The sequence below is a fragment of the Coffea arabica genome, chromosome 3e (genome assembly GCF_036785885.1).
Source record: "Coffea arabica cultivar ET-39 chromosome 3e, Coffea Arabica ET-39 HiFi, whole genome shotgun sequence".
Lineage (NCBI taxonomy): Eukaryota > Viridiplantae > Streptophyta > Magnoliopsida > Gentianales > Rubiaceae > Coffea > Coffea arabica.
Window position 1 is genome coordinate 38402932 of NC_092315.1, and position 124063 is coordinate 38526994.

General features: G+C 34.3%; 3 protein-coding genes and 2 long non-coding RNA genes across 7 annotated transcripts; 2 read left to right on the forward strand and 3 right to left on the reverse strand.

Annotated features, from left to right (window-relative positions):
• The first annotated feature begins 75920 nt into the window (after positions 1-75920).
• On the forward strand, positions 75921-78144 carry LOC113736514 (uncharacterized). 3 transcript variants are annotated; one of them, XR_011842110.1, is made up of 5 exons: positions 75921-76193; positions 76388-76454; positions 76676-76723; positions 76861-76911; positions 77768-78144. It is a non-coding gene; the product is annotated as an uncharacterized lncRNA (long non-coding RNA). The 3 variants fall into 3 exon arrangements; XR_003459733.2 differs by having other exon boundaries at positions 77771-78144; XR_003459732.2 differs by lacking the exon at positions 76861-76911 and having other exon boundaries at positions 77771-78144.
• A 4457-nt stretch (positions 78145-82601) lies between these two features.
• Positions 82602-94797, reverse strand: LOC113736789 (putative disease resistance protein RGA3). Its single transcript, XM_072083416.1, has 5 exons — positions 94693-94797; positions 89642-93540; positions 87280-87374; positions 84233-86704; positions 82602-83158 (listed from the first exon to the last, which is right to left on the reverse strand). The coding sequence occupies exon 2, from the start codon at positions 93522-93524 to the stop codon at positions 89799-89801; it is 3726 nt and encodes a 1241-aa protein (XP_071939517.1). The 5' UTR covers positions 93525-93540; positions 94693-94797; the 3' UTR covers positions 82602-83158; positions 84233-86704; positions 87280-87374; positions 89642-89798.
• Positions 94798-102492: 7695 nt separating this feature from the next.
• LOC140038490 (uncharacterized) lies at positions 102493-103912 on the reverse strand. The gene is made up of 4 exons (XM_072083864.1): positions 103797-103912; positions 103142-103362; positions 102888-103009; positions 102493-102768 (listed from the first exon to the last, which is right to left on the reverse strand). The coding sequence occupies exons 1-4, from the start codon at positions 103910-103912 to the stop codon at positions 102493-102495; spliced, it is 735 nt and encodes a 244-aa protein (XP_071939965.1).
• Positions 103913-106494: 2582 nt separating this feature from the next.
• LOC140038491 (uncharacterized) lies at positions 106495-107760 on the reverse strand. The gene has a single exon (XM_072083865.1). It carries the CDS (start codon positions 107758-107760, stop codon positions 106495-106497), a length of 1266 nt encoding a protein of 421 aa, XP_071939966.1.
• A 6190-nt stretch (positions 107761-113950) lies between these two features.
• Positions 113951-116955, forward strand: LOC113736569 (uncharacterized). The gene is made up of 3 exons (XR_003459765.2): positions 113951-114125; positions 116125-116182; positions 116736-116955. It is a non-coding gene; the product is annotated as an uncharacterized lncRNA (long non-coding RNA).
• Positions 116956-124063: the final 7108 nt, after the last annotated feature.

Here is a 124063-nt window from a genome sequence, read left to right on the forward strand (position 1 = left end):
AACAATCTTTAGAAGATAGCTCACAGAGATTTAGTTCATAAGTTAGTCTAAATTGAGCCACAAATTACTACAATATTCTAGCTTTTACTTGTGCAAGGCAGATTTTTCAGTCCAATTTGCTGATTTTCTGGTGCACATATGAAATGAACCACAGTTCCAATATTAGACCATTTTAAAGATCCCTGAGTCTAGTTTTAAACACAACTGACGGCACTCAATTTTGATTTTTCTACACTAAATTACGATCATTTTACTAAACCTGCCTAGGGGTGACTGTCACCTGAAATTTCAACCTTTCACTTGAGTTATTCCAACTTTATTGCTGCCCATAACTCACATCTAGGCCAGCAATTTGCGACCAAATTCAAGGACAACATGCTATATATCATATTAAACAAGAAATATAGCATTTAGAGCATGACTTCCTAGTCGAAACTCCTCAAAGAGACGAGATAGCAGGCTGTGACAAGGATGAAGTAAAGTTCCTCCAATTTTCCTCAAGCTCTCTTCATTTTTTCCTCACCAAAAGAACGTATTTTTTACTTAGTTTCATCCATAAATCACACAAAAACATATTTATAACATAAGGTAAGGTATTAATCAAGTATTTCCTAGTAAACTTGTAGCAACATAAACCAAAAGGTAGAAGAAATGGCAGCCTTCACTTGTTCGGTTCAAACTGGAAACTTTCCAGCCACAAACAAGATACTTCCACTAATTTCTACCTCTATCTAATTTCAAATCAAACATGTATTCACATCCCTATAAAGTATAAGGAAAGATTGAAGTTTTTCAGCCATATTACCTTATTTTTCTGCCACAAATCATGTTGGAAGTTGGCTCACCTTCCTGATTCTTCCATGGTTCAAGCAAGCTAGAAAAAAAATTGTAGGCAGTCCCCCTTCTTCTCTTTTAGTCCCTCAAGGTTGAAATACACTAGGTTGAAATATATCCGCATCCTCGAAAACCCCAATTCTTTTTTGAATGAGAAATGACACCTCCCCATTAGAACAGTACCAGCCAATAGCAACCACAGCCTGGGCACTTCTTATTAATTTTCCCTTGAAATCACGCTCAAATGGTTTAAAACCCATGTCATTCTTAAATATACCCTGATAAGATGCACATGATACTTATATCTTAATTGCTGCCATTGAAATAATAATCAAATTGATACTTTTTTTTTACTTACCCTTGTATAACAGTAAAAGGAATCGGAAACTGATATTACAATTATAATTGGCTGGCGAAGAATGAAGGAAGCTAAATCATTTGGTTCCATGTCCGTCAAGTGATAGGCTTGGACAATGCCAGCCCTCCTCCCATCTTATAATTATATCAATATCAATTTTATATGAAGAATCCTATAATTATATCAATATCAATTATATATGAAGATAAGATGCAAAAAAACCATGTATCTAAAACCAGATATCAGGATAAGAGATGATGTCAAGTACACGAAGCAACATGGTAAAGTAATTTTTGCCAGGAAGTATACTATACACCGAGTTTCAATCGAATTTTTGTTCTATAAGATATTCAATGATCATGGGTTGTGATTTTTGTATGATTAGAATAAAAATGACCTTTCTCCAATTGAAACAAAAATAAATGACTGAAATGAATTTTTGTGTCGTGGCTGTTGAATAACTATAGCTCTTTAGATTGAAGTTTTGTTCATTTTATCCTATTTTGTGAAAATTATTCTCCAAATAATAATAATAATAATATAATAAACATACCAGTTTTCCCATCCTATAATCATCCCGCAACACCAACCCTCCATCAATCATAGCCCATGGCATTGCCTCGAAATGATTCATAAATAATCGAGTTTTACTCCCATCTTTAGTGTACTTTTTAGGGTTAATTTCACATACTTCCCTTGAGGTTTTTAACAATTGCAGAAAATTTTTCTCAATTTCTAAAAATTGCACCTACCTCCCTTATTTTCATTATTTAAGTAACATTCTAGACCCAAAAGGTTATACTTTTTTTCAAAATTTCTATAATGCCCTTTAGTTTTAATTCACAATAAAAATATAAGGGGAAAAAATAGTTTATAGTTTCTATTCATTTATATTTATTTCTTACCACTATTACCTACTTATCAACATCTAAATCACCACTAAATAAACACTTATTTTTGTTCTAATGTTCCACTTTTACTTAAAAATTTTTGATGCAGACCATTGTATCAACTATTAATACTACATCATATACCAAAAAACTTACCTACAATTTCATAATAATATCAGATTTTACTTAATATACTACAATATTCATCAATATTCTTAAATTTCAATTCTATGGCTGCCACCTTTTTAATACAAAATAATCTAAACCATCACTACTAATATTAGTATCCAATATATTCCATTGGCACAGAGTTCAAAATCTATCAAATTCTCTCTATAGGAATAATATCAATAATTGTAAATAAAAAAATAGAAACACAATGTAGTTATAAATATATATCAAAAACACTTTTTTTCATGATAACCATAACAGTATAACCTATATTTAGTTCCTATTCCACTTCTTATCCTTAATTTTTATTTTTTATCACTATCATTATCTTCATCTCCATCTCCATCTAATTTGATAATGAAATTAACACTCAATTTGTCATTTGACAACTTTCAGTCCAAATAACAAATCCAATAAACCAGAAGTCAAGAATCTGACAAGAATATGCCAAAGACAAAGTTCCAGAAGTTCTCTTCTTCGTAGCAATGAAAAAAAGTGTAAAAGAAACATTTGCTAGGTGCGGTAAATCCAGCTAGGCCTAACTGACACTTTGGGAACATCATTAAATGATTTTGCATACACCTTATAGCCTTCCTTCCTGTCAAATTAAATAAATCAAATTAGATAATGAATACACCAAAAAAAATTCAAAAAAGACTTGCAAATTTAACAAGTCACCTACACGATCGGAAGCAATGACCGGTCCCAACTCCTAACCTACACACGATTGATGAATATATCTGCATCCTCGAAAACCCCAATTCTTTCCATATGAATTTTGAATGAGAAATGACACCTCCCCATTAGAACAGTACCAGCCAATAGCAACCACAACCTGTTCTTATTAATTTTTCCTTGAAATCACGCTCAAATGGTTTAAAGCCCATGTCATTCTTAAATATTCCCTGATAAGATGCACGTGATACTTATATCTTAATTGCTGTCATTGAAATAATAATCAAATTTAACGTGATACTTATTTCTTAATTGGTGTCATTGAAATAATAATCAAATTTATACTTTTTTTTCTTACCCTTGTATAACAGTCAAAGGAATCAGAAACTGATATTACAATTATAATTGGCTAGCGAAGAATGAAGGAAGCTAAATCATTTGGTTCCATGTCCGTCAGGTGATAGGCTTGGACAATGCCAGCCCTTCTCCCATCCTATAATTATATCAATATCAATTTTATATGAAGAGTCCAACAATTATATCAATATCAATTATGTATGAAGATAAGATGCAAAAAAACCATACATCTAAAACCAGATATCAGGATAAGAGATGATGTCAAGTACACGAAGCAACATGGTAAAGTAATTTTTGCCAGGAAGTATACTATACACCAAGTTTCAATCAAAAAGATGACTGCCTGGACAATCCAGGAAAATTTTCCAGTTCTGCCAAACTTTGGAAATCAACACATTTGACCAACCAAATCATGTTATTTTTCAATGAAACTTTCTACACCATCTATATTGTAGATAAAAATTTGTTGCTTTTGCCTCTATCTATATCCTTTAATCGTCTTGATTAGCCTTAAATGGTTTTTTTCTTGGGCAAAATACACTTTACTCCCCTATGGTTTAGCAATTTTTTTCATAAACCCCTAGAGTTTCAAAAGCTATATATAACTCCCTTCAAAATTTGAATTAAAGTTCAAAGTGCTGAAAATAATCAGTTGTTACGGAACCCATAAAAATGTCCAAATTACCCTTGTTTAAAAATTAAAATAACTTAAGTGATCAAAATATATAAATATAATATACGTGAAACTCTAATCCCATATGATTTCAAAATTGGATGCTTGCAATAAAAATGACACATAAACTTTCCCAAGAAATATTGCAACTATCCAACTTTACAAAACATTCATACTTAAGTATACAGCAAAACGGATCAAAATACAAGTAATTCAATCACTTCACCAAGAATAAATAGGATGGCGATTATTTAAAATGAGGACTATAACTTTTGAGCTCACCATTCTTTGGATGCCGAATCAATAACACGATAATTCTTCAATATACCATGTAGATGCCACAAATCATCCGAATACACAAGCCAAAGTACAAGTCAAAAGGTAAGAACTTGAACAACTAGTACTATAATACAGTATCGACCAAATACAAGTTTAAAATTCCTAATACAACTAGTACTACTCTTGTCTCTCTCATCCTCGCACCCTGTTAAGGAAAACAAAACTAAAGAAATTAACTAAAATCCAGTGAGATTCCAAGAAAACATGCAGTTAAATTGGCAAAATATTTTTCACATATCTCAAAAACTTAGAATGAAGATAGTAAATAGTTACAGCTAATGTCAAGGATCGTTCACACATTCAGATAGGCACTTTAACACCAGCAAGAAAAGGATACAGTACTGATACGGTGGCTTCCACCAGGTTCTAGGCAAAGCACCCAAGATTCAAATGTTGATACAGCTGATATGGTGGCTCCTGCCAGAATTTCGACAGTGCACCCAAGATTAAAACGTTGATATAGCTAATGTGGTGCTCCTGTTAGATTTCAAGCGTAGCACTTAGTTCCGTACAGTGTTTCACTTGCAGTTAGTTTTGCAGTAACATCTTCCAAGTCCGTTGACACTCCGTCAACGTTTGAAATATAGTAACAAGTCCAGTAGAATATTGCTCATCTCCAATCTCCATCCACCGATCAACCCCCTACCGGGCTCGAACACCATGATAACAGAGATGATAACAGAGGTGCTAATACTCGAGTATACCGAAGTAAGAACAAGTATAGTCGATGAGATAACTCTCTAATCGATTTAATCAAGATAGAGGTACTGAGACGGGAATGAGAGGCACCTCCCACTCGAATTGAATGTGGTACATACTGCTGCTCAACCCTAAGGGCGATGAGATAACTCTTGAATCAACTTAATCAAGATAAAAGTACTAAGACGGGAATGAGATGCACCTCCCATTCGAATTGAGTGTGATACATACTATCGCTCGACACTTACAAGTCAATCACAAGTACAAACACAAGTACAGGTCAATCAAGTTCAAGTAAGTACAAGATCATTCAAGAAGGGGATGACAAGTGTGATAAAGTACACCCTTACCTAAGCAGTAATAAGCCAGTTCAAGTAACAAGTCATTTTTGAACCACAAGTAGCATGGAACATGCAGTTGAAACACTCATATAATCAAATGGACAGTCACATCTCGGTTTTAGGATTTTCTTAGCTCATCATTGACTCTTGAGACATATCCACGTTTTAATTACACGTCATCTTGATCGAAACAAGTGAATGACACAAAAACTCCAATTTTAAAGATATTATACATGTAGGTTAAAGATATAGGGTTTTGCAACCAAAAGTATGAATATAAGGTCAGAACCCTTGCCTGTACTCTTGGTTTCTTTTGATAGAAATTTGTCGTCAAGATGACTTCCAATTTTCTCCAAACACCAGTGAATTTGTTCATACATATTATGTTTAAAACATGAAATGTTTAATGAGTCAAAAGGTACGAGTTTATAGCTAACATCTTAATATTAAAGTTGGAGTTAAAGCTCAAAGAAAATGGTAGCTACATGTTCTCGAATTAAGTGAAATTTTTTTTTGTAAAATAGCATCTATTTGTTACAAGTAAGGTCGAAATTTAACCATGGTTCATGACTGGGAGTTTTTCCCCCAAAACAGGTTACATGTTCGTGGATGGCTAATAAAAAACTCAACTTTTTTCATGGTTCAAATATAAATTAGGCAATGCCTCATAATGTAATTATAAGGCATGAGTCTCTTTGAAAAACTATAACAAAATGGAAGTTATAAGCTGAAAAATCTAGTATGTAGTTCACGATTTAAGCAAGCAAATTCCAACGAGTTTCACCTCACTTTTGTCACCAAAACAGCCATCTCATACTTATTTCAACCATAAATCACATAAAATAGGCTTGTACCAAGAGAGGTGGTACTACTCATGGATTCCAGTAAAACTCAACAAGAAAATTTACATTTAAATACAAGAAGTTCAAGTTTTCTCTATTGCTCAAAGCTGGAAAATTTTCTAGTAAGAAAACAGTTTGCTAAGAGAGTTTTTCTTCAATAAAACTCTTTGTTTATCATGTAAACTCAACATGCATATAAAAATAATATGTTATGAGGGTTATTGAACAACAACCTAAAAGTTTTGCAGCCCCAAAAGTCGTGTATAAATCAGAAATGTTTCCTCCTTTCTCACTTGTCCATTCAAGTGGATTTCCAACAGTTTTTCAAGTTGCTCTCTTGTCAAGTTATCATGTTGTCACTAGATTCAACGGTGAACATACCATAAGTATCATTCAAACAAAAATAAGACATGTCTTAACCAAAATTTGCAAATAAGTGCTGCACTTACACAGCTTACTCTCTCGACAAAGCTAGAGAAATTCCAACAAGAATCATAACCTGAAAACTCAAGTTTCTCCATAGAGCCCACATACATGTCACTATTATTGTATTATAAAGGGACATTAACATCATGCATGCAGTTTTGGAGCCAAAAGTTATAGAAAAGTTGAAAAAAACTCATCATCTCTCTCTCTTGGTCCAAGCTGGAAAAATTCCGGCAACAAGCGCTTGTTTGAAAAAATCATAACTTGAGTTTTAAATGTTAGAAAATCATAAAATTTAGTCTGTTAAAAATTAGACTCAAAGCACTAACAATCTTTAGAAGATAGCTCACAGAGATTTAGTTCATAAGTTAGTCTAAATTGAGCCACAAATTACTACAATATTCTAGCTTTTACTTGTGCAAGGCAGATTTTTCAGTCCAATTTGCTGATTTTCTGGTGCACATATGAAATGAACCACAGTTCCAATATTAGACCATTTTAAAGATCCCTGAGTCTAGTTTTAAACACAACTGACGGCACTCAATTTTGATTTTTCTACACTAAATTACGATCATTTTACTAAACCTGCCTAGGGGTGACTGTCACCTGAAATTTCAACCTTTCACTTGAGTTATTCCAACTTTATTGCTGCCCATAACTCACATCTAGGCCAGCAATTTGCGACCAAATTCAAGGACAACATGCTATATATCATATTAAACAAGAAATATAGCATTTAGAGCATGACTTCCTAGTCGAAACTCCTCAAAGAGACGAGATAGCAGGCTGTGACAAGGATGAAGTAAAGTTCCTCCAATTTTCCTCAAGCTCTCTTCATTTTTTCCTCACCAAAAGAACGTATTTTTTACTTAGTTTCATCCATAAATCACACAAAAACATATTTATAACATAAGGTAAGGTATTAATCAAGTATTTCCTAGTAAACTTGTAGCAACATAAACCAAAAGGTAGAAGAAATGGCAGCCTTCACTTGTTCGGTTCAAACTGGAAACTTTCCAGCCACAAACAAGATACTTCCACTAATTTCTACCTCTATCTAATTTCAAATCAAACATGTATTCACATCCCTATAAAGTATAAGGAAAGATTGAAGTTTTTCAGCCATATTACCTTATTTTTCTGCCACAAATCATGTTGGAAGTTGGCTCACCTTCCTGATTCTTCCATGGTTCAAGCAAGCTAGAAAAAAAATTGTAGGCAGTCCCCCTTCTTCTCTTTTAGTCCCTCAAGGTTGAAATACACTAGGTTGAAATATATCCGCATCCTCGAAAACCCCAATTCTTTTTTGAATGAGAAATGACACCTCCCCATTAGAACAGTACCAGCCAATAGCAACCACAGCCTGGGCACTTCTTATTAATTTTCCCTTGAAATCACGCTCAAATGGTTTAAAACCCATGTCATTCTTAAATATACCCTGATAAGATGCACATGATACTTATATCTTAATTGCTGCCATTGAAATAATAATCAAATTGATACTTTTTTTTTACTTACCCTTGTATAACAGTAAAAGGAATCGGAAACTGATATTACAATTATAATTGGCTGGCGAAGAATGAAGGAAGCTAAATCATTTGGTTCCATGTCCGTCAAGTGATAGGCTTGGACAATGCCAGCCCTCCTCCCATCTTATAATTATATCAATATCAATTTTATATGAAGAATCCTATAATTATATCAATATCAATTATATATGAAGATAAGATGCAAAAAAACCATGTATCTAAAACCAGATATCAGGATAAGAGATGATGTCAAGTACACGAAGCAACATGGTAAAGTAATTTTTGCCAGGAAGTATACTATACACCGAGTTTCAATCGAATTTTTGTTCTATAAGATATTCAATGATCATGGGTTGTGATTTTTGTATGATTAGAATAAAAATGACCTTTCTCCAATTGAAACAAAAATAAATGACTGAAATGAATTTTTGTGTCGTGGCTGTTGAATAACTATAGCTCTTTAGATTGAAGTTTTGTTCATTTTATCCTATTTTGTGAAAATTATTCTCCAAATAATAATAATAATAATATAATAAACATACCAGTTTTCCCATCCTATAATCATCCCGCAACACCAACCCTCCATCAATCATAGCCCATGGCATTGCCTCGAAATGATTCATAAATAATCGAGTTTTACTCCCATCTTTAGTGTACTTTTTAGGGTTAATTTCACATACTTCCCTTGAGGTTTTTAACAATTGCAGAAAATTTTTCTCAATTTCTAAAAATTGCACCTACCTCCCTTATTTTCATTATTTAAGTAACATTCTAGACCCAAAAGGTTATACTTTTTTTCAAAATTTCTATAATGCCCTTTAGTTTTAATTCACAATAAAAATATAAGGGGAAAAAATAGTTTATAGTTTCTATTCATTTATATTTATTTCTTACCACTATTACCTACTTATCAACATCTAAATCACCACTAAATAAACACTTATTTTTGTTCTAATGTTCCACTTTTACTTAAAAATTTTTGATGCAGACCATTGTATCAACTATTAATACTACATCATATACCAAAAAACTTACCTACAATTTCATAATAATATCAGATTTTACTTAATATACTACAATATTCATCAATATTCTTAAATTTCAATTCTATGGCTGCCACCTTTTTAATACAAAATAATCTAAACCATCACTACTAATATTAGTATCCAATATATTCCATTGGCACAGAGTTCAAAATCTATCAAATTCTCTCTATAGGAATAATATCAATAATTGTAAATAAAAAAATAGAAACACAATGTAGTTATAAATATATATCAAAAACACTTTTTTTCATGATAACCATAACAGTATAACCTATATTTAGTTCCTATTCCACTTCTTATCCTTAATTTTTATTTTTTATCACTATCATTATCTTCATCTCCATCTCCATCTAATTTGATAATGAAATTAACACTCAATTTGTCATTTGACAACTTTCAGTCCAAATAACAAATCCAATAAACCAGAAGTCAAGAATCTGACAAGAATATGCCAAAGACAAAGTTCCAGAAGTTCTCTTCTTCGTAGCAATGAAAAAAAGTGTAAAAGAAACATTTGCTAGGTGCGGTAAATCCAGCTAGGCCTAACTGACACTTTGGGAACATCATTAAATGATTTTGCATACACCTTATAGCCTTCCTTCCTGTCAAATTAAATAAATCAAATTAGATAATGAATACACCAAAAAAAATTCAAAAAAGACTTGCAAATTTAACAAGTCACCTACACGATCGGAAGCAATGACCGGTCCCAACTCCTAACCTACACACGATTGATGAATATATCTGCATCCTCGAAAACCCCAATTCTTTCCATATGAATTTTGAATGAGAAATGACACCTCCCCATTAGAACAGTACCAGCCAATAGCAACCACAACCTGTTCTTATTAATTTTTCCTTGAAATCACGCTCAAATGGTTTAAAGCCCATGTCATTCTTAAATATTCCCTGATAAGATGCACGTGATACTTATATCTTAATTGCTGTCATTGAAATAATAATCAAATTTAACGTGATACTTATTTCTTAATTGGTGTCATTGAAATAATAATCAAATTTATACTTTTTTTTCTTACCCTTGTATAACAGTCAAAGGAATCAGAAACTGATATTACAATTATAATTGGCTAGCGAAGAATGAAGGAAGCTAAATCATTTGGTTCCATGTCCGTCAGGTGATAGGCTTGGACAATGCCAGCCCTTCTCCCATCCTATAATTATATCAATATCAATTTTATATGAAGAGTCCAACAATTATATCAATATCAATTATGTATGAAGATAAGATGCAAAAAAACCATACATCTAAAACCAGATATCAGGATAAGAGATGATGTCAAGTACACGAAGCAACATGGTAAAGTAATTTTTGCCAGGAAGTATACTATACACCAAGTTTCAATCAAAAAGATGACTGCCTGGACAATCCAGGAAAATTTTCCAGTTCTGCCAAACTTTGGAAATCAACACATTTGACCAACCAAATCATGTTATTTTTCAATGAAACTTTCTACACCATCTATATTGTAGATAAAAATTTGTTGCTTTTGCCTCTATCTATATCCTTTAATCGTCTTGATTAGCCTTAAATGGTTTTTTTCTTGGGCAAAATACACTTTACTCCCCTATGGTTTAGCAATTTTTTTCATAAACCCCTAGAGTTTCAAAAGCTATATATAACTCCCTTCAAAATTTGAATTAAAGTTCAAAGTGCTGAAAATAATCAGTTGTTACGGAACCCATAAAAATGTCCAAATTACCCTTGTTTAAAAATTAAAATAACTTAAGTGATCAAAATATATAAATATAATATACGTGAAACTCTAATCCCATATGATTTCAAAATTGGATGCTTGCAATAAAAATGACACATAAACTTTCCCAAGAAATATTGCAACTATCCAACTTTACAAAACATTCATACTTAAGTATACAGCAAAACGGATCAAAATACAAGTAATTCAATCACTTCACCAAGAATAAATAGGATGGCGATTATTTAAAATGAGGACTATAACTTTTGAGCTCACCATTCTTTGGATGCCGAATCAATAACACGATAATTCTTCAATATACCATGTAGATGCCACAAATCATCCGAATACACAAGCCAAAGTACAAGTCAAAAGGTAAGAACTTGAACAACTAGTACTATAATACAGTATCGACCAAATACAAGTTTAAAATTCCTAATACAACTAGTACTACTCTTGTCTCTCTCATCCTCGCACCCTGTTAAGGAAAACAAAACTAAAGAAATTAACTAAAATCCAGTGAGATTCCAAGAAAACATGCAGTTAAATTGGCAAAATATTTTTCACATATCTCAAAAACTTAGAATGAAGATAGTAAATAGTTACAGCTAATGTCAAGGATCGTTCACACATTCAGATAGGCACTTTAACACCAGCAAGAAAAGGATACAGTACTGATACGGTGGCTTCCACCAGGTTCTAGGCAAAGCACCCAAGATTCAAATGTTGATACAGCTGATATGGTGGCTCCTGCCAGAATTTCGACAGTGCACCCAAGATTAAAACGTTGATATAGCTAATGTGGTGCTCCTGTTAGATTTCAAGCGTAGCACTTAGTTCCGTACAGTGTTTCACTTGCAGTTAGTTTTGCAGTAACATCTTCCAAGTCCGTTGACACTCCGTCAACGTTTGAAATATAGTAACAAGTCCAGTAGAATATTGCTCATCTCCAATCTCCATCCACCGATCAACCCCCTACCGGGCTCGAACACCATGATAACAGAGATGATAACAGAGGTGCTAATACTCGAGTATACCGAAGTAAGAACAAGTATAGTCGATGAGATAACTCTCTAATCGATTTAATCAAGATAGAGGTACTGAGACGGGAATGAGAGGCACCTCCCACTCGAATTGAATGTGGTACATACTGCTGCTCAACCCTAAGGGCGATGAGATAACTCTTGAATCAACTTAATCAAGATAAAAGTACTAAGACGGGAATGAGATGCACCTCCCATTCGAATTGAGTGTGATACATACTATCGCTCGACACTTACAAGTCAATCACAAGTACAAACACAAGTACAGGTCAATCAAGTTCAAGTAAGTACAAGATCATTCAAGAAGGGGATGACAAGTGTGATAAAGTACACCCTTACCTAAGCAGTAATAAGCCAGTTCAAGTAACAAGTCATTTTTGAACCACAAGTAGCATGGAACATGCAGTTGAAACACTCATATAATCAAATGGACAGTCACATCTCGGTTTTAGGATTTTCTTAGCTCATCATTGACTCTTGAGACATATCCACGTTTTAATTACACGTCATCTTGATCGAAACAAGTGAATGACACAAAAACTCCAATTTTAAAGATATTATACATGTAGGTTAAAGATATAGGGTTTTGCAACCAAAAGTATGAATATAAGGTCAGAACCCTTGCCTGTACTCTTGGTTTCTTTTGATAGAAATTTGTCGTCAAGATGACTTCCAATTTTCTCCAAACACCAGTGAATTTGTTCATACATATTATGTTTAAAACATGAAATGTTTAATGAGTCAAAAGGTACGAGTTTATAGCTAACATCTTAATATTAAAGTTGGAGTTAAAGCTCAAAGAAAATGGTAGCTACATGTTCTCGAATTAAGTGAAATTTTTTTTTGTAAAATAGCATCTATTTGTTACAAGTAAGGTCGAAATTTAACCATGGTTCATGACTGGGAGTTTTTCCCCCAAAACAGGTTACATGTTCGTGGATGGCTAATAAAAAACTCAACTTTTTTCATGGTTCAAATATAAATTAGGCAATGCCTCATAATGTAATTATAAGGCATGAGTCTCTTTGAAAAACTATAACAAAATGGAAGTTATAAGCTGAAAAATCTAGTATGTAGTTCACGATTTAAGCAAGCAAATTCCAACGAGTTTCACCTCACTTTTGTCACCAAAACAGCCATCTCATACTTATTTCAACCATAAATCACATAAAATAGGCTTGTACCAAGAGAGGTGGTACTACTCATGGATTCCAGTAAAACTCAACAAGAAAATTTACATTTAAATACAAGAAGTTCAAGTTTTCTCTATTGCTCAAAGCTGGAAAATTTTCTAGTAAGAAAACAGTTTGCTAAGAGAGTTTTTCTTCAATAAAACTCTTTGTTTATCATGTAAACTCAACATGCATATAAAAATAATATGTTATGAGGGTTATTGAACAACAACCTAAAAGTTTTGCAGCCCCAAAAGTCGTGTATAAATCAGAAATGTTTCCTCCTTTCTCACTTGTCCATTCAAGTGGATTTCCAACAGTTTTTCAAGTTGCTCTCTTGTCAAGTTATCATGTTGTCACTAGATTCAACGGTGAACATACCATAAGTATCATTCAAACAAAAATAAGACATGTCTTAACCAAAATTTGCAAATAAGTGCTGCACTTACACAGCTTACTCTCTCGACAAAGCTAGAGAAATTCCAACAAGAATCATAACCTGAAAACTCAAGTTTCTCCATAGAGCCCACATACATGTCACTATTATTGTATTATAAAGGGACATTAACATCATGCATGCAGTTTTGGAGCCAAAAGTTATAGAAAAGTTGAAAAAAACTCATCATCTCTCTCTCTTGGTCCAAGCTGGAAAAATTCCGGCAACAAGCGCTTGTTTGAAAAAATCATAACTTGAGTTTTAAATGTTAGAAAATCATAAAATTTAGTCTGTTAAAAATTAGACTCAAAGCACTAACAATCTTTAGAAGATAGCTCACAGAGATTTAGTTCATAAGTTAGTCTAAATTGAGCCACAAATTACTACAATATTCTAGCTTTTACTTGTGCAAGGCAGATTTTTCAGTCCAATTTGCTGATTTTCTGGTGCACATATGAAATGAACCACAGTTCCAATATTAGACCATTTTAAAGATCCCTGAGTCTAGTTTTAAACACAACTGACGGCACTCAATTTTGATTTTTCTACACTAAATTACGATCATTTTACTAAACCTGCCTAGGGGTGACTGTCACCTGAAATTTCAACCTTTCACTTGAGTTATTCCAACTTTATTGCTGCCCATAACTCACATCTAGGCCAGCAATTTGCGACCAAATTCAAGGACAACATGCTATATATCATATTAAACAAGAAATATAGCATTTAGAGCATGACTTCCTAGTCGAAACTCCTCAAAGAGACGAGATAGCAGGCTGTGACAAGGATGAAGTAAAGTTCCTCCAATTTTCCTCAAGCTCTCTTCATTTTTTCCTCACCAAAAGAACGTATTTTTTACTTTGTTTCATCCATAAATCACACAAAAACATATTTATAACATAAGGTAAGGTATTAATCAAGTATTTCCTAGTAAACTTGTAGCAACATAAACCAAAAGGTAGAAGAAATGGCAGCCTTCACTTGTTCGGTTCAAACTGGAAACTTTCCAGCCACAAACAAGATACTTCCACTAATTTCTACCTCTATCTAATTTCAAATCAAACATGTATTCACATCCCTATAAAGTATAAGGAAAGATTGAAGTTTTTCAGCCATATTACCTTATTTTTCTGCCACAAATCATGTTGGAAGTTGGCTCACCTTCCTGATTCTTCCATGGTTCAAGCAAGCTAGAAAAAAAATTGTAGGCAGTCCCCCTTCTTCTCTTTTAGTCCCTCAAGGTTGAAATACACTAGGTTGAAATATATCCGCATCCTCGAAAACCCCAATTCTTTTTTGAATGAGAAATGACACCTCCCCATTAGAACAGTACCAGCCAATAGCAACCACAGCCTGGGCACTTCTTATTAATTTTCCCTTGAAATCACGCTCAAATGGTTTAAAACCCATGTCATTCTTAAATATACCCTGATAAGATGCACATGATACTTATATCTTAATTGCTGCCATTGAAATAATAATCAAATTGATACTTTTTTTTTACTTACCCTTGTATAACAGTAAAAGGAATCGGAAACTGATATTACAATTATAATTGGCTGGCGAAGAATGAAGGAAGCTAAATCATTTGGTTCCATGTCCGTCAAGTGATAGGCTTGGACAATGCCAGCCCTCCTCCCATCTTATAATTATATCAATATCAATTTTATATGAAGAATCCTATAATTATATCAATATCAATTATATATGAAGATAAGATGCAAAAAAACCATGTATCTAAAACCAGATATCAGGATAAGAGATGATGTCAAGTACACGAAGCAACATGGTAAAGTAATTTTTGCCAGGAAGTATACTATACACCGAGTTTCAATCGAATTTTTGTTCTATAAGATATTCAATGATCATGGGTTGTGATTTTTGTATGATTAGAATAAAAATGACCTTTCTCCAATTGAAACAAAAATAAATGACTGAAATGAATTTTTGTGTCGTGGCTGTTGAATAACTATAGCTCTTTAGATTGAAGTTTTGTTCATTTTATCCTATTTTGTGAAAATTATTCTCCAAATAATAATAATAATAATATAATAAACATACCAGTTTTCCCATCCTATAATCATCCCGCAACACCAACCCTCCATCAATCATAGCCCATGGCATTGCCTCGAAATGATTCATAAATAATCGAGTTTTACTCCCATCTTTAGTGTACTTTTTAGGGTTAATTTCACATACTTCCCTTGAGGTTTTTAACAATTGCAGAAAATTTTTCTCAATTTCTAAAAATTGCACCTACCTCCCTTATTTTCATTATTTAAGTAACATTCTAGACCCAAAAGGTTATACTTTTTTTCAAAATTTCTATAATGCCCTTTAGTTTTAATTCACAATAAAAATATAAGGGGAAAAAATAGTTTATAGTTTCTATTCATTTATATTTATTTCTTACCACTATTACCTACTTATCAACATCTAAATCACCACTAAATAAACACTTATTTTTGTTCTAATGTTCCACTTTTACTTAAAAATTTTTGATGCAGACCATTGTATCAACTATTAATACTACATCATATACCAAAAAACTTACCTACAATTTCATAATAATATCAGATTTTACTTAATATACTACAATATTCATCAATATTCTTAAATTTCAATTCTATGGCTGCCACCTTTTTAATACAAAATAATCTAAACCATCACTACTAATATTAGTATCCAATATATTCCATTGGCACAGAGTTCAAAATCTATCAAATTCTCTCTATAGGAATAATATCAATAATTGTAAATAAAAAAATAGAAACACAATGTAGTTATAAATATATATCAAAAACACTTTTTTTCATGATAACCATAACAGTATAACCTATATTTAGTTCCTATTCCACTTCTTATCCTTAATTTTTATTTTTTATCACTATCATTATCTTCATCTCCATCTCCATCTAATTTGATAATGAAATTAACACTCAATTTGTCATTTGACAACTTTCAGTCCAAATAACAAATCCAATAAACCAGAAGTCAAGAATCTGACAAGAATATGCCAAAGACAAAGTTCCAGAAGTTCTCTTCTTCGTAGCAATGAAAAAAAGTGTAAAAGAAACATTTGCTAGGTGCGGTAAATCCAGCTAGGCCTAACTGACACTTTGGGAACATCATTAAATGATTTTGCATACACCTTATAGCCTTCCTTCCTGTCAAATTAAATAAATCAAATTAGATAATGAATACACCAAAAAAAATTCAAAAAAGACTTGCAAATTTAACAAGTCACCTACACGATCGGAAGCAATGACCGGTCCCAACTCCTAACCTACACACGATTGATGAATATATCTGCATCCTCGAAAACCCCAATTCTTTCCATATGAATTTTGAATGAGAAATGACACCTCCCCATTAGAACAGTACCAGCCAATAGCAACCACAACCTGTTCTTATTAATTTTTCCTTGAAATCACGCTCAAATGGTTTAAAGCCCATGTCATTCTTAAATATTCCCTGATAAGATGCACGTGATACTTATATCTTAATTGCTGTCATTGAAATAATAATCAAATTTAACGTGATACTTATTTCTTAATTGGTGTCATTGAAATAATAATCAAATTTATACTTTTTTTTCTTACCCTTGTATAACAGTCAAAGGAATCAGAAACTGATATTACAATTATAATTGGCTAGCGAAGAATGAAGGAAGCTAAATCATTTGGTTCCATGTCCGTCAGGTGATAGGCTTGGACAATGCCAGCCCTTCTCCCATCCTATAATTATATCAATATCAATTTTATATGAAGAGTCCAACAATTATATCAATATCAATTATGTATGAAGATAAGATGCAAAAAAACCATACATCTAAAACCAGATATCAGGATAAGAGATGATGTCAAGTACACGAAGCAACATGGTAAAGTAATTTTTGCCAGGAAGTATACTATACACCAAGTTTCAATCAAAAAGATGACTGCCTGGACAATCCAGGAAAATTTTCCAGTTCTGCCAAACTTTGGAAATCAACACATTTGACCAACCAAATCATGTTATTTTTCAATGAAACTTTCTACACCATCTATATTGTAGATAAAAATTTGTTGCTTTTGCCTCTATCTATATCCTTTAATCGTCTTGATTAGCCTTAAATGGTTTTTTTCTTGGGCAAAATACACTTTACTCCCCTATGGTTTAGCAATTTTTTTCATAAACCCCTAGAGTTTCAAAAGCTATATATAACTCCCTTCAAAATTTGAATTAAAGTTCAAAGTGCTGAAAATAATCAGTTGTTACGGAACCCATAAAAATGTCCAAATTACCCTTGTTTAAAAATTAAAATAACTTAAGTGATCAAAATATATAAATATAATATACGTGAAACTCTAATCCCATATGATTTCAAAATTGGATGCTTGCAATAAAAATGACACATAAACTTTCCCAAGAAATATTGCAACTATCCAACTTTACAAAACATTCATACTTAAGTATACAGCAAAACGGATCAAAATACAAGTAATTCAATCACTTCACCAAGAATAAATAGGATGGCGATTATTTAAAATGAGGACTATAACTTTTGAGCTCACCATTCTTTGGATGCCGAATCAATAACACGATAATTCTTCAATATACCATGTAGATGCCACAAATCATCCGAATACACAAGCCAAAGTACAAGTCAAAAGGTAAGAACTTGAACAACTAGTACTATAATACAGTATCGACCAAATACAAGTTTAAAATTCCTAATACAACTAGTACTACTCTTGTCTCTCTCATCCTCGCACCCTGTTAAGGAAAACAAAACTAAAGAAATTAACTAAAATCCAGTGAGATTCCAAGAAAACATGCAGTTAAATTGGCAAAATATTTTTCACATATCTCAAAAACTTAGAATGAAGATAGTAAATAGTTACAGCTAATGTCAAGGATCGTTCACACATTCAGATAGGCACTTTAACACCAGCAAGAAAAGGATACAGTACTGATACGGTGGCTTCCACCAGGTTCTAGGCAAAGCACCCAAGATTCAAATGTTGATACAGCTGATATGGTGGCTCCTGCCAGAATTTCGACAGTGCACCCAAGATTAAAACGTTGATATAGCTAATGTGGTGCTCCTGTTAGATTTCAAGCGTAGCACTTAGTTCCGTACAGTGTTTCACTTGCAGTTAGTTTTGCAGTAACATCTTCCAAGTCCGTTGACACTCCGTCAACGTTTGAAATATAGTAACAAGTCCAGTAGAATATTGCTCATCTCCAATCTCCATCCACCGATCAACCCCCTACCGGGCTCGAACACCATGATAACAGAGATGATAACAGAGGTGCTAATACTCGAGTATACCGAAGTAAGAACAAGTATAGTCGATGAGATAACTCTCTAATCGATTTAATCAAGATAGAGGTACTGAGACGGGAATGAGAGGCACCTCCCACTCGAATTGAATGTGGTACATACTGCTGCTCAACCCTAAGGGCGATGAGATAACTCTTGAATCAACTTAATCAAGATAAAAGTACTAAGACGGGAATGAGATGCACCTCCCATTCGAATTGAGTGTGATACATACTATCGCTCGACACTTACAAGTCAATCACAAGTACAAACACAAGTACAGGTCAATCAAGTTCAAGTAAGTACAAGATCATTCAAGAAGGGGATGACAAGTGTGATAAAGTACACCCTTACCTAAGCAGTAATAAGCCAGTTCAAGTAACAAGTCATTTTTGAACCACAAGTAGCATGGAACATGCAGTTGAAACACTCATATAATCAAATGGACAGTCACATCTCGGTTTTAGGATTTTCTTAGCTCATCATTGACTCTTGAGACATATCCACGTTTTAATTACACGTCATCTTGATCGAAACAAGTGAATGACACAAAAACTCCAATTTTAAAGATATTATACATGTAGGTTAAAGATATAGGGTTTTGCAACCAAAAGTATGAATATAAGGTCAGAACCCTTGCCTGTACTCTTGGTTTCTTTTGATAGAAATTTGTCGTCAAGATGACTTCCAATTTTCTCCAAACACCAGTGAATTTGTTCATACATATTATGTTTAAAACATGAAATGTTTAATGAGTCAAAAGGTACGAGTTTATAGCTAACATCTTAATATTAAAGTTGGAGTTAAAGCTCAAAGAAAATGGTAGCTACATGTTCTCGAATTAAGTGAAATTTTTTTTTGTAAAATAGCATCTATTTGTTACAAGTAAGGTCGAAATTTAACCATGGTTCATGACTGGGAGTTTTTCCCCCAAAACAGGTTACATGTTCGTGGATGGCTAATAAAAAACTCAACTTTTTTCATGGTTCAAATATAAATTAGGCAATGCCTCATAATGTAATTATAAGGCATGAGTCTCTTTGAAAAACTATAACAAAATGGAAGTTATAAGCTGAAAAATCTAGTATGTAGTTCACGATTTAAGCAAGCAAATTCCAACGAGTTTCACCTCACTTTTGTCACCAAAACAGCCATCTCATACTTATTTCAACCATAAATCACATAAAATAGGCTTGTACCAAGAGAGGTGGTACTACTCATGGATTCCAGTAAAACTCAACAAGAAAATTTACATTTAAATACAAGAAGTTCAAGTTTTCTCTATTGCTCAAAGCTGGAAAATTTTCTAGTAAGAAAACAGTTTGCTAAGAGAGTTTTTCTTCAATAAAACTCTTTGTTTATCATGTAAACTCAACATGCATATAAAAATAATATGTTATGAGGGTTATTGAACAACAACCTAAAAGTTTTGCAGCCCCAAAAGTCGTGTATAAATCAGAAATGTTTCCTCCTTTCTCACTTGTCCATTCAAGTGGATTTCCAACAGTTTTTCAAGTTGCTCTCTTGTCAAGTTATCATGTTGTCACTAGATTCAACGGTGAACATACCATAAGTATCATTCAAACAAAAATAAGACATGTCTTAACCAAAATTTGCAAATAAGTGCTGCACTTACACAGCTTACTCTCTCGACAAAGCTAGAGAAATTCCAACAAGAATCATAACCTGAAAACTCAAGTTTCTCCATAGAGCCCACATACATGTCACTATTATTGTATTATAAAGGGACATTAACATCATGCATGCAGTTTTGGAGCCAAAAGTTATAGAAAAGTTGAAAAAAACTCATCATCTCTCTCTCTTGGTCCAAGCTGGAAAAATTCCGGCAACAAGCGCTTGTTTGAAAAAATCATAACTTGAGTTTTAAATGTTAGAAAATCATAAAATTTAGTCTGTTAAAAATTAGACTCAAAGCACTAACAATCTTTAGAAGATAGCTCACAGAGATTTAGTTCATAAGTTAGTCTAAATTGAGCCACAAATTACTACAATATTCTAGCTTTTACTTGTGCAAGGCAGATTTTTCAGTCCAATTTGCTGATTTTCTGGTGCACATATGAAATGAACCACAGTTCCAATATTAGACCATTTTAAAGATCCCTGAGTCTAGTTTTAAACACAACTGACGGCACTCAATTTTGATTTTTCTACACTAAATTACGATCATTTTACTAAACCTGCCTAGGGGTGACTGTCACCTGAAATTTCAACCTTTCACTTGAGTTATTCCAACTTTATTGCTGCCCATAACTCACATCTAGGCCAGCAATTTGCGACCAAATTCAAGGACAACATGCTATATATCATATTAAACAAGAAATATAGCATTTAGAGCATGACTTCCTAGTCGAAACTCCTCAAAGAGACGAGATAGCAGGCTGTGACAAGGATGAAGTAAAGTTCCTCCAATTTTCCTCAAGCTCTCTTCATTTTTTCCTCACCAAAAGAACGTATTTTTTACTTAGTTTCATCCATAAATCACACAAAAACATATTTATAACATAAGGTAAGGTATTAATCAAGTATTTCCTAGTAAACTTGTAGCAACATAAACCAAAAGGTAGAAGAAATGGCAGCCTTCACTTGTTCGGTTCAAACTGGAAACTTTCCAGCCACAAACAAGATACTTCCACTAATTTCTACCTCTATCTAATTTCAAATCAAACATGTATTCACATCCCTATAAAGTATAAGGAAAGATTGAAGTTTTTCAGCCATATTACCTTATTTTTCTGCCACAAATCATGTTGGAAGTTGGCTCACCTTCCTGATTCTTCCATGGTTCAAGCAAGCTAGAAAAAAAATTGTAGGCAGTCCCCCTTCTTCTCTTTTAGTCCCTCAAGGTTGAAATACACTAGGTTGAAATATATCCGCATCCTCGAAAACCCCAATTCTTTTTTGAATGAGAAATGACACCTCCCCATTAGAACAGTACCAGCCAATAGCAACCACAGCCTGGGCACTTCTTATTAATTTTCCCTTGAAATCACGCTCAAATGGTTTAAAACCCATGTCATTCTTAAATATACCCTGATAAGATGCACATGATACTTATATCTTAATTGCTGCCATTGAAATAATAATCAAATTGATACTTTTTTTTTACTTACCCTTGTATAACAGTAAAAGGAATCGGAAACTGATATTACAATTATAATTGGCTGGCGAAGAATGAAGGAAGCTAAATCATTTGGTTCCATGTCCGTCAAGTGATAGGCTTGGACAATGCCAGCCCTCCTCCCATCTTATAATTATATCAATATCAATTTTATATGAAGAATCCTATAATTATATCAATATCAATTATATATGAAGATAAGATGCAAAAAAACCATGTATCTAAAACCAGATATCAGGATAAGAGATGATGTCAAGTACACGAAGCAACATGGTAAAGTAATTTTTGCCAGGAAGTATACTATACACCGAGTTTCAATCGAATTTTTGTTCTATAAGATATTCAATGATCATGGGTTGTGATTTTTGTATGATTAGAATAAAAATGACCTTTCTCCAATTGAAACAAAAATAAATGACTGAAATGAATTTTTGTGTCGTGGCTGTTGAATAACTATAGCTCTTTAGATTGAAGTTTTGTTCATTTTATCCTATTTTGTGAAAATTATTCTCCAAATAATAATAATAATAATATAATAAACATACCAGTTTTCCCATCCTATAATCATCCCGCAACACCAACCCTCCATCAATCATAGCCCATGGCATTGCCTCGAAATGATTCATAAATAATCGAGTTTTACTCCCATCTTTAGTGTACTTTTTAGGGTTAATTTCACATACTTCCCTTGAGGTTTTTAACAATTGCAGAAAATTTTTCTCAATTTCTAAAAATTGCACCTACCTCCCTTATTTTCATTATTTAAGTAACATTCTAGACCCAAAAGGTTATACTTTTTTTCAAAATTTCTATAATGCCCTTTAGTTTTAATTCACAATAAAAATATAAGGGGAAAAAATAGTTTATAGTTTCTATTCATTTATATTTATTTCTTACCACTATTACCTACTTATCAACATCTAAATCACCACTAAATAAACACTTATTTTTGTTCTAATGTTCCACTTTTACTTAAAAATTTTTGATGCAGACCATTGTATCAACTATTAATACTACATCATATACCAAAAAACTTACCTACAATTTCATAATAATATCAGATTTTACTTAATATACTACAATATTCATCAATATTCTTAAATTTCAATTCTATGGCTGCCACCTTTTTAATACAAAATAATCTAAACCATCACTACTAATATTAGTATCCAATATATTCCATTGGCACAGAGTTCAAAATCTATCAAATTCTCTCTATAGGAATAATATCAATAATTGTAAATAAAAAAATAGAAACACAATGTAGTTATAAATATATATCAAAAACACTTTTTTTCATGATAACCATAACAGTATAACCTATATTTAGTTCCTATTCCACTTCTTATCCTTAATTTTTATTTTTTATCACTATCATTATCTTCATCTCCATCTCCATCTAATTTGATAATGAAATTAACACTCAATTTGTCATTTGACAACTTTCAGTCCAAATAACAAATCCAATAAACCAGAAGTCAAGAATCTGACAAGAATATGCCAAAGACAAAGTTCCAGAAGTTCTCTTCTTCGTAGCAATGAAAAAAAGTGTAAAAGAAACATTTGCTAGGTGCGGTAAATCCAGCTAGGCCTAACTGACACTTTGGGAACATCATTAAATGATTTTGCATACACCTTATAGCCTTCCTTCCTGTCAAATTAAATAAATCAAATTAGATAATGAATACACCAAAAAAAATTCAAAAAAGACTTGCAAATTTAACAAGTCACCTACACGATCGGAAGCAATGACCGGTCCCAACTCCTAACCTACACACGATTGATGAATATATCTGCATCCTCGAAAACCCCAATTCTTTCCATATGAATTTTGAATGAGAAATGACACCTCCCCATTAGAACAGTACCAGCCAATAGCAACCACAACCTGTTCTTATTAATTTTTCCTTGAAATCACGCTCAAATGGTTTAAAGCCCATGTCATTCTTAAATATTCCCTGATAAGATGCACGTGATACTTATATCTTAATTGCTGTCATTGAAATAATAATCAAATTTAACGTGATACTTATTTCTTAATTGGTGTCATTGAAATAATAATCAAATTTATACTTTTTTTTCTTACCCTTGTATAACAGTCAAAGGAATCAGAAACTGATATTACAATTATAATTGGCTAGCGAAGAATGAAGGAAGCTAAATCATTTGGTTCCATGTCCGTCAGGTGATAGGCTTGGACAATGCCAGCCCTTCTCCCATCCTATAATTATATCAATATCAATTTTATATGAAGAGTCCAACAATTATATCAATATCAATTATGTATGAAGATAAGATGCAAAAAAACCATACATCTAAAACCAGATATCAGGATAAGAGATGATGTCAAGTACACGAAGCAACATGGTAAAGTAATTTTTGCCAGGAAGTATACTATACACCAAGTTTCAATCAAAAAGATGACTGCCTGGACAATCCAGGAAAATTTTCCAGTTCTGCCAAACTTTGGAAATCAACACATTTGACCAACCAAATCATGTTATTTTTCAATGAAACTTTCTACACCATCTATATTGTAGATAAAAATTTGTTGCTTTTGCCTCTATCTATATCCTTTAATCGTCTTGATTAGCCTTAAATGGTTTTTTTCTTGGGCAAAATACACTTTACTCCCCTATGGTTTAGCAATTTTTTTCATAAACCCCTAGAGTTTCAAAAGCTATATATAACTCCCTTCAAAATTTGAATTAAAGTTCAAAGTGCTGAAAATAATCAGTTGTTACGGAACCCATAAAAATGTCCAAATTACCCTTGTTTAAAAATTAAAATAACTTAAGTGATCAAAATATATAAATATAATATACGTGAAACTCTAATCCCATATGATTTCAAAATTGGATGCTTGCAATAAAAATGACACATAAACTTTCCCAAGAAATATTGCAACTATCCAACTTTACAAAACATTCATACTTAAGTATACAGCAAAACGGATCAAAATACAAGTAATTCAATCACTTCACCAAGAATAAATAGGATGGCGATTATTTAAAATGAGGACTATAACTTTTGAGCTCACCATTCTTTGGATGCCGAATCAATAACACGATAATTCTTCAATATACCATGTAGATGCCACAAATCATCCGAATACACAAGCCAAAGTACAAGTCAAAAGGTAAGAACTTGAACAACTAGTACTATAATACAGTATCGACCAAATACAAGTTTAAAATTCCTAATACAACTAGTACTACTCTTGTCTCTCTCATCCTCGCACCCTGTTAAGGAAAACAAAACTAAAGAAATTAACTAAAATCCAGTGAGATTCCAAGAAAACATGCAGTTAAATTGGCAAAATATTTTTCACATATCTCAAAAACTTAGAATGAAGATAGTAAATAGTTACAGCTAATGTCAAGGATCGTTCACACATTCAGATAGGCACTTTAACACCAGCAAGAAAAGGATACAGTACTGATACGGTGGCTTCCACCAGGTTCTAGGCAAAGCACCCAAGATTCAAATGTTGATACAGCTGATATGGTGGCTCCTGCCAGAATTTCGACAGTGCACCCAAGATTAAAACGTTGATATAGCTAATGTGGTGCTCCTGTTAGATTTCAAGCGTAGCACTTAGTTCCGTACAGTGTTTCACTTGCAGTTAGTTTTGCAGTAACATCTTCCAAGTCCGTTGACACTCCGTCAACGTTTGAAATATAGTAACAAGTCCAGTAGAATATTGCTCATCTCCAATCTCCATCCACCGATCAACCCCCTACCGGGCTCGAACACCATGATAACAGAGATGATAACAGAGGTGCTAATACTCGAGTATACCGAAGTAAGAACAAGTATAGTCGATGAGATAACTCTCTAATCGATTTAATCAAGATAGAGGTACTGAGACGGGAATGAGAGGCACCTCCCACTCGAATTGAATGTGGTACATACTGCTGCTCAACCCTAAGGGCGATGAGATAACTCTTGAATCAACTTAATCAAGATAAAAGTACTAAGACGGGAATGAGATGCACCTCCCATTCGAATTGAGTGTGATACATACTATCGCTCGACACTTACAAGTCAATCACAAGTACAAACACAAGTACAGGTCAATCAAGTTCAAGTAAGTACAAGATCATTCAAGAAGGGGATGACAAGTGTGATAAAGTACACCCTTACCTAAGCAGTAATAAGCCAGTTCAAGTAACAAGTCATTTTTGAACCACAAGTAGCATGGAACATGCAGTTGAAACACTCATATAATCAAATGGACAGTCACATCTCGGTTTTAGGATTTTCTTAGCTCATCATTGACTCTTGAGACATATCCACGTTTTAATTACACGTCATCTTGATCGAAACAAGTGAATGACACAAAAACTCCAATTTTAAAGATATTATACATGTAGGTTAAAGATATAGGGTTTTGCAACCAAAAGTATGAATATAAGGTCAGAACCCTTGCCTGTACTCTTGGTTTCTTTTGATAGAAATTTGTCGTCAAGATGACTTCCAATTTTCTCCAAACACCAGTGAATTTGTTCATACATATTATGTTTAAAACATGAAATGTTTAATGAGTCAAAAGGTACGAGTTTATAGCTAACATCTTAATATTAAAGTTGGAGTTAAAGCTCAAAGAAAATGGTAGCTACATGTTCTCGAATTAAGTGAAATTTTTTTTTGTAAAATAGCATCTATTTGTTACAAGTAAGGTCGAAATTTAACCATGGTTCATGACTGGGAGTTTTTCCCCCAAAACAGGTTACATGTTCGTGGATGGCTAATAAAAAACTCAACTTTTTTCATGGTTCAAATATAAATTAGGCAATGCCTCATAATGTAATTATAAGGCATGAGTCTCTTTGAAAAACTATAACAAAATGGAAGTTATAAGCTGAAAAATCTAGTATGTAGTTCACGATTTAAGCAAGCAAATTCCAACGAGTTTCACCTCACTTTTGTCACCAAAACAGCCATCTCATACTTATTTCAACCATAAATCACATAAAATAGGCTTGTACCAAGAGAGGTGGTACTACTCATGGATTCCAGTAAAACTCAACAAGAAAATTTACATTTAAATACAAGAAGTTCAAGTTTTCTCTATTGCTCAAAGCTGGAAAATTTTCTAGTAAGAAAACAGTTTGCTAAGAGAGTTTTTCTTCAATAAAACTCTTTGTTTATCATGTAAACTCAACATGCATATAAAAATAATATGTTATGAGGGTTATTGAACAACAACCTAAAAGTTTTGCAGCCCCAAAAGTCGTGTATAAATCAGAAATGTTTCCTCCTTTCTCACTTGTCCATTCAAGTGGATTTCCAACAGTTTTTCAAGTTGCTCTCTTGTCAAGTTATCATGTTGTCACTAGATTCAACGGTGAACATACCATAAGTATCATTCAAACAAAAATAAGACATGTCTTAACCAAAATTTGCAAATAAGTGCTGCACTTACACAGCTTACTCTCTCGACAAAGCTAGAGAAATTCCAACAAGAATCATAACCTGAAAACTCAAGTTTCTCCATAGAGCCCACATACATGTCACTATTATTGTATTATAAAGGGACATTAACATCATGCATGCAGTTTTGGAGCCAAAAGTTATAGAAAAGTTGAAAAAAACTCATCATCTCTCTCTCTTGGTCCAAGCTGGAAAAATTCCGGCAACAAGCGCTTGTTTGAAAAAATCATAACTTGAGTTTTAAATGTTAGAAAATCATAAAATTTAGTCTGTTAAAAATTAGACTCAAAGCACTAACAATCTTTAGAAGATAGCTCACAGAGATTTAGTTCATAAGTTAGTCTAAATTGAGCCACAAATTACTACAATATTCTAGCTTTTACTTGTGCAAGGCAGATTTTTCAGTCCAATTTGCTGATTTTCTGGTGCACATATGAAATGAACCACAGTTCCAATATTAGACCATTTTAAAGATCCCTGAGTCTAGTTTTAAACACAACTGACGGCACTCAATTTTGATTTTTCTACACTAAATTACGATCATTTTACTAAACCTGCCTAGGGGTGACTGTCACCTGAAATTTCAACCTTTCACTTGAGTTATTCCAACTTTATTGCTGCCCATAACTCACATCTAGGCCAGCAATTTGCGACCAAATTCAAGGACAACATGCTATATATCATATTAAACAAGAAATATAGCATTTAGAGCATGACTTCCTAGTCGAAACTCCTCAAAGAGACGAGATAGCAGGCTGTGACAAGGATGAAGTAAAGTTCCTCCAATTTTCCTCAAGCTCTCTTCATTTTTTCCTCACCAAAAGAACGTATTTTTTACTTTGTTTCATCCATAAATCACACAAAAACATATTTATAACATAAGGTAAGGTATTAATCAAGTATTTCCTAGTAAACTTGTAGCAACATAAACCAAAAGGTAGAAGAAATGGCAGCCTTCACTTGTTCGGTTCAAACTGGAAACTTTCCAGCCACAAACAAGATACTTCCACTAATTTCTACCTCTATCTAATTTCAAATCAAACATGTATTCACATCCCTATAAAGTATAAGGAAAGATTGAAGTTTTTCAGCCATATTACCTTATTTTTCTGCCACAAATCATGTTGGAAGTTGGCTCACCTTCCTGATTCTTCCATGGTTCAAGCAAGCTAGAAAAAAAATTGTAGGCAGTCCCCCTTCTTCTCTTTTAGTCCCTCAAGGTTGAAATACACTAGGTTGAAATATATCCGCATCCTCGAAAACCCCAATTCTTTTTTGAATGAGAAATGACACCTCCCCATTAGAACAGTACCAGCCAATAGCAACCACAGCCTGGGCACTTCTTATTAATTTTCCCTTGAAATCACGCTCAAATGGTTTAAAACCCATGTCATTCTTAAATATACCCTGATAAGATGCACATGATACTTATATCTTAATTGCTGCCATTGAAATAATAATCAAATTGATACTTTTTTTTTACTTACCCTTGTATAACAGTAAAAGGAATCGGAAACTGATATTACAATTATAATTGGCTGGCGAAGAATGAAGGAAGCTAAATCATTTGGTTCCATGTCCGTCAAGTGATAGGCTTGGACAATGCCAGCCCTCCTCCCATCTTATAATTATATCAATATCAATTTTATATGAAGAATCCTATAATTATATCAATATCAATTATATATGAAGATAAGATGCAAAAAAACCATGTATCTAAAACCAGATATCAGGATAAGAGATGATGTCAAGTACACGAAGCAACATGGTAAAGTAATTTTTGCCAGGAAGTATACTATACACCGAGTTTCAATCGAATTTTTGTTCTATAAGATATTCAATGATCATGGGTTGTGATTTTTGTATGATTAGAATAAAAATGACCTTTCTCCAATTGAAACAAAAATAAATGACTGAAATGAATTTTTGTGTCGTGGCTGTTGAATAACTATAGCTCTTTAGATTGAAGTTTTGTTCATTTTATCCTATTTTGTGAAAATTATTCTCCAAATAATAATAATAATAATATAATAAACATACCAGTTTTCCCATCCTATAATCATCCCGCAACACCAACCCTCCATCAATCATAGCCCATGGCATTGCCTCGAAATGATTCATAAATAATCGAGTTTTACTCCCATCTTTAGTGTACTTTTTAGGGTTAATTTCACATACTTCCCTTGAGGTTTTTAACAATTGCAGAAAATTTTTCTCAATTTCTAAAAATTGCACCTACCTCCCTTATTTTCATTATTTAAGTAACATTCTAGACCCAAAAGGTTATACTTTTTTTCAAAATTTCTATAATGCCCTTTAGTTTTAATTCACAATAAAAATATAAGGGGAAAAAATAGTTTATAGTTTCTATTCATTTATATTTATTTCTTACCACTATTACCTACTTATCAACATCTAAATCACCACTAAATAAACACTTATTTTTGTTCTAATGTTCCACTTTTACTTAAAAATTTTTGATGCAGACCATTGTATCAACTATTAATACTACATCATATACCAAAAAACTTACCTACAATTTCATAATAATATCAGATTTTACTTAATATACTACAATATTCATCAATATTCTTAAATTTCAATTCTATGGCTGCCACCTTTTTAATACAAAATAATCTAAACCATCACTACTAATATTAGTATCCAATATATTCCATTGGCACAGAGTTCAAAATCTATCAAATTCTCTCTATAGGAATAATATCAATAATTGTAAATAAAAAAATAGAAACACAATGTAGTTATAAATATATATCAAAAACACTTTTTTTCATGATAACCATAACAGTATAACCTATATTTAGTTCCTATTCCACTTCTTATCCTTAATTTTTATTTTTTATCACTATCATTATCTTCATCTCCATCTCCATCTAATTTGATAATGAAATTAACACTCAATTTGTCATTTGACAACTTTCAGTCCAAATAACAAATCCAATAAACCAGAAGTCAAGAATCTGACAAGAATATGCCAAAGACAAAGTTCCAGAAGTTCTCTTCTTCGTAGCAATGAAAAAAAGTGTAAAAGAAACATTTGCTAGGTGCGGTAAATCCAGCTAGGCCTAACTGACACTTTGGGAACATCATTAAATGATTTTGCATACACCTTATAGCCTTCCTTCCTGTCAAATTAAATAAATCAAATTAGATAATGAATACACCAAAAAAAATTCAAAAAAGACTTGCAAATTTAACAAGTCACCTACACGATCGGAAGCAATGACCGGTCCCAACTCCTAACCTACACACGATTGATGAATATATCTGCATCCTCGAAAACCCCAATTCTTTCCATATGAATTTTGAATGAGAAATGACACCTCCCCATTAGAACAGTACCAGCCAATAGCAACCACAACCTGTTCTTATTAATTTTTCCTTGAAATCACGCTCAAATGGTTTAAAGCCCATGTCATTCTTAAATATTCCCTGATAAGATGCACGTGATACTTATATCTTAATTGCTGTCATTGAAATAATAATCAAATTTAACGTGATACTTATTTCTTAATTGGTGTCATTGAAATAATAATCAAATTTATACTTTTTTTTCTTACCCTTGTATAACAGTCAAAGGAATCAGAAACTGATATTACAATTATAATTGGCTAGCGAAGAATGAAGGAAGCTAAATCATTTGGTTCCATGTCCGTCAGGTGATAGGCTTGGACAATGCCAGCCCTTCTCCCATCCTATAATTATATCAATATCAATTTTATATGAAGAGTCCAACAATTATATCAATATCAATTATGTATGAAGATAAGATGCAAAAAAACCATACATCTAAAACCAGATATCAGGATAAGAGATGATGTCAAGTACACGAAGCAACATGGTAAAGTAATTTTTGCCAGGAAGTATACTATACACCAAGTTTCAATCAAAAAGATGACTGCCTGGACAATCCAGGAAAATTTTCCAGTTCTGCCAAACTTTGGAAATCAACACATTTGACCAACCAAATCATGTTATTTTTCAATGAAACTTTCTACACCATCTATATTGTAGATAAAAATTTGTTGCTTTTGCCTCTATCTATATCCTTTAATCGTCTTGATTAGCCTTAAATGGTTTTTTTCTTGGGCAAAATACACTTTACTCCCCTATGGTTTAGCAATTTTTTTCATAAACCCCTAGAGTTTCAAAAGCTATATATAACTCCCTTCAAAATTTGAATTAAAGTTCAAAGTGCTGAAAATAATCAGTTGTTACGGAACCCATAAAAATGTCCAAATTACCCTTGTTTAAAAATTAAAATAACTTAAGTGATCAAAATATATAAATATAATATACGTGAAACTCTAATCCCATATGATTTCAAAATTGGATGCTTGCAATAAAAATGACACATAAACTTTCCCAAGAAATATTGCAACTATCCAACTTTACAAAACATTCATACTTAAGTATACAGCAAAACGGATCAAAATACAAGTAATTCAATCACTTCACCAAGAATAAATAGGATGGCGATTATTTAAAATGAGGACTATAACTTTTGAGCTCACCATTCTTTGGATGCCGAATCAATAACACGATAATTCTTCAATATACCATGTAGATGCCACAAATCATCCGAATACACAAGCCAAAGTACAAGTCAAAAGGTAAGAACTTGAACAACTAGTACTATAATACAGTATCGACCAAATACAAGTTTAAAATTCCTAATACAACTAGTACTACTCTTGTCTCTCTCATCCTCGCACCCTGTTAAGGAAAACAAAACTAAAGAAATTAACTAAAATCCAGTGAGATTCCAAGAAAACATGCAGTTAAATTGGCAAAATATTTTTCACATATCTCAAAAACTTAGAATGAAGATAGTAAATAGTTACAGCTAATGTCAAGGATCGTTCACACATTCAGATAGGCACTTTAACACCAGCAAGAAAAGGATACAGTACTGATACGGTGGCTTCCACCAGGTTCTAGGCAAAGCACCCAAGATTCAAATGTTGATACAGCTGATATGGTGGCTCCTGCCAGAATTTCGACAGTGCACCCAAGATTAAAACGTTGATATAGCTAATGTGGTGCTCCTGTTAGATTTCAAGCGTAGCACTTAGTTCCGTACAGTGTTTCACTTGCAGTTAGTTTTGCAGTAACATCTTCCAAGTCCGTTGACACTCCGTCAACGTTTGAAATATAGTAACAAGTCCAGTAGAATATTGCTCATCTCCAATCTCCATCCACCGATCAACCCCCTACCGGGCTCGAACACCATGATAACAGAGATGATAACAGAGGTGCTAATACTCGAGTATACCGAAGTAAGAACAAGTATAGTCGATGAGATAACTCTCTAATCGATTTAATCAAGATAGAGGTACTGAGACGGGAATGAGAGGCACCTCCCACTCGAATTGAATGTGGTACATACTGCTGCTCAACCCTAAGGGCGATGAGATAACTCTTGAATCAACTTAATCAAGATAAAAGTACTAAGACGGGAATGAGATGCACCTCCCATTCGAATTGAGTGTGATACATACTATCGCTCGACACTTACAAGTCAATCACAAGTACAAACACAAGTACAGGTCAATCAAGTTCAAGTAAGTACAAGATCATTCAAGAAGGGGATGACAAGTGTGATAAAGTACACCCTTACCTAAGCAGTAATAAGCCAGTTCAAGTAACAAGTCATTTTTGAACCACAAGTAGCATGGAACATGCAGTTGAAACACTCATATAATCAAATGGACAGTCACATCTCGGTTTTAGGATTTTCTTAGCTCATCATTGACTCTTGAGACATATCCACGTTTTAATTACACGTCATCTTGATCGAAACAAGTGAATGACACAAAAACTCCAATTTTAAAGATATTATACATGTAGGTTAAAGATATAGGGTTTTGCAACCAAAAGTATGAATATAAGGTCAGAACCCTTGCCTGTACTCTTGGTTTCTTTTGATAGAAATTTGTCGTCAAGATGACTTCCAATTTTCTCCAAACACCAGTGAATTTGTTCATACATATTATGTTTAAAACATGAAATGTTTAATGAGTCAAAAGGTACGAGTTTATAGCTAACATCTTAATATTAAAGTTGGAGTTAAAGCTCAAAGAAAATGGTAGCTACATGTTCTCGAATTAAGTGAAATTTTTTTTTGTAAAATAGCATCTATTTGTTACAAGTAAGGTCGAAATTTAACCATGGTTCATGACTGGGAGTTTTTCCCCCAAAACAGGTTACATGTTCGTGGATGGCTAATAAAAAACTCAACTTTTTTCATGGTTCAAATATAAATTAGGCAATGCCTCATAATGTAATTATAAGGCATGAGTCTCTTTGAAAAACTATAACAAAATGGAAGTTATAAGCTGAAAAATCTAGTATGTAGTTCACGATTTAAGCAAGCAAATTCCAACGAGTTTCACCTCACTTTTGTCACCAAAACAGCCATCTCATACTTATTTCAACCATAAATCACATAAAATAGGCTTGTACCAAGAGAGGTGGTACTACTCATGGATTCCAGTAAAACTCAACAAGAAAATTTACATTTAAATACAAGAAGTTCAAGTTTTCTCTATTGCTCAAAGCTGGAAAATTTTCTAGTAAGAAAACAGTTTGCTAAGAGAGTTTTTCTTCAATAAAACTCTTTGTTTATCATGTAAACTCAACATGCATATAAAAATAATATGTTATGAGGGTTATTGAACAACAACCTAAAAGTTTTGCAGCCCCAAAAGTCGTGTATAAATCAGAAATGTTTCCTCCTTTCTCACTTGTCCATTCAAGTGGATTTCCAACAGTTTTTCAAGTTGCTCTCTTGTCAAGTTATCATGTTGTCACTAGATTCAACGGTGAACATACCATAAGTATCATTCAAACAAAAATAAGACATGTCTTAACCAAAATTTGCAAATAAGTGCTGCACTTACACAGCTTACTCTCTCGACAAAGCTAGAGAAATTCCAACAAGAATCATAACCTGAAAACTCAAGTTTCTCCATAGAGCCCACATACATGTCACTATTATTGTATTATAAAGGGACATTAACATCATGCATGCAGTTTTGGAGCCAAAAGTTATAGAAAAGTTGAAAAAAACTCATCATCTCTCTCTCTTGGTCCAAGCTGGAAAAATTCCGGCAACAAGCGCTTGTTTGAAAAAATCATAACTTGAGTTTTAAATGTTAGAAAATCATAAAATTTAGTCTGTTAAAAATTAGACTCAAAGCACTAACAATCTTTAGAAGATAGCTCACAGAGATTTAGTTCATAAGTTAGTCTAAATTGAGCCACAAATTACTACAATATTCTAGCTTTTACTTGTGCAAGGCAGATTTTTCAGTCCAATTTGCTGATTTTCTGGTGCACATATGAAATGAACCACAGTTCCAATATTAGACCATTTTAAAGATCCCTGAGTCTAGTTTTAAACACAACTGACGGCACTCAATTTTGATTTTTCTACACTAAATTACGATCATTTTACTAAACCTGCCTAGGGGTGACTGTCACCTGAAATTTCAACCTTTCACTTGAGTTATTCCAACTTTATTGCTGCCCATAACTCACATCTAGGCCAGCAATTTGCGACCAAATTCAAGGACAACATGCTATATATCATATTAAACAAGAAATATAGCATTTAGAGCATGACTTCCTAGTCGAAACTCCTCAAAGAGACGAGATAGCAGGCTGTGACAAGGATGAAGTAAAGTTCCTCCAATTTTCCTCAAGCTCTCTTCATTTTTTCCTCACCAAAAGAACGTATTTTTTACTTTGTTTCATCCATAAATCACACAAAAACATATTTATAACATAAGGTAAGGTATTAATCAAGTATTTCCTAGTAAACTTGTAGCAACATAAACCAAAAGGTAGAAGAAATGGCAGCCTTCACTTGTTCGGTTCAAACTGGAAACTTTCCAGCCACAAACAAGATACTTCCACTAATTTCTACCTCTATCTAATTTCAAATCAAACATGTATTCACATCCCTATAAAGTATAAGGAAAGATTGAAGTTTTTCAGCCATATTACCTTATTTTTCTGCCACAAATCATGTTGGAAGTTGGCTCACCTTCCTGATTCTTCCATGGTTCAAGCAAGCTAGAAAAAAAATTGTAGGCAGTCCCCCTTCTTCTCTTTTAGTCCCTCAAGGTTGAAATACACTAGGTTGAAATATATCCGCATCCTCGAAAACCCCAATTCTTTTTTGAATGAGAAATGACACCTCCCCATTAGAACAGTACCAGCCAATAGCAACCACAGCCTGGGCACTTCTTATTAATTTTCCCTTGAAATCACGCTCAAATGGTTTAAAACCCATGTCATTCTTAAATATACCCTGATAAGATGCACATGATACTTATATCTTAATTGCTGCCATTGAAATAATAATCAAATTGATACTTTTTTTTTACTTACCCTTGTATAACAGTAAAAGGAATCGGAAACTGATATTACAATTATAATTGGCTGGCGAAGAATGAAGGAAGCTAAATCATTTGGTTCCATGTCCGTCAAGTGATAGGCTTGGACAATGCCAGCCCTCCTCCCATCTTATAATTATATCAATATCAATTTTATATGAAGAATCCTATAATTATATCAATATCAATTATATATGAAGATAAGATGCAAAAAAACCATGTATCTAAAACCAGATATCAGGATAAGAGATGATGTCAAGTACACGAAGCAACATGGTAAAGTAATTTTTGCCAGGAAGTATACTATACACCGAGTTTCAATCGAATTTTTGTTCTATAAGATATTCAATGATCATGGGTTGTGATTTTTGTATGATTAGAATAAAAATGACCTTTCTCCAATTGAAACAAAAATAAATGACTGAAATGAATTTTTGTGTCGTGGCTGTTGAATAACTATAGCTCTTTAGATTGAAGTTTTGTTCATTTTATCCTATTTTGTGAAAATTATTCTCCAAATAATAATAATAATAATATAATAAACATACCAGTTTTCCCATCCTATAATCATCCCGCAACACCAACCCTCCATCAATCATAGCCCATGGCATTGCCTCGAAATGATTCATAAATAATCGAGTTTTACTCCCATCTTTAGTGTACTTTTTAGGGTTAATTTCACATACTTCCCTTGAGGTTTTTAACAATTGCAGAAAATTTTTCTCAATTTCTAAAAATTGCACCTACCTCCCTTATTTTCATTATTTAAGTAACATTCTAGACCCAAAAGGTTATACTTTTTTTCAAAATTTCTATAATGCCCTTTAGTTTTAATTCACAATAAAAATATAAGGGGAAAAAATAGTTTATAGTTTCTATTCATTTATATTTATTTCTTACCACTATTACCTACTTATCAACATCTAAATCACCACTAAATAAACACTTATTTTTGTTCTAATGTTCCACTTTTACTTAAAAATTTTTGATGCAGACCATTGTATCAACTATTAATACTACATCATATACCAAAAAACTTACCTACAATTTCATAATAATATCAGATTTTACTTAATATACTACAATATTCATCAATATTCTTAAATTTCAATTCTATGGCTGCCACCTTTTTAATACAAAATAATCTAAACCATCACTACTAATATTAGTATCCAATATATTCCATTGGCACAGAGTTCAAAATCTATCAAATTCTCTCTATAGGAATAATATCAATAATTGTAAATAAAAAAATAGAAACACAATGTAGTTATAAATATATATCAAAAACACTTTTTTTCATGATAACCATAACAGTATAACCTATATTTAGTTCCTATTCCACTTCTTATCCTTAATTTTTATTTTTTATCACTATCATTATCTTCATCTCCATCTCCATCTAATTTGATAATGAAATTAACACTCAATTTGTCATTTGACAACTTTCAGTCCAAATAACAAATCCAATAAACCAGAAGTCAAGAATCTGACAAGAATATGCCAAAGACAAAGTTCCAGAAGTTCTCTTCTTCGTAGCAATGAAAAAAAGTGTAAAAGAAACATTTGCTAGGTGCGGTAAATCCAGCTAGGCCTAACTGACACTTTGGGAACATCATTAAATGATTTTGCATACACCTTATAGCCTTCCTTCCTGTCAAATTAAATAAATCAAATTAGATAATGAATACACCAAAAAAAATTCAAAAAAGACTTGCAAATTTAACAAGTCACCTACACGATCGGAAGCAATGACCGGTCCCAACTCCTAACCTACACACGATTGATGAATATATCTGCATCCTCGAAAACCCCAATTCTTTCCATATGAATTTTGAATGAGAAATGACACCTCCCCATTAGAACAGTACCAGCCAATAGCAACCACAACCTGTTCTTATTAATTTTTCCTTGAAATCACGCTCAAATGGTTTAAAGCCCATGTCATTCTTAAATATTCCCTGATAAGATGCACGTGATACTTATATCTTAATTGCTGTCATTGAAATAATAATCAAATTTAACGTGATACTTATTTCTTAATTGGTGTCATTGAAATAATAATCAAATTTATACTTTTTTTTCTTACCCTTGTATAACAGTCAAAGGAATCAGAAACTGATATTACAATTATAATTGGCTAGCGAAGAATGAAGGAAGCTAAATCATTTGGTTCCATGTCCGTCAGGTGATAGGCTTGGACAATGCCAGCCCTTCTCCCATCCTATAATTATATCAATATCAATTTTATATGAAGAGTCCAACAATTATATCAATATCAATTATGTATGAAGATAAGATGCAAAAAAACCATACATCTAAAACCAGATATCAGGATAAGAGATGATGTCAAGTACACGAAGCAACATGGTAAAGTAATTTTTGCCAGGAAGTATACTATACACCAAGTTTCAATCAAAAAGATGACTGCCTGGACAATCCAGGAAAATTTTCCAGTTCTGCCAAACTTTGGAAATCAACACATTTGACCAACCAAATCATGTTATTTTTCAATGAAACTTTCTACACCATCTATATTGTAGATAAAAATTTGTTGCTTTTGCCTCTATCTATATCCTTTAATCGTCTTGATTAGCCTTAAATGGTTTTTTTCTTGGGCAAAATACACTTTACTCCCCTATGGTTTAGCAATTTTTTTCATAAACCCCTAGAGTTTCAAAAGCTATATATAACTCCCTTCAAAATTTGAATTAAAGTTCAAAGTGCTGAAAATAATCAGTTGTTACGGAACCCATAAAAATGTCCAAATTACCCTTGTTTAAAAATTAAAATAACTTAAGTGATCAAAATATATAAATATAATATACGTGAAACTCTAATCCCATATGATTTCAAAATTGGATGCTTGCAATAAAAATGACACATAAACTTTCCCAAGAAATATTGCAACTATCCAACTTTACAAAACATTCATACTTAAGTATACAGCAAAACGGATCAAAATACAAGTAATTCAATCACTTCACCAAGAATAAATAGGATGGCGATTATTTAAAATGAGGACTATAACTTTTGAGCTCACCATTCTTTGGATGCCGAATCAATAACACGATAATTCTTCAATATACCATGTAGATGCCACAAATCATCCGAATACACAAGCCAAAGTACAAGTCAAAAGGTAAGAACTTGAACAACTAGTACTATAATACAGTATCGACCAAATACAAGTTTAAAATTCCTAATACAACTAGTACTACTCTTGTCTCTCTCATCCTCGCACCCTGTTAAGGAAAACAAAACTAAAGAAATTAACTAAAATCCAGTGAGATTCCAAGAAAACATGCAGTTAAATTGGCAAAATATTTTTCACATATCTCAAAAACTTAGAATGAAGATAGTAAATAGTTACAGCTAATGTCAAGGATCGTTCACACATTCAGATAGGCACTTTAACACCAGCAAGAAAAGGATACAGTACTGATACGGTGGCTTCCACCAGGTTCTAGGCAAAGCACCCAAGATTCAAATGTTGATACAGCTGATATGGTGGCTCCTGCCAGAATTTCGACAGTGCACCCAAGATTAAAACGTTGATATAGCTAATGTGGTGCTCCTGTTAGATTTCAAGCGTAGCACTTAGTTCCGTACAGTGTTTCACTTGCAGTTAGTTTTGCAGTAACATCTTCCAAGTCCGTTGACACTCCGTCAACGTTTGAAATATAGTAACAAGTCCAGTAGAATATTGCTCATCTCCAATCTCCATCCACCGATCAACCCCCTACCGGGCTCGAACACCATGATAACAGAGATGATAACAGAGGTGCTAATACTCGAGTATACCGAAGTAAGAACAAGTATAGTCGATGAGATAACTCTCTAATCGATTTAATCAAGATAGAGGTACTGAGACGGGAATGAGAGGCACCTCCCACTCGAATTGAATGTGGTACATACTGCTGCTCAACCCTAAGGGCGATGAGATAACTCTTGAATCAACTTAATCAAGATAAAAGTACTAAGACGGGAATGAGATGCACCTCCCATTCGAATTGAGTGTGATACATACTATCGCTCGACACTTACAAGTCAATCACAAGTACAAACACAAGTACAGGTCAATCAAGTTCAAGTAAGTACAAGATCATTCAAGAAGGGGATGACAAGTGTGATAAAGTACACCCTTACCTAAGCAGTAATAAGCCAGTTCAAGTAACAAGTCATTTTTGAACCACAAGTAGCATGGAACATGCAGTTGAAACACTCATATAATCAAATGGACAGTCACATCTCGGTTTTAGGATTTTCTTAGCTCATCATTGACTCTTGAGACATATCCACGTTTTAATTACACGTCATCTTGATCGAAACAAGTGAATGACACAAAAACTCCAATTTTAAAGATATTATACATGTAGGTTAAAGATATAGGGTTTTGCAACCAAAAGTATGAATATAAGGTCAGAACCCTTGCCTGTACTCTTGGTTTCTTTTGATAGAAATTTGTCGTCAAGATGACTTCCAATTTTCTCCAAACACCAGTGAATTTGTTCATACATATTATGTTTAAAACATGAAATGTTTAATGAGTCAAAAGGTACGAGTTTATAGCTAACATCTTAATATTAAAGTTGGAGTTAAAGCTCAAAGAAAATGGTAGCTACATGTTCTCGAATTAAGTGAAATTTTTTTTTGTAAAATAGCATCTATTTGTTACAAGTAAGGTCGAAATTTAACCATGGTTCATGACTGGGAGTTTTTCCCCCAAAACAGGTTACATGTTCGTGGATGGCTAATAAAAAACTCAACTTTTTTCATGGTTCAAATATAAATTAGGCAATGCCTCATAATGTAATTATAAGGCATGAGTCTCTTTGAAAAACTATAACAAAATGGAAGTTATAAGCTGAAAAATCTAGTATGTAGTTCACGATTTAAGCAAGCAAATTCCAACGAGTTTCACCTCACTTTTGTCACCAAAACAGCCATCTCATACTTATTTCAACCATAAATCACATAAAATAGGCTTGTACCAAGAGAGGTGGTACTACTCATGGATTCCAGTAAAACTCAACAAGAAAATTTACATTTAAATACAAGAAGTTCAAGTTTTCTCTATTGCTCAAAGCTGGAAAATTTTCTAGTAAGAAAACAGTTTGCTAAGAGAGTTTTTCTTCAATAAAACTCTTTGTTTATCATGTAAACTCAACATGCATATAAAAATAATATGTTATGAGGGTTATTGAACAACAACCTAAAAGTTTTGCAGCCCCAAAAGTCGTGTATAAATCAGAAATGTTTCCTCCTTTCTCACTTGTCCATTCAAGTGGATTTCCAACAGTTTTTCAAGTTGCTCTCTTGTCAAGTTATCATGTTGTCACTAGATTCAACGGTGAACATACCATAAGTATCATTCAAACAAAAATAAGACATGTCTTAACCAAAATTTGCAAATAAGTGCTGCACTTACACAGCTTACTCTCTCGACAAAGCTAGAGAAATTCCAACAAGAATCATAACCTGAAAACTCAAGTTTCTCCATAGAGCCCACATACATGTCACTATTATTGTATTATAAAGGGACATTAACATCATGCATGCAGTTTTGGAGCCAAAAGTTATAGAAAAGTTGAAAAAAACTCATCATCTCTCTCTCTTGGTCCAAGCTGGAAAAATTCCGGCAACAAGCGCTTGTTTGAAAAAATCATAACTTGAGTTTTAAATGTTAGAAAATCATAAAATTTAGTCTGTTAAAAATTAGACTCAAAGCACTAACAATCTTTAGAAGATAGCTCACAGAGATTTAGTTCATAAGTTAGTCTAAATTGAGCCACAAATTACTACAATATTCTAGCTTTTACTTGTGCAAGGCAGATTTTTCAGTCCAATTTGCTGATTTTCTGGTGCACATATGAAATGAACCACAGTTCCAATATTAGACCATTTTAAAGATCCCTGAGTCTAGTTTTAAACACAACTGACGGCACTCAATTTTGATTTTTCTACACTAAATTACGATCATTTTACTAAACCTGCCTAGGGGTGACTGTCACCTGAAATTTCAACCTTTCACTTGAGTTATTCCAACTTTATTGCTGCCCATAACTCACATCTAGGCCAGCAATTTGCGACCAAATTCAAGGACAACATGCTATATATCATATTAAACAAGAAATATAGCATTTAGAGCATGACTTCCTAGTCGAAACTCCTCAAAGAGACGAGATAGCAGGCTGTGACAAGGATGAAGTAAAGTTCCTCCAATTTTCCTCAAGCTCTCTTCATTTTTTCCTCACCAAAAGAACGTATTTTTTACTTTGTTTCATCCATAAATCACACAAAAACATATTTATAACATAAGGTAAGGTATTAATCAAGTATTTCCTAGTAAACTTGTAGCAACATAAACCAAAAGGTAGAAGAAATGGCAGCCTTCACTTGTTCGGTTCAAACTGGAAACTTTCCAGCCACAAACAAGATACTTCCACTAATTTCTACCTCTATCTAATTTCAAATCAAACATGTATTCACATCCCTATAAAGTATAAGGAAAGATTGAAGTTTTTCAGCCATATTACCTTATTTTTCTGCCACAAATCATGTTGGAAGTTGGCTCACTTTCCTGATTCTTCCATGGTTCAAGCAAGCTAGAAAAAAAATTGTAGGCAGTCCCCCTTCTTCTCCTTTGGTCCCTCAAGGTTGAAATACGCTAGGTTTTCTCTGTTTTCTCCCCCTTCCAATGCAGCTTTCTTGCCTCTCTCACACTCACAGTTTAAACTTGAAGAAATAGCGAACATTTGTGAAATTTTTATGGCTGAATCAGCCTTGATTCTTGGATGCAAATGGAGCAAGAAAGTTTGATTTTTTCATTCTTTCTCTCTGGTTTTCCCTCGGTTGGAAAAGGGAGCAAGACAATGAAAATTTTTTCAACTTTCCCTCTAGTCTATCGGCTCCAACAAGAAGAAAAGAAAGTGTCAGTCTTGCAACAAAAGGAAAGACTAGTAAGGGTGAAGACTTTGTCAAGAGGTGCTTAGTCAAATCGATGGCTGGTCTAAAGGTCATGCTCCCTCTCTCTTGACTGAAATGGAGAAAAAACAACAGGAAGACTTGGTTAATTTTTTTTTCTCTCTCTCGGCTGAAATGGGGCATAACAAGAGGAAAACTTTGACTAATCTTCCTCTCTCTCGGTTAAACTAAATGGAAGAAACAGGAAGGAAATGAATTTGTTTTGACTTGATCAACTTTTGCATGCCGTTTGGATAAGTTTCTCTCCTCCTCTTTCAGTTGCAAATGGTCAAACAAGAAAGGGTTGATTTGGGAATTTTGGTCTTGGTTAAAGTCTTGATCAAGGTTGGAGGGATAATTGACAAATAACCTAACTACAAATTAAGCCTATTCCTTTGTCCACTAATTCATCTTAATATCTCCATTAACTCTTAACACCTTGTAGCACAATAACTCTTTTGTACAAAACTCCCTCTAGTTCACGAAATTTATCATACATACCTCGCTAGTTGGACTAATTGGTATATCACCCCTAGAAAACTAACATGCAATAAATTGAATGAAACAATAGGAATAAAATTATGATTCAACCATTAGATTAACCAAAAATTCAAGGCAAATATATTAGAATATAAAACAGATAGAAAAATAATTTTTGAGAATATAAAATGTAAAAATAATTTTCGAATTCTCACACTATCGAGCATAGACCTTTTACTAGACTTCCTCCCACTCAATTTTGTGCTTATGACTGTGGAGCTTGTGCGTATGCCACTGAGGATTGCTATTCTATTAAACATCAAATCCAAGACATGATTAAGAATAGAGAATTTGATTTGAATATATTTGTTAATCAAGAGTCTGATTTTACCAGTTGTGTGATATCTAGTGATAAGGACATGACTAATTTCAAATAATTCATTGTACCAGAAAAAGTTGTCACCGGAGTATTTGAATTATTTCATGAAAAGATAAAAAACAAAATTGAGAAATCTTTTAAATCCAAGTCTGAGCACAAATATGTCACGATGAAAAAAATATTTGACTCTCAAAGCAAAAGTTAAAGAATTGTTAGATCAAATTAAATTGCTCACACCATTGGTGACTAGTCAATTGGATAAAATGTCTAAAAAAATTGGAACAGCTTCCCAAGTGAATGTACTTATTTACCCAACGATACAGCTAATGCCTTGTCATGGAAGTACAATAAGTCTCATGCCTCTTGTATAGCATAAGCATACTCAACCTCACATTTTCATGCTTTACCTTTGTTAGTCCCAACTATTTCTCCTACATGGATCCACGTCCATACAAAGACATCCCTCTGCCTAAACTTATCCAAGACATATACCTTCACTTGTTGTAGTTGGGGAAGATAAAACTCATTAATACTAAACTTATTGTCAATCAATGCTTTAATGTAGGATTGAGATGTAAATACCATTCCAACATATTAGATCATTCATTTTAGAGGTGTTGGAATTTAAAATACAAAATTCAAGGTATAGTAGACAATGGAAGAATTAGTTTTCAAATAGAGCGAAGAATTAATGAATGGGTAAACTGCAAATTTGACTTAAGAGTCATGAGATATTTTAGGATTTTGGGTTTGGAGGAAGTCAGAATCCATTTCTCCTACTATTCTTGCAAGAATGAAGTACTCTATGAGAATTTCAAAAAATTGAAAAATTTATGTTTATCTTTTATTTTCAAAATCCATTTCAATGGTAAGCTATTTTGTTTTACATATTTGGATGTCGTAATTTTATTGCATGGAGACTCAACTTGACGCTTAAATTTCTTTTTAATAAATTTTCAAGAGAGACATTAACATGGAGCTTGATAGGCAAAATTCAATAAAAGTCCAGATTAAATATCATGTGCACGCTCTTCACATTCTATTTTCAACTTCATAAATATGTTGCATGCACATAAAACTTTGGCCAGCTAATTTAGCAAGTGTACCTACAATCTCATTTTTCAAATGGGGTGATTTTTTCTTGTAGGTTCGTCTTGAAAGGTTGAAATGATAATGGCCTTCGTTGCCACTATCTAAATACGTGCTTACCCCTTGCTAACCATTTTAGTCTCTAGAATGGATAGACTTAGTTCAACTAATTACCTTGATGATCACACCTCAAACTAGGGCAAATTTTTAGATAGTTATTATTTCTCTAGCAAATTTCATCTGCATCTAGTTTAAGAAGAAAGTGGTCTCTATCTTTGCTACCATAGAAAGTTAGCATGATGCTATGAGTATTCGTTTCTCCATCCAAATACTATTTATCCTTTGCTATCTCCCTTTGAGCCACTTGCACTAGCATTTTATTTCATCGATTGTACCTCCACATTATGAGAAGATTTGAAAAGAGAAAAGAGAGAGAAAGAAGAAAAGAAAATAGAAGAGAAAAGTCATGTAAAGTTAATGTCAGTGCTAATAATATAATTCATTTTGAAAAACACTAGTCTATCTAAATGTCAAAAAAAAAAAGAAAAGAAAAGAGAAGAGCTTGTTACCAAATCCTATCAATTAGATACTAGGGTAAAATTTAGAAAAAGATCAATCAAAGATATAAAGTCCCTTGAAAGTAATGCTTTTAGCTATCTCTTCCAACCACATCACAAGCATACAAAGTTTACATGTTGGCTATCTTCCAAAACAAATGAGGATAAGAAGTACAATTTTATCATAATATTATAGTGGATTAGTTGGATCTATCACGTACAAAGTGATCACAAGGTGATGCTACCCTTGATACAAAAATGATCTAGCTTTCATTTTTTCAGCCACATTACTGTCCAAAAAACTAAGTCCATCTAATTGGTTTTGAAGGAAAATTAACAAGAAATGAACCATGTGCTCCTCAAACGCTAACCCTAGTAAGGGAGATATTTTTCTTAGTTTGCTTTTCCTAACAATCCTATATTGATATCTCTTCTAGAAAATTGAGAATTTCTTCAAGTGTCAAATGAAGTTTTCATTGTTAAAAGCTGCATAACCTCTCTATATTCAACTCTTGTTTTGCTTATAAGAATAAGGTTTTCATGCATGTTAAAAAAAAAAAAGAAAAAAGTGGATCTCATGGAATAGGCCTTCTTGAAAGGATAAGAACTTCTGTGACTAGGAATTTTCAAGAATCGGTGAGACCCTGTATATGAAATTATTAGAGAAATAACTGGGTTTCCTCATCAATGAGGACAACAAAGATAATATCTGAAATTCAAGAGGCAAAAAATTGGAGTTAATTTTCAATCATCAAAGATTCACTTTGCAGTGCTCAAAACAAAAATTGGGGTAAAATGTGATTGCATTCAAGTTTTAGTGTAATCTTGAGATCTAGAGCCAAATCAGACACTATGGCAATCCTACTTGGATTATTTGTTTGAATCAATTAATACTAGCAGCATGTGGTGGTTTGAAGTCAATCAAATTTAGTAGCATATGGTGCACAATCACAAGTCAAAAATTGGGGCAAAATTTTGATGACCTTGGGGAACTTGTTTAAAATCAATTGATTCTACTTTGTATATGCATATATCTCCCTATATTTTGTGATCTCACATGATAACTCAACTTTTAAACGCAAGTCTTAAACTTGAAGCAAGTGACATATTACAGGGCAAGTGGGAATCTCGAAGTGATTCTTCATAAAAGGATAATTGAACTTTGAAACTTGAAGTTTAAAGTTCAAATCAACCAACATATCATCAAACAAATAGGTTCCTCAAGTCATTGTTGAACATATCATCAAACAAATAGGTTCCTCAAGTCATTGTTGACTAGAGGTAATTCCATGTAAATTTGAATTGCATTTCATATAATCCATTTAACCTCTTCTTGAAGAAAAAAAAAGAGACCCTAAGTTTTTTTGAAAAAAGAGTGTTAGAATGTTCTCATCACATATAATTCAATTACGTTGTTTTTTTGATATTATTTCCATGACATTCACGTTTTAGATTTCAAACACTAATTTTTCAATTTTTAAATTTCAAATCCCTATTATTTCAAAGGTTAGTCACTTTCATAGCAAGTGCTGCATCCTTAGCAAGCCCATCAATTTCAAAGTCAGTTTAAAATTTCAAATCTTTGTCAATTCAAATTCAATCTCTGATGGTTTCAAAAAGTTAATCATTTGCATAGCAAGCACCATTTCCTTAGCAAGCACATCAATTTCAAAGTTAGTTTCAAAATCTCTGTCAATTTCAAGTCAAATCTCTAATTGTTTCAAAAGTTAAATCACTTTCATAGTGAGTGCCCCTTCCTTAGCAAGTGCATCAATTTCAAAGTCAATTTCAAATTTCAAATCTGTCAATTTCAAATTCAATCTTTGATTATTTCAAAAGTTAGTCACTTCCGGAGGAAGTGTCACTTTCTTAATAAGCGTATTTGGTTAAGATCAACCCCTGGTGATCATGTGTGCCTTCTCAGTTATTTTTGTAAAGAATGTCTCTTCCGCATCAAGTGTATTTGGCTAAAATCAACACCGGGTGATCATATATGCCATGTTAGCCACTCTCATAGAGAGTGCCACTTCTATAATAAGCATAAAATAATTTTGCCAGTAAAAGTATTTTATAACATTTCTAATTCATGAAATTTCATTTACTAGCACTTCCATCGAAAAAATACTACTTGTCTCATCTATTTTAGCATCACTCCATTCTTGCATTCTTTTTTCACAATAAAAAATCCAAAAAATCAAACGAAAAATAAAATATAAGTAAAAAAATATATAAAAAAACTCAGGGTCTACTTTAATATTCAATTATATCTGTTCAAGTGAACCACCTCTTGACTTGAGTCCTTTACACAATACATAGGCAGCTATTTAAGAAGTTTGGTTGCATCTGATTCCTATTTAAGGAGTTTGGTCACATCTTTCAATTTTACCGTCTATTCGTAGCATGACTTTCTATCAGTAGCACTAACATTTTTATTTGCATTTTTGCATGGTGTAAGGCCAAAATTCGATATTGTCTATTTTTTTTGTTTGGAACCTCGTGCAGATACAAAATTTTGACCCTACCTAAAAATTTGATTTGCCAAGATCTTTACTTCACATTTTTTAAGTCATATGTATAGCACTTATTTTTAGAATTTAAATATAAATTTTTTAATTTAATTCACTTTTTTTTATTTAATTTTTTTGGCATTTTAAAGGTAATACAAGTATGCTTGTTTCACTCTTATGCAGTTCTTGAGCCTCAAATAAACTTGTTTCAACTTGAGAGAGTTTGTTAGGCTCAATCCCAACTCCTAAAATCTCAAACCCAAGTTTTAAGAAAATTAAAATCCAAAACACACAATCTCAAAACCCAAAGAAAGTGACAAAAAAAAAGAAAAGCAAAGAGTCAAAATTCCCAAACTCACTTAATGCAAGATATCTTATTCTTCTTATACTTAGCACTACTTGTACTATTTCACTATGCTTTTCTTTCTTCCAAGTATTTCTCACATAATTCACACACTAACCTCATTTTCACTCTCTACTCTGTTCACTTTCTCTCCACTAAAAGAACACACTTCATTCTCTTCACCTTTCTTTTTCTCGGGCCCTCTCTCTCTCTCTGCATATACCACATACCAGCCATCAAGAACACATACTTCACTCAGACACAATTCACTCAATCCCTTTTTCCCTTAGCATTCTTTGTGCTTCCTCACACACTAATACACATATAATTAAAATCCTTTCTCCCTCAGACTCTCTCTCAAATTTTACACACACACACACACACACTTCATAATTGCACATGCTTCATAGAAACACACATATAGCCCATACACACACATATTTTTGAACAGGAAGAATAGGCTAAGTAGGCAATAGAAGAAGCAGAGGAGCTTCGTGTGATTGTCAAGATTTTGCTCCAAAATTTTCTAGCCAAAGACCTATCTAAAGCCACTGTAAAATCCCACATCCTTTCCTTTATACTTTTCTTTTTTACATGTTTAAAGCTTTATGACCTTTTTCATTTAGCAATGGAAGTTTGATGTTTTATTGAATTTTTTTGCCTTCTACATTTAATAATATATTAATCTAGGTGCTTGTAGGCTTACGGTAATTTTTCTAGTTTGAGATTTGTAAGTTTCATGCATAAAAAAATAAAAATTAAATTCTTAAGTAGGGTTCTGTTCTTGCTTTAATTCGTTATATTTGCTATTATTTCTTGCTAAATTAGAATCATGGTTGCAGTGCAAATTCTGTGAAAGTTATCTTGATAGAGGTTTTACGACATTTAGAATTAGTTTGAAAGGGTTACAAAAAAAACTATTGTAAATTGATCATTTGACAAGCTTTCGATCAGATTTTGTGAAAATTGACATTGAAAATGAAATCTATGTGAAAAATGAAATAAAAAGTGTGGTTTTGATAACATTTAGTCATCAATCACTAGAACTGTTAAACGAGCCGAGTCGAGCTCGAGCACACGACAATCGAGTTCGACTCAAACATCTAATCGAGCTAGCTCGAGCTCGCTCGATTAGTAATTCGAGTTTCGCAAGCTGTTCGAGATTGACTCGATGTACTTGGTAGAAAACTCGAGTTCGAACTTGAGTTCACAAAGCGAGCCGAGCTTATCGAGCTCGAACTCGATTTTGAACTCAAGCCGAGCTTATCGAGCTCGAAACTCGAGCTCGAGCTCTTTTACGGAAGATAGCATATCAGCTTCTTGTACACTCATATTCAGTTTGACAAAAAAAGAACAACACATTCCCTGATATATCATCCACTCAATTCGACAATGCAAAATAGAAATATCATAAGCACGAGTAGCAAAAAAGAAGTTAAAACTGCAGCTCAAACTATCAAATGGAGGAACAAAATGTCCAAACTCGGCATCAAACTAGATCAGATTACAAAATAAAAAATTACATAAAAGAGTCCAAACAATTAAACATCAGCCATCAATACGTTTTAAGCAGTTTTTAAAATGTTCAAACTCTAGACCAAGAGTTAAAAACAACTTTCTTAGGTGAAAACAACTTGTAAACGATGTAGCTTTTGAACGAAATTAGCATGTGAATGAATCAGCTTGCACCAAGAAGCATCAACAGCCACCAAATCAAGTTGTGAGTGATTCAGGAAGTTCAACTTCCTCAAATGTGATTGATTCGGCCGCATCAAGTGATTCCTACAAAATAAAAGTATGAAAGTTATAAAATTTTTCCAAATCAGATATAAAGAAACTGTAACAACAACAAAAACATCCAATCAATTACTTTCGCGAGACTTATTCTTTAGGCCATGAAGACTGCGGATCCAATCGTTGCCGCAAAGCAACATTTGCACCATCTCAACTAACATAGAAGCTCGTCGATCATCAATTACTGTACCTCTGGTGCTGAAGGTAGATTCTGAAGCCACAGTTGTAACAGCAATGGAGAGTATATCGGCAGCCATCCTCGACAAGATAGGAAATCTCAATCTTTCCCTTTTTCACCAACCCAAAACATCTAGATTTGCATTTGCATCACAAGTATACCTACTTTCCTCTAAATAAATATCTAAATCTGATTTCTCTGGTGGATCCCTGTCAATTTCACTCACATGCATGTGAAACTTTTCTTTACCAGTTAAAACAGCGGGTCCAGTCATTTTCTGTTTCTTACTAGAAGAACTAGAACCTTCATTTTGTCTCCTTTTTACAACCTGCCTCTGTTGTTGTTCAGAATGGGAAACAATGTGACAATCAACATATTCATTGTAAAGCTCATAAAGAATGTCTCTAGTCTCAGCCGCGAATCTAGGAGATGCATCCTTACCATAAATCACCGAAAAAGCATGATTAATAAGCAACATTTTGTATCTCGGATCCAAAATTGCACCCAAAGATAGTAGCACATTACTTTCGCCCCCAATACTTATCAAATTTAGCAGACATACTTCCAGCCATAACCCAAATATGCTTAAAAGGGTCAAGAGCTTTTTCATTTAAAAGCTCTTTAATCCTATAGAGCTCCATAAGAAAAATGTTAGCTGTTGGATACTCGGACTCGGAAATCATATCAGTGATTTCATGAAATATTTCTAGAAATTTGCACACTTCTTCCACTTTCATCCACTCAAAATCAGTAGGAATATAGTGAAATCCGGGGTTAATGTCTGCATATCTTGGAAAGATATCCTTGAACTCTAAACCTGAAACTAACATCAAATAGGTGCTATTCCACCTTGTTGGACAGTTCAAAATTAGCTTTCTAGAGGATAACTGAAGCTGTTTTTTAATTTTGGCAAATTCAAGAAGTTTAGATTCAGAATTGTTCAAGTACTTTATCCTTCTCTAACAACATCAATCACACCACCAAATTGACCAAGACCATCTTGCACTAAGAGATTAAGTATATGTGTACAACATCTAACATGAAAATTTTTTTCTCCAATACTTAATCTCTTTCTTAGATAAAAATTCTCTCTAAGTCTTCTAATGCACACATCATTGTATGAAGCATTATCAACAGTTATGCTAGAAACCTTATTCTCAATCCCCCAATCAATAAAGCACTTACTTAGAGCATCAGCTATAATAACTCCAGTATAAGGAGGATGAGCATTGCAAAAATTCAACACACTTTTTTGTAGCACCCAATCAGAATCAACAAAATGATCAATCACAATCATATATTGAATTTTTTTACCAGATTTTCACAAATCTGTGATAATACTAATCCTACCAGCACCTTTCAACAATGATTTTAGCTTCCATTTTTCAATTGTATAAGTACTAATGCAATCTTCCTTAACAATCTGTCGATTAATCTTTTTATGAAATGGAGAAATCGCTTTCATGAATTTGTTGAAAACTACATAATCCATCATAGAAAAGGGGTACTTATGTGCAAGAATCATGTGTGATGCAAGCTCTCTTACATTGGCATGATCATACGAGAAATTTGTGATGGAGGTGATACCATCACTTGGGGTTTCGGTGAATGACAGCACTTGTTGCTTTTATTTGCTTTGCTTCCCAATTGTAGGCAAGAATTCAAGTGTCTCTTTTGCTGAGATGTGGCTCCGGTTGCACTCTTGACAAAAAGTTCTTTGTAATGATTGCACTTCACTTTGACCGTATCATTATCTAGCACTATTGTTGTCATTTCATCCCATATGCTGGATTTCTTCTTCCTTTGCTTTTTCTCAAAAGGACCAGCTCCTTCATCTCCATCTACTTGCTGTTCTCCTTCATTGCCCTCATCTTCTATCATTTCTATCTCATCTTCACTCATTTCATCAGCTCTTTCTTCATTGTAGTTCAATTGTTCCATGTCTTCCTTATTTTTGCTCCATCATAGGACTTGATAATGAACCTTGAAATGAGTTGAATGGAGAGCTATACATTCCTTAATTAAAACACATTTAATAACCAATACAGATTCTAATTAGTCAAAACAGAAATTTAGAATAACATTTCTAAGAAATAAGATACAACAGTAATAAAACAGATTCCAAGAAATAATGCCCATTTCAAGTCAGTTTTAACATTTCTTTAACTTGTTCCTATCTCAGTTCTCAAGCTTACATTCAGATTAATGAAATAACAGAGAAAAGCTCTTAAAAACTCTTAAAATGGCAATCCAAACAAAAAGTTAGTTTTGCTGAAATGAAGAAACTAAAATGAAGAAAGTTTTGCCTTGCAGAATCTTCTAGGTTGAAAAATGCTTTCACTGTCAAGTTTAAACAAAAGTACAAAACAAGAAGAAATATCACATGCTAAAGAAAAGAAGATGACTAGCTGTGTTAAAGTTTTGTCCACTGTTTGTTATATGGCTAGCGCTGTTAAAGTTCTGTCACTTATGGTTGACTATTACATCTTTTCCAGATACTACAAAGAGAGGCAAGATTGGGTTGATACTTACTTTTCAGTGTTCATTAATCAATAAGAAGTTGCAGATCGTGAAAGCTGTCATTTCATTACTAGAAACAGACATTTTCATAGTCCAAGAAATTTGCAGCTTGTCAAAGCTGTCAATTGATTTCTGAAAATTGACATTTTATGGTCCATGATGCATACCTACTTGCCCTTCCTAGCAGTATAACTGTACTTATCAGAAGTATCATAATAGACAGTTTAGAGTGCCATTTTAAGACAATTGGTGGAAACTTTTGCAATTCGCAAGCGCTTTCGAGGAAATTTATGGACATCAATACATGAAGCTACATTTAACCGAAAGAGTTAAATGTATGGGAATTGAATACTTTGGCTTTCTTTTAACAAAATGTTTGGTATCATCAATAGTCAGTTCTATAACATGGATTAGAAAATGTAGAAATCAAAGAGCACAGAGACAAAAAATGATGTTTCCTTCTTTATTTTCTTAGAGACACAAGTTTAATCGTAACAACTATTCCATGGTCTAAACGAAATGAAACATCGAACTCCAGCTTCAGGTGTCAAAGGAAGGTAACGCAGTAGTGATGCACGTAATCTCATAAAAGAATATGTGAGCATTTCAGGCGAAATTTGACACTTATGCAACAATCCAGAACAATGGGTAAAAAAATGGTTATTTAACGGGTAAAAGACATGCTATTTGAAACCAAAATCCACTAAGTGATGCATAAGCAATCCGTGCAAGTGAAATTTGGGATAAAACACAGAGATAAAACACAGGAAGCCAACGGGATACGAGGAAGCCATACGGGATACAAGACTATCCACCATTAACCAAAACCGACACAGCTTCTTAAAACCAATATAAATTGCAAAAATTGAGAAGAAATGGTTACCAGATTATGCAGCGAATTGGGATATGGTAGAGGCCCCTGACTCTATCGAGGTGGCTCCATAAGGCGCGGCTCACGGATTCACGACAAGGGGATTGGATGATGGCGGTGAGATGGTGGACGGATTGCTGATAGAGGTGAGATGAATGGATTGGTGAGTCGGTGACGGTGGTGAGAATGAAGGGTGCGGCTACGGCTGTGGAACAGGAAAAGGAAAGACCGAAAGAGAAAAGAAAAAATTAGTGCTGGCACCTGGTGGTGAGATAGTTGACGGATAAGTGATGGTCCTGATGGAGGTGAGATGATGAATGAATTGGTGAATGGTGAGTCGGTGACGGTAGTGAGAATGGAGGGTGCGGGCGTGCAGCTGCAGCTGCGGAAGGGGAAAAGGTAAGACCAAAAGAGGAAAGAAAAATTAGGACTACAAACGAGAGAATGACTTAGGTTAGAGTGCCACATACATAATGAAATGACACTAATACCCCTACTCTTCGAGCCTACCGAGCTTAAACGAGCCGAGTATAACTTGGCTCATGTATTAAACAAGTACTGAGTAGAGCTCGAGCTCGAATCGTTTCTCTCTGAAAACGAGCCGAGCTGAGCCCTTATCGAGCCGGGTCGAGCTCGGCTCGCGAGCTAGCCGATTCGATTAACAGGTCTATCAACCACCAGAGGTGGCTTGGTAACAGTTTCAGAATCTCCATAGCTACCAATCATTTTGACTTGGGAGGAAAGAAAAATAAGAAGAGAGAAAGAAGAAAGAAAAAGAAGGAAAAAGAAAAGATAAGGAAATAAAGACTTAGTAATACTACATCATTTTGGATAATTTGCTATAAAAAACTATACCATTCCACTAAAAGAGTAATAAATAAGTTTTAAAATCAGAAACAGAATTTGTAAATTGACCTTTGAATTTCTGAATAATTTTACTACGACTATGAGACTTTGACTCTTTTACATTTAGTGATGGAGTTCAAGTTGTTCAAGTCGATCGTCATGCTCAAGTTGATCCCGTTGTGGTACTGGTGGGTCCAATGATGTGAGATCGAGTCAAACACTTTAATGAGTCATTGCAATCCATGGTTCATGTTGTCTAAGAATCAATTGGAGTGCCAAACATGGTTTAAACCAAACATTCAAGTATAGTTAATTTACTTCAAACCGAGATTGAAGAGGGGGCTTGATGGTCGAATGATCCAGCACTTATGGAGTTGTTAGTTTAGCATTAGTTAATCATTATTTTGGATTAGCTTAAACTAATAAATGGACTAGCTTTTAGAGTTTGGATCCAACTTTAGTTAGGATTTTGGGCCTGATTAAAAGGTCCAACTGGTTGTGTTTTCGTTTGGCCTAGTTTCATTAGGTTGTATCAAGAAACATTAAATGATGACATTTGTCTCTTTCATGAAAGATGTACGACATTTCATAGAAAATTTCTTAAGAGTTGCTCTCTTGGCTCTCGAGCTTTTTTTGAACACTTATAATCGTTTTCGTGTTCATTCGGCTTATTAATCAAGTTCATCATCCTTGATTGCGACGCCTACTATCGTTTGTGTTTTCATTTAGCCTAGTTTCATACTTTCGCTAGGTTGTATCAAGAAACATTAAATGACGACGCTTATCTCTTTCATTTAAAATGTACGACATTTTATAGAAAATTTCTTGAGAGTTGCTCTCTGGGCTCTACAAGCTTTTTTTGAACACTTAGAATCATTTTTGTGTCTATTCGGCTTATTAATCAAGTTCATCATCTTTGATCAGGGCGCCTACTATCATTCCTAGGATTTGCTAGTTCATAGGATTGTGGGTCAAGATTGTATCGAGGTTTGCAATCATGGGGATTAGAGGGATCTGCATAGGAATTCTGCCAAAATCCAAACTTGTGTTAATCACCATCGATTTTGGGTTTGGTTGTTTGCGAATTTCGTCATCAAAGAGGTTCGCATCAGTTTGCCTCAGAGTTAGTTGGTGATTTTTCAAGTTATGTCCTTTGTTTTTATTCAATTCATTAGTTTTTTTGGTTGTTTGTTGTTTTTGTAGAAACTGAGTCGCTAGGTTTCTTTTCTTGTTCATCGCGTTTTGTGGTTGTTTCTCTCTTCAATTTACTCGTTTCTTGTTGCAATCTGTCTATTACTTTTTGTAATCGTTTCTTCATGTTTTTAGTCCAGAATTTTGTGTTAATTCTTGTTGTTTCTTTATGATATTGTTCCAGTAAATCAACACAAAAAAAAGATGCAGCTGCTAGGATTTTTTTTCGCAAACCAATTAGGGTTTCATCCTTTTAGTTGCTGTTCGAACTTGTTTCTTGCTATTGCCTTCATTTCTTGTGTCCAAAATTTTGTGTTATTGTTATGTCTTAATTGTAGCTCAAGTTTTGAGTAAAAAAAAAAAATCTAGAGCCGCTAGGGTTTAACCTCGTGAAACCGGTTAGGGTTTATGTTTCTTGTTTCTGTTCAAATTAGTTTTTTTTGCCTTCGTTTCTTGTTTCTAGCATCTTGAGTATGTTGTTTTGTGATTTAGTTGAAGTTTTCAGTAAAAATAAATAAATAAACCATTCATTTGATTCTTAAAAAACCCGAGTTCTTGTTTTAGGGTTCTTGTTAGTTTTCATATGGGAATTGGAATTTGGAAGAAACGTGGACTAACCGTGCATAAATTCTTGGAACCTAAGTCGAAACTTTAGATTTCTTGAAGTTCTTAATTATTCACGTAACAATCTTGAAGTTCTTGAAACTTTAGGCGAGATTCTTGAATCTTTATTTCAACTTTAAAATCTAACTCATTCAAAACCAAGAAACCGTGGGTTCTTTGGGGCTTAATCTTCAAATTTTCTTTGTTTCTTGAATTCTAAGAACACCTTCATGAATTCTTGATAGATTCTTAAAATTTTTTTAGGGTTTTGGTAACCGAATCTTGTTCAAAACAAAGTTGCAAAAAAATTCCAGCGGCTAAGTCTCTTTGTGACGGCTCCACCTTTCCCTAAGGCGAACCAAAGGATTCGACGGACCACCTGCCCAGCTCTCGCTAAAATTACGGAGACAAAACACATAAAAACCCTATGTAACGCACAATAGAACCAAAACTACAGATATCAAATCTCACAAGAGGGGTAGAAGATACCTCTACAGTTGTAGGTAGACTAACTCAAAGTCATGTAAACATTTATCAAGTCCTCACGGTTCTAGCATAAAGGAAACAGGTCCTAGGTGCGAATTCTCTTACAACCTAGCCACCCTCTAGAGAAACCCTAACCAGACTAGTACAAAAGTAGTCCACGATAACACTTCCATATCCAATCCCCTCGATCGGTCTAATTACTAGGTCCAATATGGAAATCTTTTGTGCTTTGGCCTTTGCCATCAATACTTACCTCAAGTTCAATCAAGATACAGATCTTTATTCTAGCGCTCCACCTTTTAGTACTCAAGTACAAGAATCCACAATAAGATAATTCACAAATTGAGTTGGCCGGTTCCAAGAGTAAATCATCTGTATTAAAGATTCCTACCCGAAATACATATCTATCATTCCCCAAGTGTCATGATAAAGGTCTAAAATCTAGAACGTTTCATGATTCATAACCTATGCTCAAAAGAGCTGCTTCGCGTGGTCTCTGCGTGGAGTGACCTTGAGCCAAGTGGTGTTTTGCTCCTGATTTTGTGAATGAGTGTAAGGGGTTAAGTGCTTGGCTCAAGGTCACTCCGCGCAGAGACCACGTGAAGCAGCTCTTTTGAGCATAGGTTATGAATCATGAAATGTTCTAGGTTTTAGACCTTTATCATGACACTTGGCGAAGGATAGATATGTATGTCGGGTAGGAATCTTTAATATAGATGATTTACTCTTGGGACCGGCCGGCTCGAGTTGTGAATTATCTTATTGTGAATTCTTTTACTTGAGTACCAAAGGGTGGAGAACGCTAGAATAAAGATCTGTATCTTGATTGAACTTGAGGTAAGTCTTGATGGCAAAGGCCAAGGCACGAAAGATTTTCACATTGGACCTAGTAATTAGACCGATCGAGAAGATTGGATATGGAAGTGTTATCGTGAACTACTCTTGTACTAGTCTGGTTAGGGTTTCTTTAGAGAGTGGCTAGGTTGTAAGGGAATTCGCACCTAAGACTTGTTTCCTTTATGCTAGGACCATGAGGACTTGATAAATGTTTACCTGACTTTGAGTTAGTCTACCTACAACTATAGAGGTATCTTCTACCCCTTTTGTGAGATTTGATACATGTAGTTTTGGTTCTATCGTATGTTATATAGGGTTTTTATGCGTTTTGTCTCCGTAGTCCTGGCGAGAGTTGGGCAGGTGGTCCGCCGAACCCTTTGGTTCGCCTTAGGGAAAGGTGGGGCTGTTACAGACCTCCCTAGCCGATAATACCTCTGACCAATATTGTCCCATAGTTAACTGTCCCATTGGACCGTGGGTTTTGTTCCTAGAGGTGGGGTTATAGTCCACAACAAGTGAAGAGCCCAAACCCGCAGGTCAAGAAGCCCAGCACCCCATCCCAATTTTTTTTCAACTTGCCCTGCTAATCCAGCCGGGTATCCGGCCAAGTCTTGGCAGGATTGTGACGTGGCGCGTTTTCGTTTCGTTTTTATTTTTATTAATGTTGGTAATCGATGTCCCATTTCACCGTATGGTTTGGTAAATCATAGTTTGGCTTGGTGGTCTCCAATTGTTATTTTCTTTTGGTTCTATCGTGTGTTACATAGGGTTTTTATGCATTTTGTCTCCGTAGTCCTGGCGAGAGTTGGGTAGGTGGTCCGTCGAACCCTTTGGTTCGCCTTAGGGAAAGGTGGGGCTGTCACACTCTTGTTCATTGAGTTCTTGGCTAGTTCGACATTGACTAGAATTTGATCCATGAAATTGTTATCATAGCCACAATTTTGATCCCTTAAATGACCAAAATCGCACCTTATTTGTGTTTTTGAAAGCTTCCAAGTCAGCTAAGTAGAAAAGCAACAAAACAACAGCATTTACCATTCCAATACCCATTTGGATTTCACCAAGTGTATCCAACAGCTTTGTGATTAGTTGTAGTTGGAAATTTCATGAGTCCAGCCTTGATTTTGATTCATAAGTATCCAGAAATTGAGCCTTATTTGTATTTTAAAGGTCTTGAATCGGCCAAACAAATAACAAAAGGAAACAACCGCATCTTTATAATCCAAATCCCATTTGGATTCCTCCAAGTTTCCTAAATTCGACAGTCTTGACCATTTCTTGCTGAAAAATCCATGAAACTAGCTTTGAAATCCTTGTGCCATTGGGAAAAAGGGTAATTCCGGATTTATTCCAAGAGAATCAGTCCAAGTAAATTTTTAGATTGCACAGCTCTTGAACTAGTTTCGAGTAATCTTGTTTCCAATTGTTCTAGAGTTGAAGTCCAGTAGTCCTTTGTGTCATTACTTTTATTCTTTTTCCAGTAGCTTTTACTCCTAAATTTCAGTAGTTTCCAGCTTTAAAGACATCCTCACAATTTCAGTTAGTCTAGTGTTAAAATTTTCAGATTTTGTGTCATCATGAACTAGCTTATCAAGTCAACTCATTAGTCATTTCATTATCGAGTTTTTAGCATCAATTCTAGTAGTTCCAGCCACAAAATTCATCCTTAAGTCCAGAAGTTATGTCCAAATTTCTAGTAGTTAGGTCCTAAGTTCGACAAAAACATTTTCAGATTTTTTTCAAGTGTCGAAAATTCTAGGTTTGTTGGTGTTTTCTTACTAGTGTTGGTGCCGCATCTTTAATAGGCCTTTGAGTCGATTCTCTTAAGTTCATTCCAATAGATTTCCAGCGTTATTCTTGTTCCAAAGGTTTGAGTTTCTTCATCCAAATTTCCATATTTGTGTCTTTTCTTTGTACCACTAATTCCACTTGAAACATGTGAAAGTAAAGTTGATAATAAAGTTGGCTACATTCAAGGCATGTGATAGTAAAGTTGATTGAAACACTTGAAGGTGAATTCTTACCTATTCAAGGAAGGCAGTCGAGAGTCCATATGAGAGCTTTGGTGAGATCAATAGAGTGGAAGTTAAGTGAAAACACGAATATGAGTAGATACACGTGAGGGAGCGATAAAGGACATATTTTATTTTATACTAACATTTTTCTTGTTGGGTACCTAAGTGATGGAGGAACATGAACCAAAAGTAGAGCTCACTCTTAAATTAGAAGCCTTGTTTGGTGATTTCACTAGGAGAATCACTAATAACATGGAGGCTCTGCATAAAAGGATGGATCGATTGGAGTTGTCTCAAACGCCATTTAAGGGATGACGAGACAAAAGTAAGATGGGAGAATCCAAAAGCTCCAATGACGATGAAACCGAGCAGAGGTTGAGACCAAGACGTCGTGACACAAACCAAGGAAGTGATCTTATAAATCAAAATAAAGATTCCAACGTTTCAAGAGAGGTCAGATCCTGAAACATATCTCAAGTGGGAGCAGAAGGTGGAGGTGATCTTCGAGTGTCACAACTACACCAAGGAGCAGAAGACCAAACTCACGGTAATCGAATTTACTAATCACACAATTTTTTGGTGGGATTAGTTGTGTACAAGTAGAAGACGAAGTGGAGAACCCTTCATCACTACTTGGATTGAGCTACGAGGTATTATGAGAAAGAGATTTGTTCTGAGCTACTACTACCGTGACCTGTACCAGAAATTACAAACATTATCACAAGGAAGTTGCTGTGTCGAGAACTACTACATGGAGATGAAGGTTACAATGCTGAGGGCAGATGTCCAAGAGGACCGTGAAGCCACCATGGCGAGGTTTCTCAACGAACTAAGACCTAATATAGCTAAGAGACTCAAACTACAATCATATGTAGAGATTGGCGAGATGGTTGACAAGGCCGTAAAAATTGAGTAAAGGCTCAAGAAGAGTGGTTAACCACGATCGAGTTATACATACTCAACCCTAAATCCAAAGTGGAGCCAACCAAAGAGAGACTTTGGTGATTCCAAGCCAAAAACTAATGCTTTTACTCCACAGCCGAAGGGGGAATCACCCAAGGGGGATACTAAAATAGCCTCTAAAGTGTCTTCAGAGATGCAAAAGGGAAGGAGTCGGGACACTAGATGCTTTAAATATCAAGGACGGGGATATATAGCTAGTCAATGCCCCAATCAACGGACAATGATTATGCTCCCCAATAGCGAGATAGTGTTCAATGATGAGGTAGAGTACGAGCGTATGCCACCTCTTATAGATGAGGAAGAAGATTCAGGTGAAGAGTGAGCCGTAGATGAAGAAGTTGGGCTCAAACTCGGGCACGAAAAGCATTAACGGCCCAATTCAAGGAGGAAAATGCACAGTGCGAGAATATCTTCTACACATGATATCAAATCAAGGACAAAGTGTGCAGTTGGATAATTCACGGAGGTAACTATACCAACGTGGTGAGCGCATTGATGGTCGAAAAGTTAGAGCTCGAAATTACGGATCAGCCACAACCTTACAAGTTTCAATGTGTCAACAACAGGGGTGAAATTTGTGTCTCTCAATAGGTATTTGTTTCGTTTAAAATTGGCAGATATGAGGATGAAATTTTGTGTGATGTAGTTCCTATGCATGCTAGTTATGTTATACTTGGTAGACCTAGACAATATAATAAAAAATTATTTTTAATGGGGTTTGTAACAAAAACACTTTTACGCATAGACATAAGAAAGTTATATTAGCTCCTTTTACACCTAAACAAATGCATGAAGACCAACTTAGTTTGCAAAGAGAGTTTGAGAAGGAAAGTGAGAGAAGAAAATCACTGATTAAGGCCAAAATTAATGACCCAAAGAATCATAAGATAGAATCGGCCAAGTTAGGAAAATTAGGGAAGAAGTTGAACTTTCTTATAAAACTTAAGGTAGTAAGATATGCTGTAAGTGCGAAGCAATGTTTACTCTTACGTTATAGTAAAGAGGCTTTATTGTCTACTAACAAGTTACACCCAACTTTGCCGAAAGAGGTACTGTCTCTTTTGCAGGAGTTTGAGGATATTTTTCTAAAGAGATATCAAGTGAACTACCACCTGTCAGAGGGATCGAGCATTATATTGATTTCATCCTTGGAGTAGCTATCCCTAATTGACTAGCCTGTAAGAGCAACCTTGAAGAAACCAAGAAGTTTCAATGCCAAGTCAATGAGTTGCTGACCAAGGGTTGGGCGATGGAGAGTTTGAACCCATGTGCAGTGCCAGTCATCCTAGCTGTGACGCCCCGAAAGAATAAGAGTGAGAACCCGGAAATTTTCTAATTTTCTAGGGTTTATTTTATTTAATCGCCCGCCTTTTCTACATTTTCTTTATTAGAAAAATTTCCCAGATAAAGTTTATGAGCAAAGATAGTTTTAAAATGATTTTTCTAGTATCGGTTAGTTTTTGAGAAATTAAAAGCGTATTTTGGACGTGGGACCCGCAAGTGCGGTAAATGCATTATATTTTTGACAACTTGTTGGAATTTTGTATTAAGTGATATTATTTTACAATGTGTTAAGATATTTGTGTAAGAGAGACAAAAAGATAAGTTTTAAACCTAAAGGTGACAAGTGTCACCATTGTATTGGAAATAGCTTATGGTTTACTATTCACATTTTTGACTTTTGACCAAAATTAGTTAATATCTCCAAAAATTCACAAAATTCACCATTTTCTTACCTTGTGTTGGCCGGCCCTCTCTCTTGCAAGAAGGAAGAAAGTTCATCAAATGTCAAGCTTCCATCTCACTCAATCTTCCACAAACAAGAGCTTAGACTAGATTTCACTCCATAAAAACCTTTCTTCTAGTGCTAATAAGTGTATTAGTGAAGTTGATTTGAAGAGCTAAGGTGTCCACAAGCCCTGGTTCTTAGCTTCGAAACGGTGGGTCTTGGACCTCCATCCGATACTCGTAATACCTTTGGTGCCATTACCGCAAAAGGACGTCAAAACTGTTTTCTGGTATTGAGCAATTGTGGTTAATTGCTATGTGATTGGGTTTGATTGTAGGTTGGAAAATAAAGGAATTAATGGGAAATGCTGTCCGAGTTTTAATAGCGTTGGTTACCTTAAGTTTCAAGTGAAAGGCTTGGACTTGAATGATGGAATTGGCTATATTGGACAAGGATTGTGAGCCGTGGAGGTGAGTGACCTTAAACTACTTGCAACGTTACTTTAAAATGTTTCTTGCATCGTTTCTTTGATTGCATATCCTGTGTGCCGGCATATAAGTTCTTGACATGTTTTGGCTCAAATGAGTACTTGGAATTCGTGTGCTAGACTCCGACGTTTCCTCCACCGTTTAATGTTCCTGTAGAGCACCAATGGGCTCAATGTTCAATGTTCAATGTTAATGTTTAATGTTAAATGATTGTTTGGAGCGTTGGACGTCTAAGTACCATGATTTCACTGGCTCATGAGAGAAGTGAAAGTGCATTGATTGTTGAAGCATGACATTATTGAAATGAACGATTGTGAAACTGATTTGATAACTGAATTTGTTGGTTACTCGCTGAGCTTCTAGCTCACCCCAAAATGTTTTATTCCCCTCCACAGGGCTCAAGGCGAAGGAGTGGCTTGTAGTGTTTTTCATGGATTATCTCATGTATGGATTGAACTTGGATTTCCTTTTGTGTAATCGTTCATATTGGGATTGTATTGAACGTTTAGAATTGATTGGACGTGTAATAGTCTAGTTTTGGACTTCCTCCTGTATCATAATTGTGATCAAGGATCAGAGTGGCGCTGCGGAAGCGTGGACGCTTCGCTTTTGATATGTAAATGTTGGCATATTTGATTTATATTGGAGATTTTATCTTGTATTTATTTGAGGATTGTAGTGATCGACTGAGTCCCGGCGAGAGCCGGGCAGGCGGCCCGCCGAACCCTCTGGTTCGCCTTAGGGGGAGGTGGGGCCGTTACACTAGCGCCTAAGAAAGACGAGTCATGGAGAATGTCACCTACTGTTGAGCAGTTAACACAATCACAGTAAAGTATCGTCCCCTTATCCCAAGGAGTTATGATGTATTAGATGAACTATATGGTGTAATTGTATTCACTAAATTTGACTCAAAAAGCAGGCATCATTAAATTAGGACAAAGGAAAGAGATGAATGGAAAGCAGCATTTAAGACTAAGTATGGGTTGTATGAGTGATTATTTATGTCTTTTGAATTAACTAACACACCTAGCACTTTTATGCACTTAATGAATCATGTACTATGATCATTTTTAGAAAAATTCATTGTACTTTATTTTGATGATATATTTATCTACAGTCGTACTTTAGATGAACACTTAGACCATTTGAGATCCGTTTTTGATATATTTCAATGAGAGCAGCTATACACCAATCTCAAGAAATACACCTTTTGCACTGATCGATTTATGTTTCTAGGTTTTTGTAGTTAGTGCACAGGGTATACAGGTGGATGATTGGTCAATACCCAAGTCCGTGGGTGAAGTTCGAAACTTTCATGGACTCGCGAATTCTATCGACGGTTTGTGAAGAACTTTAGCTCATTGGCTGCCCTATTGACCACAGTTATCAAGAAGCACGAGAAATTTGTTTGGAGAGAAACTCAAGAATAGGTTTTCCAAACCCTTAAACATAAACTCACACACGTACCAGTTTTGTTCTTACCTGATTTTAACAAAATGTTTGAAATTGAATATGATGCCTCAGGTATTGGAATAGGTGCTATATTGATGCACGTAGGAAAGCCGATTGCCTACTTTAGTGAGAAGTTTGGTGGGGTAGCATTGAACTACTCGACATATGATAAGGAGTTATATGCCCTAATTCGAGCATTAGAGACGTGGTAGTATTATTTGCGGTCTAAGGAGTTTGTGATTCACACAGACTACGAGTCTCTGAAATATTTGAAGGTGCAACATAAGTTGAGTAAGAAGTATGGTAGATGGATTGCCTTCATTGAATCATTTCCATATGTCATTAAGTACAAGTCTTGTAAGACAAATATTGTTTCCAATGCTTTGCCACACAGGTACGCTCTAATCACTACTTTAGATACTAAAATTCTAGGGGTTTGAGTTTGTTAAGGACTTGTATCAACATGACAATGATTTTGGAGTGATTTTGAATCTTGTAGAGCACCTCATGAGGGTAAGTTCTTCATTTATAATGGATACATTTACTATATCAACAAGCTATGTATTCCCATTTGCTCAATTTATGAGTTATTATTGAAGGAATCACACTGTGGGGGATTAATGGGATATTTGGGAATATTTAAGATATATACCATTTTGCACGAACACTCCTATTGGCCGCGCATGAAGCGGGATGTGGAGCGGTTCCTTGACAAGTGTATCACATGCCGATAAATCAAATCTAAGGTACGTCCACATGATCTTTACACTCCATTATCTATACCTAAGGAGTCATGGGCAGATCTTTCTATGAATTTTATATTGGGGTTATCTAGGTCTAAGAGGGGCAATGATTCCATCTATGTAGTCGTAAATAGATTCTCGAAGATGGCGTATTTCATTACTTGTCATAAAACTGATAATACATCTCATATAGTTGATTTGTTCTTTTGGGAGATAGTGAGATTGCATGGTATTCTTAAGTCCATAGTGTCTGATAGAGACGTTAAGTTCCTTAACTATTCCCTTAAAATATTGTGGTCAAAGTTAGGGACTAAGTTGTTGTTTTTGATAGGTAGTCACTGTCAGACTGATGGCCAAACAAAGATAGTTAACCGAACTTTCTCTTCTTTGTTGCGTGCCATATTGCATAAGATTCTTAGGGCATGGGAAGAGTGTTTACCTCGCATCGAGTTTACAAATAACCGTACTATGCATTCTACTACCTAATACTTATCATTTGAGGTTGTTTATGGTTTTAATCTACTAATGCCTTTAGATTTAGTGCCTTTACCTATTTCTAAGCAAGTGAACTTAGATAGTAAGAAAAAAGTGGAGTTTGTCCGCCAATTTCATGAGAAGGTGTGAGCTACTATTGAGAAATGGATGATGCAGTATGCTACCCAAGTCAACAAGGGGTGCAAGCGCGTGGTGTTCGAACCAGGTGATTAGGTTTGACTTCACCCGAAAAAAGAGCATTTCCTAGTCCAGCGTCGAAACAAGTTGTTACCACGTGAAGATAGATGGACCATTCCAAGTATTCGAGTGTGTCAACGATAATGCCTACAAACTCAATCTACCAGGTGAGTATGGAGTTAGTGCCACATTTAATGTGTCTAGTCTAAGTCCATTTCTTTTGCAGGTGATGAGGTCGATTTGAGGGCAAATCTTTTTGAAGAGGAGGGGATTGATAGAGCTCAAGTTGTTCAAGTCAATCGTCGTGCTCAAGTTGATCCCATTGTGATATCGATGGATCCAATAACGCGAGCTCGAGCCAAGTGCCTTAATGAGTCATTGTAAACCATGGTTTGAGTTGTCCAAGAATCAATTGAGTGCCAAACATCGTTCAAGCCAAACATTCAAGTGTAGTTAATTTACTCCAAATCGAGGTTAAAAAGGGGGCTTGATGACCGAATGATCCAGCACTTATGGAGTTGTTAGTTCAGTTCTTAGCTTAGCATTAGTTAGTCATTATTTTGGGTAGGCTTAAGTTAATAATGGACCAGTTTTAGATCTTGGATCTGACTTTAGTTAGGGTTTTGGGCCGGGTTAAAAGGTCCAACTAGTTGTGTTTTTTATTTGGCCTAGTTTCGTTAGGAGCTTTGTATCAAGAAACATTAAAAGACGATATTTGTCTCTTCATGAAAGATATATAACATTTTACAAAACATTTCTTGAGAGTTGCTCTCTTGGCTCTATGAGTTTTTCTTGAACACTTAGAATCGTTTTCGTGTTCATTCAGCTTATCAATCAAGTTCATCATTCTTGATTGTGGTGCCTGCTATCGTTCCTAGGATTCGCTAGTTCGTAGGATTGTGGGTCAAGATTGTATCGAGATTTGTAATCATGGAGATTAGAGGGGTACGTGTAAGGATTCTGCCAAATTCAAACTTGTGTTAATCACCATCGATCTGGGGTTTGGTTGTTCGCGAATTTCATCATAAACGGAGTTCATATCATTTAGGCTCTGTTCTTAATTGTATTTTGGTCCCTAAACTATATTTATGACTAATTTTAAACCTTTATCTTTTCAAAATTATATTTTTAACCTAAAACTTTTAATTTTTGCAATTAGGTCCTTGACAGCTTGTTAATTTCTCAACTGTGATTGTTTCCTTTCTTAATTACTACTTATGCTTCTCAAGAATGCATTTAGCTAGTCATTTTGAGTGTTTTTAAATTCCTCTGCATGTTTAATATGGTAATGTAGGCTTGATTCATTTTAATAATTTCTTTTTAAAGTATTTCAAAGATAATGGTATCTATACTTATTTGTTCATATTTTGAGTGTTAGATAGGAGACATTATATTTATCTTAACCCATCACTTCAAAAAGGAAGTACTCCCATGACTCTTTAAATTCTCAAAATATATGCTCTTAATAGTTTATATGTTTTATATGCTTTCTTTGCCATTTCTTTTGTTTACATTTAGTTTTATTTATTTATCTTCATGTTTATTTCTTTAGTTTAGTTTTTGTTATTATTTGAAGGGTACTTGAATATCTTAGGTTATATTATAATTTCTTTTTCTTTTATTTAAAAAGAGTTGTAAATAGATTTGCTTTTCTCCTCAAATATAATGGATGAGTTAGATAAACCTATTAGGTTGTGTATGTCTTGTGTGGCTTATGTGCTTATGTTAGGGGTAAGGGTGCTCATCGGTTGGTAATCAAAAATTCGGTAAATAAATTTGAGCATTTGGGACCGATTTTAATAGACCAATATCTGATTACCATCCAAACTTTACTTTGGTAAATTGGATATTAGTAATTGGATTTCAATTAGAAAATTGGTAACTAGATAATATCCAAAATTCAAAATGTCAATAGTAAGCTAAATATTTCAATTTTTCCAAAAAAATTGTTGCACCAAAATAATATCCCATATGTTTTTTCCAAAAAAAATTTCAATCTATTTGGCTAGTAATACTTTACTAGACTCCTAGTTAGTAGTTAGTAGTTAATTAATTACTAATTCAATCAATTTCCAAAATGTCAATTTTGTATACTCGTGACCCCTATAAGGGATCATTCTTGGATTCCAAAATTAATCCATTGGTACTAATTAGATCTTGAAAGGACATTTTTTCTCTTCCGATTTTTCCCTTAGTTTAGATTTTGCATCCATATAGAAACATGTAAATGTGATAGCTTTAAAAGTTAGATTATGAAAATTTTAACTAGACATCACAACCAGCTTAAGTTAGGTTGAAATGATGCTTTAGATTTGAGCCAATCAAGTCTTTGCCGTTTCTTTTTTCAACTGTAATTTCCAAACACATTTTCTCTTACTTTCGAAGATATGGAGTCATCCACAAAGAGTCTTCTCAATTTTCAGTAAAAACTTTTTTCAATGACTTGATATATATATAAATTCAATACCAAATGACAACTTCTTTTTTTCTCAAAGCCTTTTAGACTATTGTTTTGGCCCAAATCCGTCGCATCTTAAAGTCCCCATTTTAGGCCTTTCCCTTTTTTTAACAAAAACTGTTTCTTGTTGGGAAATGAACTTCTTTTTTGATTGAAAAATGGCGCAACAACACAAATAAGACATTCTGAAATTTTGGGGGTCGAAATTAATATTAGCCATGAGATAAAACGAGCCTGCTAGGGCCGGTACAAAATAGCATAGGCAAATAGTCCTCTATTTCTCATTCCAGGACCCTCTTACTAGGGTGTTCAAACTTCGAAAAAAACCAAAAAATCAACCAATCCAATTTAGATTGAATTCCCAATACAATGGAACTCAGTAAAATCGAAATATATCCAATTATAATTTTTGGTAAAATAATTTGAGAACAGATATTGAGAATATATTGCCAAATTGCCAATTACTGGCTGAATTTTTCAAACTTATATATATACACATATTACTAAATACTAATTACTGATAAGTGATTAGTAAACTACTAACTACTAGCTAGTAGTCTATTGAAGTATTACTAGCTAAATTAATTGAATTTTGTTGGAAAAAAAGTATGGGATATTAATTTCGTGCTACAATTTTTTTAGAGAAAATTAAAATATTTTAGTTTACTATTGACATTTTGAATTTTGAATATTACTGAATTACTAGTTTTTCAATCAAAATCCAATTATCAGTATCCAATTTATCAAACTAAAGTTTAAACGGTAATCGGATATTGGTCTTGAAAAATTGATTCTTGAATTATCGAAACTTTTTTTTTTATTGAATTCCTAATTACCAACCGATGAACATACCTACCTCTTATCCTTTAGGTCCTTTATGCTCCTTCAACCCTTAAACAGAAGAAAAAAAATAGAAGCGAGACATGAGGTAAATATATATAACTTTGTTTTATTTTCTTTTAATTATGTGCATACATTTTGTCGATTTTATGTATTTTGAGATAGATCAAGATTTCTTCTTTTTTGTATGCAAAAGTAAATCTTACCAGTATGCACATATCTTTGGAAGTCTACAGAGGAGTTTTCAATTTATGAAGGGTTTTTACAGTTCCTCTGAGTAAATTGAAGAAACAAATATTTGCCTGTCTTATGCAAGATTAACATCATTATTCAAGAAAAGGCAAAAACTCAATTTTATTTAATGTTATAAGTGTAAAAGTTTTATTGATTTGGCATCTTCTTTTTTGCTAGTTGATCAATTATTATTATTATTATTATTATATAAATCTCTTGTATTCTAATCTTGAGGAATATGATACTATGGTAACCACTGGAAATTCAAAGATACTTGCTTTGCAGTTTAAATTGTTTTGCATTTTGGATTATGGGAATTAAGGATTGATGTGTACTAAATTTTTAGAGAACTCTAGTGGATAGTGTGAGCTGGCCTCGTTTTTTGGTATCCTTATTTGCCAAAATGGCTTGATACCCTGGTTTTATCTCCTCCCATTCTCACCTGTCAATACCAAATTGTCGGCTTAGCATCGAACCCAATGGGAGTGAGAACCAATGGTGGTCTGCTTGAGTCCATTTATTCTGTAGCTATTTTGCTTTCATCAAGGACAGGCTAAATAAGTAATCTCACTATTAGCGGTATCCTAGGCAATTATATAAGAGAGAAATATCGTGTCTCTAAGGGACTCGGGGCACGGACGGTTGCAGGTGCAACCGTCCCAGGTGGTTTTGGTCATTATCAATTGCGCGTAATTTTCTTTGTACATCGTGTAACTTTTTTTGCACATCGCGTAACTTTAGAGCAAATTTTTGTGGGGCCCACACATGACGTGGAAATCGAGTTACAACTTGTAATCTCAGCCGCACAAAATTTTGAGGCCAAATCATGGCCATTAACCGCTCAGGACGCCCCATTTCCGTCTCTAAGTGACTCAAACTCATTTGTACGATTTTGTGCAGTGATAGTACAATTTGGATGGGTTCTAATTGGAGGTCATTCAGATGAGTGTCAAATCCTTTCAACTCATTTGGTTAACTTGAAAATTCTCCTCTGACATTTTGGTTGATAATTGACTTCTTGACAAGCCTTTTGTTTTTTGTTTGTTGAAAGTTGCTCTTGTTCTTACACTAGACAGTATATTATTCGTACATAGTACATTCAGTTTGTATAATTCCACTTATTATGTTGGAAAAATTTAATCTTAATTTAGAATAGAAGAAAGTTGGCTTTTACAATAGCATAAAAGTTCCTAATATGGCATCTCTTTTTATAAAATTAAATGAGAATAATGATAATTCGAATTGCTTAAGGTTTCAAGAAATGCTCATACATTTAGGCTGCTATATGAAGCTGCCAACTTTTGCTTTTATCAATTTATTCTTGCTTGTGATGTTTTAATCTCCAATATGTATTTCATTCCAATTGTGCTTTCTTGCACATAAGGAATAGATCATATATGAAAGATAGTGGGGTTTTGTCATTGATAGGGATGGTAGCGGGTGGGGTATTCTCAAAAAACTCTCTTATGAAATCCTCACTTGCAAATTTAAGCATTTTACCATTATCGAGTAACCCTACATATTTTAATTCCCATCACCAAATCCTCTTACGTTCGGGTATGAATTACTATCAGGTATCCTCTACCCACTAAACTTAATAGTTCAAGAAAAGGAAAATTAATTTTTGGAAAACTAAAATCAACACATTCATCATGTTAAATTAATATAGTATATTGAGTTACTTGGGTAAAACCAAAGAGCTTGCATGGGAAAAATCCAACATTCAATGAAGGGTTAAATCAACATTCTTCTATATTTAATCATAATTGTCTTCATCCATATTGGGTTAGAGTTGTACCTTATTGGATTATATAAAATTAAGTAATGTGTTATTGAACAATAAAATTGGAATCAATATATATATATATATATATATATATATAACTGGGGTATGGGAGAAAGGCACAAACAATTGGTAGTTTAACCATTTGTAAATGATGTAATACTTTTCAAATAAGTTGTAATTTATCACAAATAATTTGTACAGCTTTATAACAGTCATGTTATAATTAGCTATTATTCACATGGATTGTACATGTCAATTGCGTCAAAATTACATGCCGTAATCTGGGCTATATGTTTTCAAAATTTGTACTGATGGTTGAATTCAGACCTTAGATTGTTTGGGACGGTTGCCTTTGTCGTGTGCAGGGCTATATGTTTTCAAATTTTGTACTGATGGCTAAATTCGGATCATAGATTATTTGAGACAGTTGCTCCTGCTCTTAGGTATCGAGTATCGATTTTTTGGGTTCCTTTTACCATGCTCTATTGAGTTATATGTTGATAACTCTTCATCAAGATCAAACCAAATGGATAACCTATTGATCGTGTAATCAGATTAACCATCAGATTGGATACCCTCAGATATCGAGTTTTACCCTACCAATTGATATCCCTAATCATTGATAGCCATATGCATGTATTGATGGGTTCCTTTAAATAGGATTATTTGTGTTCTAACAATGTGTTTATTACTTTTCCTTAGAAAATTAGTTGCATAAAATCATATTTAGTTTGTGTAAATGTACAGTGTTATTATGTAACTGTACATTAATAATTTACAAGTCACCAGCCATGTTTTAGGGAATGGTTAACAAATTTACATTTTAAACCTTATGGGAGCATTTAGATCTCCTCTCCTATTAGATAGTATTTTTTGTTTTATGACTTCTTGACTTCCTATTAGTTAAATATATAGAATTCTTGATAAATGAATACAAAGATTTCAATGAGAATTAAATAAATGTAGTTTTGTCTAGTAGGGCATTGAGAATATTATTGTTGACTACTATGGGAAATTGTTAGCCAACTCGAATCCGTCGGAGAAAGGCCTGCGACCGGTCCTAGAGAGAGTTAGGGCCAAAGTTTCTGCAGAAATGAATAGGCGGCTTCTTTAGACTTATTCAGCTAAAGGGGTAACCAAAGCTCTTTCCTAAATGCACCCGTATGAGTCTCCTGTGGTCCTGATAGTTTCAGCCCTATTTTCTTCCAAAAATATTGACATATTGTTGGTCATGATATTCCTTGTGCTGTCCTATCTTTTTTGAACAGACAGGATTTTAACAGCACTCACAATTATACACTCATATTGTCGTAATCCCTAAATGCCGAAAACCTCGGGAAATCACACAATTTCATCCCATCAATTCCTGTAAAGTGGTCTATAAATAATCATCAAAAGTTATTGTGGACAGAATTACACCACTTCTACCCAGCATTATCGCTAATCTCCAATCTGCTTTTATCCCAAGAAGAATCATTACTGACAATATTTTAGTCTCCTGTGAGCTCCACCAATACCATAGAACTAAAACTAGATATGAGGATAGCCTTTGACCATGAGTAAAGCCTTATAACTAAAACTTGGGGTGAGGAAGGCCTTATTTCTCTTAAGCTAGATAATGTTTACTCACCACCTGATTTTGTCAGACAAATAGGTCTGAACGATTTCCAGCAAATCTTATAAATAAAAAATTTTATGTTTTCATATCAAAATAAAGTTTTTTCAATGACATTCAATTATATTTGTGAGGACCGCGCAAACTTGGGGAAATTTTAATTAGTTTTTATACCATGAGATAATTTTGAACGTGGAGTTTAACGTTATACTTTATACTATGGGGTTTGCTTGAACTAAAGGGTTACCTTATATAGTCCTTTTGAAGTGAAGCAATGCGCATGACAAATAACAAAATTAAATTCATAAGTACAATGCTGTTGTACACTTTTACAATAGTTTCATTACAAGCATGCTAACCAAATTAGTGGTAATCGTACTTGTCCCAACTATTTGTGAGAATGAACTTAAAAAAAAAATTAACTCATATTGCAATACTCAAAATTAAATTATTCTTGTCCTAATTCATCATGTTAAACATAACTTCAAAGTTGCTGAACTGATTTCGTTGATAGGAGCATGATTATCTACCTGCAATATTAGCATAAACACAATCAGTGACTGTGATATAGATTCAGAAAAGCTAAATAAAAATATTAAAGCATCCTCCACATGTTTTAATTCAAAATTTCAATTGCTCCATATTAAACATTAATATGGCACCTCACATCTATCAAAGTCATTTATTGACTCAAATATAGACCACTGATGCTTCAAATTTTTCCAAGAAACAAAACTAGCCAAACTATTAACAGACCCCATAAAAGAATATGTGGCAAAAATATATAACAATGACTCATGACTACAAATTTCCAACAAAAGTAAGTACACATTCCAAGGTCATATTTAACAAGTTAGCCGCATTTTTAAATGGGCCACAGTAACTCTCACTAGCTTGTTCATTTTCCACAATAGACCCTTTTTTTCCCCACTCTAGGTCAAAGTTGAACACTTTTTTTCATCTGGAGTTACATACAATCTTGAATAGCATCCTTCCTCGATCCAAGATTCGTCATGCATGGATAATATTAGATAAAAAGGAAAATTATCCTTCTAAATTCACAAAGCTCTGCTATTGATTGAGGTGGTGGGTGGCTATAGCCGGTGAAGAGATCAAGAATAGCATGAAAGGCTATGTTTTTAAACTCGGACCGGATCAGCCAGTCTGATCGGTCGAACCGAAAATCGATTAAGTGTCTGATTCGAATTATCCTAAAAAATCGGATAGATAGAAAAGAACCGAAAGAACCGGTTGGTGTCAAAGTTTTTTCTTAAAAGGTCAAAGCATTTCCAATATTATGTTTTGACCCCTAGGTTGTTAAAAATTATTAATATATCTCAAATATTTCATACTTTATAAATGTTGTCCTCAAGTTTGGTGTTATTTTTCAATCAAGTCTATAATTTTAATTCTAAACTTGTTAATGTTCATTAAATAATATAAATTGCTACTTGATCATTCTAATTTCTTTGTATTTTCTTGTTAAATACATTTGAAACATCAAATATATATATAAATATACCTTTATTAATATTAACATGCTCTCTTAGGTATTTTACGTACAATATTTTAATTTTTAAATAATTTTTATTTATGACGTCATCTGGTTCAACTCCAATCGAACTCGTTGACTCCTGACCCCTAAGTTCGACCAAGTCGATACTTGATTCGAGTTTGAAAACATAGGTGAAAGGTAGAAAGCGACGTGTGCGGGCAAAATTCCGGTGGAGCCGAATTGCCAACCTACGGGCATAGTAAGAAGCAATACAGAATCGGAGCTCATCTCCGGAATGGTTTTGATGCTTAAGTTATTAACATATCTAGTCTATTGGGGAATGCCCTTGTTTTCAATTGGGCTTCAATTGCTGACATGGCTGGCTTCCATTGGTTGATTGGTGGTCGTTCGGCCCGTGGAAATTCTCAATTGATGGTCGTCCAGCTCGTTTGCCAATTGGACGTCTGCCTTTTTGTTTGCTTGGACGCCTATCAATTGCTTTTGTTTCTTTGTTCGTTGTTTGCTGGGGAGTGTTCCGATAAAATTTGGCCCCACGTTGCCGGCTAAATCGCAATTATTAATTGTTATCTTTTATTGTAATTATTGCTTTAACTGTATTGATTATTATTAGTTACTTACTAATTAGTTGTTAGTAACTAATTAATGATGTCATTTTTTTACCCAATAAATCACATTTAATTCATAACTTTTTTGCAATTATTAACAAAAAAATTTTTTTTTGGTTGTCCAAAAAAATCTCATTTGGTTACCTTTTTTCCCACATTCTTTTAAGAAAATGTCCTCTTTTTTTTTTGGGGTTGCCCAACAAATTAGGTTTACTCATCAACTTTTTTTCAATCCATTTTTTATTAATTAACTTCTGGTTTCACGTTTTTTAGTCAGACAAATCGCATTTAATTACCTACTTTATAATTATTATTATGTTTATTTACCTAACAAATCGCATTGAATTATCAGTTGTATGTAGTTATTAGCCAAAAATTAGTCTCTTTTTTTTGGTTGCCAATCAAATCATATTTGGTTGCCCTTTTTAACAATTAGAAATTGCTAATTAATTAATTAGTATTGTTACTTTTTTGTTGCATAGAGAATCGCAATTAATTACCAAATTGTTGCTGTTAATTGTTAATCAATTAATATGTCTACATTGCTCCGCTTGAGAAAAACGTTTCTCGTTAGTCTTTCCTTCTTTGCTTTTGGCCATCTTAATAATTAATTGATTCATAATTAACTAATCTTATAAATTAACATGCTTAATTACCAATTCTTTGACATTAATTATGGACAAATTTTATTTGTTTAGTTTAAATCCGTACTTTCTCGATTTCTTCATCCACCGTTTCGCATTACTTGTCATCAACCTCCCTTTGTTGATAGGTTATTGTACCTTGGCTGAATAATGCTGGTCTGATTTTTATTATGTTGCCCATCCGTTGTACAATTATCAGTAGCCGAATAAATCACGGCTATTAATTATTATTATTTTATTGTAATTATTGCTTTACCTGTATTCGTTATTACTAGCTATTAATTAATTGTTAATAACTAATTAATCGTGCTTTTTTTTTATTGACATTTTTTTTACCCAACAAATCGTATTTACTTCATAACTTTTTTGCAATTATTAACAAAAAAAAAATATTTTTGTCCAAAAAATCTCATTTAATTACCTTTTTTCTTTTCAAATTTTATTAAGAAAATGTCCTCTTTTAGCCAAAATTTAAATTACCAACTTTTTACAATTATTGAACACTTTGTTTTTAAAGAACAATTAATTATCAATTTTTTGTAATTGATATATATTAACCATTAAACACCCACGTGGCGCGTGAAGATTGGCTGGTCCTGATGATGTGGAAATGCTTATTAACCATATATTGAGGGTTTTTTCTTTCCCCTGGTAAACCGACGGCAGCTTCTTCTTTCTTCTCTGTGTCTTTCAAAACATAGCAGCATCAATCGATGTCAAGAGCTTTTCTTTGCTTTTGTCCTCTGGACAAAACTCCATTTTTTTTTATGAGACCCAGAGGCCTCCCCTCAATTTCTGGCATTTGATTGTACTTGGAAGAGATTGTAATTTCTGGCATTTGATTGTAATCTCAATTGGAGGGTCCGGATTTTTCCTTCTGCAGAGTGGTTGCTTAGGATTTGATGGACGATGGGCTCGAGACAGAAAAGGGCTGGTAATCTTCTTCCTCTTCCACTCCCGGTTTCTCCCAGTTCTCCCTCTTGTTCTTCTTCATCTTCCTCCCTCCCTCGAGTAGTTAGGGCTAATTTTTTCTGTTTTCCTATCATTTTCCTGATATTTCTATTTCATTGGCTAAAGCAGCAAATCTTTTTTTTTTTCTTATCTCTGTCGTGTCCTTTTGTGAAACAGTAAGGATGGGGAAGGTCAATATTTCATCTCCACTATCTGATGTGAATTTCTAGAATGCAGATATATGGTACTTTTCTTCCCCTTTCTTTCCATGATTAATGTCTCTGTTTCATTTCTGTTTTATCATTGATTTTTTATTTTTAATCAGAAGAAAAACTTTTAATATGGTCTGAGATGATGAATAATTGATGATTAGCTAGCTTTTAGATATTTATTTACTTTCTTTTTTGTATCTATTTGGTGATTTATTGTTCCATTTTTTGTTTTTGTCTTGGATTTCTTCTGGAGTTCGGAGGAAAAATGGCCACTTGTGAAAAACAACTGGTGAGTGAAAATGTAAGTTTGCTGCATCAATCTGATTTAATTTTTCCCTCTTCCACGCTTGGTTTAGGATTTGATGGATGATTTTTTTTCCTTTTTTTTTTGTTCTTTTGGTGCTACTTTTCCAAGTATATTATTGGTTGTTGTTACAGGAAGGAATATGAAAACTTGAAGTTGACATCTCTAAGAAGTAGTTAAAGCTGGTAATATTTATTTGTGTTCTACTATTTATACTATAAACCATAGTCTTTTTCTATAAATGGTTTCTCTCACCTAATTTAGCCTATTTTTGTTTATTGAGGTTGTTGTCAGAGAAAGGATAAAGGTAAAAGTGATTGGAAGAATGAGCAAATTTCTTCCAGTGTTTTGTGTTTTGGGTATTATTGTGTTTGTCAAAGTAAATTAGATACGAGTATCTTTTTCTTCTGTATCTTCTTTTTTTCCCTTGGCTGGCAAACATAATGAATCTGTTATATAAACTACTTGGTATTCTTCGTAATGTCAAGATTTGGGAAGCTGTATGATGAAATCTTTATTTCATAGTCGATTTTTCTGGTTTTGTGGTTTTAACGTGCAAAGTGAAATCATTATTATGACTAACTTCCTTGAAGATGTTTTGATCAGTTCATGATTCATGAGATACATAGTTATGTGAATTACATAAATGGAGTTTCAAAAGCAAAATCCATTTAATCTACTATGAAGATACCATCTTTCCTCTTTTAAATTACTAAAAAAACTTGGCTCGATCTTTGACTGGAAAAATTATGTTCAGAAAATAGTATTCCTATGCGTCATACAATTGACATTTGATGTTGGACCTAATATTGCATTTTTTTTTTTTAAAAAAAAATTTCATCAGTGACATTATTTTTATTGATTGATTTCTGTTGGTAAGACTAGCTTTTATACTCTCTCAATAGATTTCTTCTCTTGTTTCTGTTATCGCCATTTTTTTTTTTGTGGATTCTTCTTTCTTCTAAGCAACTTTAAAGGTTCTTTTCTTTATATGAATATGTTATTATTGGGGTACATCTAATCCTAATCCTACTTCTGTAGCAGGAAATGACCATACATTGGGTTTTGTTACTGGTGGGTCTGCTCATGTGCAAATGCAACTTAGCACCAAAGAGTGTGAGAGTCTGGGATTAACTGGTCTGGCTCTCTGCTTAGACTGCAACACCTTTGCTGAGTATGTCAAGGACCAAGGTTGTACCTTTTTTATTATATGAATTTTGTTGATCCTCAGATATTTATGGTTTTTGGTGGATTTTACTTCTGGGTTTTGATGGGTTTTTTGAATTGATTACTTGCTGGTAAGTACATGGGTTGTAAAATGGTAATATTTGGGATTCTTGTTTCTGTACTATAGCTGATTGGTTGTCAAAATTAACGAATAGTGGGAGATAGATGCAATTCTTATTGCTTTTAGTTGATTTAAGGTCTGGGTTTTTTTTTGTTTGGATTTATGAATTGCTTATTTATATGTGAGATGTCAATGGTGATAATTTGGAAGGAGAACTTGAAAAAGGCTATGTTTTTATACAAATCAGATCGAGAGACTATGCTTATAACAGTAAATAAGTGTATTTTGACTTTTGTTGTTTTCACTATAATTTTTTGTGATTAAGTTTTGTCAAAATATGGATGGGTAAATAGTATTTTGGAAGATTTCTCTTTTTTCTTTTTGTGCCTCAGATAGCTTAAGGATAATCGCAGAAATCGAAATAAGATCCTCATTGGGATTCTTAAATTATCTCACGCAATTAGTGGCGTTAAATTGTAATCTGTAGAATTCCAAGTAACTAGCCTGGATTATGGTAATGGTTCAGTTTTGTTGCTCTTGAGGATGTTTTGCACCTGAGCTGACGATGATCAAGACATGCAAGAACAATAGTTCTACGATTCTACGATCATGATTTCCTAAGTTACGACTTGTAGTTCATTATATTTGATGATTAGGACCATACGGCATACGCATTAAATTGGAATATTCTATTGGCATCCTTTATTGTACCAAATGAAGTACTATCAAGACAAATTCTGAATGGAAATATGCCGTTTTTTTAAACCTATACCAGAGAACCCTTATTCTTCAACCCTTTTACATCCATTCTGGTGAATTTGAAAAATTTAAATAGCTGAAACTTGTGTAACAGAATTCATCAATTATATAATGACTTAGATTTGTTAAAGAATTTTGGATTGTAAGATTACAATAAACTTTTTGAACATTCTGCAATAATTTACTTAAGAGGAAGAAAATTGCTCATGTCGTCAAGAAATCCAGGATGTTTGACAAGATCTGCATTTAACATATCCAGTTTAGATGGCAACATGTATAGATTTCTGTATAATATTGGAATGATCTTTTTGCATTCCGCAAATAATATACTCAAGTAGAATATGATAATTTGGAAAACCCGATGTTTGGAAAGACTCCGGAGGCAGTTTAGATTTGTCAGTGCCTCTCAGAAATCTGCCCCTTGGCTTTACCTTAGGCTTAGAGATGGCTTGCTGGATTGGTCTATTTTTATCTATTGATTTTCATTGTGAATTTTTGTGTCCAAAGCTTGGTTTTGACTTTCTTGGTTTTGCATCTGCATAACCACATGAAGCTGCAGCCGGGGAAAACTTCATTGACAGAGTTTTCATTATGGGTCTATAGAGACTGCATTTTGGAGATCTCTTTTGTATGTGGATAGGATTATATGTTATTTTAAAGTTTCTTTTATGCAAAAAAAAAAAAAAGAAAAAGAAAAAGAAAAAAAGATGTTAAATTTGTTGTATGTTGTTGACGTAAAACATATCTTGCATCTGAAATATTTTCATTGTGTAATTATTTGATTTGGTTTTTCAAAACTCATTTATTGTCGTAATAAGATTTTAGACACGAGATAATGGCTTGTTTCTCTTATAGGTTATATGTAGATCTTCAGTCCATATTGTGTTGAATCCTGTACCTCTTGCTATTATGTAGTCATCTTTATCGTGTTGAATCCTATTTCTCTTGCTATTATGTGGTCGTTTCTATATTTTACAATTAAATAGGCTTCTTATCCGACATATTTGAGTATTGCTCTCAAAAAGTTGAGCTTCCTCTTGAATTTGTTCATGAGTGGCACATTTTTTATGCACATCAAATCATGGCAAATACAGTTAGTCGATGCAAGATGACGTTACATGGTATATATTACTTTGAAATTTATGACATTGCCAATCCTATTCAATTAGTAGGTAAAGCAAAAAATGACTTTTCGTCACTTAGTCACTAAGTTAAAATTGTGGCTTATTTTCGCTGCTTAATAAAATTACAAAAACCTAATCCTAAAGATTTGTGCACTTTTATATAACTTTTCATGCTTGTTATCTAAATTTGAATTATTGGACACTTCTGGGCAAGTCTAAAAGTTACACCGCGCATAGCGCGGTGTTATCCTCCTAGTAGTAGTCTATGTGGGCTTACATTCAAGAGTTGTGAGAGCAATTCTTCAATTACCTCAATACCGTTCTTCCATCTCACATTCCAAGATCATATTAAGTAGTGCACCTATGTAAAAATACGTAATTAAAATACTTTAATCATCAACAAATTAAACACCTTCACTCCATTTAATTTCAGAAAGCATAAAATGTAAAATGTGTACACTAAAACAAGATGGACAAGCAGACAGATTTGATCAAATATGTTCAAGTACGCTGACCATGATACATACCATGAGAAAAAAGAGTTTCTTATGCACAAACAAAAATGTCACGTTGCGAAAGAGATTAGAAATAGTACAAAGTGCACTCATGATATATATTCTAGTGCGAGGTCATCCATTGTCTAACATAATAAGCATGAGAGAAACTATTTATCAATGATAATAACTTCTAAACTCGAGAAAAACCTTTTCAAGTCTCATTTAGATGTTTTAAATGTGAGAAGTAAATATGAAAGTGAAACTCACAAAAGCAAACTCAAGCTTCATGTAGGCATATTGGTTTTTAGTTTTGATTGAACTGTTCATGATTTTGACTCATATTACTATGGACTTCAATATAATTCCATAAATTTCTCCTTTTTGAAAGTAAATTCTAAAGATGACCATTTGAGATGTTTTAGTATAAGAAACTCTAATGCTTTAATAGCTAGAAAAGAACATAAAAAGTAAGACAAATAAGAACCCAGTTTTCCTTTTAGTAGGATATGATATTAATATAACATCCTTCCTTCCAACAAGAATGCATTACACCTTGGATTATTTATGATAGCTAACAAAATATGTAAATTGACTGAAATAATTTGTTAGACAGCCATTTTAGCCACAAATTTACCTATACCACCATTTCTCTGAAACATCACCATAATATTTTCATCAAAGATTGAATGAAAATTAGTTTGTGACAAAACAAGCTAATAAAAAGGAATCACAATCTACAATTTCAAGTTCAGTTTAAAAAAAATCAAAATCAATTTCACAATCATTTCATCAAACAACTAGTAGGCAACAACAAACTAGTTCTATGGTCAATCCCAGAAAGCAGTTCTATTATCAAAACTTCCAAATATTAGCTACTGCTAATGGCTGCAAGCTTGTCCAATATGATACCTCCTACAAGAAAACTCAAGTGTTTTTCCGAGTATATCCAATTTTATGGTATGAGACAAATCAAGCGACAATTCACTTCACCCCGTAGGAGATGAAACGATGGATTTCCCTGAAATCTTTTCTAAAGAGAGAATGGAGCATTAGATTTTAATAATAATGAATGAAAATGCAGATTAATCATTGGAAAATTCCTTTAGCGTCAAACGATATCAGTATTGGAAGATAAGGCGGAATTAAAAAAGACAGAGAACAAAGGACTGGAAGTATAAGAACTTCAGATGTTTTAAGAACTAACACTGGCTGATGAAGTTAGTGCTCCAAAATTTATTATCCCTCTTCTTTATTAACCGGATCAAAAAGACAAAACTACTGTGTTTTGTAGCTGCATTTTGACAAGAAGTGCGTATCCATTTTCTTCCCTTAGATATCTTCATCCTTATCGTCAATTGCAGCAAGCACACAAAAGAAGAAGAACATCTGCCCCTGGTCCGGACAGATGTCACTAAATAATGGTGACCTGAACCTACCAAATAGTTTAAACGAGCATTTGGGGAGTTGCTGATGTTGATCTGATGTTTATGTTGAGCTTCCATTCTAACAACCAAAGAAGGTAACTGACCTTGCACAAATCTACGATTGTAAGTTTTTTAAACTTGGTAGAGGCAAGGTACCTTTTAACACATTCATTCTTCTCATTCTTAATCTCCTACCCCAACTGCGCTTGAATTCCAACTTGTACAAATTTGGCTCTCTAAACAAATCAGTTCTCCGAGCAGCTTCCTTTTCTTGGACTTTGTCAAGATAGCAGAAAGTCAGCCTACCAAAAGGTTTATTTAGCTATACCAATTCTTCAATCTGATGACATTTGTCTTGATTCGCATGAATGAATCTTAATGTTTAAAGATAAGAAAAAACGTCCCATTTTAAGCAACATTTCACATATGAAAATGCAGAAAAATCAAAATGCCTTGCGATTATCAAATCACTGATCCGGAGGTTGTCATTGAGAGTAGTGCTCCTTGACTCTCAAAAACTCTAAAGTGTAAAGCTTGCAAACAGATCACGACAAAGTATTGATTGTAGTAATTGATTGATGAAGGTAAAGCAAATGTATTAACTTGCTAACTTATGTTGGCAACTGCTTAATATCTACCAAAATCAAAACAAAAAAAAGGCTCAAAAACTTGCCCGTCTACATGACAAACGAAGCATTAGTCTCAAAAAACAATAATATTAATAGATAACTTGCAAATGATTTAAATCCAAGGTAACAAATCTTGCAAATGCTCTGCATCAGATTTTCCAAAACTCAAAATAAATTGCGCAAGATCATGTGCAAGATCATACACTATACGATGTGTTATGTTGTAATACTCATTGACTTTTACATCTAGCAATAAGGAATGTGTTATGCTGTAATAGTCATTGCCTTTTACACCTAGCAATAAGGAACTCTTCCTCAAAATGTCAAAAAAATGTATAGCATCATGAGATTGAATACACACAACTGAAGACAGCATAATGGTTGGAATATACTGCACTGAAACATCCTTAAACATAGGCGTAGACAAGAATTTTCTGACAAAATATGATCAATCTCAAAGTAGGGAATCTGGTAATGCTTGCACCATTCAATGTTGGGCAGCTGCTCATGTTGCAACACCTTCCCTTTAGATCAGAAGATATGCATCGTATAGGGAGGCTTCGGATGGATTGGTAGGAGGTTTACAACTCAAGCTATTCAGATGTGCCAACTTATAATCCTTCAACAGATGAAAGCTTCTTGAAAGTCATATCCTCATTGCATACTATTAGATAATATAGCAAAGGTTCCTCAAAAGGTGCCATGCCTTTTCTGTTCAAAAAGTGCCTTGTGAGCAAAAAATATTGAGCTATCCTCAGGCATAAGTAAACAGCATTTTGAATTTCATGTTACAAATTTTATGCAAGCCATGCTGACTCCAAAATGCAGCAAATAAAAGAAAGTACAGCATAAAAACAATCAGTAAAATACAGTTATTAGAAGATAACAGCATAAATCAATGCTAGGTTTTTCAAGGAATGAAATGGTAGATTTTTTTTTATTGAGAAGTTTTTTTTTTTTTTTAAAAAAAGGACAAGTATTAAGAGTGTAACCAGCTAGCTAAATTAAGGTCACCCATTTCCAAGTTATTAAAATTGACTTTAGTTCCTTAGGTGGAACCTAGCATTCGACTGTTTTAGGTGCACAAGTTTGTCATGAATCAAATTAACATCAGGTTAATGACCCCAGAAACCTTTTGAACCTGCAATATGGCCACACTCAAACTTCATATCTAAGAGATCAAACTATCTAAACAATGTATCTGGACTTTGGATCTTGTTCAAATCACTCTAAGATGATAAGACAACCTGTTTCAGTAGGAGTAGTCCTTGCATTCTTGAAATATAAACTTAGAAATCCACAACAACATACAGAACAAATCATGAATAAAATGAAAAAGGATATGAACATTAAAGGATGGTAGTGGCATTCAGGTACCAAATCCTTCCCAAAATTTCTAAACAAATGCAAAATTTTGTAAGAATTCACTAAGTACTAATTGAAAACACTGAATTTGCAAGAAACTACAAATACTAATCTTGAAAAATGATGTTTTTTGAGAATTAAATGGCACTTTCTTGCTATTTCTTCCAACAAAGCTACGTAGTGGAGACAATGGACATTATTTATTTCACCGGGTATGGAGTGATTATATATTATGAAGTTACATATTGTCCTTATAGCTGATTTTCTAAGTTAATTTTTTATTGGTAGTTAGCAAACCAGAATACTCTAGGGTGGCTCATTTTCTTCGTTTTTATTTATTTATTGATCTCTTTATTTGTTTTTCTAATTTCAACATATTTACAAAAGGAACTTGAATTTTTCAGAGCAAAAGTAACTCACCAAGTATTTTTAATAACAGTTCCCTTACAAGGCATGGACACTCTCTTTCACCAGTGGATTGCCATCCACATGAACTGTATTGCCAAGAAGTTTGATCCTTCCTCTTAGAACACTTCCTGGTTGAATGATATGAATCAAGATTTCCATGTATACCCCAGCATTGAACTGGACCTCACCTACACAAAAATTTTTACCTTCTCCATAGTCCATTCGACTGTTTTAGGTGCACCAAGTTTGTCATGAATCAAATTGACATCAGGTTACTGACACTAGAAAACCTTTTGAACCTGCAATAGGGCCATACTCAAACTACATATCTAAGAGATCAAACTATCTAAACAACGTATCTGAACTTTGGATCTTGTTCAAATCACTGTAAGATGATAAGACAACCTATTTCAGTAGGAGTAGCCCTTGCATTCTCGAAATATAAACCTAGAAGTCCACAACAACATACAGAACAAATCATGAATAAAATGAAAAAGGATATGAACATTAGAGGATGGTTGTGGCATTCAGGTACCAAATCCTTCCCAAAATTTCTAAACAATTGCAATTTTGAAAACTGCAAAATTAATTTTGTAAGAATTCACTAAATAATTGAAAACACTGAATTTGCAAGAGACTACAAATACTAATCTTGACAAATGATGTTTTTGGATAACTAAATAGCATTTTCTTGCTATTTCTTCCAACAGAGCTGCTTAGTGGAGATAATGGGTATTATTTATTTCACCGGGTATGGAGTGGTTATATATTATGTAGTTACATATTTTCCTTATAGCTGATTTTCTAAGTTAGCTTTTTTATTTGTAATTAGCAAACCAGAATACTCTGGGGTGGCTCATTTTCTTCGTTTTTATTTATTCATTGATCTCTTTATTTGTTTTTCTAATTTCAGTGTGTTTACAAAAGGAATTTGATTTTTTTCAGAGCAAAAGTAACTCACCAAGTATTTTTAATAACAAGTTCCCTTACAAGGCATGGACACTCTCTTTCACCAGCAGATTGCATTCCACATGAACTGTATTGCCAAAAAGTTTGATCCTTCCTCTCAGAACACTTCATGGTTGAATGATATGAGCCAAGATTTCCATGTTATACCTCAGCATTGAATTGTACCTCTCCTACATAAAAATTTTGACCTTCTACATAGTCCATTTATCTAATTCAATTCAAAGAATCACAATTATCAAAGTCTCGTGAAAATGCAGGTTGCAGAACTTTATCAAATGAGCTAAGGAAGCGTATTAACCATGGCATCTCTTCCATCAACTTTGTAATAGCCTCGAACTAGAGTATTTGCCCCATCAGATTGAGACAACAGCTTATGCTGATACGCACAGCTTTTCATGTACAAGAAACTTCAAAGCATGTCATCAGACCATTCATCAGATTTTTAGCACTCAAACAACTGCATAAGAAAGCAGAGCTGCATTTGAGAATTCACAACATAAAAGAATGTAATCCCCCAATTAATTTTGTTTAACGGACACATATATTCATTAGAGAATAAGAACTAACTCTGCAACTAAGAGATCAACCACCTGAAAATATTCTGGTTGGCTAACCACAAATAAACAAGTAATATCAAGGACCAGCTACAAATCATTGCATACCGGGCGAAACAAAAAATAGAAAGTTGCCTATTATTACACCAACTAGCTCTAATTGGATGACATATCAAGCAATTGCTTCAAGGCTACTTGACAATTTAATCATCCGAAAAGCTTCACAATTAAATAGCATTGCTGCTTGAATTTGTCTTTGAAGTCATTTAAAGTTTTCTTGAATCATAAATTTTTCATCTGAAAGAGGAATGTTATCTAATGCATGAGAATCCCCATAGCCCATCCAAATACAAAAAGCGGTGCCTTGTTGGGGATGGTCTGAAGATGATTCTGAAAAGAAGTATTCCTGATGCTTGTGAATGTGATTATGCAGAATGGCAGATCATTACCCCTTTAAATTGTCTTTAAAGTCAGACAAAGCTTTCCTGACTCACAAATTTTTCATCAGAAAGAGGAGTGTTACCTCATACATGAGAATCCCCTTAGCCAACCCAAATAATCTTTGTTACAGCATGTTGGAGAGCTCGAAGCCTAAAGAAAACCTATTAGACCCTCAGCCCTCTATACTATTCCATGTGTTTTTAAAATGGTTCATTGTAGACTCTAAAACTAAACTTGGTATTGCCTATAACATAAGAAAAGACGCCATTAGAAGCTGCACAACAATTGAATATAGCAAAGAAAAAGCATTACAGGAATGCTGAACTGTACCTAAATTGTCTCCATACAAAGGAGGAGAAAGAGTTTCTTTTGGGAGTGCCCTAATGGATCTATTTGAAACTAGAAAGCCCTCACCTAGCAAACAAACCATCATTTTGCAAGTGCCAAGAATGTGTAGGCACTCATCTGATCACCATATAACAGGAAACCATGATAGCTGAAGACTTTTGTTCCAATATATCTGTTACCATATAAAGAAAAAAATCATAAATTGAAAAACAATTAAAAATAAAAGCAGACACACAAAATAAGATGGTTGTCAAATACTTTGCCGAACAACACAAAATTGTGATCACCTTTGTCCCAAGTAGTGAAAGATAGATTTTAGCATTTGTTCCTATAGCATAAATAGCAACAGATACAAAAGCTCCAACAGGTAACTGGTCAATGGCCTTGAGCTAATTTCAGAACAAATTAAGGAGCAAAGTATGTTCACAATCATTACTTTAAAGGTTAACAGTCTCCCAGTACTGCTACAATTTTTTTCAAAGAACATGACATAGGATCAAAAGCATGTTCACAATAATGCGTTAAGAACATAGTGTGTTAAGCTTACGTTATGAAGTGCATTCTTTGACAGGTAAAAAAAATCAGTATTTTTGAGTAAAAAAGCCCTTAGTTTCAGCTAATAAGTGGAATTCCTCAACTGAAAACTTTGCATCACTGATCACTGCTTGAAAATATTTTCACTTTGCTCATTGAACTACAAGTCTTTTACCAGAAAGACACTCAAGTATCTATAATTTTATGACTCACCAAGCTTCTCCACGGTCATTCTCATGCAGAGCATTCTTATGGCTTAAAAACTATCACTTTGCTGGCTGGCTACATTTATTGTCGGCCATAACAATCTGACAAACACATTGCTTATGTCAAAATTTCAAACCATAAACTCGATATGGCATACTCTTGGCTGAATACATAAATGCTAAAAGAAATGAGAAACTCAAAACCCTCTGCCTTTGAGTAATGCTATTATTTCTCTAAGTCTAATAACTTGTTTGAGAAAAAGGCAAGACTTTATTAGTCCAAAACTTTCACTACTGAATATAAGTCCAGAACTAAATTAACAATAAACTGAAATAATTAACAATGCAATTAAAAATACAGATAGAGATAAAAAAATTCAGTCTACAATGTATGTACTAAGTGCTTAAACAAAGTAGAAAGAAAATAAGATGAAAAAATTTGATAAAAAAAATACATGATTGGATATGCTGAAAAAACTAGCCTAATTCATAGCACCGAATTGGGAAAGTTTATGCTATCCATAAAAAAGTGCAAAAAACTAGTGGTGCGGTGGTTAGAAAAGATTTACCGCTGTCAATACTAGGAAAATATTTTAAGGAGAAAGAAATACAGATGGATAGAACAAGCAAAACAAATTGACAAATCTATGCAGTTGAGTACCGAATAGCTTTAATTTGGGAAACTGGCATTATTTATGAGCTTCAAATGGAGATTAGCCTTTGATTCGCTCCCCATCAATTACAATTTCGAGAATGGGAAATACCGAGTAGCTTTAATTGGGAAATACTGATTAACCTTTAAGTAGTGAATGTTGCCATAGCAGATTAACTAGTTAATAGTCCTGAGCTCCTCAAAGAAGGCTAGAGAGTTGATTTACCAGAACTATTTAAACCCAAAGTGTGTTATCCTAATCCCACTAAATATTGACCTTTTCAAGTCCAGTACTTATTAGCCTAACAATCTCCGAGTACTACTACAATTTGTTCAAAGAAAGTGAAAAGACGATCATGCTCAGAATCATGCTAAGTTCAGAATCTCCATGTAAACATAGGGAATTCAGTTTACTTCATGAAGTCCAAAAAACAAAAAAAAAAATCAGCATTTTGAGGAAAAATCTCTTACATTGGGAATTCAGTTTACTTCATGAAGTGCATTCTTTGACAGGGGGAAAAATCAGCATTTTGAGTAAAAACCTCTTGCTTTCAGCTAATAAGTGAAAATTCTCAACTGAATAGAAAGCTTTGCATCACTGCCACAAAACATTATCCTTTTGCTCATTATGTTACAAACTTTTACTAGAAAGACACCCATAAGTACCTATACGACTCACTGAGCTTGTCCACTGTCATTCTCGTATAAAACATTCTTAACACTTCAACATGATAGTGGTGTTAGTTAGACACTTCAGTTGTCAATCCTTACAATCTCATATGCATAGGGGTTGTGCAAGGATGAATATATAAATGCCAAAATAAAGGAGAAACCAGGAAGAATGATTGTTAAGCATTAATGGCGTGCCGAAACAGCTTGTGTAGCTAAATATTGTGACACAGAAGCTCACTCATACCAAATATACCACTTTTAGAACTTCCAAAGAAGCCAAGGCAGTCTCATAATTTGTTTGAGCAAAAGGCAAGATTTTACACTTTCACTGCTGCCTAAAAATTCAGATTTGAATTAACAATTAACTGAAATGATCAGTAATGAAATTAAGAAAAAAGATGGACATAAAAGATTGATACATAACGTGCACAGTGCTTAAGCAAAGTAGAAAGAAAATAAGACCGAACAAATTTGATCAAAAATACTTGTTGGATATGGTGAAAAATTAGCCTAATTGACCGCCCTGAGTTGGTTAAGTTTTTGTCACCCACTAAAAACTGCAAAATTTTGAAATTTTCCATAAATATGGCAATTGGAAATGGTTGTGGATAACCATATCAGACACGAAAATTATGTTTCGCAATAAATTCCAGGTATGGTCTCAAAAAATTGCTGTCATCAACCAACTTTCGAACACTGTTAATTCTTTAACAAGTTGAAACATACAATCAGTAAAAGGAAGTTAAAAGTGGTAGTAGATCACAAATGAATATCTAAAAAGTGGAAACTCAGAGAAAAAGACACACAAACACATTAACCGAGAGGTTAACTGGAAAGCAGAAATTCAGAGAGGACCAAGGAAAGATTTTGCAACAGTTATTCGGCAAAAGTTAGGCTGCACAATTAAAGATTCGATTGAGAAACAGTATCAATACATTACCACTGCCAATACTAAGAAAAGCTTTCAAGGGAAAAGAAATAAATATAGATGGATAGAAGAAGCAAAAATTAATTCACAAAACTGTGTAGTAGTACAGAGGAATACCTAGTAGCTTTTATTGGGGAAACTGACAGTATTTATGAACTCAAAATAGAAATGGAGATTAGCCTCTGATTTGCTGCCTATCAATGGGAATGTCGGAGATCTTCGACCACTCAGAATTGAGGTAGGTGCTGCTGCTGCTGCTGCTGCTTTCTGGATTTCATCTTTCCTTTAGAAGGGGACACATAATAATTTGCAGCTCTCTTAGTCTGGTGAGGCTTCTCATAGATTGGTGAGAGGGTAAATTCTCCAACTTTTCACAATTACAGAGATTGAGTTGTTCAAGTGAGGAAAGCTTTCCAAACCAATCAGGTAATGATTTTACTCCAAAATCATATAGTCCAAGAGTTGTTAGGGCAGAGAGGTGCTGAAGTTGCTCAGGCAGAGATTCCCAATGAGGCCATCCTCTCAGATGTAAATATGAAAGGGAGGGGAAGTAGGGGTGCAGTGGTGGGAGAGCATCAAAGAGGACTAGGAAGGAATGCAACTCTGCGGTGGTTTCTGAGAATGGTCCGATTTCTAAGTATCTCAAGCTTGTAAGAGAACAAAGCTTCCCATTGGGCAAGTCGGTTAATTTCTTACATTGTGATATGTCCAGGTAAGAGAGAGAAGGTGTTCGAGTTAAATCAATTGGAAAGGAGATAAGATTGGGGCAGCTGTATACATACAATTCCTCGAGAGGAAGAGGAGGACAAGTACCAAAGGAGGAGAAGCGTGAAGTAGTGGAACCCCACTCTGACTCAGATATTTGGGGGATGGACAAGTGGGTTAACCCATCGCAACGAGAAATGCTTAATTGTCGCAAGGCAGTGAGGTATCTGCGTCCCTTGGGAATTGAAATTGACTCGAGCGAGTGGCACTCAGTAATAGTTAATTTCTCTAGGGACTCGAGGCCAACCAAATGTTGAGGAGCATTATTGTCAGTACCAGTGTGCTCAAGCACTGATTGACAATTTGGTCCTTCTAAAGTTTGAGGAACATCAAACGGAAAATCCGAGAATTGGGCCAAATCACCACAATTGACTAACTTCAGATGTGCAAGATTTGGATTGTTTTGAAAAAACATATTTGGTAGCTTGGTAAGCCCATTCACACTCTTAACGGAAAGTCTAGTGAGAGTGCTGACTCCGCTACAAATACATGTCATTAATGCTGATCCATTTTGGGTGTTATCGATCTCCAATTCCTCGAGACGTGGAAAATGACTTGGAAAAGTGGCTAATTGAGGGCAATCAGTAATCCATACCGTATGAAGGACTGGAAACACCACCACTGTCCCATCGTGAACTGGTGCTTCCATCCATTCCCTCAAATTTGGTATTTTTTCTAGAATGAGAAGTTCAAGTGCTAGAAACAAGCTTAGGGGTCTTTGACTCCTACTGCCACTATGCATGCCAGATCCGCCATAAAAAGAAGGGCCTATACTTGTTACGCTGTCAAGTCCTTTCAATTGAAGAGATTTGAGCAAGGGCATGTTTCCAAGAGTTGGTAACTCTTTGCAGTTTTTGCAATCTTGCAATTCAAATTTCACCAATTTCCCAAGTTTTCCAATCCACGTTGAAAGTTTATCACCAAAAAATCTTTCAATAATCAAACCTTTCAAATTTTGGTGAGGATGCAAGCCTTCCAGCACTCGATTGTATTCACTATCATTATTTCTTGAATTATCTATTTCATTCCATAGTAATCTTAACTCATCAATGTTTGGCTTCCCAATCAGATTTGCAGACTCAGCTTCTTCCTTGCTTTTCACTAATTCAAGATTACGTAACTGAAGTCGTCCACTGAGATTCTTCAAATTCCTCAATTCTCCAATTTGTCGACCTCTTTCTTCACCAATATTGAAAAATGGCAAAGTTTGGAGAAATTGCAACTGTCCGATCTCAAAAGGCATGATATCACTTGATTTATGATAAGAGAAAAAGTCAAAGTGCCTCAAATTCACCAAATTCTTGAAATTCTTAGGAAACTTTGTCAGTGAGTCACAATATTTAACTCTTAATGTCTGCAAATTGTAAAGTTGACATAGAGACTCAGGCAATCTATTGATTGAAGCTCTTGACGAATCAAGATATCGCAAATGAGTTAGCTTGCCAATTGATTTAGGAAGCTCTTCGACACTCGATGCCCTTAAGTTCAAAACTCGCAACATAAAAAATGACATCTCCCTATCATTAAGTGATATGTTTCCCTGCAAAAACAATGTTGTAATACATTTGAAACTTTTAGTGGAAGGAAATGTCATTTCTTCTTGTATTCTCTCCAATGCAAGATACCGAATAGAAGACGTTTCCATATCAACACTACCAGACTCTGTCAACCTTAAAGTTTTGGAATTGGAAATGTATTGCACCATATCATGCACAAGATCATGCATTTTGCAATTCAAAACATTCCCATAATCATCCTTCCCTGCCTCTTGAAATATGTTACTATCCAACAAAATGGTAAAATACCTGTTACCAACTTCCTCCATATGCATATCGTCTGTTGGATTTGAATGAAGAAATCCTTCTGCTGCCCAAAGTTGGATTAATTGATTCCTTTCCATTTGAAAATCCTTGGGAAAAATTGAACAATATGCAAAACACTTTTTAAGAGAAGGATGTGAAAGATGATCAAAGCTCAACTTCAAAATTTCATTAACGTTACTATTTTCACCTCCACCTAAAATTTGAAGCCCACTCTCTAATTTTTGCCATTCATCTGGTTCCTTGTTGCGCAGCATACCACCGAGAACACTTGTAGCCAATGGTAAGCCTCTGCATCTTTGCACAATCTTCAACCCTATATCTTTCAACCCATCGGGCACTTCCCCAGCACCAAATGCATTTTCTTTGAGAATGTGCCAACATTGATCATCTGATAATTGTTTCAAGGAATAACCCTGAGGAAAAGAAATTCTGGTGATGTCTACCACCTGTTGCTCACGAGTGGTCACAAGAATCCAACTCCCCATGGCTTGGCTAGTACCTTTCAGAGACCCAAGAAAATCATTCCATAGCATGGACTCCTTATTCCACACATCATCCAAGACCAATAGGTATTTTTTACCGTCCAATAATGCCTTAAGCTGCTTGACTCTGGCTTCCCTATTCTTAGCTTCAGGCTCTTGACCTTGCAGTGATTGTAGAATCATTCCAAATAGCCCATTGGCAATGAAATCCTGCGAAACACACACCCATATTCTCTTGTCAAAATGTTTTTCAATCTTTCTATCATTGAAAACTTTTCGAGCCAAGGTGGTCTTCCCAATCCCGCCCATCCCTACTATAGGGAGAACGGAGATAGTTTCATTATTATTTGTGGCAGTCAATTGTGTTACTATTGCTGAGACATCATTATCTCTTCCAACAAAACTCGCATCAACAGTAACAGAGTCAGTCTCTCTGTTCTTTATAAATGCTCCTCCGCTAGGAGGAGAAAGAGCAGGTGCATCTCTAGCTCCATTCTGTGACTGGAGGAGGCCAAGTTTCGTTGCTTGTTCATGGATACTTTTCAAATCCATATTGATTTTTTGAATCTTGCAGGCCATTTTGCAACGAAATGCAATGGGATTGGAGAGTGAGAAGAACAAGCATACCTCCCTCTTCATTTGGTTTTGAATCTCAACTTCGCGCCGGATCATCTCATAGGTGAAGTCATCCAGCACATTTTCAGCATCGAAAGCCACACGTTCAAGGTTCTCCAGCCATCGCTTCACGATCTCTTTAGTCACCTGCTCTTTCTCTGCGTCACGGAGGACAGCCTGGATCAGTGTCAACGTATCCTTCAGTTTCTCCAAATCTTTCTTGAAGCCAACAAACTGGCCAATTTGTTCGGAAGCCAAATTTATTGCCTTCTCCACTAGAACTTGTACTGCGGATCCGAGCAGTGCATCCGCCATCAGGTCAGGTCGATATCTGGGAGAAAGAAAGAATTTGATAGGTTTGAGAGTGTGGAATGGAACCGGGCAACTTGCAACTTTGAATGTGAGAGGAAGAGTAGAATGTAGCAGTAGATGAAACTGAAGTCTACTAATTGGTGGTGGTTTTTAAGCTTTTGAATACTCTTATTAGAATTGCAGCAGTAAAAGGAAAATGAAAAGGAAGAAAAGGTTCCCGACAAGCAGACATGTGATAGACAGGAAAGGCAATGAATTCTTTACTTTTCTAGCCATCACGTTACTGTGCATTAACAGCCCACCATTACTAGGAGATCCAATCCAAAGAAACTGTAAGAAAATTGCTAACAAATAGTTTTGTAAAGCAGAAGACATTTGAAACTGTAACCACAAATAGATCAAAAGCTAATGTACCAACTTTATTCATCCCGAAGGAGCACGCCGCAAAAGGAATAGATAAAAGTGATTTTGTATGTGGAACCACCAACTTTATTCAGCATTAAATCAAATGCAATAAACTGGAAAAAGGGTGACATTGGTTCAATAATAATAAGAAGGTTTTATATCCTCGTGAGCAAAAATCATCATAATTAGTACCGTTATAGTAGTAGTGGAAATATATTTCAAACAATAGATGTGTTTGGATAGGAGAATATTTGGAATAACACTGTAGTACTTTTATGATATGACGTATATAAGATAAAAAGATGGTTAAAAATTGTGTTTATAATACAATTTCAATAATATTTGAATTTTTTTGGCAAAATAGCAATTACAACTTTAATTGTTAAGCATAATGCAAAAGAAATTTTCTGGTATCCTATTACTATGAGTTGAATCTTCTTAGACTACACTGTAATGAATTCGGGGGGAGAAAAAAATTTCTTATTCTGCTTGAATTGGTCTTCACCTGTGGTTACAGACTTACAGTACAATATCTCACACTCTACCCACTCTTGTTCGATTAAGCATCAAGTGATGGATTTTATCTAATCTAAGTATACAAAAAGCACAATCAAGTATCTTGTAAACAACTAATACATGTGAAATTTTAGATTTCACTCATTAGCAATTGTGGAAATTCATAAGACAAAAATGGAATTCCTTCATATATCCCAAGTCAATGTACCCGTAATATGAAGGAACTATCAATGAAAGAGAAGATTATTACCTGGTCTTGGAGCAAAAAGATGGTCTCTTTTTTCTCTCTAGCAGTGTCAGAGGCTGTTGTGAAGAGAAGGAAGAGTGAGATGAATTTTTGATTGAGTGGGCTTCATACGGAAGCTAGAAATCAGGGGGAATTTAATTTTTCCCTATGAACCTTTTAAGGGTAAAGCTGTCATATTGTAAAAGTAAACTGTAAAAAGTTTTCTTCTTTTCCTACCATTTCAGCCGAATTTTGGGTGGAAAATACTTCTAAAATTCATAGTCAGCAGATTTTTGGTACTGCTTTGGAAGTTCCTTTTCTTTGAACTTCACTTCAGAAGTAATAGAATTTCCCAAAAGAAGTTATGGCTAGATGGAGTTCACAATGCTTTAGAAAAGTGTACTAGTTCATTTAGCTTCCTAAAGCTAGAAAATCCAGATGACAGAGATAATAAATAATATGTACCAATTAATTCCCAAATATTACTTTTTTTTAGAAGATTAAAATCATCTTACTGCTGAGTAAAAAATCAGATGCCAAATATTCGGGCAAAAGCTAGTAGGACGGTTTCTTAAACAAAAGCCAATATAGGATGACTTTCAATGTTCTTGAATGTCTACAAAGGATCAATGTGTGAATTGTGAATTGACCATCGAAGGTGGAAATTTTTTTTTTTTTTTGACAGTAAACATCTAAGGTGGAATTCAATTCCATCGAGAAAAGGAAAAAGAAAAATAAAAAAAAGGGAAGCTAGAGTTCAATTTCTCAGCATCTAACTCTGAAAAACAACAGCTTGCATTTACTAATTGGGCTGGCATTGAAAAATTACAGTTTGCATTTACACTCATTTGTTATTTGCTAACTTTTTCTACTTTCTTCTTCACGAGTAGACAGACTTGCACGAAGAAAACAACTAAGCAGAGTCTGAAACGCATAAAAGCTTGACTGAATCCATGCGCTCAAGAATTGTGAAGCTTTGGATAGTGTATTATTTGAAATATTATTTGAAATAATTACTGTAGTACTTTTGTGATGTGAAGTATGTGAGATAAAAAGATGGTTGAAAATATAAAAATATGAATTGAAAAATGTGTACATGATGCAAACAAAATATTATTTAGGATAATTTTCCTATCCAAATAAACCCAATAATGAACTTAGTGAGCCATTTCAATAATTCACTTTGGATGGGATTGAAAAGAAACTTACAACCATAGTCATCCATGGCAGACAGCTAGACGCATTTTGTTAGATGCATTTTAAATTGGGATAGAGGTTTCTGACAGTCTCACTCATCTCCCTTGAACTTTGCAAAATATCAGATACCTCCCTTGTCAGATTATTGGGCCCTATTTGTGATATCATTGATGATGAATTGACAGATATACCTTCATAACTTATGATATATTTTGAAGCTATTTTGACATAATTAGTTAAATGAGTAAAAGAGATATAACTTTTGATATAACTTATGATATATCTTCTATTCCACTTTATACTTTTTATTCGTAGCACAATCAACAATGAAGAGTTTAGCACTAGTGTTACCTTTATCTAAAGTATGTATTTCATGTTTTTTTTTTGTAAGACAATTATCTAGTGTAACTCATTACTTATATTTGAGTAAATTTGGTTTTCAAAAATTCAATGATGTAAATTGTATATTACATCATCTCATAAAGGGATGCGACACAATTTGGGTTATTGAATTTTTTGAAAATCGAATCTACCTAAGTTCTGGTGTTCAAACGAAGCTTGTTGAATAAATTCGACTAATTATAGTGTGAATTAATTTTTTTTTTAAAAAAATCACAACTAAAGTATCTAGCACTAAATGAAATGAATACTTCATTTCATTTTCCACAGAGAAAATCGCAAAAAGAGTTATTAAACTATTGAGAAATTGGTTATTTGATCGTTACCCTATTTATTTAACTGCAATTGCCATTCACTCAATTAACCAAATAGTGAAAAAAATTTTGTGACTTAACTAGTAAAAATTTATACTTTTAATCACTCAAATAATATTTTTTTATGACTTAACTAATAAAAATTCATACTTTTAATCACTCAAATTATAAAACTATACATTTTTTTTTATATCACGAGAAGTATGTTTCAATTAATTGAATGATCATATTAGCTAAATAAATGTCTAATAGCTAGAACAAAAAAATATAAATAAAATTGTAACATTGCTTGAAGAAGCCATCTGCATTTATCTCTATCTGGTTCAACTTATTATTTCTTTTTTTTGGCTTTTGCTTTAGCTCAAGTTGTGGATAAGCAAAAAGGGCATATGTGGAACACAAATATCATCTCACTCCTCAAAATATTTTTTTAATACTCATTTTTCTGACATGGGCTGATCTTGTTACTCCAACTATAAGTTCAGGGGAGGTATCTGATATTTTGCAAAGTGCAGGGGAGGTGAGTGAGACTGTCAGAAACTTCAGGAGAGGTTTCTGAAATTATCCCTTTTAAATTTAAAAACTGTGTCTATGCCCTAAAGTCTAAAGCAATAATTCACTCTGGACCAGTTCAATAATGCACTCTTGGTGGGATTGAAAAAGATGCTGGAAGTGCATATGAACTTTCACCTTTAGGCTCTGGGTCGATGCATGCAATCAGTTGTGACTTGTGAGTCAATATGGTTAAATGGTTTCTGGTGGTGTTGGCACGAAAAATCCCGCGCAAAGAGCGGAAGCAATTTTTACATATATAAAATTATGTGAAAAGAGGAGAAGAATAAATATTCAATAATTTATTTTACTCAAAATTTAATAGTAATAAATACTAAGTCGTACCCTTTCGCTCACAATAATTCACAAATCTCAATTATAAGATTTTCTTTCATGTCTAATCTTTAGATTCAAATCAACTATCCACTTCAATTAATAATCTACTAGAGTGGTAGTATTTATAGACTCTAAAACAAATATAATTGTGAACCAAAACTTATTTGGAAACTGATTTGAGATTTCCTAATCTAATATGGAAACTAAACAAATAAGATACCAAAAAGAATTAGGGAACTAAAATACTAAAATAATTTGGTTTAATTTCCTTCATGTGATCACAATTTCCTCTTACAGAGAAAAGATCAAAAGTTCTAGTAGTTTGATTTGTTAGAGATTTGTCATTTTTTTTTATAGTGAAAATTACAAACGGTCACATGCTATTCAACCGCTATTTCACACTTTTTATGGACATTCGTGGACATCAAGAAGCAGCACTTAACCTGTTGTTGGATTGAAAGTGTCGAAACCATTTCAGAAACTTTTTGGCGGATGGATCCACCATCACAATTGCGGATCTGGTCGTGGATCCACTATGCTAAAAGAGCCTCAGCGTCTCGGACGGATCACTCTTGCTTGGAACCAAATTTGTTTTGCACATTGTGACCACAGAATAGAGAGCTCCTTGGACTCAATCCGTTGCTAGAATTCAGCTCACCAAGCCTAGATCCATAGCCAGATCTGGATCCACAGAGGGATCCTCAACCTCAAGGATCCACTCACGGATTTTGTGTCTAGTTTTGCCCAAAGGTTCTGAATTTCTTTGTTCCAACAAGCCATGTTTCTATTTCATTTTACAAACTATTCCAACAATACATATGTTCTTGTGTGGTTAAAATTACAAAACTCAAACTCATTTAACGCAGTCATTCATGGCGGATGCATCTGACAGAGGCACCCTTTTTTCTTGTGTTTTTAGGCTAATCTGACTAACTACTAACTTTGTCCCTCACTTTCAATGAGCAGAGTTTTAGAAAGAAAGAAAGGATTATACACACCTTCTGAAAAATCTTTTATTGTGATGCAAGACATGCAATTTCGGTGCATTAAAAATTCTTAGCGAAACAAGTTAGATACTAAAATTACATGTTTAGAAACTGAACTGAACAATGTAGATATTAACATATGTAGATGCACTGTCCATCTGTTTAACCTGCTGCAAACTTTTAAAATTTTGCTGTGTCTCAACAAAGTTCAAATAGCCAAATTTTGGCCTGGGATTGTTTCTTAGAAGAAAGCCATCCTCAGGAAATGCATATGATTTCTGCTCTGTGGAATGGGCCCAATTAATGTACTAGTGACTAGTAACTACATTCAATTTGATCTTTTTTTTTTGTCAGAAATTTTAAGAATCAGTAGTTAAACCTAATCCCAAATTAACCTCAAAAGCCACGATGGTAACTCCTGAGGCCAACTTGGGGACTTATCTACCCAAACCCCAAACCCCCTTAAAGTGATGTGGGACTACGGGAAAGTTAGTAGGGAAGCTGCTACTAGATGTTAACTAACACCCACAAACCCCAGATACCTCCCCTGCATCTTTTTTCTTTTTTGTCAGAAATTTTAACCTTCGATTTGATCATGGTAGTGAGGTTTTCATGTTTCCTCAATCTTGCACGTTTTTCGAGTCGTTGACTGATTATCAAACAATTTGCAAAAACTTAGGAGATGATTTCATATGCAAAAAGCTAGCGGGATGATTTCTTTAGGCTCCTGAACGTGTCTAGCATCTACGATGGAATTTGATTCCTCAAAAGAAAAAAAAATTAATCTCTATAAAGTGGAAAATACTACTTAATTAGGTTACTTGTTTGGTAAGCGGAGTAATTACTTGTTCTGGTTATGGTGGTCACGTAATACAAATATGTTTTATTATGATGTGGAAGGTTAATTTTTATATGACCTATATAACAATTTCTATCAAATACATTAGTCCCGTACCATAGACAAATTATTTGGATAGGGTATCGTAATTGATGGAACAAGGATGATCAATAAAGCATTGAACCCCACCAACGTTATCCAGTTGACTATAGATTCATCCAAAATCCTATGTAACTTTAATCAAATCTCTTTACAGATTTAAGAATAAGAAAGCTGATGACAAATGAAACATGAAGGAAGTTACTTGTGAAACAGGAAGACAATACCATTGACATTATTTATTACCATTTCCCCTCTTGCGCTCTAATCGTGAAGTAGCGACCAAAAAGAAGAACTTACTAGTGGGCTTAGACACATTCAAATTGACCTTATAAGCCTATGTTTATGTCTCCCTTCCTAAAAGCTTCCTAAAGGCACAACCCAAACCACCGTGCATCTTCTCCTCAACATCTTAACATTTTCCCAGCTTTGAATTCACTCTTTTTGTTTATTTATTTTTTATTTTAATGTCCTTTTGTCTCGTTCCTTGTGGTTCCTCAAAGTACTTGTAAGGCCACTGCTACGTCTTTAGCTTGGCATTGAAATGACCCAATATACAGTTTAAAATAAATAACGAGCTAATATACTGACTCCATCATTGTATGATTCTTTTGCCATTTTATCCATGATTCTTCAATTGCCCTTTTTATCTCATAGGCTAATTATTCAAGTGTGGCATAATGCTTCCTCAACTCAAAAAAATAGAAAAGAAAAAAAGGTTATTTGAAGGCTTCCCATGCACCAAGTAAACTATTCACCATTTGACTTGTGAGTTTGATTTATTAATCTGCAAAAAATCAAACAAATTGTTCCTCACATATTGGTTTTGTAACTTCTCATTCCTCACAAAAGAAAAATTTTTAACCCCTCAACTCATTTTTACTCATATTCTTGCCAAGATGAAAAATCATGAGTAACTCATGCCTCACAAACTTCAAGGGCCAAATAGGAAGATTGTAGGAATAAATAGAACAACATCTCTCATATTTCTTTTTTCATCGTCATATTTTCCCGACCAAGAATGTGGCAGTAGCCTTGGTTGCCTCCAACTATCATACTAGCAGTGTTACTATCAATCGCCACAACTTTCTATCACAACATTTTACCAAAAATTAGTTTCTCACTTAGTTTTTTGCGTAAAATCTATTTTATGTTAGTTTTTGATCTAAAAGTAAACGAATATGGATAAAAAAATGGACAAAACACTAGCAGGTAGAATTTGATTTTGATATTAGTGTCGTGCTTTTTTCTAAATTCATACAGCTAACAGAAAAAAAAAACTAATGCTTTTTTTTCTTTGATATTAGTTGTGGCAAATTCTACCCGCTAGTGTATTTTTCTATTTTTTATCCAAATTTTTCCTTTTTTTTTTTGCAAAAAATTAATATCAAAATCAGTTTCTACATGAAATTTTGAGTGGGGAGTTGAATTTCAGCGAAATTTGTGATTGAAAGTGGAGGCGATCCATGGCAACACTGCCAACACAACGGCCAGAGGCAACCATGTCTATTGTCACATCTTTGGCTTGGAAAGTATGACGAAGAAGAAAGAAATGTAAGGGACATTTTCCCCTTTATCTTTGTGATTTTTTATTTTCTCTCTAATATTTGTGAGACATGAAATACACATGATTTTTTCTTTTTCGTAAGAATATGAATAGAAATGAGTCGAGAGACTAAAAATGTGCATTTTTATTTGTTAGGGTCCAAAAATCTTCATTTTATATGTGAGAGAGATAAGAGGTACAAAGTCAATATGTGAGAGATGCAAAATCATTATTTCATATGTAAGACACGTAAAAAGTACAAAACTAATATGTGAGGGACTATTTGTTTGATTTTCCCTCAATCTACAGTAGTTTTTTTAAATTCTTTTTTGTTGTTGTTATTTTAAGTGTGTATATTACATTGCTTGGTAAAAGTGTTACTTGTAATTGGTTATCTTACTTAGACCCTATTTGATAACCTAACTCAACATTTAAATTTAATGAATTCAGATCTTAACATGTTCAGACGCGTTTGATAACAAAAAATTGAACATCCGAATTAATTAAGTGGCACTAAATTTTCTAGGCAAAACTTGTTCCAAAAAATAATGACAAGTTATTTACTTGTCACTGAATGTGATATAATACTTTTTTTTGGCAAACCTCGTGCACGGGGGAGGGACGCCACCGTGAACTTTTAATTTTTTTTTCTCAATAAACAACTAAGAAAACTTGTTCTGTTCTTTTCCCACCATTGCAAAGTCTGATTTACAAAACAAGACCATTTTAACTCAGGAAAACAAGAAAAAAGCGCATATTACATCATTCACATGCAAATCCAGGAACTACTTGCATGAGATATGCATCCATTCACTGGGATCACTTGCTGTATCGGCACAGAAGAACAGAGACCCCTTCTATTTATGCAGAAGATCCTTAAGGGCTGGCCTCTTTGCTGCTGGTCTCACTGTTGTCCAAGTACCAACTTTTTTTTATTTGGAATTTGGTGCGTTCTCCTTCATATCCCTTGCTGTTTGCAGCTTGTTTGGTGTTCCACGTATTAGAATGGTCCTCCTATTCTTCCGTTTGAAAGTAGGCATGAATGGCTTGGAAGGTGATTTAATATTTAACAATTTAATAATTTAATGAATTCAAATTTCGGATTTCAAATTTTAATTTTTAGACTTCAATTTTATTAAATGCACCCTTGGTACTAAAATTCTTTGTATAACCTACTTGTTTCCATGCAAAATTTCAATGCAAATGTTTCCTTTTTTAAAGCTTATGTTTTTTTTTAATAACATATCACAATTATCATCACAATTATTACTTGAAGAAGTGAAATGAGATACCAAATCTAAACAAAGAAAAACAATACCTTTTGCGCTCGACCTCGACCTACAACAAGTACCAAAATAATAATAGTAAGTGTTATAATAATTATTTCAAATAATATTATATTTAAATAATAATAACAAGTGTTAACCGTAATTATTTCAAATAATACTATGTCTAGAAACTCCAAATGACTCCTCCAATCAACTAAAACTTGCCCAATGCATTAGTATAGCGCACAAATGCGAGCAGTAGAAGGCAAAAGCCTAAAACCTAAATACATTACAATGACGGAAAGACCCAAACTGGCGGACCTATGTGACTAAAAGACTGAACGCCACCAAAACACTCAAATTTACTATCTCCAAGGTCGTAGATGCCCATGTCCCTGCCACCCCCAATCCCGGTATCATCGTAGGCTTCTCTGTAGGCATCTATGCAATCATTGGTAAAATAAATACAATTAGGCCTAATGACCCCAGGAAAGCTAGTAGTGGCATCAACTGAGAATGCAGCATTATGCCCAACGAAGATTGACCTATCTCCTAGGCTTGAAATCTCTTCCCCTCAGCCGTTGGTTAAATCCAATTGGAGTACACGAAGTTTCTTGGCCCCATATTCCCCGTCGTCCCTGACATAGATCCCGTCTCGAGCAACTATAAATAATTGAACATCACCTGCTGCGGATGGGGATGATTCTGCCAGTAGATATAATCTACACCTGCTAATGGATGTTCCATCCTTGAATTGGGATCTATGTTAAAGGGATTTTTTGCGACGATGGGATGATGATCAGGCGCTGAAACATCCCAAACCCAAACATGACCTCCGAAACCGATCGCGTAGAATTTACCATTGTGGTAATTCACGTCGCTGAATGCACCCCGTCTAGATTCTATTCCTGTCCAAGACACGTCTCTGGGTCTCTAACACCCAAGATATCGTCCTCTGCTGTGAACCGCCATGACAACATAGTCTGAGGTCTCGGATGGACTCGCAGATAATATCGCCCTTTCTATGAAAATCAAAGGATCTATCGGCTGGCACTGTTCATACCTGGGGAAAGTGGTGATGTGGGGGAGCTCAATTTGGGCCCTGGAGAAAGGATGCAGCAAATTCATCTCTCCTGAAACCCCAAGGGCAATGAACCATCTGTTATGGTATAGAAGCCAAAGGGCAAAAAATGTAAAAGAAAGCAAACTTGACTGCAAGGTTCAGCAGTTGATCAATGGAACAGTAATTGAATTGAGCTCAATTTCATTAATGAATCTGAAACAAATTACAAGAATAGAGGTAACGAATTTAGCTAAGAAGGTGTAAGATTTGAAGGAAAATTTGGGAGGGAAATTATGAGGATTGTTTCTCACGCTATTACAACTAATCTGGACAAAAAATGATTCAAAAGCTGAGCTCGATTAAGCAGACAGGCCTGCTTATATAGTTATTAGCTTCTAACAGACTTCTAACAGCACCTAATAAGGATCAAACACGTGTCCCAATTGCAGCTGCAAGTTGCTGCAAGTTGCCGCGCTTCTTGGCTTTTTGTTAGAACAGATGAAACCCAGCAAAGTCGTGGTTTAGCTTACGTGCCTTTGCTGAAGTGCTTCCTCTTGATCACGCCTTCCGTTACTGGATTCCACGCCTTCTCCCTTCTTTCTTCCTGGCACGTATCTTCTGCTTTAGTCCAACTCCTGCATTTCATTACAATACCTCCCCCTCATAAGACCTTTGTCCTCAAGGTCGGAATTGGGGAAACTTCTCCCTTATCTGCTCAACATCTTCCCAAGTTGCTTCTGCAGGTTCAGTACCCCACCACTGGATAAGCCATTGAGTCACAGCTGCATTCTTCCTCTTGATCACCCTCCTGCTTAATAGTGCCACAGGTTCTACTCTAATTTGCCCCCTTTCATCAGTGTCTGGTAGTTGCAGGATAGGTGTGGTCAGGTCCCCTAGCTTCTTCTGTAGCAAAGACACATGAAACACAGGGTGGATCCTTGATGTAGTAGGTAGCCTGAGCCTGTAGGCCACCTTTTCAATCCTTTCTTCTATACAGTAGGGCCCAAAGTACTTTGCAGATAATTTGGTGTTGTTTCGGATCATCACAGATGACTGTCTATAAGGTTGCAACCTCAAATATACCCAATCTCCAACCTGGAATTCCCTCTCACTCCTATGTTCATCAGCATATTTCTTCATTCTCTCCTGGGCAGCTTTTAGGTTGTGTTGCAATAGTTCGTCCATTTTCTTCCTGTCTCTTATGTAATCCTCCACTGTTGCCACCTTAGTTTGCATATAGGGTCCAAGTGCTAGTTGGGGAGGCTTGGTCCCATACAAAGCCTCAAAAGGGCTCATCTGTACAGCAGTGTGGAAGGTGGTATTATACCACCATTCTGCCAAGGATAACCAGGAGTTCCACCTCTTTGGTTCCAGGTGAGTCATACACCTGAGATACATTTCTAATACTTGGTTTACCCTTTCTGTTTGACCATCTGTTTGGGGGTGGTAAGCTGTACTTAGGCTTAATCCTGCCCCCAATAGTGTGAATAGCTCAGTCCAGAATTGGCTGATAAAGACCTTATCCCTATCTGAGATCATACTTTGTGGAATGCCATGTAGCTTACTAACATGATCCAGGAAAATTCTAGCTATTTTGGGGGCATCAAAAGGGTGAGATGAGCTCATGAAGTGAGCATACTTAGTGAACATGTCCACTACAACCAGGATAGTGTCCTTCCCTTCTGATTTGGGTAGCCCCTCTATGAAGTCCATGGTGACATGACTCCAAGAGTGCTGTGGGATTGGGAGGGGTTGGAGCAGACCTGGATAAGCCACACGTTCATCCTTACATTTTCTGCAAGTATCATACTGTAATATTGTTGCCTTGATCTCCTTGAACATGCCTGGCCAATAGAATAGCTATTTGGCTCTTATCCAGCTGGCTTGTATGCCTGAATGTCCCCCTAACTGGGAGTCATGAAGGGCAGAAATGAGTTTCCTCCTTATTTCTCCCCCCTGTCCTACTACAACTCTTCCCTTATATCTTAGAATTCCATTCTGATAGCTGTAGGCTGAATCCTGCTCTGGGGATGCTAAGATTCCCCTGATGAGATCTTGAGAGGTATCACCAATGTAGCTTTCCATCACCTCTTTCATCCATTCTGGTATAACTGTTGTAGTTGCTGCACACTCAGCTCCCTCCTTTCCCTTTCTGGAGAGTGCATCAGCTACTATATTTTCCTTCCCCTTTTTGTAGCATATCTCATAACTCAGTCCCATCAGCTTAGTCAGCCACTTCTGTTGGAGGGGGGTGTTGATCCTCTGTTCCAGCAGATATTTCAAACTTTGGTGGTCAGTGTTGATGATAAAATGGTGCCCCTCCAAGTAATGCCTCCACTTAGTGACTGCAGTCACTAAAGCCAGCAGTTCCTTTTCATAAATTGACATTCCCAAATTCTTCTGTCCCAAGCTTTGACTGAGGAAAGCCAATGGCCTCCTATTCTGTATCAGAACAGCCCCTATCCCTCCATAGCAAGCATCTGTCTCTATCACAAAGGGCTGGGTGAAGTCTGGAAGAGCTAGTACAGGGGTACTACACATAGCTAACTTTAACTTCTGAAAAGCATCTTCAGCCTCCCCTCTCCAGTTGTAGCCATCTTTCTTGAGGAAGGTAGTTAAGGGCTTTGCAATAGCACCATATCCCTTGACAAACTTCCTGTAGTAACCAGTTAGACCAAGAAATCCCTTCAGCTGCCTGGTGTTTCCTAGTCTTGGCCACTGCATCATGCTGTCAATTTTCTTGGGATCAGCTCTTATTCCTTCTGCTGAAATGATGTGGCCTAGATATTCTACTTGCTTCTGGATAAAAGAGCACTTACTCTCTTTTGCATAGAGTTGGTGTTGTCTCAGAATCTCCAGGACCTCAGTAACATAATTGATATGTTCTTCTAGAGTAGGGCTGTAGATAAGTATATCATCAAAAAATACCAATACATGCTTCCTTAGTTGTTTCTGAAATACCTGATTCATCAGGCCCTGGAAGGTTGCGGGTGCATTGGTCAGCCCAAATGGCATGACCTTAAATTCATATAACCCTTGATGTGTCCTGAAGGCTGTTTTGGGAATGTCTTCTTCACGTACTCTTATTTGGAAGTACCCTGCTCTGAGGTCAATTTTAGAGTAGTACTTGGATCCATGCAGTTCATCTAGTAGCTCATCAATAAAGGGCATAGGGAACTTATTCTTGACTGTGAGGTCGTTCAGTTGCCTGTAATCCACACAAAATCTTCATGAGCCATCTTTCTTCTTGACCAGAAGTACTGGTGAAGCAAAAGGGCTGCTACTCAGCTGAATGATCCTAGTTTGAAGCATCTCCTGCACTAGTTTCTCAATCTCAGACTTCTGGATGTAAGGACACCTATAGGGCCTCATTTGGAATGGCTTTGCCCCCTCTTTGAGAGTGATGCAGTGATCCTGGCTCCTCTCAGGAGGTAGTCCTTGAGGCTCTTGAAATACATCCTTAAATCTCTGCAGTAACTCCTCCATTTCTGGTGATGTTGGCTTAGTGTCTGGCTTTTTATCTTCTACTGCACTCACTTGTGCCAGAATCCCATATGCTTGTTTCCTGGACCACTTGTATAATCTACTTCCCTTTATTAGCTTCAACTGTACTGCATTGCCCTCCCCCTTTAGTTCAACTTGCTGCTTACCCTTTTTGAACCTCATACTTAGTCCTCTGAAGTCAAACTCCATTAGACTGTACCTAGCTAACCAATCAACTCCTAGTATCATATCGCACCCCCCCAACCTTAGAGTATTGAAATGATGTTGGAACTCATATCCCTGCATCTTCCGTGTCACAGGCTTGGTGATGCTCCTAGACTGCAGCCTTTCTCCATTGGCCACTCTAACTGACAGAGCCTCCCCTTTGGTTTCCAACTTCAAGCTCCTAGCCACTTGTTCATCCATGAAACAATGTGTACTGCCACTGTCAACCAGGGCAATAATGGTCTTCCCTTTAATCATCCCCTTTATCCTGATGGTTTTGTGCTCACTTCCCCCTGCCAAAGCATGGATAGAAACTTCTATATGCTCATTTTCTAATTCTCCCTCAATATAGTCACAGAATACATCAGTCTCACCCTTCTTCTCCCCTTCTTCCTCAGTAGCTGGTATCTCCTCCTCCTCCATAACTAACAAGTTTAAATGGGATTGTTTACAGACATGTCCAATAGTATATGGCTCAGCACATTTGAAGCAAAGTCCCTTCTCCCTCCTATGGTTGAGCTCTGTTGGGGTGAGTCTTTTGAATTGGTTCTGAGTATTAGAGTGGTTATTGTAGGTTTTGGGGATCTGTTTATCAGGTAATTTGGGGTAGCTTGGGGTTCTGTCAGGAAATTTGGAGTGGTTTGGGGATTTAAGCAAAGGTTTCTGGTAGTTGGGGCTGTAAGGAGGGGCTTTGTGGATCTTCTGCAAGGCTCTCAGGTTTCTCTCCTGCAGTTTGGCAGCCTCTACAACATCTGCCAGTGTTTTGGGTTTGGCTAATTTCACCATAGTTACTATTTCTTCTTTTAATCCACTTAGGAAGCATGTTTTGTAAAAACAATCTTACTGATGAGGAAGGGAAGGCATTACCAAGGCTTTAAGCATTTCAAATTTCTCCAAGTAGTCAGCTACTGAGCCTGTCTGCATCAATTTGTTGAATTCCTCTATAGCCTCCTTAGGGGAACCGTCTCCAAATCTTTCACATAGTGCATTGCATAGCTCTCCCCATGGAATAATCTCCCTGCCATTGAACACACCATGAAACCATATATCTGTCTTATCCCTGAAATAGAGTTCTTCAACCTCAGATTTCATTTCCTCCTTTACTCCATTGATCTTGAAATATTTGTTGGCCTTCCTGATCCACTCCCTTGGGTTCTCACCTGCGAATGGTGGCAGATCTGTCTTGGGTAGCCTGGTGAATGCTCTGCCTTCCCTGAGTTCAGATCTATCCAGAACTCCTTTCTACATCTCCTTTCTCCTGCCCCCTTCCTGATGTCCTGATTCTAACTCTGAGCTGCTGCCCTCTACATCTTTTCCTTTGTCGTTCAGTTTGGCTAACATTTGTGCCATCATGCTCATCATGCCTTCATACTTTTGATCCAAGTTTTTGAGAGCCTTCTCAGTGCCCTCCTGTCTGTGCTCCATGATCCTCACAGCTTGCTCCAGTCCATCACTTCTGTTAGCAAAAGTTCTAACCACACTTCCTAGTTCAGTTATCTCCTTTCTCATTTCGTCTTGGTTTTTAGTCATTTTCCCAATGGCTCGTAGTTAGCTCTGATACCACTGTTATGGTACAGAAGCCAAAGGGCAGAAAATGTAAAAGAAAGCAAACTTGACTGCAAGGTTCAGCAGTTGATCAATGGAACAGTAATTGAATTGAGCTCAATTTCATTAATGAATCTGAAACAAATTACAAGAATAGAGGTAATGAATTTAGCTAAGAAGGTGTAAGATCTAAAGGAAAATTTGGGAGGGAAATTATGAGGATTGTTTCTCACGCTTTTACAACTAATCTGGACAGAAAATGATTCAAAAGCTGAGCTCGATTAAGCAGACAGGCCTGCTTATATAGTTATTAGCTTCTAACAGACTTCTAACAGCACCTAATAAGGATCAAACACGTGTCCCAATTGCAGCTGCAAGTTGCTGCAAGTTGCCGCGCTTCTTGGCTTTCTGTTAAAACAGATAAAACCCAGCAAAGACGTGGTTTAGCTTATGCGCCTTTGTTGAAGTGCTTCCTCTTGATCACGCCTTCCGTTACTGGATTCCACACCTTCTCCCTTCCTTCTTCCTAACATGTATCTTCTACTTTAGTCCAACTCCTGCATTTCATTACACCATCCTCTGGATTCCATGCATTTTTTCCCCTTAGCCTCGGGGAGGAACAACCTCCTGCAAATCCTACCCTTTGCAAGGCTATAAAATTCTCTATCGTCACCATCTTTATTTTCTGCAAGCATAATCCAGGGAGGTCCTCGCTAGCCGCCGCCCTCCACGAGTTGCAAACACCGCGGAACGCAAGAAAGTCTTCTAAAAGATCTACACACTTGCTTATTTGAGTCAACAATTATGGCAAAAGCTGTGACCAATCTGCCATGATTTATTCCAGTATAGTATACACCAGAAAACAAAAACTCCAACAAATAACTAAGCTAAATAAATTAATACAAATCTGGCTGCTGACTAAATAACAGATCTACGCTTACAGAAAGAAAAGATAAATAACAGATCTAAAAGATCCTATTTTAAGGTTTCTGTCCGGCGATTCTAAGGTCAGATCTGGTCGGGATACTCAGGTTTCCGGTGAGTTTTAAGGGAAGAGAAGAAGTCTTACGTACTTAGGGAAAAAGGAGTCTAGGTATCAGATTACGGGTCAGTGTTTTAAAGCTTATGTAAAAATTATAAGGGATAATTTCAGATACCTCCCATGAGGTTTCTGACAGTCTCACTCTTTTCCCTTGTGGTTTCAAAAATATCACAAACCTCCCCTGTCAGAATTTAGGTTCCATTTCTTATATCATCATGGCCAAAAAGACTTAAATACCCTCACAAGTCAGCTAATATTTCGTGATTATCAGGACAAATACATTCTAACTCACGTAATTACTTTTTTCTACGCTATATCTAATCTCCCTTTTACATGTATATATAATCAAATAACTAACACCTAATATGATGTACATTTTTTTAACACCTAACCATTCTAAATTTATGTGTACCATTACACTACCTTTTATAGATATACACACTTAAGTAACTAACATCTAACATAATGTATATATTTGTAAACTGATTGTACCTTATAGATCACCCCGTGTAAGGTGTTTATAGGCAAATTAGTATTAGTCATATAGATAAAATTACATACCCGCTGCAGCTTGTAAGGAGATGCAAAAGTGGGCCAAAGCACTAATAACCATTCCAAATGTATACATACCATTGCACTATGCATATTGCTGCGATGACTAATTGCAATATGCATGTGAACAAATAACTACATGTTCAACAATTTCTATGTATAGTACTTAGTCGATAACACGGTGTACATTATTTCAACCAAATTGTACATTCACTAAGTATTTATATACATGCTACTTATTGAAATAAAGTACCTCTCTACTAAATATTTAATGCACTCTCATAAGCACTAATGGTTGATTTAATATGCAATTGGAACAAATAACCATCTAGTAAAAGCTTTTGATATAATATTATTGATGAATAACATATTGTATCTGAAATTATCCCTTTTTTCTAATTTATTTTTGGTTTTTATTAGTTTTCATTATTTCACTAATATAACTTGTACACTTACCTCAGGGGCATTTATGGAAACAAAATTTCCTCTCTTTCCTGAATACACTTTTTTATGTTCACTTTTGACATCATGGGCTGATTTTGTTACAAAATCCTAAACCTCAGGGGAGGTTTGTGATATTTTTGAAATCACAGGGGAAGCGAGTGAGACTGTCAAAAACCTCAGGGGAGGTTTCTGAAATTATCCCATATTATAATGTACACTAATTTTATGACTATTTATTCTAATGATTGCAATGGTACTAGACTCCGCTCTATTACACTCTTTCGCTCCAATAAAATGTTGGAATTGGTGCGTTTGATAAAATTGAAGTCTGAAATTTGAAATTTGAACCCATTAAATTATTGAATTATTAAGTATTAAATCTAATATATTTGAGTGCATATCATATTCAGTGATAAGTGAATAATTTATCACTTAATTTTAGAAGTTTTGTTTAGGAAATTCAGTGCCACTTGATTAATTTAGATATTTAATTTTTAGCTATCAAATAGTCTGAATATATTAATAGTTGAATCCATTAAATTTAAGTACTGAATTGGGTTATCAAACATGGCTATATTTCTAAATCTTAATTGTAGAATGTCATCCTATTAATGTTATCTATTAAGGAAAGTTCCAATTAGTTGCATTTATCAAGATTGCAACCGATATATCTTTTCTTCACTTTTAAAAAAATGTAAAAGAAACGAAAATAATATAAACTATAGTCATTTATAAAAAAAAATTTTATGCATCCCATAAAAAAAAGGAAATTTGGTTTTTGATCAATTTTAGTGCTCATTCTTTGTCTTCTCTTTTTTTTTTTTTTTTTTAAATCAACAAGTCAAGTGATCCTAGCTTTCATAACAGGAACCATACAAAAATGAAAATGTCATATTGATTTTGATTATGAATCCTAATAATCTTTCTGTCTTTAAACTTTTGTCCTTCCTCGAATCCCAAAATTTGAGCTTCAACATTTAAATTTTGTGTCTTCCAGTTGTCATCGCAATTGCTATTCAGCAATAGTTTTCAGTTGGACTATAGTAACAAATAGAAAAGACATTCATCAAATAAAAAAAGGGTTCCAAAAAAAAAAACAACAAGATGAGATTGATGAACTGCCAAAAATTAGCTGGTTTGTGGGATACATAAGCTTTTTCATAAGTATCTGTTTCTCTTATTTTTAATTGCTGCAGTTTTTTTAAGTCAGGAAAAGATATAAACTTGCTGAATTTTTCAATGTTTATAAAATTCATTTCATTTTTATTTGTTGGAACTTTGTAAACTAGATGAACATGCTTTTTCAATTGTTGCTATAGTTCCAATGAAAGCAAAAAGCTAGACAGCATGTTGAATAAGATGCAAAACTGCAACAATTAGAAGAAAATTTAAATGGTAAAACTATAACTTTGGTCATTACTTCATAATTAGAGTACAAAAGGGAAAATCATAACAAATAATGATAAGGGTACTATTCTCTTATTTCATGAGTTTTACTATGCTCTTTACTTCATAATTAGAGTACAAAAGGGAAAATCATAACAAATAATGATAAGGGTACTATCCTCTTATTTCATGAGTTTTACTATACTCTTGAATCCAAAAGTTATAGTTTTACCATTTGAATTTTCTTCTAATTGTTGCAGTTTTGCATCTTATTCAACATGCTGTCTAGCTTGTTGCTTTCATTGGAACTATAGCAACAATTGAAAAAGCATATTCATCTAGTTTACAAAGTTCCAACAAATAAAAATGAAATGAATTTTATAAACATTGAAAAATTCAGCAAGTTTATATCTTTTCCTGACTTAAAAAAACTGCAGCAATTGAAAATAAGACAAATAGCTAGATACTTATGATTCATTGAAGTTGACCCGGCAGGCATGTTCATGTTAAAAGCTTCCTAAAGGCCCAACCCAAACTACTATGCATCTTCTCCTTGACTTCTTAGCATTTCCCAACTTTAATTTCACTCTTTTTTTTTCTAAAAAATATCAATATCCTTTTGTTTCCTTGTTTGTGACACCCCAAAATATTTGTAAGGCCACTGCTCTTTCTTGAACTTAGTATTGAAATTTAACGACTATACGTTTGCAAATAAATAATGAGCTAAACTACTTATTCAATCATTGTATGATTGTTTTGCCATATTATCCATGATTCATCAATGGCCCTTTTTATTTCGTGGTCTAATTATCCAAATCAAATAGGTGGCAAACCAACCCACTTAACTAAATTTACCCATACCCGCCCATGAATAGATAGGCATGGGTATCTTAAATTTTTGTATATGGGTATAAATAGGTTACCCATAATACCCATTTAATAAATGGGTATTATTGGGTAACCCATCAAATCCAATTAACTCATTTAGAATTCTCTTTCCCCAAGTCTCTTCTCTTCCCCCACCCATTTTATTTTTTAGATTTTTTATTTTGTCATGATGTTAACTGTGAGGACCACAAAAATTTCATTATCCTCTGGAAAATTAAATCAAAATATTATTGAAAATATTAAAATTATCCAATAATATGTATTTATATTTAAATAATATTGTTTTCAATCATTCAAATGTTACATTTCAATTTATTTGAATTTTTAAGATTTAATTGACGGTTCGCATTCGGCAAAGCCCTAAGTTGAATTTTCGCGCACCGACGCGCGAATTAGTCCTAAGTTGAAATCTAGTATATGTAGAGGCTATAAAAAGGTATAATTAAGTTGGAGAAATGTTATATGAGGAATGTGAGGACTCGCAATTTATTTCTTTTAAATTTCCATTCTGAGGTTATTTAATTAGTTAATTGTTCAATTATTTCGAATATTATTTTCTAGCCCTATTGGACCCAATCCTACAGCATTATAGCTCATGAGTAATTTTAAGGCAATTAGTTCGCAATTCAAGTCTTGAAAGTTGTTAAGTATGAATACTGCCCGTAGACTCAGGAATAGTAACTGACTTGAGAGTTCATGAGCCCGAATAATGGGAGATTTATACCCTAGTCTTAAAATAGGTATTTTTATACCTAACTATCCATGTATTAGTTAGAAATGCCATCGTTATAAGAATTTCTCAAAAGTTTCACCTTATCGCGCATAAGTGGGAAATACGCGTTTTACGCGCGCGATTTATTTGAAGGACTTTAGAACCTTATTTTGAGGTCATTAAGAGTGAATGATAATTACATGAATATATGTGCATTAGAGGTTTAGTGCACAGTTAAAACAAACCTCAGAGGAAACGGGCGCGAAACGCGCGCGCGATACACTATTCACGGTTGACTTGGGAGCACAAAAGTTGTACCACACTCAAGCTTCTCAAGGAAGCTCTCCATTTCAGATTTTTCCCTCCCTTTCCCCTCACCATAACCGCCGGTCTCCACTCTCTCTCACACTCCAAATTTCACAATTTTTCCTCCACCATTTTCTTGCTCCAATTCACACCAAATTCACCACACAAGCTCAAGACAACTTGGACAATCACTTGGACAAAGAAGGAGCTGCACATTCACGGATTTTCTTGGGGCTTTTGGGACACCAAAATCTGACCTTTTAGCACACAAGTAAGGTAACCATGATCCACTCTTCAATTCTTGTTCAATGAAGGCCAACTCACACTTAAGAGCTTGATTATGCTTATGGGTAGCTTATTATTGTTGGAAATTGTTAAATGTGGGCTCTATGAACTCCCACTTTGAGTTGATGGCTGTGATGATGTTTGATGATGGTTTTATTGTTGAATTAGTGCTTAAGGAAGTAGATTAAAGGTGCATTATTGCTAGAAACTTCATTGAGCTCTTGAAGCAAAAAGTTCCGATTCTGCCCCTGCCAAGACCGACCTTTTTCATGCGAAATTCTGAGGTTTTAACGGCTTTTATTTGATGTTTATGTGTTGTTGGAGTTGTGTGTAAAGTTTCATTGAAAGATATTGAGGTTTGGTTGACCAAAGGTGATGAATTCCAAAACCAGCAAAATCTGGAAATTTTTCCCGTATGGCTCAGGTAGCCATTTTGTTTCGATCATAACTCTGCCCCCCCGACATCAAAATTGAGTGCCGTTAGCGCCATTAGAAACTAGACTCTTCCAGCTTTCCAACGGTGTAAAATTCACGTCCTGGTTTCACCTGAGTGAACCGTGGCAGTCTTTTAAAGTCACCTGTCCTGCTCCACTTGTTCACTGGAAGCCAGGATATGAGCTGCGTTTTGTTGCCAGATTTCGAGCTAGTTATGAGTAGAATTTTAAAACGATTTCTTCTGAAAAATTGTATCCCTATGAGTGTAGTTTCCAACGCTACCAACCATGCTCAAATCTAAGTTGAATTGAATGAGATGTGACCAAAATACGAAAACTGCTCTGCTGTTGAACCAAACTGTCCAAATTTTCCCAGTTTGTGTTCGAGTTTTTGATCTGATTCTTGACAAGAAATTGAGCTTCATGGATTGTGTAAATGTTAAGCTGAATGTCTATGGTCATTTGAGGGAAAATGCACCACTTTCATAGTTGAAATGATGTTGAGGAATTGAAGGAAAAGGAAGGTATATGCTGTCCAAAAAATTCTGGAAATTTTCCAGATTTTAGTCGAATTTTGGGGGTCAATTTTGACAAATTTTTGAACTACTTGGGCTGTATACATGTTAACCTATATGGGTAGTATTGTTTGGGTGAAAATGTAGCTTTTGGGTAGTTGAAAAATTTTGGATAAATTGAAGGGGAAATGGGCTACTTGCTACCGAATGCACCTGAAATTTTTCCAGCTTTGAATGATAATTGTGAACTGTTTTCACGATAACTTGAGCTCAAATGATTTGTGTATTAATTAAGGGGTTTGTATAGCTCAATTTGGGACAAAAATCTAGTAGAGGTTACGTCCAAAAAGTGGACCAAAATCTTATTCTTCAAGAAGATACCAAAACAGAATTTTTGTTTGAAATTAGAAATGGTTTGATGTTTGGATTTCATTGTGGGTAAATGTGGACCAAAGTTGTCCCGAAAATGTTTTCTAGCATTAACCGTTGTTACTAGGTCCACTTTGAGTTGATAACCTTGAATTTTATTAGACCAAATGCCCTATTTTGAGGAATTTGTCAAATCTGGAAATTTTCCTAAAAACTCAAGTTTTTGCCTTCATGAAAATCATTGGACTAAGTTGGTCGTGGAATTTGGCAAACTTAAGGAGTTTCTATTTTATAGAAATTCTAACGACTAGTTTTACTTGGTTTATATGATTGCCTCTTAAAGGAATTTCCCAAGATATGTTTGGGAAAAATTTGAGGGGAAAATTCCTCTAAATGGTTTAAATGTGATTTTTCTCAACTTGTGACACCAAATTGGTGTTAAATGGCTTATATGATTCTAGAACTTGGATGTTGGAATATTTGACGAATTTAGCAAGTTTTTGGGTTTTAAAGAAACCTCAAAATTTAATTTCACTCGATTTGTGGATTTCACTTTGAGAAAACGATTAATACTAGTTTGGGATTTTTGAGTGAAATTAAATGCTAGTTGACTCGAGTTAAATTCGCCAACTCAAAAGTGGAAATTTATGTGAATTATTTGTATGATTTTAGGAGTTGGTGAAGAGCACAATCTCGATCAAAGTTTGGAATTCTAGACACTTCACTTGAGGTGAGTGTCTCTTGCATGAATCGTGTTTAACTGCTAGTTGAACTACTTGTTAAAAGTACTTGCTAGAGATATCATGAAATGTTATATGCTATGTGATTGCGTGAAATGCCACAAGTACAAGTGTTGCAATGTCGATTGGAGCGTGGTCTCGTCGACTAAATAAACCAAACGGATGCACGTACCACGCTCTATTAGAGTGGGAGGTACCTCTCTGCCGTCTTGGTAAAAGTGCTTGCAATATTTGTGTTGGAGTCGGGCCCGAAAATAAGGGGGAAGACGTTGCTAGGAGATGTGTAGATTAGGGAAAATGTCTACATGGAGTTTAGGTAGTGAAAGTTGACGGAGTGTCAACTACTATAAATTTTCTGATCAAGTGCGTGGACTTTGGCTCCTGAGAGCCCCGTATCCTTTTCTTGTCATGTTATTTCGCTTTCTTAAATTGTTAAGTGCTTACTTGTCTATTTGTACTTGTTAAATTGCCTTATGTGAATTGCATGTTTCGAGGCACCACTGAGCTATTGGCTCATCCCTTCCAAATTATTTTCCTTGACAGGTTCTGAAATGCATGAAGTCTTGGAGAACTAGAACAGAAATGTTATATTTTGAATGCCCACTTTTGTAATTGTACTTTTGGAAACGTTAGTATCTTTTGGATGATTTTTGTGTTTTTGGGAAAATGTGAATCCTGTGGTGCTTCTGTGCCCTGGATTAGGAACTTTAAATTGTAAATTAAGTTGAATTTAAGTATACTAAGCTCGACGTTTTCGTTGGTACTTGGAATTGTGTTTTGGGCTGTATAAGTTGAATTGTATGAATTATTTAAGTACGTGACTTGCTCGAGAAGTAAGGTTTATTTTCGATTTATATTTGGTGAAATTAGTTACTAGAGTGCGTGAGTCCTAGCGAGAGCTAGGCAGGCGACCCGCCAACCCTTTGGTTCGCCTTAGGGAGAAGTGGGGCCGCCACATTAACTACTTTTGTTTCATTATTATTATTATTATTATTTGTTGGTTTTATCTTATTATTTTATTTTATCTTAGTTTGTTAACTTGCTCATGCATTACCAATTTATGATAAGTTTTACCCTCTTTTCTTATCTATCTAAAATGAAAATTTAAATTTATATATGAAAAAAATGTTAGGGATTCAAAATTTTTGGATTAAATTTTTATATTAACTTTTATAGTACTTAGTTCAAAATTTTATATTCTTCTTATTCAATTATTAAATAATATGTAATTTTGCTACATAGAGTATAAATGGAAAAAGTTTGGGTAATTAGACTTATTGAGCATTATAAGTAAATATTTAAAACAAATGATGGGTACAAAGAGCGGTATAAATTGATAACTTAGTTTGCAAAAATGAATTTAAATGAGTTTACAAAAAGTTAAAATAAATGGGTTATAAATGGGTAATTGGGTTACCCAATTCATTTTTTGACTTACCCATTTATACCCATATAATTAAATGGGTATAAATGGGTTGACTTACTTATACCCATTACCCATTTTATCCAACCCAAACCCGCCCAAGTCACCTATTTTGACACCTCCAATTGTGACATAATTCTTTCTCAACTCCTAAAGGCAAAAAGAAAAAATGGTTACTTGAAGGCTTCCAATACACCAAGTATACTATTAACCACTTGTGAATTTGATATGTTAGTGTACAGTGGTTTTTCTAAACTAAACTTGCTTTTTTTGTTCGTGTCTTAAGTGTGTATAGTACGTTGATTTGTAAAAATCTTACTTATAATTAGTTGTCTTCCTTATAGTGTTTTGCCAAATATTGAACTTGTTTGTTCCATGCTAAATTTCAATGCAAATGCTTTTATTTTTTTCAAGCTTATGTATTATGTATACTCATTTTATGACTGTTTATACTAATGATTGCAATGTATCAGGACTCCTTATTTGTAGATTTGGCATTACGTTTGCATTGATAAACTTTTCCTTACCTTTTAATTTGAGAGCTTTTAGACTCATGAATACAACTACCGGTTGGTACTATTCGGCTGTTCACCACTAAATGCTATTATCTTGTACATTTTAAGATCCAATATTTCGGGGGATAATTTCAGAAACCTCTCGAGGTTTATGACAATTTCATTGCTCTCTCCTGAATTTTTAAAAATTTCACTAATCTCGTTCAAAACCAAATTTCTTGTAACAATTTAGCCCAATTAAAAAAAAAAGCAAGAATGAAAAAATAATTTTAGGTGTGAGACGATTTGTTTATGCCAAAAGTGCCCCTCAACTATTATATCAGTTAGATTATTTGATCTAAATTGTTAATTCACTTATGGGGCTATTAATACGCATGGTCAACAAAAAATTTTCATCATTTATAACAAACAACTACAACTTTCAAAATTTAACAAAAAAATTGTTTTTCATACCTTAAGATTCTTGTTATCACTACAATTATAGAAAAAATTAGCCCAACTAAAGTTTCTATATATTTTATTCCTTTTATTTGTCAACGGTGCCAAAAATTGATCGATGAATTTCTACAAACACACAGGGTTGATCGTAGTAATAAAATCACCTGGAGTATCCTAGGGGTCGAACCCACAGGGATAAGTTAATTTTCTACTTTGATTATTCTCAAATAATAAAATAATAAATTTTAAATTCAAGAAGTTGTATTTTCTAACTAAGCAATAAAAGAATAATCAATTCAAATAGAGTAGTGGTGAGAAAACAATAGATGTGAGTCTAGGGTTTCAGATTTTAATCCAGAATTTAAATCAATTATCTAGTTAATTTCTCACTAAACCATGAACGCAACACACAATTATATTTTAGATTACCTCTTGATACATCTAAAGTGTGCCTAATTAAATCCTATGTCTCTCTCGAGATCGCAAGTATTCAATTAAACCCTTTAAGAACTTAGGTAATATAAGTGTATCATGTAAATCCTAATCTACTCTCGTGATTAGGTTAAGTATATTTATCTATCTAGTTCATGGTTATATATTCCTTCTTAATTCAATACAAACTCTATGAGCATGCCTATGGTGCCCAATCACAAATATGTAATTAAATCAAAATAGATAAATCAAGGCAAAAGGCAAGAAATTAACTAGAGAAATTAATCAAATTCCTTCATAAAAATCATAACCCTAGAAACAAATTTATCCAATATGATTTGGAAATTAAAACCACAAATTCAAAGAGTTTCTACAAGGATAAGATAAAGAGTAAGAAAACTTCTCAGTTATTTGCTCCAATCTTCTCATTGTGCGCTCCTTGATTCGTCTCCATTTGATTTTGATCTCTCAAGAATAAACAATAAAAAGATGTTAAAACTAACCTAGACTTATGTTTTCTACCCCTAAAAATGACCTAAAGAACCCCTATTTATAGTTTTTTGAAGATATATTCTAAACAGGGTAGGAATAGGCTTTATTCATGAACTTGAAAAATCACGGTTTTCATACATTTTTTTGATGAAGACCGGCCCAATGTTCGGCACCGGTCATTAGCCCAAGCTCAAAACATAAAAGAATTTGAAGATGTCTGGTGCGAAGTCATTTGTGATGTCCGGCCCCGATCATGGATCTGTCCACATATCGGTACGGATCCACGCGTATATCACTTTTGGAGCCCAAACACACCATCAATGAGGCCGAATCAGTTTTTGTTCAAAACATAAATGTTGTAGCTCATAAGTTTTCCAACGCTGCAAGAATCTTTGAGGGTATGGACACTGAGATATGTCCAAAATACTAAGACCTAGTTGTAAGAGCATTGCAGTGCAACAATACTTCATTAATTTGGATTTTTGACCATGCAAACATGAGAACCAAACTTTAATGTATAAGATTTGTAGAGCATTCTCTTTGTTTCAAATTGACTTAAGAATCATATCATTTCGATTTGGGCAGCTCAAGTTATCGCCAAAATACTGAAATATGTCGTCCCTGCCGAACCTCTTTCTCTTGACATTTTCCTTTTCCATTGCTTCTTCACGCCACATTTTTAGTTCGTTTTCTCTCCAATTGAGCTTTTAACCTATTAGAGTAATATAAGAACAAAACTTAGTTTTCACTCAAGATAAGTCTCAAACAACATAGTTAACTAACAACTTATACATATAAATGTAATACAAAATGCACCCTATAAAACTCCCCCCCCCCACTTAGTCTGTGCTTGTCCTCAAGTACAAACAAAATCCATTAAATGCAAACAATGGCTATATTCAAGACTTATCATTATTAAAGCAACCATTCTAAGAAGTGTCAAGTGCTAATTGTGAAAATCAAGAGACACTTCTTCACTTAGATCTTAATACCATCAATCCCTTTAACTCTGGTTATCCTAATTAGGAATATAAAATATTTAACAAGCATTTCCTCGCAAAATGGCCCAACTATTAAACAAAATCTATAATCGCATGGATCCACAGGCTATTATTACAATCCACATTTTATTCCCTTTTTCTTTTATTTTTCTCTTTCTTTTCTTCAAACTCCCCCACACTTAAACTTTTTCACATTTTAACAGGAGAATGTACTTAATTCTCAGCCATTCAAGCCTTTTGACGCATCCAACATCTCCTAAATGAAAGAGCCCGGTTACTCAGCTTTTCACCGCTAAAAAATCACATACTCATAGCTATCAATATTTCAAGGGATAATTTCAGAAACCTCTCCTGAGGTTTCTGACAGTTTCATTACTCTCTTCTGAGTTTCTAAAATTTCACTAATCTCATTTGAAACCAATTTTCTTGTAACAATTCAACCCAATTTAGAAAAAGCAAGAATGAAAAAATAATTTTAGGTGTGAGAAGATTTGTTTATGCCAAAAGTGCCCCTCAAATATTATACTAGTTAGATTATTTGATCTAACTTGTTAATTCACTTATGGGGCCATTATTACACTTGGTCAACAAAAAATTTCCATCATTTATAACAAAAAACAACAACTTTCAAAATTCAACAATTTTTTTTTATACCTTAAGATTCTTGTTATTACCACAATTATAGAAAAAATTAGCCCAACTAAAATTTCTATATATTTTATTCCTTTTATTTGTCAAGTACATAAATTGGAAAAAAGGATGCCTAGTATTGGACCCCTTTTTAGATGCCAAATTAGATTTTATTTTTTGACATTTCAAATTAAGGTTAATTTAGTTTTTGACTGTTTCTCATGTCTAAATCCCTTAATTTATCAAGTGCATTACGTCTAATTTCTTTTATTTGTCAAGTGCATAAAATTAAAAAAGGCACACCTAGTATTGACTCTATTTTTAGATGGCAAATTAATTAAGCTTCTACAATCCAAATTATGGTTAATGTAGTTAGCAAACACTTAACTCTTCTCCTTCATATATGTATGTAAAATATCCTAAATTATAACGGCAATACAATCATTTGGCTATTAGTGATGAAAGTTTTGGGTCCCAAATGACTAATACGAGGGGAGGAGGGTGGTAAATAAAATTTCTAAAACCTCAGGAGAAGGCAATGAAATTTTCAGAAACCTTAGGGAAGGTTGTATGATTGTATAAATGTTCTTAGAATATTAAATACTTTTTAGTTCATGCTTTTGCTAGTTGTTTTTTTGAGCACGTGAATTCATCTGGATATTGTATGTTATTTCTAGTTTAAGACAAGTATGCTCTGTGATTGTGTCGTTATTTATCTACAACTGTTGATTCACGTTGGTGTCATGGTTTTGATACATTGCTATATGATTCAAAGTTGATTTAATTCTTGAATAAAGTAAATTATTGAGAACCATGGCCAGGTGATGGTGATAGATCATTCAGCTGGGATCTGGTAGTCTTCCTTTACACGCTAAATTGTCTTGCTTTAAGTTAAAAAAAAAAGGCTTTGGTATTGAATTTGGTGATTGTTTTCAGCCTAGATTCTGCCAATTTGACAGGCTTGGGAATTGATTATAATAACCCAAAACTCCTAGTTTCAATATTACTCTTTGAACTTGTTGTAAGTATGGGATGACCAATTCTTGTTAAGAAAACATTTATAATAAAAATTTTTCATATAATGTTACAGTAATACACAAACAAAACCAACTAAAAAAATATCTCATTTATACATATATAATATATCTCAAAAAACATCTATAATAAAAAATTTTTATATACACTGCTATAGTAAAATATTTTAAAAACACCCAAAAACAGTTAATCCAAACAGAGCATTTGTAGTTGGCTCAAAAGCTTTTCTTCAACTTGTTACATACTTATAATTACCTTTTTTTTTTTAACGGAGACGATAAACTTTTTCTATCCTACACTAGGAGAGGGGGTGGACCTAAAAAGGTCCAAAGGTAATCCGGAGGAGTTTGAACCACCATTGGACCAGACGGATACACTACGCAGCCGCCTGAATTTTTTAAACAAAGCCACTTAATGTTGCAATTAGTGAGAGGCAAGGGTTCACCAAACTTTAATGCTTTGGTGATGGCCACCAAGCCAAATGTTAAGGTTAATTACCATTTGCAAGATTCAAGAAAAGGAAAATGCTCAAGTTAAAATGTGGCCCTGTAATCTGAAAGCCAAGAAAACAGATGCCAAACGAGCCATAGCTGGAAGGAAGTGATTTGCTTAATTATATTTCTTCGGGATTATGTTATCTAAATTGCTGTACTAAGTCAAAGTTAACTACTAAAAGAATAAAATAATCACCAGTTAGATTGGTGGTCGTTACTTATCTCTTTCTAAGTATTGTATAGCAAACTAACATGTGCATCGGTGTGATAGTAATTAATGGAGTAGAAATTTATTTATCAATTCATCTTTCACACTTGACACATCACGAAATTTTATGTATAACTAACATAAATAATAGAATATATTATGATCCAGTCAGACCATTTCTACGAATCGGGCACTAACATGCCCATTCATTTTCAATTAGTCACCTTGGAAATAGGAAGAAAAATAGCCCTTGAATTACTAATCAAAAGCAAAGTTCAATATACCAAGCACACAATCAAACAGAAAAGTAGACAAGCAAATGAGGGGCAAAAAAATAGCTCAAGCTGAAATAGAGAAGTTAACACGGTCATTTTGAGGTAGCCGCCAAACAAATAGCTGTGAAATTGCTAAACATTTGTCATGATGAGATTGCAAGAGAATCCCCATTTTTACAATTAATTTAGGAATAATTTTAGAAACCTCTCATGAGATTCTTGACAATTTCGCTGGCCTCCCTTCACATTTCAAAAATTACATTAACCTCCCTCAGGATTAATTATCTTGTAACATTTAGACCCAACTAATAATTAAAAACTTATATTAGGAGAGAGAAAATAACATGATTCCAGCATTACTCCTTATCTACTACATTGTTTCACTTGAATTATGCTATGTTGATCTTCAGTTAAAATTACTTTTACTTTGTGAAATTCTCTTTCTAAATCCTGATTAATTTCCAAGTTTATCATAACAAAATTAATTTCCTCTTGTTGTCATATCATCTAAAATTTATCCTACAAGAGAACTCATTCTAACAAACAACAATACTATTGTAGAAATACGCTTGCAACATATGTGATGTGGATAATAAATTTTATGGGGAGATAATAAAAACATCATTACTTCACAATACTATTATGGGGAGATATGCTTGCAACATATGTGATGTGGATAATGCAAAAATACTTAACGATGTTTGGAAACTTAGAGTTACTCATTCTGCAGGATTGCTTTTTCTGGTTTCACTGCTGGCAGAATCGAACCAATCACCTAAAACTGCCATCACTGAGTGTAGAAAAAAAAAAAAGCTGCTGGAATCATGAATTTTTACACTAGCCTCACTGAATTTCTGCCATTAGTTTTTTCCATATTTGTGGACGCTGGTCTTGGTAATTACTGGAGTCCGCTTCTCTCAGGTATAGC

What these genes read in the sequence shown, in the direction of transcription:
- LOC113736789 (XM_072083416.1), bottom strand. Translation starts at nt 93,524, where the DNA reads ATGGCGGATGCACTGCTCGGATCCGCAGTACAAGTTCTAGTGGAGAAG.
- LOC140038490 (XM_072083864.1), bottom strand. Translation starts at nt 103,912, where the DNA reads ATGAAATGCAGGAGTTGGACTAAAGCAGAAGATACGTGCCAGGAAGAA. An exon ending in AAGCACTTCAGCAAAGGCAC is followed by an intron (nt 103,363 to 103,796) that starts GTAAGCTAAACC and finishes ATACCATAACAG; the next exon opens with ATGGTTCATTGCCCTTGGGG. An exon ending in ATCATCCCCATCCGCAGCAG is followed by an intron (nt 102,769 to 102,887) that starts GTGATGTTCAAT and finishes TGAGGGGAAGAG; the next exon opens with ATTTCAAGCCTAGGAGATAG.
- LOC140038491 (XM_072083865.1), bottom strand. Translation starts at nt 107,760, where the DNA reads ATGGTGAAATTAGCCAAACCCAAAACACTGGCAGATGTTGTAGAGGCT.